A 143,166-nucleotide genomic window follows, 5' to 3' on the forward strand; every position below is an offset into this window, starting at 1 on the left:
TGCTGTTGGCGATGTTATACGATGGTGACGACGTATCGAAGATCACCGATAAGAACACGTACACCAACAAACGCTGCACTTTCGCACAAGCGTGACTGTCGCTGCCCAAAGTCGTGAACACTTCAGATGCGCTGTTTGTGCATCGCACGATCCCCGACCTGTTCTTATCGGCATCGACTTATTGTGGCAATATAACCTTTTTTTGCACTGACCTATGCAGTATGTATTTCAAAAATAGACACCACAGAACATTTACTGCAGTGTCCATAAGAACTATAATAACCATCTGTTTATGCGGATGAAGCTCTGTTGCAAGATTAAAAAACTTTGTTGTATAATCCTTTTCGCACTGACACGAGTGTTCGAATGGAGTTCGAAGATAGGCCTTTTTTAATTGGCTGAATTATGCTCGGATTAGGATTCGCACCCGTTGGCTAAGCGCAGCGAGGATCGTGTTGCTGTCCTTTTGGAAAGTCTGTTTGTGCTGCCTAGCTACGTTTCCGTGTTTCCGTGTTATTGTTTTTTTAACATCGTCCTTGCAACTGAGTGCCAGGCTGGCGGAACAGGATAGGAAGAACGAATAAGGGTAGAATAGCCGGAATGAAGGAACAGAGAAAGGGGTGCAAACTGGACGAGACAGGATATTGAAAGATCTGTCTGCTGGATGGGATATTTTATACACTTTCTATACGATTGCCGTAACTCCATCCATAACCATAATTCCGTTACTTCTGTGACCCAGTGGTACACATTCGTACAATTCTGGTACGAATTGTTGTGGTAGCCATTAGACATAACAACTTGTCGTCTAGTGTCGGTCAATCCTGCACAGCAGCCATTTCATCCCTGGGATCGTTAACTGGCAGTTTTTGTTTTTTGGTACTGCAACCGTCCACTTTTCCGTCTATTCGCTTCGTATTTTTTCACACCTTCTGCAAAATGTCGGAAGTAATTAGCCCCTAATGACGTGGATCCGATGCTCGGTGTGCGGAGATACCGTGCACGATACGAAAAAAAAAAATGTATACATAAGATGAGAATCTTCACAGCAAGGCATATGTGTCGATCATTCACGACGTGCTATGAGGATGAGTCTTAGAATACTCACAATTGGTGGTTGATGATGGACCAGAATGAAATGTTGTCAGAAAAAAAAACTTACTACAGTTAATCAAAAACATGAACCTTGAAAGGCAAAAAAAATTCAATCCACCCCGAGTTTTCCAACACTATTACCTCCGTTTATTGGCCATCATAGAGGACACACGAGCTAACGAAAAAGATCCCCACTCGCTCTTTCTCTCTGTAAGATCACTCGGTACATTGCAACAGCAGGCCGCTCTAGTAGTTACGCACCCTGGGACGTTAGCCCCAGTCGGTGCGTGGTTGGTACAGAGACCGATGTGAAACTGGCCAAGCAAAACTGGTTGATTCGCCAAACGCGTACGGTCGTCGGATCGATGCTATTTTTACGAAATCCGCCACCACTGTCGCTACTAGCCGGTGCCAGGGCCGTTGATACTCCGTGGTTTACCGGTTGCGCGGTTAGTGTGCGCAATCACGACACACGCGCTATGTATGTGCAGACTGAACGTTCCCAACCGTTTGGTCTTGGTGTCCATTTTTCTTTGCTCTCGTGCCTTAGAATGCAGTACCTGTATCGCAACATGGCCAGCTTAGCTTTACAAGAACGGTTACAATTCTGGGTGGTCAATGTTCCGATTTCCTGGTTTCTTTTGCACTTGCTTCCGTTTGGTGGTTCTGCCGAAAGATCCCCAAGGTTGATGATTTTCACGAACAAAAAAGTAAAACATAGTCGAGAGGTTTCTTTACTCAGCATCACACTACAAGATTGTGATGGTGATTACATTGTGCTTATGTTTACACGTTGGGATAAATTGATAAACATGTATTTTTAATTGTTTTATATTAGAATCGGCTTAATGTATGTTTGATGCCTGTCGAAATTGGCCTAATTCAGGGTGTTAAAACATTTGATAGTGGGTCTTATACACGACAATGGAAGAGACAGCAACAACATTAGTTTGTAGTTTTTTTCTAACTGGATTTGGAAATTTTCAATTTATTTACAAAAACGAATTTTGTCTGCTGGTTTGTCAAGTTTTTGCCTGTAAAACAAAAAAAAAACGATTTCCATAAAAACTCGTTCACAAATGCTTGTTAATGTATTTAATTGCGTATCTGACGAAATTTGCAAGTCAAATGTTTCATTGTTCCTCGAGGAATTTTGTCAAAACGTTGTTTTGGGAAAAAAAACAAACACGTTCGAACTTTGACCATATGCGTTTTTGCACAAGGATGAGTTTATCCTACAGGTTCAAACTTCTTGATTTAACACGTTCCGTACTACTTCTCCCAAATATAGGTGACGGGCAATGTTTGCAGATGCCCGCAGATAAATATGAGTGACACTCTTGTGCACTTACAATAAAATTTATCGTTTACATTTTTGATACGGAATCGATAGCACAAGCACAAGTGTAAATTAAGAATTAACATTAGAATAGAAAATTTCATTTTTTATGGACTATTGATAAGATAATAAAAAAGTATTTTTTTTTTTATTTTTATTTGTTACACAGTTTAAACAGATTTTATTAAATTAGTATTTTGTTTCTCTTGTTGAACAATTTCATCTTTTGTTTTTTTTTTTTTATTTTTCACTCATTTTTGATAATCCCAAATGCAAGAAATGTGGTACGCTGTTTTCTTAGACATCCATAGCGGTTGATATTGCTGGAAACTTGTGATAATTAATCTTTGATGTTCATGACAATTTATAGTTCAAAAGTATAATGTTTTATAGAATTGCAAGTACATTGGGGAACATTATCCCGAGCAAAAATTGCCAAACAGTCAATGTATGAACAAATCTTCTTTTTTTGTTGCAAACATCGCTAGTTACATCTTGGCCCCGCAGAAAATTTCACTAATTCGCGCAGAATGCCGTACGTGTTAATGGAAAATTGATTTGAATGTTTACGGAAAAAATATATTGCACAAATATAAATTAGAACTCTTTGTTGTTTCATCTAAACAGTATACCTATTGTCCATCTCAATTGTCATTGTTTTACAAACAAAATTCTAGCACGCTGGTATACAACAATATAATATGGCGTGTCGGGAAATGAATCTACGGAGAAAATTTCCTCACAACTTCCGGCACATCGTTCAGCAATTGATGAGTCGACGGGGAAGATTACCCATTGGGAATATAGATAATGGGTGGAAAACCTTACCTCGCCACCGGACCTAACCAATCGTTGAGTCGATTTAATGAAGGCATTATCGGCATGAGAATATCGGGATGAGATTTGTTTCGTATGTCACATAGCAATACCGGCACCGTGGGAGACACTTTTAGCGAAACCGTAATGTATACGTGTTAAGTGTGTGCGGGAACCGTCTGCTGTACTGTTTGTACAGTTGTTTGTTTGTACAGATGCACCATCGTTAGAATACATTTTACCCCACCAGAGAGACAATGTCTCGAAAATGTGCGAAATAAGTATTCAGAATTTATCGTTATCAAGCTGCAGTCGTTGCGTATTAGTTTTTTAATCGCTAGAGGTTTCTCTGTCTCGGATCTTCCTGGGATTGAGCCGTTCCCAACATTGGTTTATAAAAGCCATTCTAATTGCTCGAACGCGATGTTTACCGCCTCTTGTTATTTAGTGACGTGATTAAATGTCGATGCTTATCGCGACTTCCGGCTGCTGTCTAGATTGATAACTAACTCGGGCTAATATTAACAATCCTACATCGTGGACACAGTAACGGTGCACTACACGATACAAACAAACGGATCACGCAACCATAGCGCATACACAGCAACAGTAGGTATCAAACAAAAATCGTGGAGACTTGAGAATGTTTTATTGGGGAGACTGCACACGGAGGCTCTAGTGGATCCAGACACCGGTTGAATAACCAAACAGTGAGTGACTGTCCCGCGAATTGAAGTTGGTGGAGAGCATTGTTGCTACAACCAGGAACTATTACATCGCTGAAAATAGCCATCGAAGATGGAATGGTATCTCTCCGATGGCTAATGGGACATTAGCCATACAAAAACCACTCTGCACATCGTTGAGACTGGTTTTCAAATTTCCCGCCTTTTGCATAACATTAGTCTAAGTAGCCCACGAAGTATCGACCTATTTTTCGAACGCATGTCTTGGGAACTCACCGGAAAGGCAGAACCGTATTGCAATCTGCAGGAAAGAGCTGCATTCCCGGCAGTGTCTTCCTAGGACCTTAGCTAATATCTTTCAAGTCACGTATCGGATCCATCCGTAGCCATTGTGTTACACGCCGGTCATTCTCAATGGTATATTCAAACCGGCATGGAACACATTGTTTCGTGTTCTGTGTTACTGTCGTTTTTTGTAGAAAATGTTAGGTTTTACTGAGATTTTTTCCCCCGCGTGGTATTGTAGGGTTAGAAATGGGTTCAAATCTACCACTTATAATTGCCGCAACATAATTGTTATACGCATTTGCCGGTTTTTAGTGACCACTCCCTAGTCTAGCCCTTGTTTGGCGGTGTTTTGTTGCTTACTCAAGCGTAACTGCTATCCGTCCGAGGTTACCGACCGGTACGTGTTGCTACGGGTTATGTTGAACGTGCCCTCCAGCAACAGCACACTACGTCCGCTAGGTAAAATTGTGTTGTCGCAGAAACCGCCAACAGCGTTTAACCTACTGTTTTTGGTGTTAAAATAACATTAAAACTGGTAGTAAATCTATCCATGAAATGCGATCATCAATAAAATGAAATGTATTAAATAGCTTTTAACGTCAATGATTTTTCGGTGTTTCAATCTCAGTCAAATGTACTTAATGATACAATGGCTAGGTAAGGTCAAGCAGGCCCATTGTATCAAGTTTATGTTGTTTCAATTCAATTTACCTGCTTTACTCATCAGGCTTTTGAAGATTTATGACTCTCCTTCAGAAGAGGAAAAAATCACAATGGAAAACAAAAAAAAATCATAAAAATAAGTTTGCTAAATTTACAAACAACAGCTATGTAAGTCCGTAATTCTCGATGTTTCTGATCACCGTCTCAAAGCTTCAGCTACGTTCAATCGTCAGCGCTACGATAATCACTTAAGTGCTTCGAAAGATCCCCCATGTACCATGGACAATGAGGTTTGAATTAAATTCTGTCGAACGAATTTGTGATGATAATCGATTCAAACCCCGCCACCGTCCGATGATGGGTGAAGGTGCATCGATTACTGCAAACGTGGACAGTAAGTCATCTTAGATCCGGAGGTGTTGAAGTATCTCTCATTCGGACGTCACAGCAATCAGCAGTCAAACAGAATAATTCGCAATAATCATTGTAAATCAAGCTGGTTTCTAACTGTCAGTAATATTCCAGCTAGAAAACGAGTCGGAGAAGAAGTATGCGAATGGAAACTAACCACCGAGACACGGTGTCCGCCGAGCGAGTTACAAGCGAATGTTTGACGCCAAATGGAAGCAACATTCCACAGCTGAAATCAACACTCGAAATCGAAAGCATCTTTAGTTGCCTCCACCACTACCCAATTTGACTTCAACCCCGACACCGGCTTTCAAACGAGTTCCTTAATCAATCCCTAACAAAAGGAACCGGTTCGTCGCTTCCGAAATGGAATGGCACTGTTGAAGTCGTAAGAATGTCTAGAGCAAAAAGAAAAAAAAACAAAGAATGGATAAAAATCGTTTGCGTATTTTCCTGATGTGTATCCCCTCCGACTCCGTACTTACCGCACACGGTCATCCTCGGTTGAATCGCAAATGATTCGGTAATCCTCCTTTAACCTTGAACCGAACCGGAAAACGTCCGAAAAGTTGTCTTTTTCGGGTGTACGGGTGGTTAAAGTATCGTTTCTAGCGCGAGCTTCATGAGTGATCTTCATTGGTGCATGACGATAGTGCTAAAGGAATTTTTTTTTCTAGTTTACGACCAGTTACAGGTATTGTGGGTTAATGATTTTTGATAAAAAAATGCCGTGCCACAGATGGTCAATGTCGAAACAGCGGGTCACCGTTGAAGCGGTAAGCACTTGTATCAAGACCACTCCTGAAGTAACTGACGATCATCGCGCTTTGCCCATGAACGATCGTTAATACGAGTGTAAATAAGGTGTACGTCAATGCAACACCCCATCACCCTGATACATGGCGTATCGGAAACCGGTTTAACGATTTCGATTTTGGTTGCAGCTTCATCCTTCTCCCGGTATGGTTGGGTACGTGTAGATCTGTCTGCACTTCCACTGCACCGGCGATAGAAGATCAATTACGAGGAGATTAATTGCGCTACTGCTGACGAGGACAAGGAGCGCACTGGGTCTTCTAGACCCTCGGGAACATTGCGCAATGCGTGACCATTGTGTCAGCATAATCCGGAGAAGTATAAATTGTGGTGTGATTCACATCAGAACATACCGATTGCGACTCGTAGTCTGGCACGTCTATTACTCCATTGGCTTGCTTCAAGAAGGCTTGAATAACTAGTAATTTTTATTGTCATTAAATCCGATGTAACATCTTATCGTGAAGCACCTGACGAGAATGTTGAGCAACCTTTATTTGCACTAAAAATGCTATTTACATGAAGATGGTTTTTGATTTCTCTGCCAGTGGGAACACCTGTACGCTTCCCTGTAAAAGTTAACTTCGCACCGTCAGCGTTGGTCGATGCATATGCAAATGATTCCATCAGCGATTAGCGTCTCGGAATTACAATGACATCGTAAGTGCATTTTTCGCCCTCCACCCAACCAGCCGATAATCGTACAAAATGGAAATAAGGCACCTTGGCGTGTTTACGCTTTTGATCGGTTGTTTTTATTTCTTCGCTTGACCAAACTGACCAATGTTGGATGGAGGTATCAAGTGTCATTACCTACTTCGCCAGTTGATCGAAGCGGGCTGGAATTGTGCATCCAAACCGTTTCAAGAAGTTGCACCTGCACCTAGGTTTAGGTCAATTGCCCATAGGAAAGGCGCTAGTGACTAATAAAAAGTGCCTCCACTTTGAGTGAACTCGTAAAGTGAGAACGTACTGCACACTACGGCGCATACGGTAGTGGTTTATGCTCATGAGAACCACATTACTCATCGATCGTGTGAACCAAAATCGAGGTACATTTTAATGCGAACTAAGCATTACTTGTCGATCGTCACTTGCTTTTTCCGGCTTACTCAGGGAATCACCCACAATGACGTATCTGGGTTACTGACGGTGTACGAGAACTTAATAAAGCTGAGAATTGATCGCGGAATTTCCTTTTTAACTTCAGAGCTCTATGGTCAGAATGCAGCTATTTGAACTATTACACTTTTGAACTATTTGAGTCATCACCAAAGATGCCTTCACAAGGAAATAGTTTTTAGGTCACTGCCTCGCCATCAAGGAGCAAGTTTGCTTAGTTCAGTTCGATCATTCCTCTGGCACAGCACACACGCCAACTAACTTACGAGTGTTAATTTATGGAGAATGTGCGCGTTCCAATCTTACCGTATCCATAACGAAAACTTAACCATTCGCGATCGGGCATCGCTTCCGCTTGTGCGAGATCCCTACTTCCGTGCTATTGCATGCAGTTTCGTAATCTGTTAAACGATCAATCACTGTTGCACATCATTAGCCAGCCGAAACCACATTTAAAGCAAAAGTGTGGCACACATCGTTCCACCCTTACCGGGGTGCTTCCACGACCGGCACCGGAGAGACATTTCGTGAATCGGTTCCCAGTGTAATTATCAAAACACGCACACATTTCGTCTTTTGCTCCGTGTGCCGGGGCTATTAGTGAATTACATTAAATGAGCGTTAATTACGTTAAGTCGTCGGTAAAAAAGGCCGTACTTAGTAAAAACAAAACCCCTCCCTGGTCGGCCAGCATCCCTACCGTGGAATGGAGTGAAAAAGTTTCCTTTCTATTGTGTTCCATTTTCTCTTGGGCAGAGTTGTTAGTGCTAATGTTTCGATTGTGCAACAACGTATCGTTTTGCTTTAATTTGTTACTTTTTCTTACAGTTTTTGCAGTGTCCGTACTAGCTGTATCTTCAAAGTTGTAATCCCAGTGAAGTAATCGTCTTCAGTGAATTGTTGTGTTTTGTCTTAAGCTGTATAATAACATAAATCCCGAAAATCGTTTGTATGTGCGTATTTGTAGTGAGCGTTTTTAGTTAATAAGGTGTACAACAAAGTGCATTGGTCGACAAAGTGCTCCAGAATTAGTCCTCGCTGGCAATTGGACTTTCAATTGGTCTTGGAAGTGACCAGTTTGAAATTCGTATCAACCGTTGGGAATGCTCGTTAAATCAGTTAAAGCGAATATAAAAACGTAGCTTCCCCGTTGTTGTTGGAAAGTGCATCGCGTGTGTGTAATTGTGACGCCTGCAACATAACCATAAATTTGGAAAAGAAAGTGCGAAACACAATTATTACTTTTCCATGTAAGCCCCGTGCAATGATGCCGGTAGCGCAATAAGGGAACGATCGTATCAAGTGAGGGTGTAATAGTGTATAGCAGTGAAAGAAGCACAGTAAAAGAAGTGTAACTATTGCCAACCTTCAAACGGTAGAACGGTACAGTAAACATTCATCGCAGCAATCCATATTTTGGCAGCATGACTAGATGCAGAGGTTAAGATACGAATGGTTACCATCGAACATACAAAGGAACAAATTGGTAAACATTTGCTGTGCAGGTAAAACCACACAGTAACGCCTGCCGGTGGCGCATCTACAGGTGAAAGTGCAAGCTTTAATATCGCCCGAAGAACACTTCACTACGGGAGCGGTAACATGAAATTATCCAAGCATGCCGACTGCATGCAAATACGAGCTTTGCTAAAGAAGGACTATCTCGTCCGGATACGACAACCAGTAAGTATTTTTATCCTCCCATTTGATAAACCTCGTGTCCTATCAACTGACTGATTCACTGTTCAACTATAAAAAGTAATTTCATCTAAGTAGGTCATTTTTTACATTAAACTCCCGTCTGTGTGTGACATTTGCTCTCTTCCTATACTACAGAATATTCTACGCATTTTACTACTAGCGCCATCGTGATGGCACATCCAGCGTTCACTTTGGCAATACCGTTTTGCTTAATAGCGTTCGTTCTACATACGTTGATAAGCACCGATTCAGTACACAAAACCTTCCACCATTTGCTTGATTCGTTAAATGATCGTCCGATGTTGCATAGCCATAAAAAAGAATGAGATAGGAAAAAATACTCTGCATTGCTAAATGATCGTTTTTGTTCGCGAGCCATGTATGAATCACAACTTGGAAGCGAATGATATGGTGATTGTGAGCTACATGTTGTTTACATTCCACTACCTAAAAGTTATGATGAATTCTGTATTCTGCTTTATTAGAGAACTTTTTAACTTGGTGTTTTAAGTAAGCAACGTTAAAAAGTATGTAAATGATGTATTCAATGTTTCTACTAGAAATTAATAATATTAAGGTAATAGCTTGATACTAGAGACGTTTATTTCCACACATCGGAATCAAAGTTCAATTTCGAAAAGTACTACCCACATCAAACAGGAATAGTTATCCAGCTATGGATAAATAAGTCTATAAACGTCATAAATGGCATTCCTTCAGATGTGAAACCTTATTGACAAAAAAAGAGTTCCAACTATAGTGAAGAACATACAAAAACAAGTGTTTGAAAATGCAAATGTGTCTCCTTCAGTTTTGAAATCGTTTGGTTTTAAAAGATTGGAAAAAAGTAAAGTTACCTTTCAATACTAATTTCTGATTCTACTGAATTCTCCTGAGAAATAAAAAAAATTACAAATATTCGAAACTTTCAATACTTTCCTAGCGGTAACTAATTTTGTTGAATAGTTGAGCTGAATAATACAAACGTGTCCTCTTTCTATCTTTCTCTTCGGCACTATAAACTTTTAGTGGATGACTTTCATACAGTACCTATGGCCGTGCATGATCTTTACCGCTCTGTACATACTGAGAAATCGGTTCCAGGCGGTAGAGATAAACGACTGCCAGTTTCCAACCCGTAATCTACAGGCCAACGGTATCCTGCCCTTCTTCCAGTCATACATCTGTACGTTCGAAAACGAGTGTCAAGATGCGAACAGTTTTGCCGAAACGGAAGAATTCAACGATGCGCCGGTAACGCCCGTGGTGAACATCGTGCAGATCATTCTGGACAATAATCCCCTGTACGAAGCGATTATAGCGCTTCCGATCGATCGGAACTTCATCTCCAGCGTTACCACAATAGTAACGCATCCAAAGTTTAAAGAAATCGAACGTACGTTCTTAATGACAACGTGAACTGCTTTCTCAAGGCGCTTTGTTCTAAACATGTGAATAAATGTAACCTTTTTTGCACCACAGGTAATGGAGATCGTTTGGTGAAGATGCTGCCAGAGATCCGCAAAAAGATTGGTGGTACGTTTGACATTTTGCAACTGTTTTCCGACGATCAGACGTTTTCGAAGTCGGGCAACATTCTGTGCGGTCGGCCGTTTCCGCGCAGCGACAACATTCGGTTCGTGGACAACATTCTCTACACGCCCGACTATGCCGGGGCAGATAAGGACGAGATGAACGTGATGCCGACGCCCTACTGCAAGCAGTTATACCTGGATGTAACAAACACAAACAATGGCAAGATCACGTGGCGTTTTCTGAAGCCAATTCTGCAGGGAAAGATTCTATACGGTCCAGCTAGCGAGCGTAATGATGAAATCATGAAGCTGGTGAGTGTGTCAAGATGCATCAAGCAGCAATATCTTTAACATGAGAAGTGTGCGATGTGGGTTTGGATATTATTGCAGCATGGACAATCTTTCAAAGGCATTCTCACTTTCGATTTTAGGCCAATCAAACGTTCGCTGATATGAATCGGTTGAGAGAGTTTTTCCGTGCACTCGATACTACTCTGCACCTGCTGCGCACTGATGAAGAGGTGCAGGATAGCTTCCAGGGTTTAATCGATCTTGCTAAAAGTCCGTTGGTACAAATGATCGCCGGTGGAAATGTGAACATTGAGCTAATCGAAGGGATGCTGAACGGCATCTTGCATGACGAAGAAGTTGCCAAGACGGTGAATACGATCGCAAACATTTTAGACTGCTTCTCCGTCGATCGTTTCATCCCGGTGGTGGATGAGGCAGACCTGGAAGATCGTGCGTTTGAGTTGAATAGAAAAAAGCTGTTCTTTGCCGGCGTTTACTTCGAAAATAGCACCACGGAAAATGAAATCACGTACAAAATTCGTATGCGCACGGACGATACGCCAGTGACGGTGGAGAATCGCAATCGTTTCTGGTTCCCCGGCCCGGAGTCAAGCTTCGAGCTGGACATGCGATATCATCGTGGTTTCGTAGAGATTCAGCATGCGGTCGATATAGGAATTATTAAGCAAAGGAAGAAAGAAATGTTTACTAAAGCGCGCAAGGAAGGAACTGAGGGCAGTTCACTCTCGGGAGGCGAGCTGGAGCTGGATGATGAGTTGGACCTGGAAGACGACCCGGATACTGAGGATAAGAGCGCTGAAGCAGGAAGTAATGAGGAGTTGGAAGGTACTACCGTTTCATCTGCTCCAGCAGAAACAACTACTGAAAATTTATCGTCAGTATTCGCGGATCTGAGCAAACGAATAAACGTATCTCAGGACGTATTGGATCGATTCGGTGGTGGAAGCAATAGTAGTGCATTGGAAGATTTTCTCGACTTCAAGGACGATGAAGAGGAAGACTCAAATCCCGAATCGTCTGCCACAACTACTGTGACACCGGTACCAGTGCTCCAGCGACGTAAAAGACAATCGTTTCTAAGTTTCCTATTCGGTGGTAACGAGAAAAAGTCCACAAATGAAGTAGAATACAAGGTTGCAAATGAAAAGTTCTACACGAAACAATTTCCCTATCCCAAATACACGAAGGATGAGTAAGTTGAGCATATGCTAAATATTCACTAGTACATGTTTTGTACAATTTGATTCACTTATGCCATTCACTTCTCGTTATAGCTTCAAAAAGGGTCTCTATCTTGCACAATCTATACAAATGGCCTACTTCATAGCACTAATCGTGCATGTCGCTGCGGCGGTTCGGCAAAAGATCTGGATGAAGGAGAGTGGTAATTCGATGCTGATGCGCTCAATGGGCCTCAAGTCTGGGTCGGAAACCGTTTCCTGGGTCATTGCTACGTTCATCGAAATTTGTATCGTGTTCCTGCTTGGACTGATCATCCTCTACAGTGGAGGCATTCTAGCGTACTCCAGTCAGATCTTCCTTTTCTTCTATATGGTAGTGTTCGGCATCTGCTTAATCGGGTTCTGGTGAGTTATTCACTAATGCTTCCACACCTGAACCTTTCGGTTCGGTTTGATAATCCAATTCTTTCTTTGTTGATCGGTTGGTACCTTGTGTGACCTTTCGCTTTCTCCATCCTCTTTACAGCTACATGTGCTCCATGTTCTTCAGCTCGGCCAGCATTGGTTCGGTATCGAGTGTGATACTCTTCTTGATAACATTCCTTCCGTACATTATTATCATTTCACTAGGAGCAACGCTGTCTACAGTGGGCAAGTTAATCGCGAATCTTTCCTTCTCGACCGCTTTCTGTTACGCCTGGCGTCACGTGATGCGCATGGAGCTCCAGCAGCGTGGAGCGAATTTCAGCAGCGCCTTCCGGGGTGCGATCGCCGACAATGATCTAAAGTTTGGCATTCTTATGATTTTGCTTGATGCCGTGATCTACTTTGCTATAGGCTACCTGTACCAGTGTTTGAAGAAAGGTATTCAAATCAGCGTCATGAATCGGATGGTGATTTATTGAAGCGTTGCTATTGTGCTATTCTCATTCCAGATGAAACAACATTCCATACGGTAAAGCGCATTAAACTGGACAAGAGCATAGGCGCGAATCTCAGAAATGTGGACGTCACGTATGAGAAGGGCGGCAAGAAAGTGTTGAGTGACGTATCGATAACATTCCGCCGTGATGAAGTGACCTGTCTGCTCGGACGGAACGGTGCAGGCAAAAGCACAATCATGTAATAACGAACCGCATCCATTCGTATATCGTGGCCTTGATTGTCTTTTAACCCTTTTTATAGAAAACTGCTGACTGGGCAGGTACTGCCTATCGAAGGCGACGTTCATCTACCACTGGACTACGATTTCATCTCCGGCATAAGGAATAATGCGGAGAAGATCGGCCTTTGTCCGCAAAATGATGTGCTCATTCCGAACCTTACTGCTAAGGAGCATCTACAGCTGTACGCACGTATCAAGCTGACACGTGGGTTCGACACGGAAGTCTCGCGTACGCTGGATAATCTGAAGATGGGCCCTTACCAGCACTATAGAGCGTCTGATTTGTCTGGAGGATTTAAGCGGCGACTGTGCATTGCAATTGCGTTTCTTGGCTCACCGAATCTGGTAATTTTGGACGAACCATGCAGTAGCGTTGATACGAAGGCGCGCAAATATATCTGGGAGCTGATCCAAACGCTACGCAAAGATCGGGCAGTTATACTTGCAACCCATCATCTGGACGAAGCGGAGTGTCTAAGTGATAAGATCGTCATGTTGGAAAACGTATGTTTACAGGAAAATTGCTGTCAACTGTGATCTCCTACTAAACATATCCATATGCTTTATACACGCATCTTTTTAGGGAAAAGCTATACTAGAGCAATCACAAGAAGAACTGAAGAAACGGTTCACCAATACTATATATTTGAAAGTTTTATTGTGCCAGTTAGATGCAGGTCGTGGAAATGTGACTGCGCAGTTGACAATTTTGCTGGATAGCATTGCAGACATAAGATATGAAATGAATGCTACGCTGAATCAACTCGACATCAAGATCACCTCCTCTACCGACGACAGTGAGGTGTTAAAGTATGCACTCAAATTTCACGTCTTGTGTATCTTTCACACATTGAACGTTTGTTTTCAATTGATATTTTTTAGCATTGAACTACTTTTGGAGCGCATGGCACAGCTGAAACAAAGCAAACAAATTGAATCGTTCGAGATTCGCAACGAAAATCTGCTCAACATCTTTAACACAGTGAACGCGAGTGAATCGACGCTAGACGATCCGATACGGCTCAATGGCAACGGAAACACTTCTTCACACATTCCAAACGGTTTTCATGGTCCAAAAACGAATGACTCCAAGCTTGGCACACTGTCCATCATGTATACATTGTTCAGTAAGCGCACGCGCCATTTCATGCGTAACTATCGCCTCTTGGTGTGTTTGCTTGTGCTACCGACAATTTTTGAAATCATTGCAATGGGTTTCATGACAATCCGGCCGCCTGGAGAATACGATCAAATGGTCAATTTTTCGACGGCACTGTATCCGAAATCAGTCGAGTTTTACACCAATACTACCGATGGGGACAAATATCGGGACACGATCGTTACTGACCTTCTAGCACACTGCACAGACGACTTGTGCTCCATCTTTAACTCCTCATTGGATGCTTATCGATGGGTTCTGGCTACCACGGACGAGTATACGGAGCGACGGTACGGTGGTATCACGGTCAACAAGGGGAAAAATATCGTTTGGTACAATAACAAGGGTTACCATTCGATGCCAACATGGTTAAACATGCTGGATACGGCAGTGTTACGAGCGGAAATGGACGATCCAAGCTACGCAATCCGCACCATTAATCACCCGTTGAAGATCGAAGAAGATGATTTGTCTATATCGTCAATGTAGGTTTTGCACAATCGGTTTCGTTATGACATCAATTAACCCATTTCTTCTATGTCGTATATAGTTTGCAGCAAATCGCTGATGCCGGAATATCACTGATTATGCTGTTGGCCTTCAGCTTGGTCGTCGCCGGGGCCTCGGTGTACATCGTAAGCGAACGAATGCGCGGAGAAAAACTGCAGCAGCGTTTGGCCGGCGTGAACGTCTTTACCTATTGGACTGTAACGTACGTCTGGGATGCTATGGTAAGTTGTAGCAAAATCACTTAAAATCACGGTCAGATACATTAAACGTTCTGTTTGCAGATCTTCCTCATCGCAGTTGCATTGGCCGTGATCGTGTTCAAGGTATTCGCCCTGCCAGCATACGTTGCACGAGAGCAACTCGAGGGCATCGTTTTGTTATTGGTGTTCTACGGCTTTGCAAGCATACCAATGGTGCATCTGTTTGAGAAGTTATTCACTGATGCAAGCTTTGCGAATATGTCTCTGTTTTGTCTGAACGTCGTTACGGCACTGGGTACTCTAACCATCATCTTACTGTTCGATATTTTGGGTGACAGCGATCAGTCGGAGAAGATCAGAAACTTCCTGAACCGTGCGTTTCTTGTGCTACCACAACACGCTCTTGCCGATGGATTGGTAGAGCTGTCCAAGAATTACATCACGGCTGAAATCTTCAAACGTTACTACATCGACTCGTACAAATCCCCCATCCACAGTGCTCTCCTTCGACCGCATCTAATCGCCTTGGTAGTAATGGGGCTTATCTTCATGCTGTTGAACGTAGCCATCGAATACAAGCTGATACAGCGTTTGTTCAACCGGATCGCGGGCGTATCTCACCCTAAAACACATGAGCTGAACGGAGTCGATGCTACGGACTACAGTACGATAAGTCATTCAATAAGTCGTGTCGATGGAAAGAAAAAGTCCATCACGGCCGATCAGATCCTGTCGGTGGACAACCTGAGAAAGAAGTACCGTGTATGTGGCGGAGGGGGTGGCGGTGCAGAAGGTCAGGAGGTGGTTAAGAATGTATCCTTCAAACTGCACTATGGAGAATGCTTTGGTTTACTCGGCACAAATGGTGCTGGAAAGTCCACCATATTTGCCATCTTATCTGGAGAACTACTTCCATCGGGAGGCAGTTTCACTTTCTACAGTAATGTAAGTAGTTTGGTGAAATAATTGTGATCCCTCAAAAATTTACACATTGCTTCATTCTAGCATGGCCCTTCGTACTGCCCTCAGAGCAACTTCCTGGATCCACTGCTCACGGTGGAAGAGGTGATTGTGTTCTACGGCAAACTGCGTAACATCGAATCTATTGACAAACTGGTAATGGAAACACTAAAAGAATACCATCTCGAGGAGTATCGGAAGGTGATGGTGAAAAATTTAAGTGGAGGCAATCGTCGGAAGCTCTGCGTAGCTGTGGCCTGCTTTGGCCAGTCGGAAATTATCCTAATGGACGAACCAACGAGTGACCTGGATCCGGTCACGCGCTCTATCGTTTACAGTACAATTGAACGGTTAAACGCTCAGAATCGCACGATACTGCTGACTTCTCACAGTATCTCCGAGATCGACCGGATATGCCAGCGGATAGCGATCCTGAAGGACGGTGAGCTGCTTACGGTCGATTCGCCGAACCGACTGAAGGAACGTTTCGGTCACTGCTATCAGATAACGCTATATCTTGAGGGTATTCGCGAGGTGGACTTCTTGAGGGTAAGCACTGTGTAACAATGACACGTAGTACACATTGTTGACGTAGCCCTTGTTCAATTTGCAGGTTATCAAGCGTGAATTTGACGTAACGCGTAATATTATCCTGCACAAGAATTCCGTCCAGTTCGTGTGTCAGATCTGTCCAGAGGCTGTCGCGCAAGAAAAACCACACAAAAACGGTCACGTAACGATCATGCTTAACGAGACCGGCAATTTGGTGGTAGCGCCGGGTACAACCGCCACACGTACGGCCAGCGAACTTTTCCTCAAGCTGCAGCGCTTTGCCCAAGCAAATAAGCTACGATACACGATTTCACGTTGTCAGATGGATCAGGTGAGAATTAACGCGATGCTTTGCGACATGAAGGTATCAAACATGTTGTATTTTGATTTTTTTATGTTCTAGGTATTTGAAAATGTTCTACAAAGTCATGAGGAGGACCATGCAAATCCGGGTTTCGTCGACTGCTAGAAAAAGGATAATTAGTGCAATCCTTTTTTGTTGTAACATATAGGTACTGATAGGATTACATTTTTAAATTTGGTAATGTTAATAAAAAACATGGAAACAGTGAACTTAACTTTGTGCACAATCTTTATGTTGTCATGCACGTAATTTTTGTCGTCAGTAAATTGAGTAAATAGAATTTAATTTAATGTACACATGTATTTCAGACTGTGTGTGCGATTCATCTTCCATGACGTCACCGACCCATGTGACGTCAATAGCAACGGATTGTTCCATACCTGCCATCCACAATGAATAAAGCTTCAATTGCATGCACTTTTTCAAAGGGAATAATTTACGTAATAACTGGAAACAGGTTCTCAAGTTCATTAACCTCATGTCTGGTTACATATGTACACGCTTTACATTGGTGTAGACATGCAAAGTAAAAATTGAAGAAGAAGAAATAACTCACATGGAAAAACAAATTCACCGCTCCAAAACACGAAGCAAGTAGCCGAAGAGTTTCGATTAAAATATCTGTATCGGATAAATCCGGGGGGAGGCTGGACTCCAAACGAAAGAAATGTGGGCTAGTAGTGTTCCTGGGCAACCGCAAGTGAGTAGCGAAGAAAGTAGGTCAACATGGAGCTGTACCATCATTCTCGCTGGAAAACTTCACCTGGTAAATTTTTCTCCACGAGAGCGTGATGTTCTCTTTTCTAGTTGTTCTGAGCATCTTGTCGAATTTTTCTCACATCCTCTCTTGGTGAGAAAAAAGGGGATATAAGCTTTCATGTACAGTGAGCTTTGCAATGTTGTTGAAAAAAGACTGCTAAGGACACTTGATGGAGTTATCCCTGTCAGTAACATTAGTTGCACACAAACACACTTGCAACGAATACATATTTGATGGTTGGAATTCAGTTGTACCCTCTTCTTCATGAACAGGTATCCGGTTTGAAAACGAGAGGAGTTTTCATTCCTTTTTACCTCGTTATGTACATCGCCACGTGTCTGGCGTGGGTGTTGCGGATAAAAGGTGTACGCGGGAGATAGAACGAAAACAAATGGTAAACTGAACGCGAAAATGCTGCGCTGGTTATCTACCGTACAGCTTCCAGACAACAAAGGACACTTACGGCATCCGGTCCGTTGAGCCCTGATCTACGCCACACCGAGTGAGGTTTCGTCTGGTCGGTGGCTTCGCTGAAATGGGTCACAAATTCCACCGCGGAGGAGTGCATAAGGTGCTACTCTTCGTTCGTAGGTTTAATGGACTTTTAGGACGAACGAAGAAAATTGATAGTTTTATTTATTTATCTAATAATTCAACTTGTAATATAATGAGTGCAGCTTGCAAAACAAAAACATTCCGTATCATTTACAACCAACTTTTATCAGCTTTCTACAAACAATTCATAATTGCACGAATGATTATACTTAATTTAAATCAAACCCTTTATATTGCAATAAATCGACAAAAGATGTTTTCGTTTTTTGTGTGCAGAAATCTGTTACCTTCTTTTGATCCCCATCACTCTGGAACGTGATAGAACCAGAATGCTTAAAAAAATCATTGTAATCATTGAAAATTTCCCTACTGAGAAAGATGGGCTTGGGTAAGTCAAACGGTGTCCCACGTCAATTTGCATCACGAAAAAAAACGCTGTAGAAAATTACCTAGTCATCCGATCCTTTTCAAACTTTCAGAGAATAAAATATTAGCTATTAGTAAGTTTTTGGCATAATCATTTTGTTCATCTTTCAAATCATAATCGTAAGCTTGCACCTTACCTTACCACCTTACCTTACCCTTCAATGCCCTCATTAGATTCTGTACACTCATCTTTCATCAACAACATCTTTCTGTAGTTTCTTCTGTACTTAAACTTATTTTTTACTTGATGTTTGGTTAAGATTTTGCATTTTTCCGACTACTTCATAATAGTCCAGAATTGTTCAATGGCCCTTAGTTCCGGTGCGTTACTACTACATTACTATGGTTTTTACGGAGTTTTTTTTTATGTGGGGCACTCTTTATACAGTGCTATTTCAACCCTTACCTCACTCAACACAAAACGTCGTACATCCAGCAACCATCGTATGTTTTCCAGCCGAATGATTATGCTGTTGAGCTCGCACCAATGTGAACCGATTGGGGTTACACACAAAAAAAGAAAATCAAACAATAACTTCCCACTGTAAATGGTAATGCTTAGTCAAAACAGAGAATTTGCACGCTTTCGGTTTTTTTCCCAGCCAAATCCCCATCTCAACCGCACCATTTCAGAACGATAAACGACGTCAGTTTTCTCCATCGTCTGCCCGTCGTTGAGAGCAATGGTCCCGACAAAAACGAATGAAACCATCTGATGCGAGCGTTCTGGAACTTCACAACTCAGCACAAATCCACCCAAACAAAGCAAAGTGTTTATTTCGTTTTGGTAGTTCACCTTTGTATAAAAGAAAGAACTAAAAAGCATCAGACGTAATACGTGTATTTCGTTAAACCTTTGAAAAAGAAGTTTGCGCAGGTTCACCCCATATTGTGTAATGGTTGTCGGTTGGTTTCTTTGATCTCATCTCAATGGCTTTTCATCTTTGGCGCCATCACCAATGGCTATAGCAACGGTAGCATTCCAGGAGGTGATAAAAGTTTCCTTCATACTTTCCAAGTTAGAGTTTGTACTGGAATATTCCAGATGTTCTTACCTAAGTTCCATTTTGTACATCGAACGCTTTGAGGTTTCTTTCAGCAAGCAGCTTATGGGAGCTGGAAGGTAAGAAAAAAGGAAACCCCACCCGTCTAGACGTTCCTAATAACACAAATGAAAAACGCGCAAACGATGGCGAGAAGCAAAGATCGGAACCGAGAGAAACGAGAAGCTGCGTCCAGTCGGTGTCCTGACTGCTTACGTCACAAAGCGTTGTGGGTGTTGGGAATAACAAGTACCGCAACTTTGACGGATGCAGAAGACCGTCATATTTTCCATCTTTCAAATGTAAATAAAATACTTCCAATTTCTCGGTATTTCCGCAATGGGACGGCATACCAGATTCCTGGAAACGGTAACTCCTACAGGCTTATATGAAAATTATCTTTTTGTTCACGGTCGTTTATACACTTGGACGTTCCAATTCAACAGACTGTTTGTTTGTGCAGTTTGTTTCATCCGTTGGTTTGGGTTTTCCTTGGCGCGATTTATTATTTGCACACTGTACACTGTGCACGCAGACACTGTTCACACACACACAGTTTGCCTCCTTCCTGCCTCAAAATGGGATCGCTGAACTTTCGTTCGTTTATGCTCACGGCAAACAGATGAGACACCCAGACGACCTTTTACACTTTGTGGCTTTTTTATGGTCGCCAAAACTGCTAACACCGGTCAGGAACCAGTAGGGTTCACTGAACGTGCTGAATGCTTTTGGGGAGTTTAATGCTGCCGATTCTGGTCTGGTTCCGACTCGATTGAGACCGGTGATCCTTAATGGGTTTCCGTTTTCTACAGCTTTTTCTATGCAAAGTGTGCATTTGGAATGATACAGTTAACATGCTAATGGTGATTTTAACAATTCGTGTCCTTGTCCTTTTCTTTTACTAGACCGTCTAAGACGCACACAATTTGAATGAGAGCAAATAGATATGCAGTAGCCAAATTATACGGATTACGTACGATTAGTCTTTTGTATTGCTCCAGCAGCCGATTCTCTTCAAGCGAGCAGAGTGGCGCAGTGGAAGCGTGCTGGGCCCATAACCCAGAGGTCCGTAGATCGAAACTACGCTCTGCTAGAAAAGTCAAGTCCCCTCCTCCTGGACAATGATTTTTTTAATAAGGTAAAATATACTGCGGAACTTAAAATTGGTAAAACAATTAACACCGAGAGGAGTTTGAATAAATAGTGCAATTTTTAACAAATCTTTCTATTATGCGGTGAGAGATAAAAAAATATTCCAACATACCGAAACATCCTTACACACAAACACTCAAACAGTTTTTGCAGCAAAACCATATCGGTAGTAAACTGGTGCGGTACTACAAAACGAAGGGGATAGGAACATTTCGTTTATTGAACTTCAACAATTTTTCATTAAATTTTGTCCATCTTGTCCATCATCACTGAGGTTGTAACCACAGTCTACGATGAAGAGTAATAAATAAATAAACGCATAACTTGCACATAACTTTGGCCAGTTTGGGTGCCTGTTTTCGGCAGAGCGCTAAAGAAACGATGAAAGAAAAAAACCCTTTGTGAGGTTGGACTCATCTCGATGCCGGTTAGAATGTTGTCCTTAATCTGTCTAAATAATTCGCATGGATTTGAACCATGGGTATTGCCCAAAAATGTGAAAAACGCAATATCAGCTACACAGCAAGACCATGACATAATGAAAAGGATGTTAAGAGACAGCTTAAATATAGTCAATTATTACATACAAAATGTATAGGGGCATATAGGTAGGTATTTAGGAAATATATGTAGGTAAATTTAATTTGAACGAATGATACGTACATGATAAAATTTTCTTCAAATAAACCCAAAACATTCAATTTGCTTTAAAAGAAAAGCAAAAATTACCCTCTTTCACCCGCTTTTCAACCAGATCTTTACAAACAAATCGATCGATTTGGTCGATAACGCATAAATTGAAAAACCTTTTCACGGTGTTTGGCAAATGGGGTGAAGTTTTCCGTACGATCCACAGCAGCACATCATTCATAGTGCCACCATCGGGGTACAGCATAATAGTTCTATTCCGCTTTCAGCTATTTCGTGTGAAGCATGCTGCATCAATTCAATGAGCGATTCCGTACGGGTGTGCTGCGAGCTGGTAAGGTCAGATGATAAATCAGAGCATATTTTATGCAAATACGCTCACGGAAGAATTCACTGGCAGGGTGACATTTGGAAATGTTAGTATAAGCTTCTCGAACTGCGTTTGCATGAAATTCAAAGCTGTTGGAATGACGTTACCTCAAGATCAAATGTCAAATATCTGTAACCTCCGAAACTGGTCCGAAAACCAAATCATCCAAGATCAAAGGCTCGAATGCAACTTGCGCGATGTTTTGTAATTTGTGCTTCGCTCTTCGTCTTTTCACTTCGTACCGTTGACAGCTTGTGGTGCGCTTCTTGTACAGCTTTGTAACCAGGACCTTCACAACTGGTTTTAGCACGACCACGTTCGCCATTGCTTCATCCTTGCCATCAGCAATATCGTCGTGCATGAAATAAGGGCACTCTTTTGTTCTCGCTAACCTGACAAGACACAGACAGGACTAACTTTCTAGACGATGGTCGTGTGATTTCGCCATTCGTCCCAACCAAACGCTTAATTTAATTTATCCTCCGATCGGTCCCACCTTCCACACTCCCTCTTCTAAACCATTCCCAAATGGTGTTGAAGTGGAACTATGAACTCGCGTAACCTTTTTGTTTTTTTTTCGATGTTCTTGTGTTCTTGCTCTCCGGACGAGATGAGCATCGCGAGGACATGGGTGTGTGTATGGTGTTAGTGCATCCCGTGCTCGGTGGTCATGGCTGAACTTGCGCTTCGAACACGTCCTGCCACAACTTTTTGCAACGTGAGGATTCGTCTGAGAATTCGTTTTAGTAGCATCACACTATCATTCCTGTCACTCATAATAAATTGTATATACAACATCCGTACATCACACATATAAAAGAAAATCTTCTTTCTACTGCACTTCAACATGCAGGTTAAGTATGTTAAATCAATGAAAAGTTTTATTGGGCCTTTGTTTTGACAAGATATTTTCGGATTGCATAGTCGCAGCCATGCTAGCAGCATGTCAAACTAATCAAATAACACGTACATTATATTTAACGAGATGATTTCAAGCCATCAGTACCCGCATTACCTTTTTTAGGTAGTAGCAGGTTAAAGAAATTTATTATTTATCGCTTTTTTAAATTGTTCGTAGTTTTGTGTTCTTTTGTCTTTACTTTTTTTAATATCCTACGCTCTACTCAGGGGCATCATTCCATCACTTCCATCTAAATGTACTCGAAACTGACAGTCTATCTGTACCTTCATTGTGAAAGCAACGATCAGTTACATTTGCAATTGTATGAACATACACACACACACTCTTCTCACTACGTACCAGGAGGTCGGCGAAGTTGACATTATCCAGCCTCAAAAGGTAAGGATAACCACAGCAGCATGTGAAGTTGTCCTTCACACTATGCGCTGTGTTCATCGCTTTAGAAAATGGAACAGTTTTCCGCAAATGGTCGTAAAACGATGTCCGCTTATACGCTCAATAGCGAATAAGTTGCACTGGAGGAGAATGCTCAAATGCATGAAAGAAAAAAATGAAAAGAGAACTGCATTGGCACGTGTCGAGGAGAGCTTTTAACTGTGAACCGAAGGGAAAAAAACGAATGTATATCTCTCTCGCGCTATCTTCTCACTATTCAGCTCATCGTGAATATCTTCTCATCATGATCAACATGATTTTATTCATATGAACATATGAACAGGATGTTCGCTCGGTATCGCGAGCAAGAGACTGGATGAAATAATATCCAAGTAGACATATTCGTTCTTCATGCTATATAAAAATGTTATCGATAATTCTTTCCGTTACTTTTCGATATATTAAATAGACGGCATAATTTGCTTAAAAATCGCAAACTAAAGAAGGAATGAATTAAAGTCAAATAACCAATCGAAACAAACTTGACCGTGAAAAGCACTCATAAGCGGATCTTCCCAAAAGCGGACAAAGCAGCCGTTGATGGTCCGGTCGTCAATGGTTATGATAATGACAAGAAATTATAATTTGCATTATATCCAAAGTCGTTTGAGCCCACAGCAAAAGCTAGTAGTGTTTGAACAATCTTAAATGATGGATGAACTAACATCATTTGATACTCCTAGCGTGAAAAATTATCAAGATACTTTACTACCTCTAAGCAACTACGCAACGGAGATAGAATCGCCTATTTCATCTTCTTTTTTGATCGTTACATTCATTCAATTCGTTACAGACATAGAAATTCATCTTACAAACAATAAATTATGCTTCTCATACCATGATATGTACCTTTGTACTTGTAAACCTGTATAATTAAAATATTTGATATTAGATAATAATTCGTTTGGCTTTAATTTATTCCTTATGGGCACAACAACCTTAAGAAGTCTAGGTCTGCCATTAGCAAGGTAGCAAGATAGTCAAGTCCTGTGAACGGAGGGTTGGTCCGAATGGGATTCTGGACCGGTCCCGTCGTGTGAATCGACAATCACTGCTACCAATACGGCCCGTTGGTGTATTGTCCCAACTGACGTTTAACACTTATTGCTATTGGTTGTTCATTCATATTCATTGTCGTTAAAAATAGGAGTTTAGTTTATCGTAGTAGCTCAACCGTAATGTATTCTGTGTTTCTTCAGATTACTAGACTAGAATACTCAATTGGGCTTAGCCGCAAGACTACTAGAATACTATTTTTGTTTAAACTTATTTCACCGATATAGCCTAGAGTCTTACCCCCTATACCTACGACAGATCCTGACAATAATACCTGTCGTGAATGTATCTCTTCAACCATCTGGAGCAGGGCAAGAATGTCATTGGGAAATTAATTTCGAGTACGTCTTAGTAGGATTTTTCGCCCAATCCTTAGTATCATATTTATGAAGAATTTCAAGAGATTGACAACAAAGAGATAAGCGAAAGATAGCCACTAACGATATAATTTCATAAAATATTTTAGTAAATGGTCCAAGCATTCTCGAGGATGCTCTTGATAATTGCCTCGAATTGGGTGGCAGGGAATTTTTCTACATGGGTCGTGAATTGTTTGCAAACAAGTCCGTGAGAGAGCTGCGATGCACATAAACTTCTCTCACCAATAAAATTTATCTCTGCTTCTCACCGCTCGCACAAAAGGTGGAGCCTCGCACGAATCGTCCAACTCACGCACGTTTTTATCTCGCATTACTCACTGTGTATTCGGTACGGGCGGTCGTGTTTGTTGTTTGCAGCAGCTGCCAGCTGTCAAAAAAGAGGTGCGCTGGTTTTGCTTCTGTTTGTGGTGTTTTTGCGTGAAGTTTTCGCTGTAATCAGCACGTTTTATTCTGCGTGTTATTGACGGGTGTGTGGTCACGAATCGTAAAAAAGTGCATTTCACGCAGTGTCTGTGATATAAAGACTCTTCAGTCGTCCAGGCCGCACTTCGTTCGTCTTACGGACGCCGTTGCTGTACGCTCACACACAAACATATACAAGCACAAACACATATCTTCTAACGCGTTGCTACAAGGAAATCATGGAAGAGGACAACAAAAAGCCATACAAGGTAGGCCAAACAAAGCGACCAACAATCCTTCATGACATCAAGCCCCCACAAACAGATTGCAGTTGATAATACGCGAAAATGAGAACACCTTCGTGTCCCGTGAATGGGAGATATGCTGCAATTTATTCTCCTCCCCGTTAAGCACCTTCACCCACTATCACTCTTCCTAGGGTGTATAAACGCGTTCCCTTTACTGCATTCGCATGCAAAAAGGAATTTAGTGGTTGTGGAAGGAAATAATCTTTTCTTCTCGCGTCGGAAGCTTCACTGACCCGTTTTTCTTATCCCGGTCGAGTGTGCTTCATGGGCGGAAAGTTATATGGGATAAAAGAAAGTGAATGTGCAGGGATGATGGCGCATCTCAACAACTCATTGCACGAAGGACGACAAGGTTTGTTTGCTGGAAATATGGCTCAAGGTGGCCCCTTTATTAGGCTTCATTATATGGGAGCAAACGTGCACTATTCACAACGAGACATAATCCGTCGTCTTAACAAATTGTTGGGATTTTTTAACTAAAGCACGCACTTGGGTGACCTAAATGATGAACGAATAAAAAATCAACAACATAAACATTATTGGATAACTTTTTTACGACAATCGTAAAGCATATAATTAAAATTAGTAAACAAAACTAAAGTAAAAGCAAAATCTGTTCGTGATCCTGAATTTTATTTAAATATTGTAATAATGGATATTGCTGTGTAATGTATAATTTAAAAAAAACGAAACATTACATTCATTATAGAGAAGAAACTAAAATATTCATGGACGTCTAGGTAGATAAACCTCTACGTATAGTTCAACCGTTACGCGTGACTATTTACAATTGCACTACACATATAAAATTAAATTATATTTTGTATTTTGTTACTCAGTGTACATACATCCGCCCAATTGCATGGTATATAGGGTAAAATATTTATTTATGTATATCAAAACGAAAAGAAAACTATAATGTTGGTTCCACCCTTTCCCATTCATAATTTCGAGATGGACAAAGTTATCTTTTTATATTAAACATAAGTGTTTAAATTAGTCTTAATAATCTGAAATCTTACCAGATTTGAAGGGTAAACCTACTTTTTTTAAACATTTCTTTTTTTTGCATTAACAATCTATATGCCTGTCACACGCTAAAAAACTAGACTGATTTCATATAGCAGCCTTTTAGATACCTTGCTACAAGGGAGCGGTCCGGATGGAATTTAATACCAGTCATGCCATGGGAAGACTGATTTTGCTAACAGTAAACCACATATAACTGGCTATAACATTTATCCAAGCTAATTATTTTAACGCTGTTACTAAATTACCAGCCGCATTACGTTATTCACTTCAATGTTTTACACATCCATTATCTGAAGGCATTTGGTACATATTCTACCATATTTCCGTACCTCTTGTTCCTTAAAACAGCACACAGCTCGTAAAATTTCATTGCGTCGAAATATTCCTTTGCTTCTCTGCCAACAATTCTCACTTTCAGACTGGCGAGAAATTTCTTTCTTCCAACAGCACGTGGCATTTGCACCGAACCATAAATGAACACTTTGTTATTTACTTTCTCGCTTTCACTGGTCTCGCTACATCTACGCACCGGCTAAATGAGAAAACGCTTTTTTCCGACACGATGTGTGTGATTACCGTCTTGCGTTATGATGCCAAATGGTAGGGACAGCACAAGGATACGTTCAACGGAAGAGCTTTAATTTAAAGTGGCATAACACATTCGAAAGATTTCTGTTTCTGAAAGTTATGGATGCTGTAATATCTGCACTTGTGTTGATGCTCGAGTTGGTTATAGCTCTTCTTCTGTGTTTGTTCCGATGGACCATAAAAGCAGCGAAAAGTGCGATAAAGTAAAGACAACTTTACCAACTTTCGAGTGCTGGAAGTTGTTGATGGCGTGAAGGCAACACAGTACTTGTCAAATATTGAAATTGAAAAGAAACCCGTCAAGAAACAGCGTTCTGTCGGCGCTGACAACTTTACACCATACAAACAGTAACCAACGATCGTCTTCAGTAAGACGCCACCATGTCGGCGTATGAGGATAATATAGAGGCGATAAAAAGGTTTTTCAAAAAACAATCTAAAACATCCATGAATGTGAAGCGTAGTTGTGCTAAGCATCTTTTTGACCTTTAAAGAAATTGATCATACTACTAGCTTAGAGGGTGGCCATGACACGCGCCATACCATCCAAGGCCAGGTAATCGGATCGTGCGTAGGATGGACCTTAGAAAAAGGACATTGCACTGCCACCGGTGTTGTATCGCATTCCCGCAACGCAAAACCAGACATACCGTAAACACACCAAACCGGGTGGGTCGGTGTCGTTCCAAGAATGTTGTTTTCCCTTGCCAGAATTGATTCTTCATTCATGAAATACCAGCTTAGTGCGTCGGCGGAACCGAGAGTCGTTTTTCACAATTGAAATAAATATTCCTCGCGCGCGGAATGGGCTCTGAATGGGCCGTTCACATTTCGCGCGTAAATCACTGGCACAAACCATTGCTTTTCTTTCGATGTACTCATCTCTTGACTGGATGGCTGGGTTTCGATTTTGTCTGAACCGTTTTGATTGAACTTTCTTCGTAAACTAAATGAAAATACTGAATAAATGAATAATATGCCATGAATAAATGATGAGTAAATTATGCCATCAATCGTTCTTCTTGGATGGAGTGTGCAATAATTGTTGCGCGATTGAGTTGGCATTATTTAGCGTGAATTTTAGCGCAAAGTTTATGAAAGCTTTTATTCGTCTCATGTTCAAAAGAGTGAAATTTGATAACAATTCTGAATTGTTTTTCAATTGAAAAGGTACATGAACAGATACCTGTAAACATTTTGTAACATAGCTTTCCACTGACATTTTCTTGATATTCGAAAAGTTTCTGAATAATGGGAAGTATTTCAGATTCGTCCCAAACATATTTTAGACTACTAGAAATTCCACAAAAAGTTTGAACTATTTCACTTTTACTCCAAATTCATATATTTTTTAGATAATTATGGTTAACTCAGTAACAAACTCATGTGCACAAAAACTAATGAAGTGTTTTAGCTATTTTGAACTGCAAGCTGCTTTTCAATTTAAAAAGAATCCGGTAATTGTTCAAACTTTATCTTCTTTTCTCAAAACCTCTATATTTACTCCATCTATATTTGTTGTCTTTATTGACTAACAAACCACTCAAACAATGGTTTCATCAAACCTTTTATTTAAAGACTTTTATTTAAAGATTTAAACCTTCGAGAGTCCTTCCATCTGTAATAGCATATTTGTTGTCTCTTGTTTCGCGTTTAAAGAATAGATTCCGTAGCCCCTGAACAAACCCTGACCTAAAGCTAGTCACAATCAAATTGAAAATTCAAATTGGCTTTCTTTCTTTTCTTTATTTGGAAGTGAAATTTCCCATGGAAAAGCAGCCCTGATAAAAATCGAAAACCGTCACACGAAGAACTCCCAAGAACAAACATCCTAAAACCATTCAAAAAAGTGGACCTAAGCTCATGAAAAGGATGCGACAAAGCTGTCACTGACGCGTCTCATTTGCATCGTTTCGAGTTTTTCCGCATTGAAGCTTGGCGTGGAAGAGAGATTGAAGTATACGGATACTAAAACGCTTTTCGGCGGCCCAGCAACCTTGTCCAAACAACCGCCATAGCCCATCATCATCGTCGTCATGATCCTAGTGACCCGCGTGACTATTACTCTCGGTAGATGATGGAACATCCCGGCTAAGGGTTACACATCCTCGTGGAGACATTTTGGTCGGCAATAATACCTTCCCTGGATTTCCCTTCATGGAACCTTTCCCCACCCGCCGACAGTGCGATGAACCAGGGTTTCATAGCACTCGGAGTTGATGGTTGATGGATCTCCGTAGGTCCCTCCATATTTATGTGGGAAGAAAGGCTTTATGTTCCCATTGAAATCCCCGTGCGGTACTAAAAGGAAAGCCAACAAGCCATGGTGAGGATTCCGGCTTTTTTGTGTGCCCTAGTCACTCGGCCCGGCCTAGGTTAGTCACACGCCTGTCACCGGTGAGTGCAGTAGGAAACGAAATGTTCTTCGACGGAAGGGGGTTTACCCCACGATGACGTCGTGTGTATGTCACACACACACAGTTTCTCTTTGAATTATACTATTTTTGGCTTTCCAAGCAAACGAGGCATGCAAAACGGGGAAAAAAATCAATTTCTTCCTTAACGAACCAAAGTAATGGTGCTGTCAGGATTTTGCAAAACGTCTAATAATACATCCAAATTAAGGGTTACGACCCATAGATGCGTATAATTTCGATTCTAAGGAATAGCTAACATGCTCTACTGTTGAGGCTCTATTTGCGCAAACAGTGCCCTGTGCTGGTGCGTTGCAGCCGAAGGATGTTCACCATCAATGGCAGATTCCTTTCTAGAACCACCAGCGGCAAGATAAAAATGGCACCCCAACGAAACAAACAGCTGGAGAAACAACTTTTCTCCACAAAATAAAACCCCTAACGCTACACATCCTTTACGTAACGCTGAGATAGTTAAAGCGAGTTGGTTTGTTTACCCTGATTCGATCGAATTATTGGAACTTGCCATTTGTTGATGTGGGAAGAAATTGTTGTGAAGATATTAATTGAGTTTCGTTTGCGTCATTGCATGTTCGGAACGCACCACACTGTCAGACTATTTGTTGCGGTTTGTTTGGGTGTTACAGCTGCTGGTCGGGCGTGAGCCAAACCGCATCCTATCAACCAAGCGAGACACCCAACTGGGCAGCGAGACTATAATGACGCTAAGGCCGTGGGCTGGGAAAATCATACCCACCTCGTTTGATTCGGGATCGTTGATAAATCGCCGGAAGGTCTGGAAGAAAATCATACTTTCCATCAAAGTGACACAAACCTGCAGCAGGCTGCTCATGAGTTGATCGATCGTTTGTTTCCTTATAAAATTCCGTAAAGTCATCTCATGCACGATACGGCAGCGTGGCGGAGGTCTGCTGTACTATGGCGAAAATGGAATGAAAACTGTGATTCTGCAAAACGAATGGCGGATATTGCCTTTTTTTACCATCGTGCTTTTCCATGCGCTGTTCTCGCTCGCGGCAACCTAGAGAACGGTTCTCTACCATTCTTTTTTGCATCCGTACTATTTATTTTATACCGGACTTTGGCTACCATTTCCGCAGTCTGTCTGTTTTTTTCGGCTACGATGGATCAGTAATAACAAGTGCTGCAGTAATATCGAAATGGAGATATGCGATTCGTAAGGGCTTAAGAAGCATCGAGGTATCCAGGCTGCAGCTTAGCAGAAACATTCGTTCGTAAAGCGAGATTATACCAATGATTATAACGCGTACGATTGGGTTTTGTCTGTTGAGAAAGATTATTACATCTGAATTCCTTTACAGTATATCCAATGGATATCTATTTTGCAATAGGGGAGCTAAAAGTTTTTCAGTTGCCCTCATTGGTTGAGAGGAAAAACCACCATGCTTTTCTATATAAAGATTATCCCACTATATGTCTTTGATCATGACCATGGTTAAGGGCTTTGACGTCCGGAAATGGAAGAAAAAATCCCAACAAGGACCCACTCCGTACATACCACTTCTCTTTTATCTCTTATCAAACAAATCTGTCTGGTTACCGCCCAGCTCGGCCACATTCGATTCGTACGAAATGCTTCGTGCCTCCAAATTGAGTCAATATTTGCCACGGTAAACATCGGTCTTTCTTGTGCGCACCCGCTTTTATGGATGCGATCCCACTGGGTATTACCCAAAATGGGCACAAAGTTTGTGAAGCATGTTCTGTCATGGCTAGTAGCACTTTCGCAGTTTGTTAGCACTTGCGGTGTCCTGTTTCTATATAGACCGCTTCAGCGACAGCTTCATATGTGATGGAGTTTGGCAAAATAATGTAAATCATTGAAAGGCCATAATATTAATACACATTCTTACACCGCATCAACAGTAAAATGGGTATTTACAGTTGCTCTTTTGTGAGTGATTCTTAGCGTTTGATTCTTTTTTCAAAACAGGAATAAAAAATAAATGCTTACCTAGAACGTTAAAAATGTTGTATTTTTTTTATTTAGTGAATAGTTGCAACAATCAGTCTTCGGTTACTTTCATAAGCTGTCAAAAAAGTTGGACACACGTGCACATAGTTAACTACTCGGTTAGGTCAATGAACACTTTGATTGCGCTTTGAGTAAAGTTATTGTTTGCATCGCGTTCAAACATGCTCTCGTTAGACGCAAAAAACTGAAATATACGGTTAAGTGTCAGTTGCATCAACAGCTTTATACTAACATTAGAAGAGTTTCATATACTAATCATGAGTATTTTATCACCGCTATGAATTCGTAGAGCTAAATAATCCAATACCAGGATCTACAGAAGTGCCAGAATGAGTAAATAAAGTTAAAAGTTTAATTTATCTGATGTTTTAGGTGGCCAAATGTCTTGAGTGGCATCGCAATACGATTCCACATTAGATCAGATTACAAACGATCTTTTTTTTCTCGAAACATCTCGAAGGCTAGGTGACAGATCACCATATTAGTTTATGTTTTACAATCGTCAATTCAGCACAATTTTCCATAAATTCATCGGATTGAGCGAAGTTTTGGGGCGATCTTCCTGGGGGACACGTTTGGCGTGGTTCAACCAAATGATTCTTTGATAACAAACTATACGCACTCTATCACAAAAAAATGGTCGTAAAAGATAGGGCATTCTTTTCGCATTTAAACATCTCGACAGTTATTGTCAATTTCCAATTAATGGCAATAAGCATCCTCGCATTAAATATTGTAATTTATTCTTGTCATAGTGTGCTCCGCGGGTTATGCAAATGTTAAATGTTGGACTAAACTTAATTGTTAATCTTAAGTACTAAAGCTAACTCAACAGTACGAAGCATGCACACCAGGGCACACACATAAGGATACAGAAAGGCGAGAACGAAAGGAAAATAACAATTTGCAAAATATATTAGTTTTGACAGGCCCAATCCTTATCCACATTTGAACGTATCTGACTGTTAGGAACGCATCCTGTGGGGATAAATGAATGGAAAGATGGATGTCAATACACCAACCACTCTACAAAAGCTAAACTCAAAATATGTAGAGAAATTGCTGCCATTAAACCGAAAACAAACACAAAATTGATAGAAACGGCAGAAAGACGAGCCGATTTAGATAATTTAGAATGCCAATATGATCTTATGAAAGCAAATCTATTGTAAAGGACCGAATTTCAATCAAAAAGACAAATTTCAAAACTTCTCCGTTTTTTTTAATTATTTTAAAAAGGGAATGACATTAAGATAGCTGTAGAATAGTACCAAGATTTTTTTCCTGATTTACTACAGTTTTTTTTCTAACAATTACAAAAGTAGAACCTTTCTCTGATAGAGGTTATTAAAAAGGGTCATTTTTGAGAGCCCAATTTTACTTTTCAATTATTCCCATTATTTTATCTTCTTAAACTAGTTTTTCGGTTACAATAATGAAGAAATAAAAAAAGGTACGACCGTTTGAGTTTCAAATGTTTCAATATTTAAAAATATTTAAAATATTTTCAAGGTATAAAATTTAAATATATAACTATTGTTAAGTTATCTAATTTACCTGCCATACCTACCATTTACATACCTGCCATTTCTGGCCACCTAGACTTATTTTACTACATAGCCGGATAGTTAGTCCTGCGTACGGGGGATTGGTTCGGATGGGATTTTGAACCGGTCCTGCCGTGATAAGTCCTTCGCCGCTACACCACCACCTCCCGGATTAAAAACACCTGTTTTGTGATAAATAACACTTCGAATTTTTTAAGTTGTTCCCCGCAATACCTCATATGATATATGGGACTTTTACACACTTCCATAACAGCTTATAAAATGATTTTTCCTTTTCCCATCCTTTTTATAGGCACATTTTCAAGCAACATTTTTCCGAGTTTGCCGAAACAAAAATAGACCATCTTTCAGCACATAAGCTCTTTCGTTGCAAAAATTGGTTACAAACTAGAAAAAGCTACATGATGATGGTGCAAGCCATGGAAAACGATAAATTATGCAACATCATTAAAGGTGTGCAGTCTGCCTATGGTCCTAGCTTAGTGCACTAGTGTATATGGCGCAATAACCGTTACCGTCATACTCACTTAGCACTTTTCCCAGTAGGAAAACCCACTATGGGTGACTGGACCGGGAAGCCTTGCAGGACGATCGTAATTTATAACTTTTACTCGGTTGATTTTTATATACGTTTGTGAACAGCATACTCTGTGAAAAGTGACCCACGTGTAGCGTTATAAAGGAACGAAGGCCATGGAAATTTAACTTTTTCAGTTTTCGTTGATCAATTTTTTATTCCCTCTTTTCATCAGTTAGGCGTCACAGCTGTGCTGAAACGTAGTAGAATTTTTTGTGTAATAAAACTGTCTCTGTCAATTTTTGGTACCCCTGCTCGGGGGGTTCAGTTGGCCTGCCGGGACAAAAGTTGCCCCGTATGGTATGCACATTTTGTATCATATTAAATGATTCGTTCACAAGTTTCAAAACCAAACGTGTTAACTCTTCCATTGAAATGGAACGCTCGGTTCGGTGTTATGGCGAGCAAATGTAATTAAAATCACATTTTCATTTTCGTTTCTTTACCAACGTTTTGGGTAAATCCCCTTCAGCCTTCAGGGTAGGTTTTCTTCCCTTACCTTGTCCGGTTGTGCGAAATAATGTTGTTAGCACCAACGGTTTGTTTCACTGCGCGTTTTCCACGCTAATAAGCACCCCAAGAGCTTAGTTCATTCAATTTGACTGTCGTTTTTTCGTCACCACGTTCACGAACGGCAAAATGGCGAAGTCAGCAAAAAAGCCTAACGAAATGCGGAAAGTTCAGAGGTTTCCCGTACAGGTCCTTGTACTGTTTTCGGGTACGTTTGGCGATACTGAACCGTCCCCTAGTGTGATAAATAATTACCGTAGCATGTCGATGGAGTAGCGCTTTCGCTATTTAGCCGACTTCAGTTTTGCTTCAGTGGAAATGTATTTAGTTCTTTTTGATTTCCGTATTCTGGAACACCGCCAGACGTTACTTCGGAGGCGTTTGACTTAATCTGTATACGATATTGATTGGATTTATTATGTTTTCCCCTTTAATCGAACCGTTGGTTAATGATTGTGTATAGATCGATACAACTTTAAGAGCTGGCAAGTAACGCATGCTGAGCACGAATAGCGCAAGCAATAAAATAAATGATTCGTAAATAGATTATTGTTAATGGTTTTTCATCAAACACGATTCGAATGTTATGGAATCGTTATGCTGTTGATCAAATTAGAGGTGTTAATGTTCTGTGCAGAATTTCACTTTGATTTCATGATTGAAGACCGCTCTGTGGTAGGAATTCGTAGCTGATATTAGATTGTGATAATTAACTTATAATCACTGACTTAGATGACCGAGTCCGTGGAGATAATCATATGATATATTTGTCTTTAGTTCAATAAAATAAAATTGTTGAAGTGAAGTGAAGTTTTAGACAAATATAAAGATCATATTACAAAATTGCATTATATGAACATAAGTTTGTATTTGTTATTATGGCAAGGAGAGCCGCAGACATACGCTCAAATTTCTCCAGAATCTGACTTATTTTTTAGAGAATGACCTTTAAAAGAATGAAATTTTGGGAAGGGAAAAATCGCAAGTGATTGTTCATGCCTACCAACGCTTGAACAACAAAGTGTTCGCAGAAAAATTTGAAAAGAAGTGGGAAAAAATCGTAGAAGATGATCTACTAATGAGACAGAAAAAGTGTATCTATGAGGTGAAGGTACTACTCATCGCATGAGTTTGCACTTACTGTCACAACTTTTTGCCCAAGATATCTGCTTGGCTAACGCGATTTTCTTGGTGACTAAAATTGAAATACTTTGGGGTGGCCTGTTGGTGTATTTGGAACCGACGCGGTGCCACAGAGCAGCGATTTTTGCAAGATTATATTTCCAAAATGTATACTCCTTGCAATTTGTTATGCATAGCCAGATCAAATATATCTTGGAAATCTAAATATCTGTAGTAAAAGGATAGCTTAAACTACAACAATAGCGTATAAACCGAAAATGCATTAAGCATGTAATATGGAACATGGAACATGGTAACATGAAAATGCATGAAGCAATAATCTAAGGATTCTTTACATTCAACATATTAATTATAACGTTAACCATCATAATCTATGGTAAATGATAAGTTGCACAAATCATAACAGATTTGCTGTGTCCAGTTACAGCAACAACAATATAAACTTTCATTTTTTAAGAGACAATAATGACACGAAATTACCCATAGGCGTGGTTAATAAAATGTTGCGATGTGTCCGAAGCAGGCAACATTACCAAAAAAAAAAAGAAACAAACAAAAACACTAGATAAACTTTTGCTCGTTTCATCCGTTTCACTGGACAACGTGCGAAGAATTTGCGATTATCCTGAAACTCACCGCCCTCAAAAAAATGTTTTGGGAGGCGAGCAGGGCCACGACGTGATTGTTGATGCTCAACGGATTAATAATATTTTGGTTCGGGTGGTTCTGACCGAGACTCCAATCAGCAGCACCATAACAAACTATTTGCGATGATGATTGTGCTATTAACATTCCAAATATACTTATGTATACCCTAACATCATAGTGATTTTTGGAAAATAATACCAAACGATTGTACACACGATTGATTATGCTTTTCGTATATCCAACGCGAAGTTGCAGTGCGATCCTCTATCTGCCGGAAAACCTTTTGCGTTCTCGTGGGGCCCTTGTATGCCGATGCTATTACAAAAGGAACAAAATCACTTACCAACATCAGGCAATAACCATAGTAACAACGACCCTTTACTATCCATTCCGGGCAATGGCCATTATTCATCGTCAAATCAAATTACCGCATAATCAAATCAACCTCGAACGTACATCCTTTCGCTGATCGTGTTTTGGGACGTTTGCTGTTTTGTTTAGAATTGGTATTTTTGCATCATCATCGAGCCGAACCTTTTGTCTGTTATCACTTTACTCGACTTTTTCGGTTGATTCATGCGCACTGACCAATCGATCATAATTGAAGTTCAGTCAAGCGGACGAAACGTGGGCTCTTGGCGTAATATTCGTTTTTGCGTTTAAGCAGTCTGTTCGTAAGTGCTCTTCATTTTCCGACCATAGCCGGGATACTGGAGCAATATAATAATACCTACCGACGTTAAATAGTTGAATCCCAAAACGAGCCCGCAAGTCTGTTTTGTCGTCGTGTCATCGGCACGTAGTTGGGTGCTTACGCAAGATCGTTCCTAATGGTCAAAATGCTTGATAAAAAAGCATCGTGGAAAACACTCTAATCCACAACGGTGTGATGGTCGGTGGAACACAGCTGTGAATTGCCCTCTGGTTCATAATATAGCAACTAAAGTAAGACCTTTTCAAATATGGGTGGGATAAGTGGAGAATCAAAAAGGGAGCAGTGAAACAATTTTATTTCGTGCCGTACATTAATCTTTTTTCAAAGTAAATTGTTTCGAAAATTAGTAACTTTATTGGCTGGGAACGGTTTTTGAAGATATTAAATGCCTGTGGAAGATTGTGGATTCATTTTAGTCCAGATCGTGCGATTTACAAAGTGCAATAAGCATTTTCATCGTTTTCTACTGATTAGAGAAAAATATATGTATATAAAAATACAATTACTATTAGTATTATCAATAAAGAATTGTTATAAACAATATAAATGAAAAATATATGATAACAGCTGTATTATATTTTATATAAACCCCCCAAAAGTGAAGATATACAAAAAAAATGTTTTAAAAATATCAGTCCATGCGCATATATGCACCAAATGCAGCCAACCGGTGAGATTGTTCGGTGCTATTGTAATGTCATGACCACCGCGTTATAGATTAAATCGAGCTGACCGTTCCTACGAAACATTTTATTTCATTATAGCGAGACAAATTAGGTTAATGAATAATGTTAGATTAATAAATAATCTAATAAATGTGCAAACTTAAAATAAATAATAAATAAATAAAATAAAAAATAAATAAATAAATGTGCAAACTTATATTTACTGAAAAAAAACTCGAATTTGGTTAGTGATTTCATTTGATATGATATAGGCAAATAAAACAAACGTATTGCATGAAGTATTAGTCACAATAAACTTTCATAACTTCTCTACTTCAGTTATGAACACATTGGTGGTCGTTGTATGACGCTTGTGAAAGCGGTTCGTATACATGCAAAGAAAACAATATGCTCCCTCCATAATTTACAAGATCGTGCAATGTCCAATTTGCAGAATATTAAGCAATAACAACTAGCGCATAATGATAAAAAAAGAAACCTGCCATCCTGCCGTTGCAATAAAACCCGCGACCCATATGAGCATCTCGACATTTCAGATCGTTCTACATCCTACTGTCGACGTTACGACGCCCTGAGGATGATTTCGAGGAATATGCCACTTTTCCTGCACAATTTGATGTAGCTTTCATTTGAAATGATCCTTGAACTGTTTGTGTTTGTTCGTTGGGAAACCCATTAAAAAGGAACCTTCGGTTGGAGTCGGTAAATGGAGGAGAAATAAAATTCTTTCTTCACATAGTTGGCAAAGAGAATTCCGAATCAGAACCTTCTAACGCTTGCTTAGACACTGAGCAAAAGGTTCGTGGAATTAAATGTTTGTGAAAGAAATGAAATTTTTCTTCTTGCGAAATTCTTGCGATCGACAAATCGCATACATTTTCCGGTATCCCTAGATGTTGTAACACGTTACTAAGTTTGTTACATTAAACCTTCCAGTGGCATAGGTTTGTTCGTATTTTTTCTCTCACTTTCTGCAATTCACAGGAGCATTTGGTCACAGCATTGCTTAATCCAATTTTTTATCATGCTTCACAAGCAAATGTTTCCCGGCCACAATTATTGTATCGAAAGTAGCACTAATTATTTTCGGAAACTAAACAAAACGGAACCAAATATTGCATAACTAAGCTCACACGAATCAAAAAACATTTAACATCGCCCATGAAATATGCATCTCAAGCGAAGTAAACTGTTGCTACCGGGTATTCGTTTGTATCGTTACGATTTAAATTGTCAACTTGCGTGTTTATTTGATTTCGACTCCGAATTCGCCGGTGCCGAAAACAGCGTCTCGTTGGCACATAGCAGGAACGTGAGTACACAATACCGCAGCATAAAACATGCAACATAACGTGTGCCTGTGGAATGTTTCTTGTGGGGCGCGTGAACAAGTCGGGTATGCTGATGGTTTTCTTTCTCCCCCAAGAGAGTTTTTTTGCAGACATTTTTAGGAAAATAAGTTGCTGTTGGAAGTTGATAATTTGTACAGCAAGAGAGAGAGAGAGAGAAAAGTAGAGTAGTAAAAATTATCTGCAGTAAGTTGTGGATTCTTTTCCATGTTCCGGTTAGTGAAATTGTTTTTAAACCTTCCGCTTAACATCCAACCTTTAACGATGCTTTGCGACACGAAAAGCATGAAAGTACATTGCATTATATGTTGCTCATAATCCAGTGCATTAGTGGGCTACCAAGCGATGGGGTTATGATAATTGCATATAAGTGCTAGTGACGATTGGCAGTGGACACAAACTAGGCCACCGCAGTGGACGTAGACCGTACGTTCAAGTCTCTTTGGTTCGTTTGACAAAAATAGTACAACTCGATTGAAAAGCCTTGGGCAAAATTTTCCTACCGCGCGTAAGTGCGAGCTTCGTTTACATATATGTCGGTTGAGGTGTGTTTGTTTCCTTGTTGTTTTATCACTGGAAACATCTTCCATGTAGCACCCCGCTCAGTGGATGAGTAGGATAATAAAATGTGTATGACGAATGTAATTGCCATACTCACACAATACACCAAGCCGCACCGTGTCGGGTGAAGCGTTGTTGGGATGTGGACACTCATGTTTTATGTCCTCGTTTGACGCTCATGCTCATGCAATATGCAATAGCGGCTACATTTATTCGCAACGATAATCCGCTCGTGTCGAGTGATGTAGGAAATATTCTCTATCTTCAGAGAAAAAGGATCCAAAAAGAGTTAGAAAGAAGGATCTGTGGTTGCATTAATGTGTGGTTAGTGGTAATGCGCAGACACGAAACGATATTGTGCTTCAGAAAAGGGCTTTCGCATGATAAGCCTGATGCTGTTAAACTAATGCAATGAACTGTCTATGGTTATACAATTGTATGCGTTTGTGTATCGGTGATGGGGCATCTTTTTCCAGTCGCAATATTTTATTGTTCCGAAATTTTAATATTATTGCTATATGAAACATGTATCAACGGTTATGAAATAATTATCGGATTTATGAAAAAAACTATTATGTTTCAATTTCAACACGAGAGTATTCAAACATGAAATAATAATAAGTTTTATCAAGCTATTACTTAAATAATTGAAATGGTACTAAGTATCATTCTAATGTATCAATCTGTCTTATCAAACGATTAACATTGATAGTATGTGAATAAATAAGTTTAAATTATTTTTATTATGAAATACGTTTAAAGAACACTTTACAATTAGCTTGGCCTTTGATCCATATAATATGAGCTTAACTTTATAGCCGCAAGTTAAAGTTTAACAAAGTGCATTTGAACGTATTAGTTTCATTTGAAATCGCGATTAATTTTAAACTTGGTTTGAGGTTACTTTTGAAAATCTTTAAATCTTCAAAAACAAAATCATATCGTTGGTTTAGTGAATTCAAGCTTTCCGGTGACATGATAGTAGCGGCGCCGGTCTTTACACGAACGGAACGAACCAAAAACCCATCCGGACCAATCTCTCGTACGCAGGACTGACTATTCTACTACGGGTAAATAAAGTCACAAAAAGCCAGATATGACAGGCCTAGACCTCTTGAGGTTGTTGTTGCCGATAGAGAAGAAGAAGGTTCAATGAATTTGGCGATTACCGTTCTGTACCGTTTCAATAATGTGAATCTGAATTCGAAAAGGGAACAACAAAAAATCGTATAGATGTCAGGAAACAAACAAAATGTAACAAATGTTTTTGATATACAAAGGAACTCAAAACAAACAGAAGTAATGTTCTTAGACTGAAAGGGTAATAGAAGAATCCAGGACTTCAACCAGACCGAAAGCTGCTCAATGTCTAACTTTCTCTCTCTCTTTCATCTCACCAAGGATTAATATTATATTCAATAGAAATCAGCAGTTTAATCGAAAGTTTTCCAAAACCACAACGATCATAAGCTAGTGGTGATTGCATCACAAGACACGTCAAACACTGGAATTGGCACAGTCATCTGCCATTAATTTCCTGATGAGAAAATAGGACACTGCAACAGGAAAACAGGATTCAATAAAAGATTTACCAGCTCGCATTGGACGTCGTAGTTGATCGATAAAATCTATCCTATGAATAACATTAGTTCACCAATTTCAACGATACCTCAAATATCATGAGGTACGCCATTATGCAACTATATTAATTCTTCAACCATTACAACAATTTTACAACAACAGTATGTCTTTAACAGTAAAAGGAAAAATTGCCTAAAGATCTACTGTCAAATGCTATCGACGGACTGAGCAGTTCATGAAATCCAAACAAAGAATGGTTTTTTTTCCAAGAATTCACTAAACCATTACATAAAGAAACACATATCCGTCCATTGCTTATGTTTGTGGAGTTTAATGACAATGAGCGCAATGCTTAATAAGCACAAGCACCAAACATTCGACCACGCCTATGGTCCTATTTCTACCACTAGGTAGTGGTTTTGTCGTTATACTGTACTAATAAGTTATTGTTAATTAAATCTTTAGTATAGTATAGAGGCCTAGAAAGATATTTCGACAAAATTTATACAAAATCTCGATTACTCCCAACTTATAATCCCCAATACAAATGCTGTGCCGAAGCATCAAGAAAAATAATTAAATACTGCAAAACCTTTAAAAAAATCATTTTCCTACGCCATTAAACATTACAATACTAACAATAAAACCTTCTGTGCAGTAGGAAATAGTCAGGCTCAGCCATTTATATTATTGCAACAAAACACTAGCTCTATGCCTATCTGTATCTTTGTCAGTAACACACACAGAGCGTATCGATTTGCATTTATATTAGATTTTATCATTTTTCAATCCGACCCGTATCTGTGTGCCCGCGTTTTCGGAGCAGTATTTACAATTTTCCCAGTAGCATTGTTACCGACCCACCCGTCCCCAAAATCTCGCTCAAGATAGTAAAAACCACTCTGTTTATCTACAATTTCACCCGTTTATCTTCATCCTGCAAACGACTGAGCCGGCTGAATTATGCTACCGGTTTCGTACCATTCTAACGCGGTGCAAAAGTTCAGCCAGGCAAACTTGTTTCCAATTAAAAACTTGCCATCCACTTGTGCCTACCGGTACCGGTGCAACGGTTCGGTACTAGGCTATTCATTCTAATTATGATTACTCAAACAACCCGTGCCGAGTCACCCGGCAAGAAGTTTATGGTTCTTTAGAATTGTATAAGCTCTGGAGCAGCATCTTCCATCTCGTTTCCTATTTCCCGTCTGTAAAGAGCGCAAGAATGGCCTTATTTATCCACCGCTTTTGAAACTTCAGAGGATTTTTGATCAAGAATTGTAGTTTCGTTCAGCAACTAGTACACCTTTTACTTTCCTTCTCCTAACGAGACCGTCGGCTTAATTATCGTTAGGTAACCCAAAATCGGTCTCTTTAGCAGTCAAATAAAACGGGTCATGAAAGCAACCTCCTAACCATCGACATTCATTGCGAACCGTGACAACAAAGCGCAGCGCTTATTGTTCGTAATTTTTTCTTTAAACAATGCAATATCTCCTGCCCTGGACCACTGTCAGCGGATGTTGCCTATTGTACTGTCTGCGGAGTGAAAGCAAGCTGCACTTGACTGTAACACAATATATTGGCACATTTTTCTAAACAATTTCCCGACTGTCACTACGAGAGCCGGGGAAACTCGATCCCAACTTTGGTAATGGAATCGAGCAAAAAACTTTTCACCCGACCGGTGGTTTGTAGCTGCCGAAGTTTATTGCATAGCGTGCATGAAGTTTTGAGTGTGCTGTCACGCTTTTAAGGATAAAATTGTTATGTTGTAGTCTTTGTTTAGTCATAATTCAAGATTCACTTGATCAATATCGAATTTGCCTTGGACACTGACAGGTGCAAAACTTTACTCATTGCCATGCCACCAACTGTCCAAATTTACTATGCGTTTGCGAAGTATTTTTTGTTACTTAACGTTTTTAAAACTTTAAGATGAGTTAAAAAACGCCTAGAAAAGAATTACTGCCTAAGAATACTATACAAGGTAGGCAAACTTCTCTGTTGTTTCACCCTAAATGATGGGAATTTCACAGCAGCACTCCGCTGTAGGAAATGATATTTTTCTCTTCCTGCCCCAATCTGTCACTCGCCTTTCACTGGTAATTCTCATCGGAAATTGGTGATGTCAAAACATAGTCAAAACAACAGTGTCACCACTGTTTCGGCAAATGGTGGCGGTAAAGGTTGGCACAATTTCATCATCACCACCACCACCAGTCATCAAAACGCCATCAGTTTGGAGTGTAACGAAAATGGCACAGCATCGATCGGAACAACCAGTCACACAACCCATTCAACCTCCACATTCACCATGCGAATTCACCCACATACATGGAATCGATGAAAAATGAAGCGGAAATGGCGAATGAATATTTGATTCGTGGATTCGTGGTGTTCCGGCGCATAATTCGGTTATTTTATGTCGCACGATCTTCCCAATCCAACGTGTGATGTGTTTGGGGTAGCATTTTATCGATCTGCTGCGGACCTGTGATAGAGTATGGAGAGAAGGCATGGAAATTGCTTTAAATTTTAATGTTTTCATCCACAGCAGGCACGATCTGGCTAGACGTCGATTAATTGGATTTGACTTGGGGGTGTGCAACTATGCCTGAATGAGAGGTTTTGTTCCCGGGCCTATTGTCAAACAGGTTATGTTGAATGCAGATATTTTAAACTCGCATTGCGAAACATTTTGTATCGATGCACCAACTGCAGTATGTTGGGTATACAAAATTCATGCTACACGAATGGATCAGAATGGTGGTTTACTGTATATAGCTGTATGAAATTTATTCATACCATGCAATTTCGGTAAAATGTTCGTAAGTTAATCTTCTTTCCAACGTAAAAGCCAAGAGTTAATCTTTTTGCCGAGAACATCTGTTTATGTTTTTCTTTCCCTTTTATTCGTTTCATTTCATGTTGTTCCCTTGAATAAAGTTTTTTCAAACAAATTAATTTCCCATCAAGCCATTCTTCGCCTACGCTAATGAATTAACTTTGCATCACTACATCGATGTTCAAGGACAACATTTGACAGTACCACCAAAACGTTCCGGACCACTTACTCGGTATTAAGGATTCGTGACATTTTCACACCTTCACCAATGGCCATTATCTGATTAATTTCCACCGTGGGATAATACGCTTGAATACCTTTATGCAAACTTTCAGCCAGCCTTTAGGCTAAAAGTTGCCTTTCGGTAGAGTAATGATGTCCTGCCATACTTTCGGCATCCTTCTGCTAAATTGCTTTCCCATCTGGTGCCATAAAGTGCCCGACGTAACGAGCCTTTGCCGAGTCGATTTGGGAAAATGGACCTTAAAGTGTGCGAGTAAGAAAAACAATTTTACACGTGTTTCTTACCCATGATTGACAGCTGGCAGGCGGATTGTGGTGGAAAAATTGTTTCCCTTCATCCGGATAGCACTTGGTTTTCTCCTTCGCCGAACGCCTTCTTCTGGAGCGAAGAGCTAACATGGAAAACATAAAAAAATGCTTTTCTTTGAATCGTTCTTCAGTAGAGAGTTATGGTAGTGTTTTCCGATACTACATTACTGAATTCGCTGTACGATGAATGACGATGTATAAAGAATGACAAACTTATTGCATTAATAAGTAATCAAATTCAGCACCAAGATGCTATCGAAGGAAAGATCACATCCGTATCACTTTTACTGTTTCATCCTGCGATGGACTGCATGTTACGTGATGGTTCCTCTACCAGCATTCAACTCGTACAGTTGTTTCCCCATGCTAGAATCGTTCGAGCATATTGGCACCAAACATTTCTGGGGTACCCTAACGTTAATCGATTTAGGCATTATTTATTACATACCAACACATCAATAAAGATGGAGTCTCCAGAAGGCTTTTCTGATATCGAAAATCCGTCACTGTGTATTTGTGAATCGAACCAGAAATGATTGCAATATGTTTGTGAATCGAGCATTCCCGCTGCAAAAAAAATATTCCGCTTGCCATTTCTAAAGCGTACAGATTTTCAAATTTCATATTAGATAGAATTTTTATTTGCATGTTATAAGTTATTCTGAAACGTTTTTTTTTATTCGTGAATTCTTTTCAGGTTGAAGTATAGTAATAGAGATTCAAATATGTAATCTTTGCTACTTTCTTGATCCTGTTCCTGTTCAAATTGAAATTGCTGTTATTTGATAATTGTTTTCACAAATGACACTTCTGTCGTAAAGCTTTACAAATGTATATTTTTTATTAAAATGGCCTTAAATTGAATTATGGTCAGCTCAAATTCAATACATAGATTTTATGACTTAAATTTTTGATAGATACTTTAGACTTTTAATATAACAAAGGTAATTATTATATATATAATATATAATAATTAATATATTATATTAAATATATATTGTTGTAAAATAATTCAAAAATTACATAACACAAACTTCGTTCAATACTACCTTTTAAATGTTGTGCATAATGTTCACCATTCGTTTACCATAACCCTGTTCGAGGGGAAATGTCCAGAAGTTGTATTTTCCGTTCATCATAATTAAGGCATTTCCCTAAGGTACGTCTGATTATTACGCCAAGGATTCAAGCAAACCGGTCGGTAAGCTTTTCCCCGCTATATGAAGTAGCTCGAAAGTGTAGCATTGTTCACCTCCTCGTGGTCGATCCTTGCACGTCTCTTTGCACGGTAACGTTATGCTCAATGACCAGGCGCCTCCACTCGCGCTGCAAGCAATTTGTGTAGGCTACCTTTGTGCCTGTGCCATTAATTATAATCATACCAATCCATTCCGAATGTGAACGGTCGCCATTGTTCGTGTTAGCTGCTGGGGAAGTATTTCCGTACCGCTACAATACTAACCGCAACAGGGGAATATGCAGCGACGTCGTGAGGAGCGAGATGAACACGTGACCAAACCAGCAATGAATTAAACGCTTGCCAACATTCCATCGCACTTCGGCTGTCAAAGCTGTCGACCAATGATTGATTGGGTGCTTTGGAAAGTAATTTACTGTTGTTTTTATTGCTGGCCAATAAAACACCTTCGGTGGAGAGCTTTCACCATTCGCAACACTGTCACGTGTCATGGCGAACGGTTTATTTCACGCTTTTTGCAAAAAAAAGCTAAAACATGAGAGAAAATTGCGAAACGCCTCCTGAGACTGCAGCTGCACTTTCAGTAACCTTATAATCGGATCCCGCCAATGTTGGCATACGCAAAAAAAGTAGGGCACCATGCTAAGGGACCTCCGGCGTACGGTAAGGTGATGAATTTTAATAATACATTAGGTACGACACATACCGGCACAATCTATTCCATCAACCTGGTAAAGATCTACCCAATGGCTGCGACTACAACGCCCCATAACATTCTCTGAACATGCGCCTGTATGTAGGCAATAGAAAAGCGTTTGTCGTAGCGTCGTTGTTTTCTCAGAAGTAAAGTGTCCTAGCGATACGTGGCATAGCCTGTATCCCGCATTGGGCACGGTACTATGAAACGGTTGAGCTTTTATTCTATTGAAAAAATGTGCGCTACAGACAAACCAAATCGTTGGAGCTAAAAGGATTTTGGTACGATACAATGCATGCGGGTACCAATTTTCCCAGAAATGAAAGAATGATCATAATCTCCTAGGTTTTCGATTTGATACATACTTTCATAGTTTCTATACCATAACGATATATGATTTTTTGCGTTAGAATGGCCAATAATGAAATAATATTTTACTGGATGATTTATAAAAACCATTCGACTGGCTTTTTTAAACTCTAATTGCTAATTTAGCATGCCATGACAAATGAGTATGCATCCATACTCACGCTCCCTTGCATAAATGTGTAACTTGGGTTTAATAGCATGATTTCTAAAAAGATTTTTAGGTGTGTACTGTGTAGTCTGACTGTCTAGTGCCTGTACTATGCTTTTGATGGCTTAATTTATATTATGTGGCTGTTAAATCTGAACTTCCATTTGCATACAAATCAGTTCTCAAATTCTAAACTCTTCTAGTAGCATCTTATCAGGACGCGGTGTAGGCAAATATTGGCTCGTAAAACGGAAAATTGTATATAAGGCGATCTGCGATCGTTGCGAAGTACTGAAAACCGCTAAACATATGGTTCTTTGAAAGTACCAAACACAATCCACCAATAGGGCTATCTTTTGGCGGATAAGAAAAGCATTGGAGAAATACTGATGGGAAGTTTATTAAGGAAATATTACAATTTGTATGGAAAAATAAGCTAGAATTCCAAAATAAGATATATTACTCTGAATATCACTCTTAGAAAGCGAGTGGCATTATAGTTTTAGATAAGCCTCTGAATAAGGACGAATGACCAGAGTTTAGTCTACCATATCTTGCGTAGAGAAGAAGTAGAAGAAGCAGCAGCAGCAAAAGAATATGAAAAAGAGCAAGAAAAATAAATTGTAGTGCTCTTAAAAAAGAAGACGAGAAGTATAGCTATACGCTTGAACTCTGTTTTGGATTTGGGAAGCATTAATTATTGATACTCGTTCACTATTTATCCGGCTGCCGTCACTTAACCAATGTAACTGAATCTTGATGCCCTAGATCAGGGTACTACATGTCATAACAGCAGAACCTAATGTATCGTATTTTCGCGTGTATAGAACCTGTCTTTTATAATATCACACCAAAATTTCAAACACAAAACTAGTGAAAACAATTATTTTAATCCGTTATAACTCTTGTAATGAGTTCAGTTTCAAACTGCAATCTACCAACCCATATGCGAAGAAATGTTTAGTTCTCATTTACATTAGACGTTTGTAGTATATTATAGCTAGTAGTTCGACGTCAGAACAGACTAAATTAATACGAAAATATGATTCTGTGATAAACAATCCTCCATTTCACTGACATTCATCCATATGTTCGAAACATGCAACCAATTTTTGCCTCAAGCATTCCAACAAACTCTATGCCTCGTTATGTTTTCTCATCAGTTGATCGTACTGTATTTAAATTTTGTGTTAATCTCATTCTTAGGAGAAATTTCTTCAGTACTTCAGGACGGCAATGCTATCAGAACCACAAATGAACCGCACAAACTCCACTCAAAACTAACAATGCCAACCTATCAACCGTATGAAAGACGTCGTCTGTGTTTTGGTAAAATTCGGATCCACTTGCGAACGTTAGGTGCACAAGATTAAACATGTCCTAAGGAAGAGCACTCCTGAGAGGGAAGAGTGTTTTCGTACCTGTACCAAGACACACACTGACGTCTGCATGTCTTTTGAAATACCAGCATTGTCTTGTTTGCTGTTTGTTTCCAAGTACTCTACCGTACATACATCTGCATTTGCATCGTACGAATTGTGGTGCAGTTTTGTGGTTTGCGGCGGAAACGGAGTTTGTGTTCGAATATCGATCAACATGCAACATTCGTTCTGTGGCTAAACATTGCGTTCGCATACTGTTCTTGAAGTTTCTGTGTTCGATATACAATGAAAACACTCCCGTTAACTTGCACATGCACATTTAGCCACCTTTTTGCACGTGAGCTTGGTCCAATTGTTTTATTGCTTTTTTTCTTGAAAATGACAAAAAATACATGTATGCGGTAGTACTAATTTACACCCCTCTTTAACCTTCGTTCCAGATTAAGGATGTGACGAGAGCTATTAAGAAGGCGGTAGTAGCCGGCACCCTGGACGAGGTACGGTCGAAGGCGGCGGAAAAGTTTGGCCGTACGGATCTACCCAACATTCATCTCGATTCGGACGGTACCGAGGTGGACGATGAGGACTACTTCCAGACGCTCGAACCAAATGCCGAGCTGATTGCGGTCTTCTCCGGCGAACAGTGGATAGATGTAAGTTACCACACCCGCGACCGTAGAACCGATCGGTTCGGGTGCTATTGTTGTCGCCGGGTTTGCTGTATGACGCTCGTAAATCTTCCCACATTTGACCGATCTCAGCTGTGCTGGGACGTTGGACAAAAAGCGCGAAAATAACGAATAGGAAAAAAAAAAACAAACCCATTAACAACTTGTGGAGCAGATTCAATTTGGTCACCTCCTGGTATCCCGTAACCAACAGGTCCTTATTGATTAATGGTGTCTCTGAGTGGCAGGACGTGAACAAGAAGTTACGCGAATCTGCACCTCATCAACAGACACACAAAAAATGTCAGTGCCGGAGTAACTTTTCCATATTTTGGAAAAGTTTTAGTTGTTTGTTTGTGTTTCATTTTTTTGTTTTTTTTTTATGTTGTTGCACAATATAGGATGGTGTCCTTTTTGTTAGACAAAGCACTGCATAGAACAGTTGGAGCACCTAATGTACTTTGTCGAAATTTGATATTCAAGTTGACACCTTTGATTAGGGCAAGAAGCGAACGCCACCGCTGATTGATGGTGCTGTAATTTAATTTCCAATTTAGTGTGTTTATCAAGCTTTGAACAAAGCTGACCAAATTTGAAAGAAGACATACGAGTTTAGAAAATGGATTTGAACTTTGATGGCATAGACATATTTAATATAGACCGTTACATTTACGAAACAGACATTATACAGACCGTTTCGACTCGACTTCGACTGTGATAAAGTAACTTATCATATCTATGAGTACAAAACTAATGACAAATAAATTTTGTATTGAATCTTTGGGCTAGTAATGCATTTCACATTTTTTTCCATGTCTGCTTGCATCAAATACTAGGCGTCTCTACCAATACTTATGACATTTAAAAAAAATAGTTGTAAAGGGTCATTCAATTATTACGTAACGCAAAAATTGACAATTTTCGACCCCTCCCCCCTATGGTAACGAAAAGTAACACTGAACCCAACCTCCCTCTATTAATTACGTAACACCCCCTACCCCCACCTCTCCTCCCTTGTTTATAAAACAAAATCTTGAAATTTTCCTAACCCATTGATCGTTGTGCTATTTTTTTTAGTCCTCGGTTCTTCAATTGTCACCCATTTATTGAACTTGCCTCGAATAAAATTCAATGGTGATAAATCAACAACTAGATAATCAAATTCTTTACCTATAACTTTAACGTAAATGAAATAAAATGGTGTACTGCTTTGACCCAGTACGACAAAACAACTGTTGCGCTCTATTCCTTACACTACAGTGGCACGATTTTGTATCCCGTTACATTCTCGTGCTAAGCAGTTAACGGGTTTAGTAATCCATTTACTGCTATCGTATTTCGACATGTGTAAAATGATACAAACATACTGCCTAATGAATCTACTACTTACGCCACATCACAGATCACATAAAACTCAAATTTAAAGGTTCTACAAAAATGATGATTGGGTCGTAATGTGGTTTTAGTGACACCATTTCTGCTATTTAACACTCAAAGGAACATTAGAACACATGAACACATAACAATAGAAATTTAGAGTGTCAATAAAAAAAATTATGGGTAAAATACGATCAAATTGTATTGATAAGCATTGTGGAACTCAGTACCACTAAAATTAAATATTTTAGCTAGTATGCTGACTACAAACACGGACGTACACGCACCGATCATGATGCCGCAAGTTCTAGCTATCGAAAATTGATCATGGTTCCGAGAATGATCGTCCGAGCACTATATGATATTGAATAATGAACTGAAATATGATAAACTCTGAAGTTCTTTGAGATAGCGGATATCTTGGAGGCAATGTAGTTATAATTCCGAACGTTATGTTTGATGTATGCCACTATAATTTATAATTGATGTTTAATCTTGCGTTTATTTTCGAGGATTCTGAGACTACTTAGAGCTCTTCTAGCTCAACATATGTTTTATGAGTTTTATGAGTGTTTTATGAGTCAGAAGACTCTCTTGACTTTGAAGGAAAGCTTACCTCCTCCCTCCCCCTATCAGCGTTACGTAATAATTGAATTAACCCTTATTACAGGGTTTCTGAATTTAACAGTGTTCACTCGAAAGCTTGTACATATGTTAATGCAAAGTTTTTGGTGTGTCCGTCGAGGAAGCTGGGATTCAAATTAGCTTATTATACCAGATCTATCTCGACTTATTTCTTTTCATATTAGAACCAAAACCAACCCGGTTTTGAACCAACGAAGGTTACGATTGCGCCAGACAAAATAGAAAACCCTTTATTTGAAATGGAAGAATTTGAAAAACAAGTGGTTTATAAATATGGGAACAATACGTCTCAAATAAACGAATAATGTATGCATTTTCAAAATAAAAATATTCCTTTTTTGCCCTTTACCATTCTTAAAATTTTCATTTTTAATCTGCCAAATCCTCATGTTGGCATATGGCGATATACATTATGCCAATTGATTTGGTCCTCATAATTCTTTTCATCAGTCGTTGTTGCTACTGGGGAACGGATAAGGTTTCAATTAATTACATACGACACAGCAGTAAAGAATGTATAAAATGTCAAAACGCTCATGTTATGTACTCATTTCCATTGTTCATTTCTTGAAGCCGACACACTACGTTACAATAACGACGCGCCGGGATTCGGCCGACATCACCGACAGCCCGGACGTGGAACGGATACATCTGAAGAAGCTGGTCGCGCAGATGAAAACCAACCTGTGCAACGTTTCGGTGCTGAGCGAACCGGACCTAGAGCTGCTGTCAAACATGGACCCGAACTCGGTGGCTGACATTACCGGCAAGGACTTTATCGAGCAGCTGAAGGAAGCTTCAGGCAGGTTAGGGGGAAAAAGAGACCGGGATGTGGTTCTGGTTTCTTGAAACCCCCATCTAAATACGTCTCTGGACTTTTTTTTGTTACGTTTTTTACGTTTAATTTGCTTTACTTGTCTGTTCGTTAGACTGTTACGTTTATATGGCAAAATTTCTTAGAGTGTGTTCTGTTTTGCGCCTTAATTTTTTATTTGTTTTGTTTGTTGTTGATTTGTTTTATATTACTACTAATTTAACGTAGACCATGTTGGGTGGGCTTTTTAGTTTTGTTTGCATTGTAGAGAGTTCATCATTGAAAAAAAGTTTCGTTATTTTATTTGAAATTTAAGTCATAACAAGTAAAAGACTTAATTTGATGTACATGCTTAGTGTTTAGCATCAAAATTAATAGATTTCGTATATAATTTATAGACAACATCGCATTATAGTTTCTACAATTGAATTTAATATAAATTTTACAAATCTAAATCTACGTAAAACATGCCATTGAATGGACCTTAATCGCGTATTTATCTTTTGTTTTTGGGTGGATGGTTTTTTAATATTAGGTTTGTAAAAAAAACGTTCATGTTATAGAGGCACTGCACCTTTATCCACTAACACTCTGTTACTCATCTTCATTCACATCAATTGAATCGAATATTGCATTCTCTTCGAATTCGTTTCCACTTTCGTTCTGTACAGAATCTTGCATGAAAAACGAAAGGCTGCTGACGCAATTGAGCTGCTAAAGCTGATCGCGAAGCAACCGATCGCATCAAACGATGCCGACAGCATAGACCGCGAATACGATGATGACGGTAACACGCACCAGCTTCGCTCCTTTCTGACCGCAACAGTACGGTCTGGCCCTATCGTTAATCAACCTCAGCGCGCGGATATGACCGCGGCCGCCGCTGCCGAAGAATCGTCCTCCTCGCCTTCCACGACGCCTTCCACGACGATCGTTTCAATTCCGGCGACCGTCAACAGTTACAGCGACGGCAAGCACAACATAACCGTTCACCTGCAACCGACCGTAGGCAGCAACTTTGATAGCAGTACCGGGGAAGACACACTTGACACCTGCCGCAAGCCAACGGACAGCAACCCAGAACACGGCAAATCCATTTGATATTTAATGTATCAAGTCAACGTGTGTCATAAGTAGACGACATGTTAGACATCGGATTGTTTTACTTGGTTGTAACCGTATATAGCTGCCTTTTTTAGGGTTATCTGAGGAAAATGTTGTGCCGTTACATTTTATAAGTTTGATCATTTGACGTAAGCCATAATCGCGGCCAAAAATGTCCGTAAAGCAACGGAGTAAACAGCGTTTAAGCAAATCTAAATGATTAACATTAATTTAAACTGCCAAACACCGCTTGTAAAGGTGACACGTAAATGACGAAAGTATTACTATTAGAAAGAATAATATTGCGCTATAGCATACACAAACACGGCTAAAACGAAATCAATAGACTAGGGTGAAGTAGCAAACAGTTTAGCATTCGACACGTGGTGGTACCCATAGGACAAAACCAATTATCTAAACCGCATTGAAACATTACTAGCGAGCAGGAACAACACACATCTATAGCACAACAAGATGGACGAAGCGGTAAAAGCAACGCTCAAGAAAATATCCACATTTTAAAAGGTGTGCCATGTTTGCACTATTAGCATAGATCGTTACATAGATCCGAACTTTCTTCGCACAACCAACCTGAACTACGATCGTGAGTAACAGAACGAATGGTTAGCAAAAGAGCGCAAACTTGGATCACGATGCACAACTTCACAAACGAGCCAAAATGAACAAATCACACATGGTACACAACGCCTAATACTACACATGTTTAAATGTAAAATGGTAACACAACACACCCCACGTGCACGTGAACCCGAAGCGTGCCAACACGGCAACACAGACCACTTGTAAGAAGTGTAAGACAAAACAATTATGTGCTGTGCTGTGTGTCTGGTTGGGGGGTGATTATTATAAAGACTGAGCAGTTCATTTAAGTTGTTCGAAAGACGACGTCACCCTTTCCACGGACCGACGCGCATCGAGGAGATGGAAGAACGGATACGGCTGCGACGGATGATGGAAATGAACTGTCTAAAATTAATCGAAAACATTTAAAGTAATTTACTAAAATCAATTTGCAACAATTTTGCCTGAACGGATGTGCAGTAAGGCGTATGTGAGGGTGGGCAAGAAACTAAAGAGTAGTTGGGACAGGAAACATACAATATTACAACTCCAATTACAGGGGGAACAGTGGAAAACAAAAGTGAATGTAACCTGAAAGCCTGATTGTGGAGACGAGCGGTTAAAGTACGCGCTAAACAAAACATTAAAAGAAACACTAAATTAAAAACATACAGCGATAAGGCACCAAAGCATATGCAAACGGCGGTGCGCTGTACGGTGGAAAAAGATGGGGAAAGAGCGTTCGAATGATGCGTTTTGTTCAACATTTAAATTTTGTAATATGCGAAAAGTTGTGGTAAGAACTAGTTATATAGGCTAGCGTTATCAAAACCAAAATGGAAGGGTCTGTTGTATAGCACAGACATTTATGTCATTAAATTGCCAGTTTGGCGCAATGAGGCTAATTGTTTGATAAAAGCGTTATTTCACAGTACTTTGTTTTCCGCACATAATGCACACCCAGTTTACCATCACACACCGACAGGGATATGAAAGGCCGGTAATGAAGTTGCGGTTTTAAGGAGAGTGCACCAAATTGATCCTCCAAAGGGGCACATAATTCCACTGTGCACTCTGACACAATCACCAGATTGTGCACCATAAGTAGTTTTTTTTCCCGGACTTTATCACAACACAAAATGCAAAAAAACATGGTAATCTGTAGGAACAGGCGTGATACACCCTGTCCTTACACCGTGACACACCCTAGGTCACTTATCAACCACACTGATCGTACATAACGGTTCGGGTAATGCCAGAGACTTCGAGGTAACTCTGACGGAAGTAGGATTCTAAACGGTAATACGAAAACGGTATGTTAACATGAGTGCATCATCTACTGTAACCAAAACTCCCTGCTCAACCCGAACGCCATAGAGATCCCCATGCCGATCTGCAATCTATTGAAAGTTAAATAAACAGGTTTTAATCATACGTTTAGTAAAAAAAAACCTTAACAAATGCCTAATTATTCGTGAGAAAACTACGTTTCAGTAAAAGCGAGAATGCCCTCTGATTCAGTCAATGTTCTAACAAACTTTTTATTAATGAAATAATGAGTGATTCGCATCGGAACTCTGGGCGGTAACAAACTACTTTACTTGTACGTTTTTCAGCGTTTGTGCTTTAACCGTTCCTTTGCCAGGGACAACGAACGAACCTTCCTTGTAGCATGCCACAAGTTCATAGTTCGTTTTCAAATCCGGTGCAACGGTTTCAAAGATTTTCTTCTTCGGATTCATCACCACATCCGGTACGCGCGGGTATCCCTCCACATGTACCAAATCTCCTGGTACAGAACCCTCCGGTGGAGCTAAAATTTCTACTCCATCCGGTGACGAAGCACACATCACCATCGCTTCCGACAGAATGCCACGCATTTTTGCCGGTTTCAGATTGCACAACGCAACTACCATGCGGTTCTGCATCTGCTCTATCGGAACGTACTTCACTAGTCCGGAAATGACGGTACGCGGACCATTCGGTTCCCCACAATCGATCTTCTCCACGTACAGACTGTCCGCATCGGGATGGCGTGCAACCTCCACGATTCGTCCGACACGCATATCAAGCCGTCCTACATCGATTGGCGGTTCCTCCGCGGCAGGTGCACCACCCTGTTTAGCTTCGCCGGCTGGTTTTTCCTTCTTGGGTTTCTTTTCCTTAGGTGGTTTACTTTCGTTCTGCTGCTGTGCCTGTGCCGGTACTTCCTTCGGAGTTTCCTTCGCCACCGGTTGTTGAGCAACAGGTTCCATTTTAACAGGCACTGGGCCACTGCCAGCTCGTACCTCTTCCGGTGTCGGTACCGGAATCTGTACCTTACCGTGCGCCACCTCCAACGTTACCAATCTATTCAAGCAAGCATCCACCTGTCGGCGAAGAATTTCATTTTCCGCCTGCAGAACAGCGATCTTGCGTTGCACTTGTTCATTTTTTATTGTTTTCAGCTATGCCACAAAGAAAAATTGCATTAAACTAACAATACGGGTTGTTGACCGAGGGAAAGGTACGAAAATAAATCTTTACCCACCTCCTGCTTCAGCGACTCGAGCAGCTCCTCTGCTGCCTTGTTGTTGGACAGAATGCGCTGTAGTTCACTCATTTTCACTAAACGTGGCACGGAGAATATTTGTTTCACTACTGCGCCAAAGGTGATACCAAACATTCGATGCAGTGTCCGAAGTCAGGGAAACCGGTATCGGCAAAATTGTAACCAAAACACCTCCGCTGTTTTTGCCTGCATGGGCGCTATGAAACGTGGAAACAGTTGGGTGGCTGTCAAAATGTTGACCATTTGTTTTCATTTTCACATCATGAAACAAGCGGTTATGAAGCTGGAAAACGAGGAAATGATCGTACCACAAGCGGAATTAAAATTATAAAATACCCTATTTCATTCAAGGTTTAGTATTTTGGCTACTATTAGGAATAATCTTCATAGAAACGAACGAACGCATACATTTTTCAAACATCCGACGAAATGTCAACGAGTTTTGTTGCTGTTGTTGGAATTCAATGATAACAGGCTGCTGTCATCAGTGTCATTGCGATAGGAAAGAAGAAACTATAGAAAACACAAAACACGGCCGCGAGAATTGAGCTGTATTGTAATTTAGTCTCAATTCCCTTGGGGATTTTATTGATTGATTGGAACAGAACAGGGCCAGAAGAACATTAGATTAATTTGTAAGCCATAAAGTGTTTAACTGTGCAACATGACTGGACGTGGCCGTAACCAGGGAACGAAGCTCGAAAGTACCATAGAGCAGTGTCGCAGTGAAGGACGGTGGAAACGAGTGATCGAACTGGCCGAAGAACTAAAAACGGGATATCCGCAAGGTTTGAGATTGAGTCATTCCCATGAGCTCCTACTGTATTGTGATCCAATATTTGTATCATGTTGCAGAATGTCTCGCAAACTTTCTCACCGGCGAAGGAAAGCTTGAATGCTACCTTGAAGAACACCCTCCGATAGAAGACAACTACTCTAAGGCCAAGCTAGGACTCTCTGAGGCTAAGCGCTATCTAAACTCCGTCACTGGTGAGAACGGAAAGAAAGCTGGCTTTGCATTGGATGCACATTTGCTACTTGCTAAGCTGTACTTTGCATGCGGCCAGTATGACGAGTCTCTGCAGAACTTTGTGCTGGCGGAATTAAACACACTGTCGGAGAAGCATCTTTCGTCGTAAGTTATTCGCATATACGATATCGATGAACAACGCTTGAAGCCTATAGCTTTTTGTTCTATCATTACAGAAGAAGCATAAGAATTCTTGCTGAATCGTACGCCATCAAGGGTATGTGTCTGGAGAAAAAGGGTTCCAAAGCACCGTCCAAGTTTAAGCAGGCCGAGCAGGAGACGGAAATGATAACTTGCTTTGAACGAGCGGCCGATCTCGGTATCCTTTACCTGCAGGGCCAGGACAATAACAATCAGGGCGAAGTGCGTCGAATGGGTGCAATCCTCGAAACAGGTCTGCAGAGGGCACCGATCGTACTGATAAAGGCAGGCAAACTACAAAACGCCATTGACCGTTACCGGGTGATGTTGAGTGCGATTGAAACGAAGGCAACTCAAACGTTGCGGCTTACCCTTGCCCGGCAGCTGGCGGAAGTTTTGTTGCGTGGTGTATCAGGCACTATTTACACACTCCCGGCTAGTAACACTCCGACGCGCAGTGCCTCGGGTGGTAACAAACGTCTCTGGGAGCCGCGCAAATATTCCGGCCGGCAACAATTCATTCCCAAGAATCAGCACGAAGAAACAATCCTTTTATTGCTTATCGCGGAAACCCTCGCCGTCCGGGATGCGGTTTTGTCGCAATCACCCGAATTTCGCGATGCACGCTTACATTCACTAGGTAATGCGACGGCAATATATGATCTGATGACGTTGGCCACCGTGCGTTGGAATCAGGTTGCGCTGCTTCACGATTCACTCGAGAAAGCATTGAAGTTTGCGTTTGGAGAAAGCCACGTGTGGAAGCAGTACGCCACCTGTTTGATGGCACTCGGACGCTACAAACATGCCGTTTGTGCCCTTAAGCAACATTCCAACCTAGAGCCGGGGGATAGTGTGTCATGCCTAATGGCTGCCCGCGTTTGCTACGAGCATTTGGATCAGGTAAAGGAGGGACTTGCTTACGCCGAGGAAGCTCTGCGCAAAGAGCTGAAAAGTCCTATTGGACGAAGATCGCGTGCTCAGCTTTACGTCGGTATCGGACTGCAGCAGATGGCTGTATCATCGAACTTGGTTTCGGAACGCGATCGCTACAATCGGCTTGCGTACGAGGCGCTCGAGCGTGCTGTCCAACAGGATCCAAACGATCACCTGGTTGAGTATTATTTGGCCTGCCAGCATGCACACAATTACAATATTACGGAGGCACTGGTACACATAACCACAGCACTATCGCTGCGTGCCGAACATGCATCTAGCTTATTGTTGTTCGCGCTACTACTAACGGCAAACCGTCGCCCAAAGGAAGCACTTGCCGTGGTTCAGGATGCAGTCGAAGAGTTCCCGGATAATTTGAATCTGCTGCACGTGAAGGCACACCTGGAGTTATATCTGCGCGATGTCGAGACGGCCCTAGAAACGGTACAGCAGATGTTTGCCATTTGGCGAGAGGTTTATGAGGTACAGCTTGCCAATGCGGCCAACGAGCATGATAACGAGAAGCATTCGGATACGCGCAGCGTCATCCAGATGCAATCGTCCCAAATGTCAGATAAAGATTCAAGTAAGCTTATCGTTTACTAAAGCATCGTTTAATTGTCTCAACACTAACTGTGAGCTTCGTTACAGATTCTATCCACGCTGCATCGCTGGCAGCATCGCGCATTGAACATGCGCTTAGCGAAGCGGCTAGCTCACTTAGTTCGTTCAGTCCTCGGCCCGGACCACAGAAGGCTTGGATGATTCAATTCAAGATTTGGCTTCTGCTGGCAGACGTGTATCTGGCAATCGAACAACCGAATGAAGCAGTCAACTGCATCCAGGAAGCAAGCTTAATTAATCCCGTTTCACACCAGGTTATGTACATGGTATGTATTGCACGCCATCCCGTTGGAGAAACTGAAGCTAGCAGTATTACACATTTATTCCCTTTTAGCGCGGCCAAATACATATCTTTCAATCACAGTGGCATGAAGCGAAACAGTGCTTCCTTAATGCCGTTTCCGCCAATCCGTACCACACGGACGCTTTGCGTGCTCTCGGTGAAGCACATCTGACACTCGGTGAACCCCGGCTGGCGGAAAAGACGCTCAAGGATGCAGCCAAAATTGATCCCAACTGCCCCAAGATATGGTGAGTATCAAATTCCTCTACGATTCTCTACGAATGGTTTAAGTAACACTCTTTGTTGTAGGTTCCTACTCGGACGCGTTATGGAAAGTCTTGGTGATTATACCGCTTCTGCTGATTGCATGTCGACGGCATTACAGCTAGAACCATACTGTCCGGTGCTACCGTTCAATGCAATAGGTCTAGTTTTCGATTAAAGGTGCAACTATAGATTTTATCCTGCTCGTAACAGATAACTTAACACCACCCATTCGGATACATGATGTATAGCAGTGAAGACATTCGTTGCCTATCTATTTGACTATTCTTCATCGATCGTTGACTAATTTTAGGATCCAGATAATCAACCAGTGCTATGCTCTCCTCCACCCCCTCCCCCTCCCCCTCCCCCTCCCCCTTTTACAATGTCCACTTGTATCTTGGCGTGAGTATAATCATATCAGTTCGCAGATCGCAAGTGACAGAAAAGGTAGATGGTCTCTGGTAGAACAAAAGTATTATGCCACGTTGTGTGTCATTCTTCGGTAGGGTAAACATGTGGATCCTTTTCTTCGGGGTTCAGATGCAATTTTAAGATTTCTTGTTTTGTTGTATAATCTGTGCGGTGCATTTGTATTTGTTATACCTTTCAGTCATAATATTATTGCTCACAAATGATTTTACTTTATCACTCTGTGATCGTATCGTTATTAGTTAGAACATTGATGTGGTGTTTATAATGGGAAACATTTTTGAGAAGGTTAATAATTCGTCTTGGGTATTCAATAGGCGTGCATACATTACAAATGGCTCCTTTGTTAACTTCTCTACTGTGGAATCATGATGTATTATCAATAGTCGTGTTTAAAGAAATGGAAACCAAATAAGTATACAATAAAGTTCGGACATGGTTAAATAAAAAACACCCTTATTTCACTAATTCGGATATCGTACAATCTGAGTCTTCATTAAAAATCATAAATAGATTATTCTCCCAGCCGTAGGAGGTTAGGATTTGATTGATTTTAGGAGCTTTATTTTATTTCCTTTTATAGCACACAATTTTGTAATAAAAATATGTGTGCCATTAGTGATTCAATTAGCAGTAACAGCAGCTCAAAGGAAATAAACGAGAAAGATGCCAACACACTGCTGGTTTTAGGGAACAAATCAAATCCCCATCTCTCCGTGTCAACATGGACAACTCGTGTGTGGTTTGGTGCAGCTTATTATGGATGATCCTTATATCCTGTGGGCGGTGAGCGAATGTATGTGCCGTGTATTAGCAAAGAAGATTAAATTAGAGAATTAAGGCAAAAATGCTGATAGAACGAAAAATGTTCAAGATGAAAATGGGACAAGCTCCCAACCCATGTTTCGGTAGCTTACGATTCATCATCGCTTCCGGGACCGCCGGCTCGCGGTTTTGGACCACCGGCCCGCTTTGCCATGATGATTTCGTCCACCTTCAGAATCGTACAGGCCGCACCGACGGCGTACTTCAATCCCCAATACTTCGTGGTGTACAAGTCGAAAATGTTCTTCGTGGTGACATCGACAGTGGCCGGTTGTTCCGATTCGATATCGAAGCCTTCCGTCTTCTTGCCCTGCTTGTGTGCCAGATAAAGCTGGTGTACTACTTCCGTTGCATTGACGCCACTGTTTTCGGCGAGTGCCTTCGGGAAAAATTCAAGTGCCTTAGCGAACTTACGCACGGCGTACTGTTCCAATCCGGGCAGCGTATCGGCGAACTCGGACAACTGTTGCGCCAGCTCAATCTCTACCGCACCAGCACCGGGAAGAAAACGGGCATCACGGGTCAATCCCTTGAACGTGTTTACACCGTCATCGATGACACGCTCAATATCATCCATGTAATTGTCGGTGGAACCGCGAATAACCACCGTCGCAATACGGCTTTCCGTGCCGTCTGATTTGAAGATCGTGACCGAGGTGTCGCCCAACTCATGCACGTACACGTTATCGCAGTAGCCCAGCTCTTCCGTGCTCGGAGGAGTCAGACGGGGCAAAACCGTACCATTCACTGCCTTGCTGAGACGACGCAGATCGAATTTGGAATTCAATCGGACCGCCATCAGACCGTACTTGTTCATGTAGTGCAAAGCCATATCACCGAATTTGGCGCCGGCTACGATCACTGTCGCACCCGTGTCCACGATCGCCTTAATCTGTGCCTCCAGCAAGTTCTCCTCGCCCTGACTGAAAGTTTTGAGCTCTTCAGCCGATTTGATCAAAACCGTACCCTTGGTTTCCGTCTGGATAATATCCACAGGACAAGAGTACAGCGCGATCTTGGCCTTCGTTGCAGATGTTACCTCACCCTCGACGAACCGCTTGAAAACCATACCCGGTATAACTTCCGACATCTGCAGTCCACTGCCAAGAATCTTGCACACACGGATATTATCCACATTGAACGTTGTGTTTTCGGGCATGATCGAAATGCATGCCTTTGCGATAAGATCCGCTAGGAAGTCCTCGTTGCCGAGCTGCTTTGACATTACCGTCGCACGGATTGCGTTACGCACTGGTAGCAAGCTACGGTAGTCCTTAATCTCGTGACAGGTGAGCGTGGGCAGTATGTCCAGTGTCTTCTGTAGTGCCTTCTCGTAACCCTCGGTGATGTCGCTGCTAGTTACACCCAAACGCAGCAACTCCTCCGCCTCCTCGAGCAAAGCGCCACAGAACACGACCACAAAGTTGGTACCGTCACCGGCTTCCGCTTCCTGCATTTGGCTCGCTTCGATCATCAACTTCGCGGCCGGATGTTCGACATCCAGCTCGCGCATAATGGTACCGGCATCGGATGTGACAAACTGTTTCTCGATGTGGTTGATGATCATCTTGTTCATGCCATTTGGCCCATATGCCGAGCGAACCGAGTTGGCGAACTCTTTGCAGGCGTTAATGTTGCGATACACCGCTTCCTCGAGACCGGAATATGCCTGCAAACAAACATGTGTGTTTCCTCACGTGAATCATCATGCACCCGGGGGGAGATTGTCAAGTTTTTTTTTGTTCGCCATCCAACCATCCAACATGCTGCCGGGTTGCCGGCGAAGGATGTTATTTTACCGTGTACCATTATTTTTCACTTACCCGTGCTCCTTCCTTCAGCATCGACGCAAAACCGGGGGCTTTTGGTACATGTAGAGCCATTTTTGTGCACAGATTTTTCTCGTTTCAGGAAACAGCGGCTATAACTTGAACAGAACGCAATGCTCTCGCTCTCGAATGGGGTTCTTTTTCTTCTTCTGTCTGGTGAGGTTATCTTCGAAACTGTCAATTTCCATTCTAGCTACTTGTTTATATTTACGCGTTCACAGGTTGTAAGCTCAAGCCCTATGTTTTTCTGTGCGATATTTATTTATTACCGAAAAAATTCCGTTTATGTTACAATTGATACGGTAAAAAAACTCTTCTTAAAATATATTTTTGATTTACATGATTATGTGAAACCCATATTTTATGTATTTACCACAGTTGAGGGGTTACGATGTTACCACAGCAAGTTACCAATCTTTCGAAATTGTCCCAATTGTTCCAATTGTTCCCAACAAGTTGTCAAAAGGCAAAAAAAACTGGCAGAAAAAAACTTGGAATGAAACGATCATCCAATTAAAGCTTTCTGGAATCTCTTCGCACGGCAAAAAGTCAGTAAAGCAGCAAATTTCACACGCCCTAAAATAACTCGATTGTAACGATTGCCTTATCGTGCGCTGTGCCACTTTTGTGTTGCATCCGTCTACGGATCCGGTGTGTTTGAACCAATTTTCCTGTGTTTCTGTGCGCGGAAGCTACCGTAAAAGCATTCACCATAGGGCTATCGGAGACAGCCGTGATGGATATAATGGCCTCGAACCTGCAGCAGCAACGAGCAATCACTGAGCAGCTCCGGCGCGAAGCTGCCATCCAGCGCATTACGGTTTCGCAGGCCGTAGCGGACATCGTGAAGTATGTGACGGAACATCAAGCTGAGGATTGCCTGCTGGTGGGATTCTCCAGCCAGAAGGTGAACCCGTTCCGTGAGAAGAGCTCCTGCAGTATTCTGTAAACTGGAGAGCGCAGATGCCTCCCGTCCATCACCATGGCCTTGCACCGAAGGAAGAATTCACTTGCGCTTGGAATTCTGATGGGGAAAAGAGTTGGAAGATGGACAGTTCTGTCGTCGGTAGGCCCAATGACGTCATCGGTGATGGTGTAGTAGGGGGCAAGCTCAAAATCACCGTACCACAAAGTTATTTGATGTGTTAAGTGTCTATTTGAAACTGGAGTCAGCGCCCTGGCAAACTAACACGTACCATCCTACGCAGCCTATACAATGCCAAACGTATCGAAATTGCCTGTAGTGAAGGAGGGAAGCAACAGTTTGTTGTTTCCGAATGTCACTGATCATACATCTCCCCTATCTGTCGCTTCTGAACGTACCGTAACGCATGCAATAGAACAAGTTTCTCCATCATACCGCAACAGCAGTGGTAGTACAACCTCGTCAGCATTAACTCCAACCGCGATCAGATCATTAGTTCCAAATGGAACACATTATCAAAACCAGATCCGAAGAAGGTATATTCCTCCAGGAGAATACCCGTGAAAGAATGCCAACGTGTTTTTATAGAAATTTTACCCCAGCACCAACATACCCGTCGCCATACTAACGGCCGGGCAACTACTGAATCTTACGACAGACTGGAGTTTTCTCGTACGCTTCCATTCGTTTTTAACCTACATGTATACTGAGGGATAGCGGGAATGTAAGCTAGTTCCGCATTTCCTATTATTTTGAAAGGGGAATCTCAAGCGAACTCACAAAATTGAATACCAAATATTTAGTAACACACAAGAAACAAGAAAAGAACTCATAATACTTACAAGGGTAAAGAAACACAGGACAAATAAGGTAACCACTGCTCTCGTTCACGATGTAGTAGCCAATTAGACTTTATATAGCTGGTGACTGTCGTCGGTGTTGTACAAGCATATTAGGAAAACAAAGCGCAAAGGAAAAAAGCAAATCTTATATCAATGTTACTACTATATTATATTTACCACTACCGAATTACACACCCAACTGTCGTCGTTGGTTCACTCGGATGCATTCGTCCATCGAGCGAAATAATAGCCTGTGGCCGGAGGTTTTACGACCGGTTCCTACATGCGGCTAGCCAAATTTTCGACCTAGAACGCCGAAAATGCGATTCTTCGGTAGCGAATGGATGGAAATAATGTATAACGTGCAACTAATAAACAGTGGACTATTTAAATGTGTCGTGTAAAAGTGAATGGTTTGTAAATTTTTGCCTGCCAACAGTAGAGTTAATTCGTATGATCCGAACTTTGGGCATTGAATCAAGGAAAACAATAACAAAGCGATTGGTTTCTTTATGTTAGCTGGCTCTTATATTAATCATTTCTCCAATACTCTACATACACACGCTAATGCACGAACGTTCAACTCTACCAAGCATTTAACCACTTTAGTCGCGAATCCTTCCGTAGCGTTTCTCCATCCATGCGCTCCTTAGCATTGCGAATCTGCTCGGCCGCAGTTATCTTGCTGTTGGCCACTTCGATTGCTTCTAGCTTCCGAATCACAACACACTCGCCGTCCTCCTTCAGGAACGTTCGCTCAATGTCATCCTGGGTCGGTTCACCGTACTTGTACGTAATTGGAAGAATTTCCACCAAATGTTTCACTTTCCACAGGCGTGCATTGTTTTCCGGGATGTTTTTTACCACGGCCACGGCGTTTTTCTACGAATCAATATAAAAAAATGGGACGAATAGTGCCAGACTCAATAAACAAACCGAACGGAGTATTTCTCTTGTTACCTCGTATAATCCCAACCCGCGTAGTATGCGTTTTTCCCAGTGCGGCAATCCTTTGATGGGTTTCAACCGCCGGACGCTAAATAGTTTGGATGGTTCTCCTTCTAGTGCCGGTATTTCGCGGTTGCCGTCCCTAAAACAACAAAATTACACCAATCAATTGCGCTAGAGTAGCGTGTCAACAAGAGCGTGTGTCTCACCTTGGGTAGTAATAGATCTGGTCCTTCAGTATGCCGTCTTTGTAGAGGAACTTTTTGTTCGGTTTTCCGTAATACCGGACCGATGCTAATCCTTTAAGCTGCTGTGCTAGCAAGGTGGAATTTTGGAACACTTTCAGCATTATTGTGGCCGGCAGGTTGGTTTTATTTTACATAACAACACCGTGTCGCCTGCTTCGATTCATGCGTTTTGTCCTTTTGTCACTTTGCCGGAGGAACTTTGACGGATGCGATTTGAAATGACGGGTTGAAAAGAGCAAAAGGAAAACACCGTTTTCGTGTATGCGATCAATTTCATGAAAGGCGTAAACATAAAATCAGCTCAACGTTGTTTTCTCCTGGCTAGAATAGAAATTAGTTTTTTTTGCTCGTCGTTGCAAAACCTTCACTCGGATGTTAAAGCACAGTTGATAAACAAACAGTCTATAATGAAAATTCGACTCCATCTACGAGTTTACAAAGAAAACAAACGAAGCAGAGAGGCTAAAGAAAATTATTCGTATCAAAGGAAGAGAAGGACATATAGCACCTTACTACCGGTTCCGAAGCAGTTACAGGTAGTACAACGGTAAGCTGTTCCGTACAAAAAGGTACACTACTAGCAGAATCCTGCCTTAATTATAATCAGTATGGAAATTATTCAAAAATATGTATTACTTGTAAAACAATAGATATATCTTCATTTCAAACATACAACAAAGAAGCAATAGCACGTCATAGTTTCATGAATCACTCAAGAGATGTGGATCATAGTGAAAGCAGATTATCTATTGATCATGACATGATGTTGCTATTGGAGATGATCAATTATTAGACCGCCCTTTCTTCGATTCGCGCCTCATCATCTGAATTTGCGTGATGCTTTATGGCTATTACCTCGAAAGACTTCTCATGGCGTGGAGCTTGTTTCAGAGATACTGCTGATACTCTAGATTTGTTTGGTAAGATTGTTACCCCTTTCGGGGTTTTCAAAAATTGCCATAGCGGACGGTATTTCACGTCCCCAAGGCGGGGTATTGGTATTAGTTTTCAACTAGCAATAATCGCACCTCGGTTGAACCTCATTGGTTACGATATCGCCACTGCGCAAAGCTAACCTCACACTGCTCTTCCCGACCTTCCTGGTCACGCACAACCATGCTGCACTAGCGATGCGTAAACAGATCTTCAGCATCAATCGCAGCATACGTATACGCACACACACTCCTACACGCTATGGTCATTCTCATCGCACGTAAGCATTGCTACATTCAAAAGCAACAGAAATTTGCAGTGTGTAAGCTGATGGGAGAAAACCCGTCTGCTCCCTAGTGCAAATTTTTGCATTTGTACATGGGGTAGATGCATTGGCAGATGCAGTTTTGCACCCTTTTTCAAATAAGCCATTAAAAAGGGTCAGCTTCAAGGACGTATCGGCAAATCCATGTTGCAGGCAGTAAGCAACGGAGCTATTCATATCGGTCAATCTACTTTAAACGGGTAAATGAATAAAAGTAACAATGCACCAATGGCGGATAGAACAGCCTACTTTGAATGTTTGTCGAATTGTTAAGAGTTTAGTTTGAATAATGTTGCTCCCTTCGTTACGAAGACAGTTATCCTTAACATAACACTTAGTAGAAAACACGCAAAACTCACGCCGCACCACGTTGCAGTACGTTGCAAATTTCGAAGAAATCTTTACATCAACGAGGCAGTTTTTCGTTCGGATGTACCTGCAACATTTGTAAGGTTCTTTCCAAATCCTGTTCAGGTAGCAGCCAACAACCGGTTTCGGGAATACGTGGTTTGATGGGTTTTTATTGCACAAGACGATGCTCAAATGTAAAACCATATGAAAATGAATTGTTGCAAAAGTTTCATGCGCTTGTTGCTTCCCATTTGCTTACTTAATACGTACAACATCCAGCAACCTCTGCGGGACAGCATCTATGGCAATTGAACCGGCAGAGCGAGCGGAAGAACCACACCGTTGCTGCTGAACCGACCCTGGCCGGGTGTTGCTAGACGACACTGAAACCACTGCTGAGTTGCCAGGACCGATCGTATGCCGCACCATGTCCCGGAGCGCTGCCGTCGTTTTTGCTCGATTCTTTAGCTGATCGAAGATGCGCTTCTTGCTATCTTTGAACTTTTGAAATCGGCTCTCACGCACCAGGATACGTTCCTTTAACAGCGACAGCTTGTAGCGCTCCTGTTCGAGTGTTTGTTTCAGATTGTGTGCGTGCATCTTCCGTTCGAGCTGATTGTCGATTTTCAGCCGCCGCCGGTACACGTCCATCACTTTGCGCCGCAGACCCTCCGCTCGGTTGGCACGCTCCTCAAGCGTTTCCACCAGCGACTGTCGCCAGATATCCCGATCGAGCACCTTCTCTTCCTGGTTTACCGTTGCGTCTTCAAGGCGTTTCAGTTCCCGGCTTCTACGTTCGCATTCCCGGATACCCTTCTTTATTTCGATGTTCTTCAGCAAACTTGCCGACCGCAGATCCTTTTCATTGATTTCGTCCTGTATCTTTTCGATCTGCTGCTGTTCGAGACGGGCTAGCCGTTGTTTTCGATTCCGCACCTCGATCATCTCGATCGAACGCTTTTGCCGGATTGCTTTCCGGTAGTTACGTTCCTGTTGATCAAGCAATGACTTGCGGAACACCTTCTCCTGTTCCCAGCACTGCTTCGCAAGGACCGCTTCTTCCAGCTGGTCTAGCTCCTTGATGCGCTTGAGAACCATGCAGTGCAGAATGCGTCGATCATGATCTGTAAGATCAGTCCGACTTGCAATAGGATCGGTGGGAGGAGTGGATTCCCGTTGAAGTGAGACTGCATGTAACCGACGGCAGATTGCATGAAAATCGCCAGAAACCGAGTCCGTACCGGTATTTTCGTTAGAATCGGCCCTGCCTCGCTGGGATGCCGAACGTGGCCGCACTCGTGAGTCAGACGGTGCTTTGCCTTTTCTCCCTGTTTCTCCATTGTACGACCTTTGCTCGGAACGGCTCTTGTACGAGGAAAGGTCACTGGTCGATAGGCACCGTGTAGCTGTCTTATTTTCACTCGCCAACTTTCTTTTGTTACCGACATCCGGTTCAGAAGAAACTTTCGCCGAAGATGCGTTGGATCCGGTTCGATTCCGTTGCTGTCGATGGACGGTGGACATTGAACGGGCTTTTCGGGACAATTCTGCTGAACTTTCCGACCCCAAGCCGGTCATACAGCTCGTACTCCCGAACGGTGTTCCATCAGTATCGTCCGTCCCTTCCCGTCGGTTTCCGTGGTGAACGGGATTATGGTGATTGTGGTGATGATGTTCCAAATGGTGCGGCAGCCGATGGTGCACATTGTAATTGATGTGAAAATTGTAATTATAGCAGCAGTTATAACTGAAAAGGGATGAATTATCGCTGCTGGCGCTACCACCACCGGTGCCACGTCCCACAGCCGGCGCGCTACAGCAACTACGGGTGTGTCTATGGTAACCGCTATTTCCCGGGACACCCACTGATGTATCGGATTGTTCCGATGCGGGTCTTGCAGGACTTTCGGATTCAAACGAGGGCACATCGTAATCTACATGATTGCTATTACAATCTATCTTGGATGAGCGGAATTTTCGTTTCAGTTTACTTTTAAGCTTCCACATCTTATAGCTCGAATGGAAAGAAATGCCCAAGGGTATTCACTTGCACTTTCAAACTTGTGCGCTAACTTATCGACAACAATAACATGGATGTTTCGAGTGTTTCGCATTTTATCGACCAAACGATTGGCAACGACGCTTTTCTTTATCAAAGCCCTCTCTCTTTGCCATGGCAACCTGGTAACGGGTAACGTAGCTACCCATCGATGATGGCATGCCATATCTGTTACCCGTCGTTATTTCATGAACATTTTCCCCCGTTTGGGGTGTAAACTCACACGAAATAATTAGATAATTACACATGTAAAGGAATATAAGGGGATGTCGGACATTGTGTCTGTTTTGGAATGTCTTAACGAACGAGGGTTTTAACTACAGTTATGATAATCAAAAAATTTCTTTCATAGGAAATGAAGAATTGTATATACGAGTTTTGCCCCATGACACGTTCATTCAAACGTTTAAATACTTCTTTGTTATTTTCCATATAGATGTTTAACTCTAATGATAGTTATTTCACTAGATGTACAAACAAAAAATACGGGAACGTTTTACGTTACTCCCTTGATGTTACGAGTGAAGTAACGCAAACTAGAACAAAACAATGCCTAGTTGTTAGATGCACAGTGCAATGGGGCATTATGGTCGAGCGACCAGTGAGACAGAGAGAACTGACCACATACCGATCGCCGTAAATAAGTTCAAGCAGCGATAGCTTAAGGGTCAGCAATCGTCACTTCAACCTCTACACCGGGTTCCATGTTAATCGAGGTGATTTGTTTCACGATTTCCGATGGCGAGTGCAGATCGATGATACGCTTGTGGATGCGCATCTGCGAATAGAAAAAAAAAGAACATGCACAATTATAGCTTGTTTACTCTAATGACACATAAACTACAAAGTGAAAAGAATGTCCGAACCAAATGGAGACTTGAAAAATTATGGACCATTGATCAAGCACTATGACGTAGGACGGTTTAATCTGGGCCCGTTTTTCGAAAGTGCAGTTATTCGTGGTTTAAAAAACCCCTTAGCGTACACTTTGGTTTAAACTTGCCCGACCAAAGGTCACGAATGCTGTTAAACGTACCTGGAAACGATCCCAAGTCTTCGAACCTTCACCGCAAGGAGTCTTACGGGTCGTGATGCGGAGGATCTTGGTCGGCATGCGGACTGGACCCTGCGAAAGTAAAGTGAAGGCAATGAATATCGTCCATATATGACCCGATGCAGGAAGAAGGAACTTACCTTCACACGCAACTTCTGCTTCTTTGCCCCGGCGATCAGATCGGCACACACCTTTTCCAGGCTGCGCACATTCCGGGACGTCAGCGTGATGCGGATGCGATGTACGGTCGCAGTCTCGACGACCGGTTTCTCAATGTCCTTGGTAGCTACGGCGGCCTAAAACAGATAAATACAGCCACAATCAGCAAGTGAAATATCTATGACACGTGTATCAACACAAGCCTCCCGCGCTACATGGGTAACCTAACCTAGCATAATAACACGGCGGTGTTATCGTTTGAAAACCCCCTTATTACCGACGGAATCGGATTAATTTATGCACCATCCTGATCAGCACGAAACGCTACTTACCATGATAATCGTCAATTCTAGAGAAGAGTTTCCTGGTCGAGATAATCAAAACACGATTGACCAGCGCTGAACCAGTCCAAACCACTCTGTTGTACAACTTTTGACGAAATGGACGAGTGTGCGTTTTCACTGTATGAAGAGCTGTCATTGCGTTGGAAGCAACCGGCTAGCTTGAATGTTATCTGTTGGAAGTCAATTTTGCACGACGCGGAAGAGAGCTGTCCCGAAATAAGCTCTACAAACAGACAGCAGCCCCGAAACGCACACTTTGCTAAAGTCTTGTTCGGTTTATACACTCTAAAGTTTGCGTTTTGTGATGCCGCATTTTCTTTTTATACTTTTGAGGTCTGCATTCATGAAATCTAGTTCAGTAATGTTGTAAAAATTGCCAAATTACATGTTTGATGGTTTGAAATTAATATGAGTAGGATTTAATTAATCGATCATGAAAAAAAAACGATTTTTTTCGAATAAATTCAACATAACGCGCAACCCTGAACTGCTGGTGACAGTTGTCAGTTGTTCAGAAGCGCAGAGCGGACTTCCGGGCCAGAAGGGTAACAACTGTCAAATTCGGACTCCTCTCGCTCTTTTTCCGGGCATCTTTGATGTGCTAGTGGACACATTTCGTTGTGAACCCAAATAAAAATCGCTGTAAGTGTCGTATTAAATGAAGTAATTCCATCGAAATAGTGCTAAATCGATAGCCAAATAGTTGTCTGGTGTGAGGGAGATTGAAGTGTTGTATGCTGTGGTTGATTTTAATTTGAATAAGGACTATTTGTGTGCTGGCTGATGCGAATAGGTTTCCCGGTGGTTGATGTTGTCAGATGAGTGGTGGTAGAATGTTGATGACATGACACCAGCAACGGCGCCTTGACTCGGAGAGGCCGATACCGTGCTGCATGTCCTTTCGAGGATAAAAATGTCTCGCACATTGAATTGTGATGATTATGCAAAGTATATTGACGAATATGTTGTATTTCTCTTTCATTCCATTAGATGGTGTTCGGTTCCAAGGTGATCAAAGCCGGCAACGGCGAACCCGATGCGTTCGAGACGCAAATTGGCCAGGCTATCCTGGAGCTCGAAATGAACTCGGATCTCAAGCCGCAGCTGCGTGATTTGTACATCACCCGCGCCCGTGAGGTCGAGTTTAACAACAAGAAGGTAAGATGCACCTAGCAGCTTGCCACAGTTCCATATTCATTTTGGTTTTGGATATTTTTAGGCGATCATTATCTACGTGCCGGTGCCGAAACAGAAGGCGTTCCAGAAGGTTCAGACCCGGCTGGTGCGTGAATTGGAGAAGAAGTTCTCCGGCAAGCACGTCGTGTTCATTGCGGAGCGTCGTATTCTGCCCAAGCCAATGCGTGGTCGCCGGGACCCCAACAAGCAGAAGAGACCGCGCTCCCGAACCCTAACTGCCGTGTACGATGCCATCCTCGAGGATCTGGTGTTCCCCGCGGAGGTTGTCGGCAAGCGTATCCGTGTGAAACTCGACGGTTCCCAGCTGATCAAGGTGCACCTGGATAAGAACCAGCAGACTACCATCGAACACAAAGTGAGTATGAGAGTGTATACTGAGTGAGTAGTGCATTTGTTCTGTTGTAAGTGGAATGCTGCAGAATGCACATTTAATCACATTGATCAGATATGACCGAAGCGTTTTACCGGTTGTGCAAACAAATCTCTCGTTTGTCCTGGAGAAATATGCTACACGAAACATATAGTTCATGTGTGTGTCTATTTGTTTTCAAGATTAAAACCGCTAATGTGCCTTTTAATGCTTTGTAGGTTGATACGTTTGCGTCGGTGTACAAGAAGCTGACTGGCCGTGACGTTACGTTCGAATTCCCTGAGAACTACCTGTAAAATAAGAGGTCGCACTAGGATAGCCAGAGTCAGCAGCAGCAGCACTTGGTTTTGGAGTGTTTGTGCTACTACTTTACGTGGGAGATGAAGGAATAAGGGTGGACGCAGAAAAGCCGTTACTAATATCCATCAATAAAAACGTATGGATAGGGAAAATTAATACTGCAAGTGAGTTGATTTACAAACGGATTGAGAATAAGCTTTAAATTATTGAAGATTTACCAAAGAAGCAAAGTTCCGTTCCGCAATGAGGGGTCATTTCTACACAGTGAATCGTGGTAAGTGCAAGTTATTTATTCTTTCACAGTGCATCATAATATTAACGCAGTTATAAGGACAGTAAAACGTCGTATGTAGGACACAACAACGGTTGAAGATATTATTGTATCTATCTCGTCGATTTATCCTTAAAAATTGGCTTATTCGTATCATTTATCACTAAGGATTACAATAGCATAGATGCAATTCACATTGATTGGTAAATGTTTCTTTCTCCGTGCTGTAGAAAGGACATCTTACCCGGGATCTTGTTGAGTACTTTTGTAAGGCATTAAATTGCAAACAATCAAGTTTTTTTTTATTTTCACTATCACAGTGCAAATATTATAATGGCATGTGGACATAACGGTGGGATGGGATGGTTTAATGGCTCGAGCGGGGTCGATTTATAGCGACAAGGCCATTACAGTTGTATTAGAGATGGGTTGCAAGAGTTCCACTCCCAGTCACTCTAGTAACATAAACACCTCTAGGATACCAGAACAGATGAGTATCTCAGTCACCCCACGAGTGCGGATGCTGGCACTTGTCCTTCATTCCGTAAATCGTTGATTCGTGCGAAGTGGAAAGTGAAGCTCATTAATTTAAGGAACTATATAATCTATTGTTTACCGAGTTCTTCACGAATAACAATATGAGCTTTTCGCGTCTTGAAGCGCTCTGATGACTGCAACTATACCACATCCGAGAAGGAATGGCTGAAAGTTTTCAATTCTGAAAATCCCACTTGATATGGTCTCCATTTCAAAATTCGACTCTACAGTGCTACGCATTCGACGTTAACAGATTACCATGCTTTAAATGACCATTCAGAGTAAATGGCATCGACAGGAGTCGATAAATCTTCCTGATGAATGTATGATCAAGGGAGAGCTCTCGAAACCATTACCGCTTTGACTTGCTTGCCACAAACATGTTCTGACATCGTTATACTACGTAGTAGTAAAATACACCGAGGTTGTGGTCTCTTGTGACTGTTTTCGCCAGTAAATCTGAATCCTTCCCGTTGACATGAATTACACTATAAGACGGGACCCATAAGAGCGATATGCTACTTACTACATATTGAGCTTGTCAACTCCAACTTGTTGTATATCACAATACGTTTTAAATTTTAAAAAAGCATCATACCACAATGGCTTCAATCCCACTTATGCTGTTTGTATGGCTGCATCAATTAAAATAATTATTCGCTAGTCACGCTGAAACACCAATGCCAGTGGCCTTCTCCGACTAATACTGTTCCATTTTCTCTATATGGCCGTACTTGTTTTTTTAAATACCCTTTATATCTTTCGGGTGGCATTATGGTAGTGGCGCCAATCTTCACACGAACGGACCGGATCAAAATCCCATCGCGATCAATCCCCCGTACGCAGGACTTGACTATCCAGCTGCGGGTAAATAAAGTCACACAAAGCCAGAAATGACAGGCCTAGGTCTCTTGAGGTTGTTGTGCCGATAAAGAAGAAGTATAACTTTCGAGAAAATCGCTTCAAATAAATAAATCGTTTCTTAAAATCAAACGCTGTGTTTCATATTAGGAAAATCTCAAAACAAATAAAAAGATACAATATTGGTGTCATAGTTGATGTACATTGAAAATGGGTGGTAAACCCTATTGGGATTAAACAATAACGAGATATAAACCGCAAAAAGAAGATTGGAATGGAAATTATTACTTTATACTTAGAGTAATTAATAGGCGATATGAGCAACAACAAATACTTTAGATTCTAGAGCCATTTGGGTTTCTAAAAGTTTTATTCCCACAATTCCATTTCACCGCGATTTGATCCGATTGATGAAAAATTTAAATTTTATGATTGTTTCAAATTTACACACAGCACCATTTTTTACGAGTAGAAGTTTCCCTATGCTTACTGTCAGATGAAGCAGATTATCAATAAATGACAACAAACAGTTGAATCATCAAAGCAAGTCGCAGATTCGCACAGAGGATTTTTTCCGCCTAATTGCATTGTGCAAGGTCTCGGAAGTGAAATTTGATAAGCATCTCATATTAGCTATACGAAGAACCTGTTTGTGGAATTGAGCTGTATACGCATATGTTTGTGCAGAAATGAACGAATTGCACATCGATCATTACGGTGCCGTAATCATTTGTCCCTACAACAAGGCTCATGTTATTCCGGCTGCACGTATTCAACGTCATTTGTTCAAATGCAGACGCCAATACCCGAACGCAAAAATAGACATTTGCTGCTTCAACCGTGCACATCACGTCCCGCAGCAGGACTTGCAGCAGCATCAGAAAAACTGTCCCGACCGTGCACTAATTGAGGTATGCAAGTACGTCATCGACGACGGTACTGCCAGCTTGTACAAACCTTCACCGATGGATGATCAAGATCCGGTAGAGGCAGTTGCTACGCAACAGTACAAACAGCAAGATGAAAACTGGGATGATATGGATGCTCAACGGTACGATCCAGTGCAATATTGCATGGAAAATCCCGTCGTCCGTAAGACGACAGGGCACATGACGCCATCTGAGAAACGGAAATTCCGGGAGGAAGAACGCATTCGCATCAGTGAGTTAAACAAAGCTATGGAAAGCAAGGGTTCGACTTTACAAGAAGCATACAAGTAACACTGTACCGAAACTATTACATACGTTTGGTTTTTGTTTGTTTGATAATGAAATAAAATCATTTGACGATTTTCATTTGACTGCAATGCTTTAGTGAGTTATTTGCGATAGAAAAACAATTACTTCTTTTTTCGTGTTTATAAAAATAAGTTAATTGTTTTATACTTTTTTGTACCGTATGGTTGTATTACGTTCGATGAGGTAATAGAAGACGTTGGCAAGTTTGTAGATTGATAGTTTATCATCAGTCTCTGGCGATTGTTTGGGTTTTTTTCAGTTTGTTTAATTCGGCGCTTCTTCTGGACTATTTCACATTAACCAGAATAAATTCCTGTCGGCGAGTCGTATACTGTATACTGGGTTAGAGAGAGCTATTTCCATACAACGACAATCCCGGAATCGCTAGGAATTAAAATCCCCATACAAGGGATCACTTTTCCATATAACGATGATCCCGGATCGCTAGGGATCACAATCCCCATACAAGGCATCACCTTTTCCATGCAACGATGATTTCGGATCGCTAGGGATCACAATCCCCATACAAGGCATCACTTTTTCTATATAACGATGATCCCGGATCGCTAGGGATCACAATCCCCATACAAGGCATCACATTTCCCATGCAACGATGATCCCGGATCGCTAGGGATCAAAAGCGCTATTCAACAGTGATCCCGGATCATTTGATCCCATATTATAGGATTGGATCAGATTTTTCAAGCCTGGATCGGATCGGATCAACCGATCCACCTCTAACTTCTCATCACTACTATGTTCTTCAATTTACTGTAGTAAGCGTTTTTTTGTAAGATTACAAAATATGAGGGTTATAAATTTGTAATATTTTGTTACTTGGGTAGTTTTGTTAGATGACGCCATCTGTTGGAGAATAGCATCGTTACGATTTTCATGCTCGAATTCGGTTCCCGGCTCGAAATTCGGTTCGTACTACTTCGGTAAACTTCGACCATGTTCGGCATTCAAAAAGCCGTCCCACGAAGCAGTTCGGAAGTTGGCACGAAGCAAAAGATTGGCCGATTATGGGCCGGATAATCGGCCGGATAGCAGAATTGTCCGGTCCGTCGAGAGAGTGTAAATGGAAGGAAGAACAAACGAGGAAAGGGCCGTGCGGATGCCTGCCTCCAATTCACTCGCGACAACGGTGATGGAAGTGATCATGCACAACGGCTGTTTTCGGATGTTAATAGAACCAAAAATGCAACATTTTTTATATTATTTGATGCTCATTTTCTAGTGCAGCAATTGAAATTTTATTTCATTTATCATAAGAACACAATTGACATTGATTACAGCATATACGCATGGTAGTAGCAACATTTAGAAAAACTTTCCTATTTTAAGCACTTGTAATATTGCAAATACAAATACAAAACACTATTCAAGTTTCCTGTGTACTTTTGAATAGACAGCATAAATAAAAGTTGCTTGGCCGATTATATTTGATTTACTTACCATTTTAAGCCGATATCCTAGGGTAATCTAGAATAATACTAGAATGCTCCACATACGCATTTCTCTTCGACGCCGCTTTTACCAATTGCGATAGAGTTTATTACAGCAAAAAAAAAAAAACAGTCTCAGAAGAGCGAGAAGGTACAAAAAGCAGTACAATTTACGAAAGGGATAGATATAATATATTACCAAGAGCCGCTCAGCATGTGGAGTCAGCCGGCGTGAAACGCAGTGAAACTGTTACTTGCGGGGTAAAAATTGTTCCTTGGGAATTTGACATTTACTTGGAAGAAAAAAAACCTTCAAAACAAGGAAAGAAAAACCAGAAGGACGACGACGAAGCAGGGACAGAAAAGCAAGAAAAGTCAGCACTCCTCGGAAGGGGGTAGGAGTTTTTCCTGCTGCAGTTTTGTGAAAATTTGAGTGAAAATAGCGTGAACGGAAAGTAGAGTCGCATCCGCATCAATCCATCTTTCGGCGGCAATTGTTTTTCAAAGCACGCAAACCGTTAAATTTGGCCTCTCCATCAACATTTGCTGCTGTTGGTGTTTAGTTAGTTTATTTACCTTTTTTCCACTGGTCCCTGGCCAGGGCTTGATGTATTCGGTAGGGGTTTACCATCTCCTGCGGGATTCTGCTAGCGAAAAAACAGCCAAACACAAAATGCTACCGAACGGTTTGTTTTGAGCAAAAAGGTGATCGTTTTCCTTGTTTGTTGTACCTCTGCTGCAGTGGGTGTGTTGGTCTGGTGGTGGTACGGGGTTTTGCTTTGTGTCGTTCTTTACGCCGTGTTTTCACCCCACATCTTGTGTTGCTTTTCCTAACCGGGGTATGGAGACGCACAGTGGAAATGTACCTATTGCAACAATGCCAAGGTAATGTTATTGTTTTTTCTTCTATCTTACAAAAGAATAGTGTCGAACGAAATTGATGCTTTTTATTCCACTTTTCAGCTCGGTAGATGAGATAAAACAGGCGGAACATTTGCTACCGCAGACCAACGAGTCGTACCCAATACTGCAGGAAAGTTCCGCTGAGATTAAAGGCACCAAAGAACCACCCAGAAAATGTTTAATGTGTTTGTTACCCTTCGAGGAGCTGAGTTCGATCGGAACCGAATCGGCGGAGGAGTTAAAACGGATAGTGGATAATATTTATAAGATTGCCAAAATAGAGGTACGGTATTGCTGTTTGTATTACGACTGTTTACGTTGTACATCGTTGTAATCACTGTTCGGTTTTGCTACAGGTTAAACCAGCTGATGGGAAGATTGAACCCTTGTGTAATGGGTGTCGTGCGAAATTGGGCTATGATTATGATGAGGATGCGTACTTCGATATGTTAAGCCAGATGTACAACAGTGAAGCACAGTGTAAACCACCCACAATAACAATGCACAATGGCATACCGGTGCACGTGGCCGTACCGTGTGACGCAAATCCCGACTCACCGACATCGGGCCCCGGTGGACACTACATCGATGCCGCCTGTGGTACATTCGTTGTAACCGAGCTTGGCGTAGAAGCGCTGAATGCTGACAAGGATGAGCTGGTGTGTGCCATCTGTTCGAAAGCTTTCAATTTCAAGTCCACGCTCCGGTTGCACATCCGTAGTCACCATCAGACGGCTCCACGGGACACGATCGAGCTGCCAAAGCATCCACGCAAACCGCGCACGTATGAGTGTACCGAGTGCAACCTTAGTTTCAAGCTGAAGTACGACTTCGACAAGCACATCGGTAGCCACAAGAAGCCAAGCATGCACCAGTGCGAGGGCTGCTTCAAGCTGTTTAAACACAAATCCTACTATCTGATGCACCGGAACTTGAAACGTTGCAAGGCACAGTTTTCGATCGATCTGACCAATCCACTGGACCCGTTCTTGGCGAGGGATGTTCCGCAGGCCGTGGGAATGGATCTGCCACCAGTTGCACCTTCCACCGGTCGTCGGAAGAACGGTACGGCAAAAGATCGTACCAGCGGTTCACCTTCGCTCGGTTCCGTTTCACCATTTCCATTACAGTGCACCCCGGAATTGGGTTCCCTCACGGACTGTGGCATCAGGAATGCCAGCTAAGGTATTTTTTGCACCGTAAGTAAGACTTCCTGGCACATTCTGCGATTACAGTAGGGAGGTGCGAAACACGCATCTGTAGGGGTGCTTTGGCTTATGGAAAGAAAGGCTGCCCGATATCGGTTCCTAGAGGGTAACGTAGCTCTGTATTTGTACATAGATTAAGCGAATTGGTGATTCATTGCTTGCCGACTTTCACAATCTACTGCGTGGATAAGGCAGATACCATTTCTAAACAATAATGTTTTGTTCAGTGTCATGTAACGCAACCGTTCCAAAGAAATTAACCTTGCTTTAGTCGTTCGATGGCCATACAATTGCCAAGGAATTAGTCAGCTTGTGTTAGATTAAGTTAATGTTTCGATACCAAATCATTGAATCGATGAACAACAATTTAATGTGTAGCAAAGATAGGTATTTTGATTTTGTAACCCACCGTGAGGTTTTTATTTTATTTATACAGCAATCAGTTTTTTATTCGTTTGATCGTATCATTTCCCGTTAAGTTTGTGCGTAATTTATTTATTTCTTAATTTATTCGAACGAAAGCAATCAATTTCGCTAGTCGCTTTTTATGTTCACTTCGGTGTGCAGCAGAGACAAGTCAAGTGCTTTTCTCCGGTTGATTAGGGGAAAAGGACCACGACTTCTTTCATCTTAGTGTCTACGTTTGATATCACGTTTCTCGGTGTATTTGAATGAATGTACGAAGTGTGTTCACAAAGGGTGGACAATTTGCAAGCCCCATGTAGGCGTAAGGTAGAGATAATAAATGCGCAGCAGAAAATCATGAATTATGGCACGAACTGTCCATATCTATGTCAGTCAACTAATTTTATCAGACTTAGGGAGTAAGTATGAAGAGTGCCATGTGGGATAGACCACACGCGTTACATCAACTCTTTATCGTCTTTTAAAACGTAACGTGAATGAAGCAAATGTTATGATCCTGAGCAAACATCTCGCTCGTGTATCTGCGGATTCCTAGGGACAGGATAGAGTTCGTAACTTAAGCTAGTTGCTATTTATTTTAGTCAGTTGTGTGATAGCTAAACAGTGTCATCTTTGCTCTACCATGTTTCTTCCTACATGGCATAATAATATGACTTTTCTTACCAAAACCATGTTTCAAGAATTATTAAGAAACTTGTAGCTCAAATATAGCTTCGACGAGACAAGAAGGTGTCCCTAATGCCGGGGATGGGTGTAGCAATACGATCCCTTTCTGGGTGGGATGACCTATATTACGGTTGCAAATTGCTCACCATACGCCCGTGCGATTCGTGTTATTGTGATGAAGCTGGCATATACGAAGGAATTTACAAATTAAGACTATAGATGTATAAAAGCTTAAATGCGTAAGCATGGTAAGGAAGGGAACCGATTATTTTAGGAACAACAAAAAGAATACCAAATCGAATTAAAACGCGGAAAGATTTAATTTATATGTTTGAATAACCTTTCTCTTTGCATTCGGCGCTGAAACTGATGCGAAAGTTCTAGATGAGAAATAAACTAAGAATGACAACTCGTACCACATTCATTCAAAAGTAAACACTTGTTTTAATGAAACAAAATTATAAAATTCTCAAATATTGTTCTCCCCGAACGAAAAAGCTTCCAATTATTTATCATAAGTCCTTGAAATGGAAGGTGAAAATTTATCTTATTTATTTACTCTTTGTACCCTTACTTAATATATTTATCCATAAACTTCTTGTGGAAATCCGAACGCAAAGAATCATTTACGAACTGGTTCGACTTCTTTTCCGGCTCAGAACGGGCACAATTTTTAAACACGACATCATCATCCCAACGCCGTTTCACTTTCATTTCTGCTTTGGCGGTGGCAGAGTAGTTCAACAGTGGATTTCCCGACAATATGTTTTCCATCCGGATTCGTTCCTCTTCCTGCTGTTTGCTTCGTTCCTTTTTTGCCGTCTCAGCCGCACGCTCTTGCTTGATTTTGTTCAACTCGGCCAACAGTGCCGCCGTATCGTCCTCGTCCGAATCCGTGTCGGAGTTTTCGCTGTCCACTGGATCATCTGCGTCGAGGTTTTGTGGTACCTCCAGCTTCTGTCGCTTGGTGTTGCCACTCACATTGCCCGAACCTTGTTCTAAAGCGCGGCGTGCCGTCGGAACCGCCGATCCCTTGCCTTGTTTGCTATCCCGTTCACGCTTTTCCAGTTCCTCGCGGAAGTCCCGGTTGCGCAGCTCTTCGCTGGTGCTCTGTCCTTGGTCGCGGTACTTTAGCTTCGTGTGGCCTGGCAAATCGCGACTGCTATATTGTTTGGAGAGGGCACTCAGATCCTTCTCACCACGGCCACTACCGCCGCGTGCGGGATCAAACGTTGGACGTGCAGCGGTCGTCATCGTCGGTCGTTTGGTAAATTCTTTTTAATAGGGAACTATATCCAGCACACTTCAGTATTTTGATTGTGCCTACGAAAGTTGATGCGATTGTTTTGGGAGAATGACAAACAACGTTTAGTTTTCTTCTTTGTTCTGCTCCGTGTAAACGTCATTTGCGCTGTCAAATTGGGGTTTGAAGGCAGTCATTTGAATAGGGCTACGAAAAACCGTTGAGCTTAGCGCTCAACACAAAATTTTCAACAAGTTTACAACATGTAATGCATTCAATTTTATCAAAATCACTTTTGAATGAACCACAAAGGTAGGAATCTGTTACAGAAAATCGATGTAATTAAGTTTATCGTCACGTTTGAATAGCCAGGAAAGTCAACGTGCTGTGGTTTAGAGAAGACCGGAGCCAAAAGACCCATTAACGGATGAACGATGGAAAATGCATAATAACAGTGGGTAATTTGATTCTACTTTTGTTTTACTTATACAGTGGAGCGCCAATTATCCGGTTGCCATTTAACCAGATATCTGATTAACCGTGCAGTTCGAAAATGAAAGTTCTAAACGAAATTTGACATATTCCAGGCAACATCGTTGACGGAAGAAATGAAAGATCCAATTTCATTAGATAAAATGATCGCAAATTCGTTACAAAAACAACCACAAAACAATAAAACACGCAGGAAAAATATATTGAACACCAAAAAAGCCCGTCATACATTTTACGCTAATATTTATCATAAAAGATGTGCTTATTGTCCGTGTTTTCCAAATATCCAGTAACCTTCTTTTCCCGATGAGCTCGGATAATCGGCGCTCTACTGTATTGGTCTTATGCTTCTCTTTCCATCTTTAATTTGTGCACGTGGTTTTATTTGGTTTTTGTGGTTTTCATGTGTGCTTTTGGTTGCTTCGGTTGCTCACCGATATCAGCATGGAAGCGTCAAAGGATGATCAACCAGAACATGATCAACAGGATTAACGGCAATGAGAGGCAACGGCAATTGTTTTTTCCCGTATTTTTATGAGTATTCTAGGAAAAATGTCTTCGACAGCGATCATTACAGGCTAGACGAGTCATAACTACCAACAAAAATGAAGATCAATCAAGATGAAAGTTCATGACACAACTGGAACAAACTGGTAAAATCACTACCAAACATGGATAGTCGTTTGGGTTTTTATCAAGCTTTTCGCATTGAAAACATTTCCATTCATATCCGCACGATATATTAACAACAGCCAAGTAGCGAGTAGGTTGTCAATTAGCTGACTCAACGAGTGCCATCAGCTCGCAACACGGTGTGCCAACCAACTTCAACTAGCATTCGATGACTGTCGGCGCCGCATTGTCGCGAACGTAGCTTATTTTTATATGCGAGAACCTTTTTGCGTGCAGAAACTTATCCGTTGATAAGAGAGCAAGAGCTTGTAAAATATGGAATTACTACCGTCGTTGGAATAGTTTTCAAGTAGGAGTGCAGTTAGACGAAATTAGAGGTCGATATGTTAGCGCATCCGGTACCATCTTGTCGATAGACTCCAGACTTGCCAAACCCCAATACCAGGGCGCTAGTGTGACGGGTAGCCAAAGTTGATGTACCTGAACCAGTTGATGTTGAGAGGTCATCGTTCACAAATGGCGTACAGTTTTCGAAGCACCTGTGATAAGATAATCAAGAGAAAACACACGATACCATTTCTTGGTGCTTAATTTTTCTCACCCTTGTTATCGGATGTAGGTGTGCGAGTGTGTGCGGGTAAAGTTCTTTGGGTATTGAATGTAACTGATAAGCTTTCTTTTCTTGGCGAAAGGGCAATAGTGTTGTTTGGGCAATAGTTGCAATTGTGATTCTTCACATTCCAGTCATCTTGATCTGGAGCCACGCGTGCGGGCAAAGTGTTGTAATGTCTTGCGGCTAATGCAAGGTTGATCTTGCGAAAAGATAATAGTGAACCGCTCATAAATATCCCAACGTCAACGGTCAGTGTCGGTGGTCAGATTCCGGATATAGTCCCAACCCAGCCCCAACGTCGATGTCGATCATCTTCGGTTCGGAAATGAAAGCAATTTATTTGCTGTCGCTTGGTTTGATTTATTTGTGCAAACCCGCTACAAGCCTCGGTAGGTGTAAGCGTCGACCGTCTGCGGATGCGTTGTGCCACGTTAGTAGTACAACACGTTGACACACCATCAACAAGAACGTGAAAATCGGCAACACAATTGCAACGGGTGGCTTCAACGAGGTGTAATTCAATTTTTCAGAAGAACCAAACACTACGCTGGCCCCGGTGGAAAATTACAAAACCAATCCGTACTGTTTCCGGTTTACGTGGATGGGCCCGAAGTACAACAAGGACACACCGTACAAAAATCTGAGCTGCGACAACATCCTGAAGAAGGCGAAAGGCATCCCGTGTTTTCATCCGCTGGTCATAACGAGTGAGTATGCGGTCGTCTGTTCGTCTTGCACCTTGCGTGTGCATTCCACAAGGTTGCAGTTCAATTTTTTGGTGGTCACGAATTGGGTTTTGTTTGAACTCCTCGTGATATCGTTTTCTTTGCTGACTTTATATTTTGTGTATATGCCTCTTTTCGCTATCCTTCCTGGGTCTTGCAGACAACACTAACGTACCGGACACTAACTACATGTGGGAAGAGTATAAGGACAAACCGTCCCAAATTGCCTGCCGGCTAGTACGTGGTGAGGTGTGCGCACGGTACTCTTACCGCTACAATGGTGCAAGTAAGTGTCGACTACTTTGTTGCTCGCACTTGAAAAGCCTGCGGGCGTAGGGCATTGCGTCACACTTGTTCCGAGAGTCTAACTGTGGGTGTGGGTGAAATTTTCTTTCACAGTAGAAAACATAACCTACATGTGCGCGAAACTTAACGTGGACAATGAATCGTCTACCTCATCCAGCTGCTTCAAGGAGGACCGGCAAGGGCGAGAGATTGAGGTGTGCGTGTGCGAATCGGCCGCTGGACGTACGCCGTGCAACCGATCGGCAAATGTGCTAGCGGATAGTGTTCCTGTTGCGCCATTGATGCTGGTAGTAGCCATGATTCAGCTGTTACTAATAAAGTGCTTACAGTGGCGGTAGTGTATACACGATTTAAAACTCGTTTTTTTTTTAGATATTCTAGGAAGATTCTGTTCACTATTTCGCCGCCATATTGTAGTCATCAAGTTAATGTGTTGTTTTAAATGTTCATACAGTTCGAATTAGTGTCTGTGGTTGTGTCAGCGATAGTGATAACGATAGTGTGGTTGGAATGTGATTGACAACAAGTGTGAATCTGATACCATGAAGTGTTAGAAGAAGCCTCCGTTCAGGCAGAATAGTAGTAGATTTGACTAATTACATTTAGTATTTCCGTAATATTATTTATTTGGAATTCAAGATTTCATGGGATTTGGTTCCGGTCTAACTGTAAGTTTCTGAATCGATTTTGATATCACCGCACTAAAGGGACTCGAGTAGTTCGATAGTGTACTGTGAATGTTTTTACCGATCATCATAACGAATGCATTAAAAAAAAAGACAAACTTCATTATTCACACGAGTACCCTACCACCAAGAGGAGTACCCAGCAATGTTTTGTGTTTTGTATCTATCCTACTATGCATACAGTCTAAATTTGAAAATTAAATAAAACCAAGCCGCTACCAAAACAGAGAAGCAATTGTTCTCAAGGTTTTGTTTGAGCTGCATGCGTCACACCAAACTGAAGAAGTTTTACAAACTACAATCTCCTTGTGTTCACCATATACGGTCGATCTGACTACTTGTATGTCTTCTTCTATCTAAAGAAAGGCCAGAGTGCCAAGTAGCAGTCGTATCCTACCCACTACCTCAGCGAACGCTGCGATAGTAGACTTAATCGTAGAGTGCAGCACAACCTAAAGATGAAATTCGAAGACAAAGTGATGCCTGCGGTCCTTAGAATATGGAACCGTTTACAACCAGTGAAGAAGTACTTGGACTAGATGGACCTTATTTTGTGGGAATGGTTGTCAAAAGAAGAAGAAGTAAGAATTACTTCGAAAATGGTAAATTATAACGTTTTAACGAGACCACCAACCATCCCGGGTTGGCGAAACTTGGGGATAGCATTTTTTTTTGACAAACCTCATTCAAAGAGGCAAATTCAATAACTTTGAGGACAACACGGAGTGACATTTCATAGCCAATATCGCGAAAAAGCGACATTAGGTGCTCCCCTTTTGTTGCGTTAGCTAAGGTTCTGGTCAGTTGGCGTATGGTCGACCGATAGGGCTTAGCATTACAAGAGGCAAATGAAGCTGCCCAGCTCAAAGCCTCTATAAGAACAATAAAGAACAGGGCTTAGCAGCATTTTTTCCAGAATGCTTGTTGTTGTGTTGCTAATACAACATTTTATTCTCTACAATTAAAAGTTACAATTACAATTAATGATATTTATAATGTCCGCAGAAACGACATCAGGCGGCCATCTCCTGTCGCCTGTGAGTGGCTCAAGCGTAATAGCCACGCACTAGAATATCTTTAACATTTACTAAACATAGAATTCAAGTGAACTTTACGGCATTCAATTATCCTTTGAAGTTTTTAAATGCAAACGTTATACAAGTTTTGATATCATGCATCAGATTATATGACGATAGTTAGCGAAGTTAGAGTTATTCTGAACACTTCGAAACTGGTCCACACTGGATAGGATGGATGCTATGCAAGTAGGCAATACAGTATCGTGACAGTATCAACGCTGTGGCAAAAAGTCTCAGCGCGAAGATAAATTCATCCACCTCAACCTTATGACACGAGGAATTGTGATGCACCATAGATGAATATCTTCATGTTTGTGTGAGAGTGTTGAGCCCAACATACAGCAGCATCAAACCACGGACCACACGGATGGACAGTTCGAGCGTTCGAAAAAGGCACATCACACATTTTCCGCTGACATTAGCAAATTAATGACCGGTTCGGTTTGACTGCCAGCGTCGGTGCATAGCCAGTATACGGCGCAAAATCGTTTTTCCTAGGATGAAACAGCGGACTTGTGGCGGTTTGTTCGAAAAACGACAAGTTCCAAACTTAAACCGCAACTCGGAACGTTTGGAAGGGGGGGTTGACTGCCACTACCACCGAATTTGGCGTTGCTTATGATGTGCATGTGACGGCTGTGTAAAGGTTTCATCATTTTTGCCGAGTTTGCAGAAACATCGTGGTTGTGTGGATCGTGGTTCCAGGACATCTCAGCCTATTGCCGTACGCCATCGGGAGCCCTGAACGCCTTCCAGTTGGTGGTGGCAGACGTTATGGAAGCGAGCTTTTTGCTATGGTAACGGTTTGAGAACGCGGTACCGAAAAGGCCCCATATTTTCCTGCAGAGGACTCTAGTTGCACAAGGAAGCAACGTTGGAGGTGATGTTTGTGATGCGAAACCGCCGGGAGAGGCTTTGGAATTCTCATTTCATATGCGGCAGTGTTATTTGATACGAGCGTTTGGCATTATTGAATTTTCCATCTTTCCCCCCTTGCGAATCGGATGCGGCAGGCGAAATGATGGCTATAGACATTCGGCACTTTCCGCTGCACCGATACACCGTTTATGCAAATAACGTAAAACGCATTTGCGCGTGCATTCCGCCATTTGCTCACGGTTGGAATATACATTTTCAATAAACACCGGTCCGTTTGCCATTAGAATAAATGTATGATTTTCTGCAGATTGTGCTATTCTATGCGCACGACACACGCACGCAGCAAGAATTCCGGAAATCGGTCGCATTCTTTGCAGTCGTTGCCCGCAAACGCGTGTGTCTCACTTACTGATCCAATTAGCGATTGACAGACGGCTCGGTGCGGTTCGTTTTATGGTGCCAGATTTTTTATACATCCTTAAATGTTGCAAAATGGCGGCATTTTTCCTGGTGCTTTTGCACAATGCATTGCCAATAAAAGCAAACACAAACCACTTGTGCAGTGATGACCGAGTAAACGGCAAGATGGCAAGATTTTGTTAGGGTCCGCAAGATTTAATGCACGGCTACCTTAATCTAGATCGATCGAAGGCTTCAAGAAGCTTGCTCAAGCGCTTCGCTCGGACCGTGTATCAGATAAGAAGCGATTTTACAGCCGACCATGAGTAAGCACTCGAAACGCTTTATAGCCTGCGACAAATGCGGACAGGACACTGGTAACGGCTGTGATGCCTCAATTTGTCAACACGAAAATGGTCGCTGCCAGTCGGTTCTCGGTTGGCATTCGGTCGGCTGCAACGTGCCGGTAGTGCTTATCTCGATTGATGTAGTGCAGCAGAGCAAGTGCTGCTTTGTGTGCTGCGTGTGTACTTTATATAAGCATCCCAATGCCATCGGCGACTACTGGTGACCATTTTCGTGCACACTCTCCACAATACACGGACTCCGCAAAGCGCTCCCAGTGAGGCTGCAAATTGGCTCGGGGTTTCTTTTCTACTGATTCACAATGGTTTGGCGTTGGTTATTTTTTTTAGTATCGCTCGAAGCTCGATAACATGCTTCCCCTCAACATGAGCTTCCTTGTTCGGTGAGGTCTTGCATGCAGTGCCATACAGCGGTAACAGTTTTACATGGTTTGTACATTTATATTGTCCCAGGCTGTGGTAAAAAAAACAAGAACTTTCACCTCTTTTCTCTGCAGTGATGTGGAGCTTTATGGCGGGAAAAAAATTCCATCCTGAAATGTTCGTTCGATCGTGTTCCCCTAAATTGGAATAAAAAAGGCCCAAAAAGGCCGTATAGCCAAGCTGGAGCAGGGTAAAACTTGCTGGAGTAAGCGGATGCTTAAGGAGTTCCCATTCCGTCGACTGTAGTCGTTTTGTAAAAATTGGTCAAGTGAAAAACACCAATGAAATGGGGTTTCGGAGATGCATACGAAATGGCGTAAGGATATGTGTTGGGCTGAACAAAAAAAAGTATGCATATCCTCCAAAGTTCCGACGTACCGGCAGCACGAATCCGGAAATGCTTTGGCAAGTAAATGCAAACATTCAAATGATGATAGTTGTACGTTCTTCGCTTTCTGCCGTTCAATGTCATTTTCTTTTTCTTCTGATCTATTTTGTAGTCACTGCTAAAACTCTCGAGGACATCCTAGGGTCAGCATAGAGCAGGATATTTTTAGCGATGGCAAAGCGGGGTACCACGGGGCTGAAATGCACCGACCGAACAGCGTTGGAACGTAACGATGTCCTTTTTGGCGTGCAATCGGCATAGTGATGAGCGCTGTTCCACTCCAGTACATTTGCTGTGGAACACTTTCCAGACATGTTGCGTCCCTCGCCAACACACCGGAACGGTGTCGTCGAAACATTTCCGAGCGTGACCAAGCGCATTTGGCATTTGTGTTGCCCATTCCCATCACGTTCGTTACACGTGAAGAACCAGCGGAATGAGACAAAAAAATAAAACATCTCTCCCCCCCCCCCCCCCCATACACACACTGGCTTATGGAAAATAGGGATCTCTATTGAGAATCTTCGCTGGGAACAAAATCATTCAACGATGGGATGTGCAAGGCGGTCCATTGATGTCACCTACACCGCATACACACGCACCCAGTTCGAACGGAGGCAGGCAATTGAATCCCCAGTCTACCGAATGGAGGCAAATTTGTGTCCACAGCATTGACGTTAGAGCCCAACTTCGGTGACTACTGTGACACTGAACCTCGGGGGAGTGGAACCAATGTCACCAAGACGTGCGGACAGTTTGCTGAACAATTTTTCTCAATGTACCGGTGTGGACGTGATTTGTTGCCGGTTCGTTTCAAATGCATGATGTCAGCAATGGTGCTGTGTCATTTGTATCAATTTTTCCTCCCCGTGTTTTGTTCCCATCGGGGGCAAGCACGCGCCAGTAGCTTTACGCTAGCGGGGTGAAAGGGTGAACGAAACATCATTTATTCAAGATCACATCTCAGCAGGCGGCATTAAAGCACACAAGGATGGCACTAGAAGCGTGGTTTAGTGAGAAGCTTTTTTAAATGAAAAGCAAAATTCTATCGCACTTCAGAGCAGAGGTTTTAGCAAAGATTGGCAGGTACAGAGCCTTATCGGGTATGCTTAATTAATTTTAACGAATTAATTTAATCCCATGCTAATGATAATGGAACCAACATCGGTTCTTTTCTGCTCCTGGTTTTGTTCCACCGGTAGCAGCAAAGAGTGCTATGGATATCGCGTAAAAGCCTTACGAAATTGGGAAGATTTCGACTTTGAAGGTTGTCGCCAAGACAGTCTTATTCATCCTATTAATATCTCGTTCAAAACATCGGAGCAGAAGTGTCGTTGAACACTTGAACAAATCTTTTTCCACAAGGCACCTTAGCATGTGGATTCATTTTTTTTTACTTGCGGTGTTGCGTTGAAGTGTAATATAATTAAAGGTAAAGTAGAAACTCGTGTCGGGCACGTTCTATAGTCCTCTGCAAGGATTGTAAAGCTTAAAATGACGCCGATAACCATGCTTTCTCCACAATCGGGTCGCTAAGGATGGACGCATGGATTGTCTTATCTTTTTCCTACCATCACAACACATCCGGACAGTAAAACCCGAACGTTATTTATCGTTTCAATTTGCTGGTTAATGGTATGGTTAAGGACAACGTCTACCTCCCGTCCGTGTGCTAGCTGTCACCCAACAGCTATGGCCGGCCTTTCTTAACGTGTGGTGGAATCTCTTCCCGTGGAGCAAGTTAGTTCGTAAAATTTTAATTAGCATCCGATCATAAAGTACGACTGATGGGCCAACGGAAATGCGTGCTGAAGGTGGTCGTGTTCCTTGGTTTGCGTTTGTTGCAATAAATTTCATCCACTTACGGGGCGGGGCGTAATGGTGGCCCGTGTAATGCTTGGCACCTGGCAGAAGATGGCAACAATTTTCACGATGAATATAAGCGATCCGTCCGTTAACCTGTCCGCTCGGCGTACGTATATGGTGTATGACGGCACCTAGTGAAGATTTTCCGACGCTAATGCTTGGTAAATATTCTCCTCTATTGTCCATCGCAACCGTTCGCCCGATGAAAGAAGCCCCCATTGCAGCGGGGTTTACGCAAAAGGGATGTTTGATAATAGATTATCCCATAACTTGGCCCGAAAATGGCGAGCGTTGGCTAGAGACTATACTTAGCATATGTTTTGTCTGCAGCTTGTCCGGCGCGTTTCGTGAAACACACTCTTTCCGAAAGCAAAATGGCGGTTGCCCCGGTGCAGGGAAGCTGATGATGGTTTAGATGCACCGGAATGTGGGTACACCTTCTCGGTATGCATAATCGAGTGCAGCGGCATCCGCTTCCGTCCGTGTGGCCATATGGTGTGGCTTACATTACGATACTTCTTGACGGAAGGCGGCCCGGTTTCGGTTTGTCCCTGTAAGGAAGAATACCGGCCATAGACCGCTTGAGAGGACGTTCCATTCTAACACAGACAGCAAGCACGTACCGGTACGCGAAAGGAAAGGAACGGGAAAGGATCTAAAGTTTTGCCGAGCAGACCAATCTACTAGTTAACGCTTTGGTGCGGAAGGTTTTTAGCGTCTCTTTGTGAAAGGCACGGTACAAGTAACGCACAGGCAATGTAGGTGAAGTTTGTACTGGTGCAAGAACACCTGGAACGGTTCGGGTGGTTCACTTTGGGTGACGTTTCCAAACTTCCGTGCCCTTCCGTGTGCCCATCAAAAGCCAAACATAAAACATTCATTATGGCAATGGACAAACATCACTATCTTAAACACCTTACCTCTTGTCACCGTGGTAAGGTGTGAGTACTATTGGTGAACCGTTTGATAAGTGCTGGAGATACTGCACTATCGATATTTTTCGAGGGTTTCAGATGAGAAGTTTTATTTTTGTATTTAAAATTTATGACAATTTCTTGTGTAGTTTGAAGAGTATCAATGTTTCTTGAGATTCGCCATGAATATGAATTTTTCGCAAAGCGTTGTTCACACCATGAATCGACACTTAAAAGATTAACATTGATTTGATTGGTACGCTTCATTTTAATCAATTTAATTTTTGAGGGTTACCGGATGGAAGCTAAGTTTTACAGATAAAATTTTAAAAATTATTAAACCTGTGCACAGGCTTAAAAACGGTAAAAAGTTACCATAAATGAAAGCGCTTATAATATTTCGTCGTTGCAGTGTTAATATTTCTTAGAAGATTTATACACACATGAATTAATCATATGGTTGGATAGTCTAGCATTGGCTTAAATAGTATAATTTATCAGACGTTTACCTTGTTTTTTTATTTTTTTTTTATTTTCATGTTACTAATTTACCAGAAGCTTCCAATTCGTACATATTGCTGAAACTACTGAGTATTTTAGCAGAAATCATTAGCTAACAATACATGAAATATTTCAAAGTTTTAACAAGGAAGCTTTAATTTTATATATTTGTGAGTATAATAAGGGATATTTGTGATTGCTGTGACACGGGTTGGCCGTTCTTCAGTGCATGAAAACAAACGATTCGTAATTGTGTGGAAATAAATGAATATTTACGAAATTTTCAAGATATTCCAAATTAACTTATCAACTAGCAACTCCTCAATATAGGGGTTTATCTGCTTTCCACCACCCGAACCTCATCTTATACATGGAGCCAACGGGTGTATTAACCCAAAAACACAGTTTAACACAAACGATGTTTTATCCTTTAAGGCATGGGTAAGTATCATCGTACCTGCAAAGGTGGCGTCAACCAGGTGAGTGAGTGTGCTGGGGATGCAATCACCTTTACGCTACACCCTAAAACCAAAAACACAACACTGTGTGATACGTGTAGAATGTAGGATGTGTTTGGAAGACCGTTTTAACTTTTATTTATAATTAGTTTTTTGATTTGCACTCCCCAGAGGTGAATCTCGGTCTGCATTTTGGGACGTGTGAGGTTAGAAATAGTTGTGGGCCCTTTTTTTAAGCGCACAATGGATACCCTGCTGCAGCGTAGTTAGACTACATATGGAATGCTTAGACAAATATGGCACACTTTGCGCACTTATCGGTAAAATCTAAACACACTTTCGACAGAGGCAAACTTTTACCACCGGCTTTGTGAGTGTGGGCAGGGTAAAAGGACATCTTTAAACCAAATGGCTGTACAGGCAGCCGTTAGCCACTTAGACCGTCTGATGTTTGATGCGATGGGATGGTGACCAGCTTCTTTCAAGTTAGCATAGAACTTACCCATGCGTACTACCTATGCTGGGAAAGGCCTGGAGATGAGTGGGAGATGAAATAGTGTATTTAATACACGTGTGGCACCTGTTTGTATGTACTACTGGGCGGGAAGCAAGAAGACTGTATCGTGGTTAGTACTATTCAATTAAATGAAATGGTGTTCTTAATAGCGAGCCATTTGAAAGGTCAGCTTTTTAGGAAAAATCTACCAAAAGCTAAATAGAAAAAAGTTCCTAGATAGGATAAACGGGTACATAGGGTTTTTATCTACGAAAATTTTGTTTTAAATGTCAGAAAATGTTGGCAACTATGAACTAATTAAATGCATCATTTTGAGGATAAAACTTCCTGTTGCTTAAATGTTTTTGAATGCGAATGGATTTGGTTGAATATCCATACCATAAATGTATTCTATGCCACTACTAGATAACCTTGATACTACGCCTAAGAGACGTTATAATTATAATAAATAAATAAATACTAGATAATCTTTGCGTGGTAGACTGCGTTTATCATTCCAATACTAGCAATTCTCGGATGTTCCAATGTTTATAATTCACTATTTCGCTGTGATTATTTGAGACATGCATGAAGCCTAAGATTATGGCCACTGTTTAGTTTCAGTCTATCTTCGTTAGGTGTTTAATTGTACCTGGTACAAATTAAATTGTTAATCTTAGTTATAAATTACTCTCATTCTGTATTTATCATTCGTTTTCATACTTAAGGAATATTGGTGTAAGATTTGCGTGCCTGTTTTTTTTACTGTCTTTTTATTATCGTTTTATTTGTTTTTGAAAGATAGTTCGGCGATAAGATAACTGTGTAGTCTTTACTTGGCGATGATACAAGAAAGATTTTTTTGTCTACAATAATACATCTAGAAATGAAATATATCTATTGAAAAATGTTTTTCTCCTTAGTCTAGATCACGGGTCTCCAAACTACGGCCATGCATGCGGCCCTCCAGAGTCTTTAATGAGGCTCGCGACACTTTAGCTAATGTTATTATCATAAGAGAATGTGAAGTTATCATTTTTTTTAATTCAAATATTATTTACTGTTATGTTTTGTAAAATTCAACACTAGAAATTACGATAAAAGATCGCCTTGAGCCAAACATCTTTGTAAACGACCCGCAAGTTAATAAGTAAGCGGCCCCAACGTTACGGTAGTTTCAACCTATGCGGCCCGCAGGCGTAAAAAGTTTGGAGACTGGATTTTAGCTGCTGTATACGCATTTGCATCGAATTATTTCGAAAATATACCATATTTTTATTTTTTTTCTTGTGCATGTTGTAGGTTCAGCAAAGCTAATACTTATTTTGTAAGGTTATTTCTAGAGCATTGTTGTGAAAAAAGAAACCAATCGGTGCAATGAAAATAATACTCAAAGTCAAAATACACGAAATTTCGCTTCAAATCCATTAGAATTATATGACAGGAGATACCAAACTGTAAAAGAAAATATTATGTTATTTAATGTTTATGTTATGTTTTTAAATTGGTTAACCTTTAAACTAGTAATTTTTACAGACTCTTTTTAACATGAGAATATGCATTCAAAACAATGAATTTTCGTTATATGAAACGTTTTTCCATCTCAGCGGCCAAACAATATATAATTGTGTGGATTTGCGGTGCATTCTTGGTCGATTATTGGCGATAGAAATATCACTAGAAACATCAGCAAGGCATGCTGCAATGAGATCACCATAGAAGGGTGTTATGGGAAAGTTAGACAAAAAAGATAGTGTAAATAAAAACAGGGTTAGACAAGGGTTCCGAGTACGAAAATCAATCAATCGAAGCAATCCAATTCAACGTAAAATCAAACGCATGGTAAAGTATCTGAAATGTGGACAAAAGTGCAGCTTAGAAGGTCAGCAAAAAAAAATAGATTAACTGAATTATTAAAATAAATGGTATTTTTTCACTCTTGTTAGGATTCTTTTTAAACTTTCTAGTATATCCCGTAGGCAATCGTGAAGGACCATGCGCCTCCTTCAGTATGTTGTGGTCTGCGTTAGTCACCCGTAAAATGTTGCTTCCTGTTGTTCTCGCATGATAAACTGCTGCTAACATAGTACTATCTCTGTTCGTTGTAGTGTATCATATTGTATTTTTATGTTTTGTGTTTAGAGTTGGCATTGTAATCTATTATGGGAAAAATTGCATTTTTTTACACCGCGCTACACTTCCACCTAAATATCTCTTTTGAAATGTGGTCAGAAAAAAACAACAGTACAGAAAAGTCGTATACAATGTGCCTACTCATGATGCACGCATGCCATCAAGGGGCTTTTCCACATTCAACTAGCACATTGAGCATTCATCACGCAATAGGAAAAATAGTGATGGTTGAGCAGTACAAGTACAAAAACACTCTTCATAACGTAGGCTTTTCGCTCACCACTCAGTGCTGTTGCTCGCGCATCCTATGGCATCCGATAGTTGATCCGTAGCACTTATGTTCACGTGTGAACTGACCGGCTGACCGGAAATGGTGGCCAAAGAATACGTGTTGCGCTTTCCCGCAGCTATATAATGCAGCTGTATCGTTAGGCTTGGGGGGAGTGGTGTGGTATATGTCTGCCGATCCTATTGCGGAAAACCGTGATGCTTCCAAGTGTGCGAATCAATGAAACCCAACGCATGGATAGCTTTTCACGATGAAGCTTTTCAGCGATTTTAATCTACATACTTTCAATCACAGACTCACCCGTCAGCTGTTCTTTTGTTTCATAGGACGGGTAGGAGTTTTTGCTTTCACTTCACGCTGTACCGAGAGTGATCGGTCTCGTTGATTAATAGAAAATTGTTGAGTTTGCTATTGAGTGTGTTCGAGTTTTGTTCGTCTTTGTTGTGGGTTTATTATGCGAGTTGTATTCATCATAAGCACTTCTGGCATCGAATGATGAGTGTGGTGAAAAATAAAGGGAGGATCGTAAAAAAAACCCCTAGAAGCGTAATGGTTTAATGAGAAATACAGCGCACATGTTGTGATGAAAACCAATATATTTTTCAATAAAGGAATAGTTGTACATTTATTACAACAATATGTTTTTTACTAGAAAGGAGAATATCTCTTTACAATGAACTATAAATAACGTGTAATGTTCGATGTTTATTAAATAATTCGTCCACCGAGAACGGTTTAACGAGGATCATGGTGGCTAGATACCGATCGTGGGACAGCAGACGAAATGCTACTTACTAGCGACGGATCATCTGTGGTTCCTAGTAGTAGTCCTGCAATAAAGATAACCTGCGCTCTATTGCGCCTGAGTTCTAAAGTTTCTATGCCCAGAAGAAGGCAACGCTGTTTGTTGTTTGCCCAAGCTAGCTTTCTAATGGCGTATCGTGTGAACCTTTTTTGTATTGTCTCAAGTCTTCTTATAGATATAATAGTATACGGACAAGTCACAATTGAACAGTATTCTAACAACGGGCGAACCTACGAATAATACAGTGATTTTAGACAATGTAAGTCATTGAAGTCCCTCGTTGATTTAAACAGTAAAGCTGTAAATATTCTATTTGCGCGGCTGAAAACATTGTCATAATATAATAATATGTTGATATCGTAATCCATATTGTAAGGTGTTATGACGTAAATATGGTTTTAAAATTTAATGAATATCTTATTAAATAAACATTTCCTGCGGTCCCAAAATTTGATTATTTTACTATATACGAACATATTTATACATCGATAATTTCACATGTAATGCTCAACATAATGACTGTGTATAATTTCATAGTGGTCTGAAACACTACGATAATAAAAATAGAAAACCTCCATGAAATTATTATTCTAAAAGGACTATCACAAAACAAGTCTTCAGCACTAAAAACTGCAACCAGATGCCAGAGAAAAGCAACTTATCGCTTTTTTTTGCATTTGGGATTCGCAAAGATTAGCGATAGGTATGTATAGAGTTATAAAGAAAATTATCAACAATCGAAAAAAAAAGAAGTATGTATAAAATTTATATAAAAATAATATTATAGATTTATGTGTTAAGGCTCTGTATTTGTTACTATTACGTAATTTGAATAAGATCATTATTCATGTCATTATTTATACTTTACTTATACAATCGTTGAACTGATCGACTATAGATCTGTAGCGAAAAGATGTTATATTCTCTAAAACAATTATATTGTGTTGAATAACAACGCTCAACTTCCAAATAAATCGTGGTGAAATTTTTAGCTTTGCATTTAAAAATACATATTCTGACATCTATTGCACTATCAAATCTAGGGATGTTTACAAAACCATCACTAACCCTTACGCTATCCTTTCCAGCTGGGACGAAACACAGTTGAAACAGATACCACACACGGGGATTAGAAGGATACGTGATGAAATCTTCTCAAACAAGATTAAAATCACTGCAAACAACCGGCCGTTTTTGGTTCTTGTAACGCCCCTGAGGGCATACGTTACAGCTGTTTGTTGATTGAATCGGATCCGAAACGTTTGCCAAGCAGCGGTACACCAGTAGAGCATGAGCGGTTCGAGTTCGAAATAGTAAATGTCCCTGGGGAGTATGCAATCAATCGTTCTGCTACATGCTCCTTTGCCCGCCAGAAAATCGCCTTTAATGATAAGAGGCTTAAAAAAACATCGTGAAAAAAAGGTCGCGTTCTAATGGATCCAAAGGTTGAAAATCGAACTATCAATTCGTTCGTTTATCGACGCTGATCCCTATTGGTAAATCCAGTGTTTGTTTTCTATTTTTGGGTGTATAAAATCCACTCCTGTTCGATCAACGATCGAAAAACATTCAACCTGCAAACAGGTAATGCAGCCCAAACGATGTACAAAACCTATCAGCCAGCAAAATTGCCTTTTCTTTCCAACGAATCTTGTTAGCGTTCTGAACATAAATGAAATTGTATTTTTCCCCCCATTAGCCATTTAAAACCTTCGATATGCCGTTTTCCAATCACCATTTACGGTGGGCTCTATTAGCCATTTCGGCCAATAGACACTCGGTGCGTGTGCATATTCCGTTTAAATATTTAGTGTTAAAAAAACGAGAAGAAACAACTGGAAACCATCAGTAACACGAGCAATGAGATAAAATCGACAATTGAGAATTTAGTCCATTCTCCAATAACCACCGGTAGAAGCTCGTAATCGTGTCCCGCTCGTACGGTGCGCTGATCCGCTAAATCTTTCGTTGTTGTAACGATAAGCACCACCATGCCGAATGGGACGTCCGAATCTTGGACAATCGTTCGTACTACGATTGCGTTCGAATTTGGTTTGCCATTTTCAGTGACCAAACGGTTATCGAGTGCTGGATGGAATGGCTTTCGGATTGGAAAAACCATGATAAATGCCTTAGAAAAGCTTATCTTATCTACCGACTTGGCTTTGTGCTGTTACGCTCCAGCGGAGCCAGGTTTACTGTATGGCCATCGACAAAAAGAGGATGCGCTATTGTTGAAAGACTCTCATTCAGATCGCATCATTCGATCAGATTTTAGCTCCGGGGTTGGAAAGGAAAGTTAATACAAATTGTAGCGAATTAATAGCATCCAATCAGGGATTAGAGAGTAAAAAGGGCAAGTTTGTTATTTTGCAGAGGCGAAAGAATAGTAAGAGCTATTTGCTTTCGTAGAGTCTATTTTTCCCTTTCCACTTTAACAGCCCTTACAGTTTCGTAGTGTAGATCGAGTATAAATGGTGTGGGGAAAATAATGCCCTTTGTGGTGGAGGTTAAATTTTAATAATTGCTAGGTTATGTGATTTACAAACCCTCTATGGGAAAGATTTCTCTGAACGCTGGGTAGAGCGTAGGTTGAATGCTATTATAAGCGATTTTACAGTTGAATGCACGCAACTAGTAGCATTGGGAGTAGCATGTTGTATGGAAGAGTCATGGAGTATGAGAGAGTACACAAAAGTATAATTTTCGTTGGTCCGACAATCTATGGACTTCTATCAGAAAATGGAAAGAACTGTAAGAAGAAGAAGAATTTGGAAGAAAAGATATCTTATCGATTTGCATGAAAAGAGATTCGAGTAAATTAATTATCGATTGAAGTTTGTTGTAAATATAGAACATGAAGCTAAATATTGTAAGATGAAAGTAGTTTTGAAAGAATTTTAAGTCTTATGTATTTTGTCAAAATTTTCTTTTATCTTTTTTTTTTAATGACAAGTTTTCTTCTTCTTGAAGACAATTTTGCTATGCAGGTACAGGTACTCTAAAGCATATGGAGATAGCTAAAACGTCACTTGTTATGCCCTTTACCAGCATAACTCAGACACTCTTTCCTACTAAACAGATTATTTGGTGGACCCACACCCTGCGAGGGCCTGAGCGTCCGCCTCCTCTGCCTATCTAACGGAGGATCAGTTACTATCCGTCATTTGCCAGATTATAGACAATCCAAGCATAAAAGTTCAAGTACGTAAGAAGCAGAAACGAGCATAGCAAGAAAATCAAAAACAATCGGTGGGCTTCTGAAGCCTTCAAGTCAAGTAAACCAGTATCCTTGTTACGAAGCAATGCCGAACAGGTGTTACCAATAATATAGCAAATGTCAAACATTATAAAATATTTCTCAATCTGTGAATGAACGAACAGTATTTTAGCAATGTTATTTGACTGTTGCTGTTTAGAATAGATGTATTTGGATTTTAATGTTATTAAGGATAAAGGTATTTTTTCTAAATTTCGGTAAAATCACACATCACATGTTTTTGAGAATTACTTTGTTTAACTAGATGCCCCTCTAATGGAAGAGAGGACTACAATACAATAATAGAGGATGTTGCACCTACAGTCGTTGCCCGAGTAACGCGGTTAACGTGCTTCACAGAATAACCCGAATTTGAGCGTAAGTCGAATACCATATGACAGGTTGTTTACTTTTCATATTAAGGGGTGGAAAGCTTATTTTTCTCGTTACGACATTCATTTGAAAATTAATATTTCCAGTATGTATGTTACTAAAATTAATTTGAGATATACTCAAATTTCAAGCTACAAAGCCTGGTCTAAAGCTAAAGTTTTTAAAGTAATAGTTGGTCACTCTCAATGCAATAGTTTTCTCTCATCTTTATTCGTAATAATTCTAACTCAAATCCGAACTGAACTACTTTGGAAATATTCCATTCCGTTTCTTGCAGTAGTTAATATATTTTACCGCATAACTTACAAATTGTTTTTATTGCAAAATATGTGTAATGTAATGTTCACAGAAGTTTTCACCAAATTAGCGACCCTGCATTCCAAATAAAGGGTAATTGCAAAAGTATTCTACGTATTGTAAATAGCCTATAAATAGAAACCATTTAATATAGGAATGACAATAAATAACAAACTAATCTGCTCTACACAGGAAAACTAACATAATAAGCGATATTTAGACCTCTGCCAACCTATAGCATGTATTGTATAGGCTAATTAGCACTCTTGCCACCATACAAATTCTCACACTGCAAGTGTTATCAATTGTTCATGCACCTATTTATCATACGACCTTTAGTCTAATGAGCTTGTCGGAACATACCATGAGGGAAAAATGATGTTGTGGGACAGTAGGTAAAAGCACGAAAAACTCCACGATAGTTTACGAAGGTAGGGGAAAATGGTTAAGTAGAGCATAAGCAAATTCATTCAGCTACACCCTGTTTATAGGTTGAAAACTGAAGAACCCTTATGGAACTGGGTGCAAGACACCAGCATCTTTTGTCGTGTAGAATATCGGTGCCAATGCATCAACACCTTTATAATCATCTTGATACCGCTAGAAGGAAAGCATGGAATTGTTTTTATGTGCCCTGTGGCGTACACTTACATCAGCTGGAAGTGTATGTGTGCATTCATTTCTTGCATCGCTTGGTGACTTATTTATGAAGCGAAACGTTTGATAAATGGTGTTCCAGTTTCGAAGAAGCGTGCGGCACATGATAAAGAATCGTTTTCCTTGGTGGGAAAATGTATGAACCAGGAGCATCTTTCATGAGATGCTGGAAATGAATACCAACGCATTTTGCGTGATATTCCAAAGAGGTAAAGGAAAATAGGATTTCATCTTACGAATGGATGGACAAATGGGATAAATGAGAGATGAAAACTCAGGTGATGAACAACACGTATTCTTGGCAATATTCTTACAGAAAGCAACGACTTTAACACAATCCATGTTTAAACATGTAATTTAAAATGCATCGTCAGAAGGCAATATTTCTTCATTCTAGTCTAGCTTCTAGTTTCATTTCTAGTCTTCATCTCAATGAATTAAGAAGTCTACTTTATACCGAATGGCAACGACTGACGTGAAGCCAAGTATTTGGCATTCTCAGTTATAATAGTTTATAACTGTAGAGCAATAAGGGAAGATTTATCATACAATTATAGGGGCGTTGAGAAAATAGTTAATGTTTTAAAATCTTTGGATTATGAAGTTAATTAGGAAAACTTAGTCATAGCATTTTTTTCGTTAGATCGTTCGAACGTTATAAATTAAAAAAAAGTGTTAGTAAATGTTTATACACTTATGCACATATTTCTATTTTTGACAGTTTCGTTTATTTATATGCTAATGGGTGTATATTTTGTTCCTAAGATTTTGACGCCAGCATCGATCGATATTATTGACAGTATTTAAACGGTAGAGTACGATAACACTTAAAACTTATATTCGCCTGACTATTCCTACAATGGCATGCATGAAGACGATGACTAGTGCAATACTGCAGGCGGCACGTTGCGCACTGGACGTTTTAGTATACTCCTGTCGGAAGTCGTCGTCACAGGCAACATTGAGTCGTTTGGCCGGACCCATGCATCCAGCGTAACTCATAACGTACGCGATATAGTTCTGTTCGAACGTACCGCGGACGAGATTAGCACCGGGACCGGAGGCAAACACGGCCACGTCTTCACCGCCGTGCGTTTCATCCGACAATGGGAATGCTGAGAGATGCCGGTAGGTGACTTCGCTCCTGTTGAGCTGATTCAGCTTAACCCATGTCGCCCAATCGGTAGACTCTTCTGTCAGCATACTGGAGTTCCAACGGTGCTGCAGGAAACCGGGTCCGTTTGCGTAGGTAATCGTTTCATAAGGTGTTGCGTTGGGTCGATTACCGAAGCCTGTAACGGATGGGAATAGTAATGAGTATAAAAGAGCTAGATTCTGAAGGTCAAATGTGCTTACCCAATATGTCGTTTCCCCGGTCTGGATAACCGTTGAAGGTCATCGCGTGGGAATGGTCCGCTGTTACGATGATCAGCGTTTCGTCAAGATCGACCATATTGAGTGCTGTTTCGACGGCTTTGTCTAGTTCAACAACCTCGGCCAATGCGAGATGAGCATGGTTTTGATGATGTGCGTGATCGATGCGACCTCCTTCAACCATGAGAGCAAACCCAGGTGAGTCGGGTCGCTGTAGTACCTTGATCGCTGCCTCAGTCATCTCACTCAGTGAGGGTTCTCCATCTGGCGATCGGTCTCGTACTGAATCATAGCTAAGATGATCGTCATTAAACAGACCGAGTAGATGCTCTACCTTATCCAGCTCCGCTGCTCTCAGATCGGAAGTTTTCCAGGCGTATGCAGCTTTTGTACCATTCCAGCGTTGCTTCCACTCCTCAACCAGGTTACGTCCATCGATGCGAATACACGTCTTCTCCATGGCACCTTGGAATTTATACTCCGGCTTTAGATGTGCTGGCATGGATGCCCCGAAATGATTTCTACCTCCACCAAGCACAACATTTAGATTCTTTCCCGGTGCATCCTCAACCATCTGACGAGCGATGTCTTTGATGCGATTTTTCAGATGTACAGGAATATTTGCACCACACTCATAATTCCGGTTAATGCTGTGAGCGTAACAGGCGGCGGGCGTTGCATGTGTAACACGTGTCGTTGTCACTATGCCCGTTCGCTTACCTTCTGCCTGTGCCCAATCTATGAACGATGGTACTTTGGCTGCCTCCAAATTTGTCTCGGTGATCGTATAATCCACCCCAAGCACGCCGTATTTCGTTTTGATGCCAGAGAACATGGCAGTGGCGGTACCGGCAGAGTCCGGTACTTGTCGGTCGGTGTTGTACGTTTTCGACATGCCCGTGTTGGGGAAGTTGTCGAAGCTCAACTGTTCTTCCTCACCCGATCGTCCGGCTCGTTGGCCCTTGAAGATGCGTCCTGTTGATAGTGAGGCAATTCCCATACCGTCGCCCACGAAGATGATAATGTTTTTCGCCATCGAGGGTATTATACGACGATTTTCGTCGTACATTAATACTTTCTTGAGGTAGGATTCAGCATTTCGTCGCCAGAAACGTGCATCTGGAAGGTATAAAAAACGGGAAGAGAATGATTAATATTGAGTAACAGGTCAGTGTAAAAACAACTAATTGAGATTAGTTTACCACTGTGGTATATTGTGTATTTCTTGTGCTTGGTTTCCAAACAGGCACCCTGGACAAAGATTAAAACTGATTATTTACACAACTATACCAAAGATCATCTGTTTGCTTCCTTGTACTACAAGTGTGATAACGATTGTGCAATTGAAATACATTAGTTGCGCGGCACTGGAACTAAATGTTGTTGCTGCAATCAGCACCCGGCGCCGGCACTATTGCCCCGATAGGATCTTGTTCAATTTGTTTCGCTGTTAAAAATAAAAACCAGACCGGTCTAATACCCATAGCATCAAAGGCGAGCCTCAGTTATTTGATCTAAAAATAGGTTCAACTTTGCCGTCCAGCACGTGCTGCAGCATCATGGATTATGTTACTGGTGGCAAAACTAGTTTCAATACTAGAGCTGCACCTATGTAAGTATGGCGGAAATGGCAACCATTATGCAATAAGCTCCCCGACCAAGGAGTTCCCCGACCAATGCAATGCTAATATAATGTGCACATGTTTTGCAAAAGGGGAATTTCTTCTCTGCTCGGTGAAATTAGTGTCCGAAGTTGATGTGAAAATGGAGATACGATTATGATCGGTTTGTCATGCGGCTCTGATCGGTTCAATCAGACGACAGTGGTCACGTTTTTAGTTTGCACGGTTTGCACCAGCTGTTCAACGACCGAGTGACTGCAGCCTACAACACACTGTTGCTATCTGGGTTAGCGCGTGTACCTGCTGTGAGGTAGGCAATTAATTACCATTCATATAGCATTCGGTCGGCCCAAACCGGCTATTAGGTGGGACGAACTAAAGGCTGAATAGTAGTGATTCTTACTGAAGTTTTTTGTTAACTGTGGTTATATACGAAAATTGATGAAATAGGAATTTACTATAAGTTATTCAGCTATGCCTTTAGCACGTTATCACGGTAGAAGACAAAAACTAAGCCGATAGTTATAGCTATTATCTGCAGATGGATTTACGTTTAGGCTTGCAAAAGCACAATCCACAAACTGCTCCCCAGACTACGTCAAATTGACGGCTAGTGTCACGGCCGCGAACAATTGTTTGATTGCAAACCTGAAAGCCGCAAAACATCGAATGTAAGCATGTGACCGTGACTGGTTTTTTCTTCTCACTGCATTCAGAAATTGGCGGTTTGTGTAGCATAGCTTCAGGTTTTTTTTTTATTAAATTGGAACAATAATTGATTTACATTTCAAATAGGTAAACATACCTATAAGAAAAATTCAATTACGTCATAATAAACAAAACACCTAAGTGGAAGTCAAATCATTGGTCTAGCAGGGCTTTTACGCAAACGACTGACAAATTCAAAACAAATGAAACTACAAACAGACAAGATCAACCATCAATTAATGTAAAATCTTTTTAAACTATTCACTTCAATGAAACATTTGCATAAAAAGTAGCTGCTAGCTGCTAAAAAGCTTGCTTTAACTTAAATAGTTTCATGCTTTACGGAACGCATGAAAAAGTGTGACAGGAATTACAAAGCCAGTTGTATAAACAATTTCTTACGTGTCTGATATTAGCAAACACAAGTGTTTGTTGCAGATTGTAAGACTGCAGCGTTCCTTCATTATTACGACGCAGTACAAAACCGTTGACGCGGTCCGGTGGTGTACTCGTAGCGGCAACGATTTTCACGCGATAGGACCGGTTCAAAATCCCATTCGTACCAATCCCCCGTATGCAGGATTGATTATCCCGTTTCGGGCAAATAAAATGCAAAGAATGTTAGTAATGGCAACCCTAGACCTCTTGAAGTTGTAGTACCGATAAAGATGAAGAATATTTCGCAAATAATAACTAACCTATATTCGCAATCGTGTATTGGTTCGATTAATGCACAAAACTTCTACAATCGTTGCATACATTTCACCTCCAAAGTGAATGAAACATTTTTGCGCACTCCTTGATACGTACCGTCGAGATTAGGTGATTTGTAGACGGAAGCACCCTGTGCACGATCAATATCACAGATTAGGACGAACAATAGACCACTTAGCAGCAATAACACGCACCGACACATTGAAAGCACCATGATGATAGTTTGCGGAGGAAGCAAATGTAAACGTGGAAGCAACGTGTAGAACGTGTTCAGTAAAGGTGTACAATGTTAAACTTCGATAGCTGTGCAGGACACTTTCACTAGGGACGATTCAAGGCGCCAGCAGAGCACTATTGTTCGATCGGGAACTTTAATACAACCACTCAGTAGGCCATCGTAGACTATAAATGATTGGTTCCGATCGATACTGTGGTATCGAATTAACCGGTTGAACGTGTTTTGATTGATCTTAATACACGCGACAAACGCACTGGCTGCCACTTGGTGCTGCTGCAGGTGTACTTCGGTTGTCGTCTGCTCGATTCCGTGGCGCACACTTTCACTGCGACCGATCGAGAAGCCGCAGCCCGAAACGATCGCCGAATGCTGTCTGCTGACCTTCTCGTAGGCCCGATCGTGCTTAAATACTGAAAACGTTGTACCGATGGTGTATGTGAACCAGCAGCGGCCACGGTTCTGGCTGTGCCCCGGAGCAGCAAAGGGAACAGTGGGGTTGTACGATGATCGTGCACGGTTAGGTAAGTAGGGTTGCAGTGCGCGCAGGGAAGGGAGTGTACACATACAAATAGACGAGATAAGAAGGGGAGGGCAATAAGCAATAGTCTTGACAATCGAGACCGACCGACCGGATGGATGGCCGTGACGAAATTTTGCTCTCTTTCGGCGGTTTGGTCCGCTACTCACGTGCGGCACATGCTGTTTACAGCGCACCAACCTCGATTGTCCGAAAAGCTTTTGTGTAGGTGCGATACAAAAGCTCCAATCAAACGGTCTCCGATCGATGCGCGATGCGTTTGATTAGACTAGCAAAGAGTGAAATAATATCCAGCCACATGAGGAGATAAGTGAAGAGAGAAGAAAGTAAAGCAGAGAGACAGGGAGAGAGATGCAACACAAATTTTTAGATGCGTACTGAAACGATCGTGAACAAGTGTAGTACTGTCGTATCGCACCGATACTAGCAAACAACGCAAAATTCGTTCACATCGTTCCTTCCCGCTATTCGCGTATGGCTAGACAACCGGCATTGTCACGCATGTTTATGGCGCTTATCAACTAAACAACCTGTGTGGTTGACAGTAGCAGATCCGACGATGATCGTACCAATCGTCTGGGGAATCGAGAAGCACTAGAAATGAAGAGGGGACGTGTTTTTTTTTGTTGCTCCCATAAGTATACGAACATTAACGATCGGCAATAAAACTGAGTAAACTTGCGCGTGAGTGAGTGGATAGGGTGTGAGCTCGTTCGCTGGAGTTGGTTGGAATCTAAACTTGAATACCTGGGGATATACCATCTATAGTGACTGACGCTTCGTTTTTTTGGAAGCGGTACCGGTTTGAAGTGACAAGTATCGCGGTGCCTTTGTCCAGGGCGCCACTTTGGCTCGTGTACGATTCGTGCCCTTCGCATAACATCGTTTGGTAGTGGTAAACATGATCACGTGGTGGTGAACAGATTGAAGCTGTATGTTGATCGATGGCTAGTGACGAATTATTAACGTCGTTCGATGACGAATGTGTAGTGTAAATGAACGCAGCCGATCTTTGCTCGTGACGGTAGAAAAGACCCTGATAATGACCGTGCTACTGGAACAAGTTTTCGTTCGGAACGATTTTAATACAAACGTGTTGAAAAGGTTGTTTCGCCATTGCAAATATTACACCCTTGTCACACCCCTTCTCTGATTCCAGTATTTTCCATTTCCCATACCAATTTCCCTTGGCAAGGTCTGAGCTGTCTTGGGAAGGGTTGCTGTTAGTTGGTCGAGTAAAACGAAATAATAAACAATAGGGTTTGCAACGTTAGCGTTGGTGCGGCCCACGAGTGTGCCGGTCGGAGAACGTGATTTGAATATTGAAAACAGGTGTTTATGGTTTTCGGGGGATGTACCAGTCATTAAAGACCGGTAGGGGGATATTTGGAGTGGGACAAGTACATTAGCAAAAGAATTTTATCGTCAACCGGTAGCAATGTGGTGTCCGGTATATCTACAATGGATGTCCAATGTTGGATATGATTTTTTTTTTCACTTGTTCATCTACGATGATTAGCTTTCGACTTTATTAATACTATAACGTTCACTTCATTGAATATCAAATTTCATAAATATTTTGCATATAAAGCATGCAAACAGAACAAGGTTAGCTAATTACAAATTATACCCTGTATGGGTTTCATCATTCATTTAATGAAACATGGGTAAACTTAACATTTAATTCATTGTTCATTGTTGTGGTCAATATAAAGGGCCCTTTATCCCGTTCTGCATTCAAACTCACTCTAATTACCCGGTACAAAGTATTACAAACTGTAGCACCGTAACGAAACCTGCTATATAATGCATCGTAAACGATGCAATAACCTTTGATGTTGAACATCCCCTTAATGCATGGTGTTTGGGACTATCTGGAAAAGGTAAATCGTACAATCAGCGTTAGTCCCATAATATGGGCAATTGTGTCCTCCTGCGTAAAATCTCGATAAATCCACCCGAAGTGGCCACGTTACCGTTGCTAATTGCAGACAAACTGACCGAGTACAAGCAACGCACGGTTCCCGCAGTTGAATCTTTGAGAGCTAGCAAAAACCGCTAATTCTAAACCTCAAACTTGTCACACGATTAAAACCGCCGTGTATCGCTCCGGAATGTCAGAACAAAATCGAAGCTTAAATGTTTATTCGAAGGCCATACAAGACCGCAGCAGAAAATCGGCAAGCACGAGGCCGTAGTTTGAAATGAGCAGACGGCGTGTGGAATAGGTTGTGAAAATCCTTTCCTCTCTAAATACTACTAATCCAGCATGAGACGGATTTGATGTTCTCGCAGTGCACTTCCACCGTCGGGCAAAGTGTATTTTGTTTGATGGGAAGCAAAACGGGCGTAAAATGGTGGAATGTTTCCACGCTACGCATGGAGAAAGCTGTGCATTCGTCGACATTGACAGCTTTAAGCACTTGGACATGGTCACTGTTTGGCATTGGCATCAGCTTCATACCGGGCCGCGCGAAGAAAACACAACATCTCACTGACGCTTCATCGATAACGAGCCGGCAAGAGCTTAGTGGATGCGTCCGCACTACGGATTCGCAGTGACGTTTGTTCAATTGGCTGTCAATTGCAGTAAGGATGCGGTGCTTTCGTTTTGAAGCTGTCAGAATGTATGATGGTTCGGTCAACAAACAGCAATTGCTGTAGGCCGCGTGGTGGATGGAATCTGTAGCATGCGGGAACGTGATCAGCACAGGTGATGCTTTTGCTGCCGAAGAAACATGCCACATTGTGAAGTGACCGGGAATAAATGTGGAATGTCTTGCTAATTGTTTTCGTTGAAAAGTTTCTGGAGTAGTTTCATTGTGTTTTTAATCTTTTATTATCCAAGAGATGCTGTGCAAGAAGTTATGTTAACGTAAAGACGGAAAACTATATTTCTTACATTAAGGGCAGAATAAAAATTTTATTCTATGCGGTTGGGCCGTCCTCACTAATAAAAAAAAATCTTCTAGGTTATTATATTTGTTTTCTTTCGCGTTCGACTTTTGTTTGGCAAACAATATTTCAAAATGGTGTATTGAACAATTATTCGATTATTGCATTATTCTTTTATTATAACTATTATCTCTTTCATTCCTCTCGTCGCAAGCGCTATGGTTCAAACGATCCTCTTCTGCTTTGCGTTGGACTTTGTTGTGCTTATTTGTGCCTTGACCTTTGTAGTGCTTTTAATTAAGATTAGATCTAGTTTGTAATTGTAACTGTGTTTCTAGTTTAAGTTTTGTTGTATTGTCCTTTGAGGCAAAAATGTGTACAAAAAATCAATACATAATACGCAGTGTAATGAAATATCCTTAACCTTTAGCAAAACCCATTTTATAGACTTTTCCAGTCTTAAATCTTTCCAGTTATAACTTTCAAGCACCAATTCGATTGCTTCAAGCCAGACCAACAACTCGCAACCTTCATTTTGTAAAGCAAACGGTAGAACCATTCCCCTTAGAACCATCGCAGAAAAAAATCGTCCGTTTCTAAGAAATTCAAAGATATTTATTTTGGATTTATAACAACATCATTGCACGAGTTCCTTCTCAAAGAGGTCCCTGTGACAGTGATATAGATTGTAGTTCATAGTGGTAAGCCGAATGGAAATGATCGTTGTTTTTAAAACATTTTAAATCGAAAAATCGGCACATTTCACAGAATAATACAACATTTTCAAAAATGCGTTCTACAAACTTCTCATGTTGTAGATGAAACTCTTCCCTTACTTCATCACTTCGTGGTCAATAGATTCAACCCCAAAACAACAATTGCATGTCGAGTTGTCTGATTTTTATGTCATTATGACCTGCTATTAAGCGTCTGTTGACACGATCTGGCAATGCTCATGTATGGCAGTTAACAGATAGAGCAGTCTGCTCTTTGGGGCGAAAATGCGAATCTGACTAGACTAGATCATCGCTTGAGGGCTGGAAGAATCGAGCGGAACGTTTGCTACACGTGAGCCAAACGTGAGAGGAACGTTCCGAGGGAGCGAGTTTATGACAATTTAAGCTATATCAAAGTCATCATAAGAGGTGACAAAATAAAATACAATTAATCTCGAGTCGGTGACAATTCACGTGTATAGCCGTATAGTTTGTAAAGCGTCCTTCAAGGGCCAGATGAAACTCATCTTTAAGGCGTAAACGGTCCCAGTAACAGTAAAGCGAACGTGTGTATATGCCGCGGAGAAGCCTATCAGCAAAGTACCGAGCCAGAATCCATCTGTTTGTGCTTATCGTTTGATGAACGGTCGGCGTTTTGCTTTTTCCAGCTATTGACGTGAGCTATTTGAGCATCACACGTTAGCGGATGTATTTATTACTTCATGTTAGCGGACGGTTGCTAATTGTGTGTCACTTGCACGGTGTTCATCATGTTGACCATGATTATTCATAAATCAGTACAACGAACAGTTTAAGATCAAGATCATGGGAATGCGAGTCAACGTACGGTTACGTTCTCGTGATGGGACAATGCAGTAAAAGTGATAAGTAATTGGTGGTGAATATGTAGCAATTTCATTAATGTATTTTGCTCGTGGTAAGGAAGTCGTTTGTTGACTATTAATGAGCACATTCGAAAGCAATAAGAAAATACAGCAACAGATTGTGCTCATGCTAGTGAAATGTTAGATAAGAATTATATGAAGGGTACACGAAATTCATAGTATCAGTATTTTTTTCCCTTATGTAAATTTGGTTTCTTCTTACATTCACTAATTTTCGGGACAGGTAACTAGAATTCTTCAAGGATGCGTACGACTGCAAGGCCAGGGCAAAACTTTACAATGCAATCAGCTCTTTTGGAATCCCGGAAAAACTTACCAGATTAGTACGAATGAGTATGACCAACGTCACATGCCAGGTGATGCTAGATAAAAATTCTCAGGGCTCTTTACTATCATCAGAGGTCTGCGCCTAGAAGATGCTAGCTTGTCTACTCTTTAACCTAGCCCTAAAGAGGGCCATTCGCGACTCAGAGGTGGAAACTTCGGGGACCATCTTCTATAAGTCATTCCAAAAACAGGCGTAACACATCCTAACTTACGCAGGTGTGACGTATAATTAGTTGAGCGCTTATTCCAAATTGCTAAAAATTTCACCTATCTTGGGACAAAACCCAGCACCGACGATACCATTGATGTTGAAATACGCGCTTGGATGCCAACTGCCAACTGGTCATACTACAGTCCGAGAAAACTTCTCCACTCAAAACACCCGTCGTAGTTCCAGTACTCACATACGCATCTGAGATATGGCCTTTGTCATGGAGGAGCTGCTACAATGACGAGCTCTATGAGCAGTACGGTGAACTTACTGTCGTACAGCGGATAAGATTCGTCAGGGTTCGGTGGGCCGGTCACGTCATGAGAATGACACTGAACGACCTAGCCCGTAAAGTTCTTTAAGTTCGTTCATATGGACGCAGGAAGCGTGGTAGGCAAAATTGAAGTGATGGCGTTGATGCGTCGGCCAGAAAGGCTAGAATAATGGATTAATAGACGAAGGCGTTCGACCGTTACAGGATTCCTGCAGCAGGCCAAGACTGCGAAGCAGTTGTAACTTCGAATAAGTAAGTAAGTAAAGTAACTAGAAGCGTCGGAGATGCGGATTCGAATACTTTGTAGAGTACACAGCCAGTACGTCATTCATTTTTGTCTAAGATAATCACATTTTTGAATTTTTTGATGATTACTTGTTAAACATTAAACATTAAAATTGAACAGCTTAAATTTTGATACAGAAAATATTTTAACTGCCTCACATTAATCGATATATCATAGTACATTTTTATACAACATAACAGTTACACGGAAACAGTGACAGTGACCCACTTATGAACAAATAGCTGAAAACAAACAGCAAATAGCAATTGCGCTTGTAGCGGCTAACGCAAACATAAACAATATGTAGTGCTGAAGAACGCACAGGCGATGAGTTAAGCAAAGTAAACATTCTTGAGTATATACGTAAACTCAAAGCCAACAGTGTTGAACGACAACTGCAAGAAACTTATTCGGCTTTTAAACCGTTATTGTTACATTGAAAATAATGAATAATTATATTAAGGGTCATTTCCCTTAACATAGTTTACCAAATAGAATAAAAACCAAAATGAAGAACTGAGTATAAATAAAGATGCCTTAGCTCATAATCAGCAGAACCGTTTGGACCGTCTGAGCTAGATACTACTTAACCAAACCTTACGTCTTCGCATTTCAAGAGCTTTGAGTGTCCCCCTACCCAAGATAAGACCTCAATGTCTCCAACGAAAATAAAAGAAATCTCTTCTTGGTTCCTAACGATCATCTAGATGATCGAAGCAAAATAACTTTCCTAAATACTAAATTATTGATGACTTAACAATAATTAACCTTCAATTACGCACACCGCCTGTTGCTAACGTCTTGTCGTCGCGGTATCTATATTGCCGACGACGCAAAACCGTGGCGCAGGTTTGTGATTCGGCGTGTCGCAGCACCCAAAATATCGATGGTGCAAAAACCGTGCCACAGACTTGGGCGTGAACCACGACCCACCGCTGCACCGAAAATGCAGCTCTTGCGTTTCGCACCACGTGGTGTGTGGCGTATCTAACGCCGGTGACCCTATCGGCGACAGGTATATTACACACTTTTGTGAATCGAAAAAATAAATAATACAACAAAAATGACTATAGTTGATCCATGAAGTAGTACTAGCATTACATTATCATTTGGGATTATTTAAAACAAATCAGAGGTGGATTACTATAGCTATAAATAAGGGGCATTTTTGCGTATGAAATTTCATGCTCATGGATGCAATAGGTTAATCTCGTAAAGAACGGTTCGGTAGTGCTTTTGATAGATAGATTTAGAAAATTTGATTTGATCTGATTAAAAATTGATAGCGAAATATGGAGTATTTCAACAATATTATTATCTTTGAATAATCTATAAAAAATGATCGGCTTTTAAAGGTACGTTGTAGGGAAAAATGATTGATAGGTAATTATGCTTGTAAATATTTCTAATTTTGATGCATCTTTTCATACAATATTTGAAAAATTTCATTAACGTCCTGAGTTTATTGAACTCCCGCAGGGAAATAAATTTAGGTAAGCTTTACGCTTGAAAGGCGGTATATCTCATTATAGCAACCACCGGGAAACGAGAGTCTCTCACCTCGACACAGCGGCTCGATAATTGATTTACTACCGTCCACAAAATGGCGCTCGGGGATAGTAAATCGGGCGTCCCTATAACTCCAAACGTCATGGCACAGAGCAGGAGAGAAAGAAAGAGACAACTTAAGAAGCTAGTGTTGCTATTACTGCATCCGATTTGGAGTATCCCTGTACAGCCGGTCGTCAGACCTTAGTGGTAAGATTTATGATCGCCCAGCGTTCGAGGATATGTTTCCGTTTTAATTAGAAACATCGCTTCCCATACCTTACTGCGTAAAGGGATGCAAGTGTTCGTGCTGATGAGCGGAATATGTTGCGATGCTAAAACCGCCAACACACAAATTTTATGACGCAGTGTTTACTACCTCTCGGTGTGTCTGTTTATATGGCGGGATTTAGGAGCTCGTTCGTTAGCGCAGTTTATCGTTAACGGTGGCCGCACGGTATTATCCTCGCCGGCACCATCCGCATATAATCGTGCAACCGTGTCGCGGTGGTAGAAGCTGTTGATTTAATTAAATTCCTTAATCATATCGATGAGCAATTTAATAAACGCCACCGAAGCTACGCGGTCAAATTTCGTTGCAGACAGAATTGGGATCGGCTGAATCGAGGTTTCCGTGAAATGATTTGGTATGATTCCAATACAATATTTTCATCGTTTGAAAGCCTAACGGTCGCATTGAATCATTGCGTTGCTTTTCATCCGTTTTGTGGAAGGTTTCACATTCTTTACGCTTGAGAAGTTGTCCCCGATCTGGGATAAGGAATGTCCTTTTCATCTTTTTTTCTCCCTCTTTCGATCATTTGTTGCATATCCGAATTATTCTCTCGACCACAAATCTCTTTCACCCGGAACGAAAGGGTCTTATGGGATCTCTCTGTGAGCAGGGACATTCCTTCGTTCTATGCCTCATTAAACACTTTAATACCTGGTCGAGATCTCCCACGGGGTCGGTGTAATTGAATTTTCACTGTACGCTACCGTACGCGTAGACCGTAGCAATACAATCGAACGTCTCGGGAGTGATTAATCAGGGTGGAGTTTGTTTGTGGTCATCCTTTAGTTCGATGAAAGCCCAATAATTGGAATGGAGAAAAGGGAAACGGATGAGCTTAAGGTGTTGAACATGAGATGGGGAGCTTTAATGCACTTAGTGTGTAATGATTAGTTTCCAAACCATTTTTATGTCTTTCCTTATCTGTTTTTGATTTATAAGTAATAATGTTTCAAAAATCATTTCTTTCATAAGTTCTTGAGAGAATATTTGAAACAACAAGTAGCTAGTTTAGAAGAAAATATGACGAGAACCTTTTGTGATGCTTTACCACAGTATAGTGTTGGGAGAGTTCCATTTTTTCCTGACGGAACCAAGTTCTTTTATGAAAGGTATCTAGTAGGTTTGTTGAATCTATTGAAATTTTCAACATTCCTATATTAAATCATTATACAGATACATAACCACCATTAAATTTACTGGTATATACTGATAATTAGATTACAATATATAAGATAAAGTAAGAATTTTTCACGAGTTATATCGATGATAATTTTGTAACAGAGTTTTCTAAAATATCGGGATTATCTTAAATTAATTAAATATCGTTTTAAACATTAAAATCGAAGTAATATTCGAACCCTCTGCAACTGCAACATAATGTTATGATAATGTTTAAAATATAATTTGTTTCCTAGGTTTTAATCTATTTCGCCGTTCTGTATATTTCTTTCCAGTTTTAGAACTATACAGGTATGGTTGAGTAATGTTCTGACGCTACATATATAGATCAGTTGCGTAAAATACAGGGACAGAAATACAGGTGTTATCCATGAGAGATGAATATCTCATTATCCTAGGTGCTTTACAAAAGTATCAATTTTCCATAAGATCATTGAACATAACTGAACACATTCTTGCTACTTAGGGTGTTGCTTACATTCCGTGATAAAGTAGCTCTTGTAAGAGCAGCAAGAGAGAAAGAGATGGAGGGAGAGAGAGAGAGAGAGATAGAGAGAGAGAGAGAGAGAGAGACAGAGAGTAACATAAGTTAGAGTAAACGTTATAATATTATACAGTAGTTGTCAGAACAAAGTTTTCACCCCTTGATTTTTTGTGTTGTTGTCATTATTTTAGTGAGAAATTAAGCTAGAAACGCTGCAAATTTTATTATATGTTTCTCTTTACGTATTCTATCTGATCCAGTACCTAATCATATTAAAATATTTCTTTAACACTCGCCATTAACAATTTTATTTGATTTTTCTGACAAAACTTTTTAAAACAAAGTGCTACTTGAGGTTGTTGTGTCGGAAAGAAAGAAGAAGAATAAAATTTCCATGCAGGGAAAAATCACATATTACGTTATTCACTTACCCCCTGGTTATAACGTTAGACAGTAACAACAATGCAAGGAACTGATTTAAGATAATTGTATTCCTTGAGGTGGAAAATTAGAATCGATTCCGAAATGACGACATGTTTGATATGGTCACTGCATTTCGAACAATTTTTTCAGTACAGTTTAGTGAAGGCTTTGGCTCAGCCAGTTGGTTTTGTTATTGAAAGTCAATGTTTTTTTCGTACGACATTAAAGACGTGTCGTCCATTGGGTTGGAAGGCCTACATCGTCTACAAGCCTGCCTGCGAAGCATAAATGGGGCCAATCTTAAGGTTTAGGGCTTTTGTTGCATATTGTTTTTGGAGCGGGTGTCTGGTTTGTTTATTGCTTTCCACGCAGTGAATCAGCGAAACGGCCGGACAGAACATAAATCTTTGACAGAATCATAAATAACCGATCGGTACATTTTCCTTATTCCCAGCATCTGAGAAGAAAAGAAGCGTTTCCCTAGGAGGATTTGATGGTTGACAAGCGGTCTAGGAAGGTTGTGTTTAGAGCATTTCAAAAGTCGACGAAAACAGTAAGTTCTTAAAAAAATCGTTCTATTGTCTTTATCTTATTACTGACAAGAAATACAGTGACTAAGAATTGAAATGGTGAATGTTCGGATTATGGAATACCCATAATCGTGATCTTAATATTATTTATTTCAGTCTAAATTCAACTGGTAATATTCTGCAATTTATCTCTTAACAAGAATTGGTTTATAAATCATAACCACAACGTATTTTATTTTAATAACTCCTTTGCTGTCGTTCTATTTTCACACACTGTACAGACAGGGGGATTGTATTTTTATTGAGATATGCCCGGCTAGCAATGATCAGAGTAGTAGTCTTAAGAAACAACAGCTTGTTTTCCAGGCATTAAACAAGAAACGCACTGTACGTAGATTTATGGATACCAGAAATGTGTTCGAATTCTATCCCAACCCAACAGCCCCCCAATACAACCGGCCAATCTTGTTCTGCTTTTGTGACTGCTGGTAAGTTCACAAAGAATTCCACGTTGTGATGAATGATTTTTCGGAGTTCTGTCTCTCTTTCAGTGAGTTTCAGTGTGTCGTTCGTTTGGGGAAAAGTATTGCAGTAATGTATGCTTGAAGCAAAAGTGTAGAAACTAATCATAGCGGAAGTTTTGTTTCGGGTAAATTTTATTGTTGCGTTTCAGTTCGCACTCGGACCCTTCCCAAGTCTATGAACTTTACTGCTAATTGGTTTTGTATGGTCCTCGCAACGAGGTCCTGGGTAAGGCCACTGCCCTTCGGGGCGGTTTGGCATGGGCCAAGCCTCAATAAAAATGTGCAATCGATCGGAAAATTTGTTTTGTATCGGCCATAAAAATGGCCATACGTTGGTTATAGTTTATTGCGCCATCTGCAAAACAATCGATGGTGGAGAACGCCTTCTCGATGTTTGTGTGAAAAGGCAGTCTGATGAATTATTTTGGCTCATACATGGGAACATCAGTAAAGGAAAAGTGAATCTGATAATGCGTACCAGTTGGTGGGAAGTCAAACCGCGTAAAATTGGAAAAAAATTGTTACATAATTTGACTTTTTTCTCTTTGTGGTTGGAAAGTTTAACTTCTATGACTGCTCTATACGTTCAAGGTTTTTTCTTTGCGTGTCATAATGAAAAATCTACTTGCACTTTCTAGTTTATTATTATTATTTTATTTATTCGATTAGTTTTACTGTTTAATTTACTACAATTTATTAGTTTTTTTTTAAATTTTTGTATAACATGTAAAACATTTATTTCATATGCTTAAATAAATTAAATAATAAAACATGATGAACATAAAGATTTTTTTATTCAACAAGGACGGCTTTGCTTTACATAAAGATTAGTAACAAAATACAAATAGTAAAAAGTGTTTCAAAATTTGTATTTTCAAAGTATTGCCTAAGAAGCCATTAAATTGTACTGAATGGACATTGAGCAAGCCAATTCAATCAATTAGAACTACCAAGGTGCTGCACTTGCTTAGCTCGTCTGTTTCACTATAGTATAGGACACATTGCTACCAAGGATTATCGTACCACAAGCACAAAAGCTTCATTGTACATCGTTTCTTTGGAGCTAATGCGGTAGAGCGCTTAGCTGAATGTTTTAGGACGGTACTAATCCTTAAATGAAGATGGTAAAATTTACGTAGTGTGACCCTTTTGTTTGGCCCTTTCAGTAGGGTGACGGTGCTGTCCAGTTTTCATTGTGTAGGGGCACATCTTTTTTTTTAACACTTCGTTTCTGGTGCTAGCCCAGCATTTACCATTGAGGCTTTGAGTGAGTGTGCTAATATATTGCACTGTAGGATTATGATGTTCGGAAGCAAACATGCCCGGTGGTCAGCTCGATATATTTATGTCGATAAGTATTCCCCTTTGTTTTCGAAGCCTTTGCGCATGTGTATGGGTGTGCGAGTGCATTTTAACAGTTTCTCAGTACGTGCCAATGAATTCATTAGGGTGTCTTATCATGAAGACGTTTGCTAAGCGTCCAAACCATTGATAGAGGTCCATTGTTTTGATACCATCACTATGTGTAAGCATTGTTGATGGCCCTAAGCGGAGGGTAAATGGAAGGGATACTCTTATGAAAGCGGCTGGCTTAAAGAAAAGCCCACGCAACAAGCTTTTTCGTTCGATGGGAAACAAATGGACAGCCGGATATGGAATATACTCAAGTTGCACCCATTTCGAGGAAATAGGATAAGAATTGTCATTTTTCCTACACTTCATGAAAAAGATAAGGACTCAATCACAACTCGTTGTACCAGTCTGTTGCATCTGGCATTCGATTATGATATGATAAAACAAGAGCTCGTAGAGCGATTACTGAGTGACCAACTATTTCTGTGTCAGGACTGAAAGAATCCTTTTTAGCAACCGTTTATTTTTTCATGATCCATCTTACTTATTCTAGCATACAATCTCAAATTCCATAGGAAATGATGACCTAAGCTTTCATATGTTCTGATAAAGTCAAGCTATCGAATGGTGTTGTTTGTTAAAGAGAATGGTGAATTGCACCGTGTAGTAAATAGCAAGAACAACAGGTAAATTAAATTGAATGAATGAACCTTAATAACGTTTCATGTTAGCAATATTACATTAGATTGATCTTAATCTGTTTTAAATGGTGTGATGTAGAAAGGAGAGATAATTTATGTTAACGAATTCATGCATTATTTTACTGTGGTGTATTTTGATCTAAATAACTGTCCGTTTCCCATCCGGATGTTAATGTAATTGATGATTTGATGTTTGTTTAATATTTATCATAAATAATTTAATATAAAGGCACAAAAATGTCCTTAATTATTTTTTAAAATTAAGTTTTTAGTATAGTTTGCAAAGTATGCTTTGATGTATAAATAAAACCAAACCTTATTCCGGTTATTAATAGCTTATATATATAAGCTTATATATATATATATATATATATATATATATATATATATATATATATATATATATATATATATATATATATATATAACCTAAATATTTATAAGGTTAGATTTTCGTAACTTGCGTAACATTTTCATACAGACAAGGGGATGAGTTTAGGTACTTTGTACATAATGTTGGAAGGGAATGTGGAATGCATAACACACAAATTAAAATTTAATAAAGCCGCGCAGTCTGTTGCGAATGGTTGGATTTAATGAATATCTACTTCGCAAAAAAAACAATTTATATTTTTTAACTTTGTCAGAGAGTTTACCTATCATTAATGTTATATTGTTTTGAGTATTGTTACGCTTTTATTTGTCTTTGTTGAGTTTGTTTTCTTTGTTTTATTGTATTGTCAAGATTCTGTTTTTTCTTGGCCTAACGACGGTTATATTTGGTGTACTACACTTATTTTACCACGTAGCCGTATGTTAAGTCCTTACTACTGGGAAACAGTCCTAATGAGAATTTGTCTCACTCTTGTAGTGTGAAAAAGATGCCGCTACAAAATACACCCCTATACATGCCAAAAAGTTATTGTAGCATCTATTTGTAATTATTTAAAAAAAAAAAACAAGATTTACAAATTAGTGTCCTGTGCCCTAATGTATTATCGTATTGTTCAAGAAAATTTTTTATTTTGTTACATCTGATTGTGACAAATGATCATTATAATGAAAGCCAAACCCAGATAACAAAACGAGCACAATGTTACAGAACTAAAAATAACGTTTAAAAGAGAAAGAATGGCATACACATAGAGTATGATGAATTGTGAACACGATCGGTAAGTACACTCGTAACCATAGCAAGTGGTTTGTTGGCTCTGTTTCCTCGTCGTCGAACTAATTCATCTCGGAAGCAGCCCACTTAAAGTCGTCCGGATGTTCTTACGGAAGAGAAAGCGCAGGATGATAATAATCTTCAATACTGCTACAGTGACGACTGCTCGACTGAGACGCTTCCGTTTGCGTTTCCCATCAAGTCCAGACGGTAGAGGGAGATAATTTTTCAGTCCGAACTTATTCCGGTACAAATCACCATCTTTCACCGTCTGGCTTTAAGACCTTTGTCGCGATGGCAAAGCTTCGATTCTGAATGTTCTTATGTCGGCTTGTGGGTGAGGTGAGTAATAAGAAAAAATAACATTGGTGAAGTGAGTTTGGGATTGTGCTGTGGAAATGGTATGTGGAGTATATTTCAAGCGCCAAACAGACGTTCTGAAGCGTTGGTTCAAATGTCCTTCCAGCGTTCTCCAGCAGGTTTTAATTTATAACCACACATACACAGATACATTGTGCGGGAGAGTGGGGACACTAAGTTCCATTTGTCGCTTCCCTTTAGGGGGAACACACGCAACAACACAAATCCGTAGCTAACGTAACGACAGTGAGTAAAAATTATGAGATAATTTATTTTACCGGATAAGGTGGTAAATTTTGTCGCACGGTACCCTAACGGGCAAAAGTTTTTCCCCCGGAACCGTTGAAGGCCATCAGCTAGAAGGATGTAGGATAGAAGAAAAAGTTCTACTCATTGCACGAGATGGTGGAAAGTGAGAAAAATTACCATTGGCACCATGTGCAGCCTCTTGGAGCACTTTGGTCCAGCATTTTGGGTCCGGAGATTGTAAGAATTCGAGGTGGACGGGAAATTGTCATTTTTGCGCCTTTGGTTAGTGTGAGCAAGCGTTTGCGGTAGGTGTTGGAGTGTTAGCATAAATTAAGGCGCCAACAACTGCTGCGTCGGGAGGTTATCTGTTAGTGGTGAGTTTTCTCATTCGCGCTCGCTTAATGGTGGTGAGTAAGTTGTTAAATGTTTGCCAACGAATTTTTTCCTCGGACACTTTTTGCGTTACAATTTTGTGATACTGGTGTTTCTATTTGCTTAGCAATAGTAAAAAAGAGCATCCCCGTTTATAAAGAATCGCCCTTTTTACAGGAGAGTTAATTGCTAGGTGGTTTAATAATTGCTTGGTTTAATAAATAGAATTTAAAATTAAGAACTGAGATCGATCAAGAAAGGGGAATAAACAATAATCTCGAAGTTCACACCTATCACTTAGACACAGTTTGCAATTACTAAGCGGTACATAAAACGCTCTGAACGGGACAAAACGACAGTTCCGTCACATACACAAAAAAAGATCTAATCTGTTACGCATGATTTATGGGCCAGCAAACGAATCACGGAACCAAAAATCAAAACACCCGATATGGTGGACCATTTTGAGGTTCTATTTTTACAACCAACTCTAAAATTGAGGAGCGCCAACATCCGTCAAAAAAATCCAACCTTGCACTGGTTAAACGTTTCGTTCCTTCCCGGCAGATGTAAAAAAATTAAACGAGTATGTGTGTTTGTGTTTATAGAATCGAACTCTATTTACGGTGATTAATCACATGCAAGGGTTTCTTTGCGTATGTCGTTAACCGCTTGTTCAAGTTTACACGGTGAATTGGGTGATGAGTGTTTTCAATGATTAAATTTGTGCAAAGATTTAATTTAATTTTATATGGAGTGTAGTGTTGTTACGGAGCAGCGTAATGAAGTGGTAGCGTTGAGATACTGCAGTCATACAATAAGATGGATTTGGTGCTATTTGTTACAACCTCGGGAAAAGTCATCAATAAAAATAACAAATTACCTACAACGTTCACGTAAACCTTATAGGTAGGATGCAAAGGTGATAAACAACATCACTTTATCGTTAAAACCATTATGAGCTGTACGCATTTCTTTATTTTTTTTATAGTATTCCTTTGTTGTAGTAGCACCAATTGTATTATTTGACCGATCGTTTAGCAATGATGGCCCATGAAATTGATGATTTGCAATGCTCCCAAAAGCGGAGCGAGAAAAAGAAATGTCACAACTCAAGTTCACTGTCACTCACGTAATGCACATCAATCCGTACGTTGTTCGTGAGCTGATCTTCAAATATGATCCCAAAAATGGGCACATTGAGAGTAGTTCAGATTAAGCAACACGTTGGCCAATGATGAATAGCCTCGGTGGCCGTGTACTGTTTTACAGATACGACTAAGGCTTCAGCTCCTTCCATCGATAATTGAAGGGAATGCCCCTTTGGTACTGTATTAATCACTGTTCCGCCCGCTCGGTTCCACTTTGGACCAACAACTATCATCGCGACACATGGACGCAACGCGTGTGGCGTAATGATAGATAGAAGAGGAAGATTTTCCATTGTGCCCGTTAAAACGTGATGCGGGAGAAAAATCATTTTTCAAAAAGGTTTGATTAGAAGCCATCGTACGCTTGAAACCGATGGCGTGTGAGCGGATGTGTGTTAGAGTTCAGTCTATCCTACCCTTCCGTTCCTTTGATTTTCCACATTCACAGTGTTTTTAGAGACACTTTATAAATGTCAGCAGGCGTGTAGCGCGCATGCTTTCATTGGTACTATACCGTGGCCCAAGGTCAAAACAGGTGTGCACGATTTTTCCCGTCGAACGTTGGTTCGTTTCTGGGAACAAAAGAGCATCCCCATCGGCGATCACAAATAACCCACCATCGTGATATAGCTACTGTAGATCGTAAAAACGCTTCGTGCAACGGGGTTCGTCGCTTGCGCACCAATGGTAGCGTTGTAGTTCTTCGTTTTGTTGAAAGGTTTTATTTGATAGCCAAGGGGTAAAAATGCTAAGCTTCCAGTCGGTCATCTTTACTTAGGTAGGAGTTACCGGTTGGTATAAACCACATTACAAAAGTATGTTGTTTTTCAGTAATTGCTTTGGGAAGCGTAGCTAAATACTGAGCATTAAACGATGGTTAAAATTAAAGATTAGCTAGAAACGTGATACATCGTTTAATGATATTGCTATTTTGAGGCATTCTACATTGCTTGAACATGAAATGATTGCACCTATTACATCGGATAATTGAATGTTTACTTACGATCGTTAATTTGTTTGATTAACACAGTTTTGAGACACAGTTTGTTTAATGCATGTACAGAAGATGCTTCAGTTATTTTAGTAATTTTAGTTTTGCCCCACTTAAAAATTTTGTCCTCTTCGTACAAGAGCTCAACCACGAAGCATTTGCAAATATTTATGGACCGTGTAATATATTGGCATTATCCAGTCTAGCTTAGTGTCTATTAATGAAAGTGAAATAAAGCACTACTAAAAATGGTAAAATACACAAACAATGCTATAATGCATCAATCAACAATTATAAAAACTGCGACTTACGCGAGCTATCCAATTAGCGTAAAATTTGGTAACTGTTAAAGCCAATCCAACAATCTAACTAAGCTTCCTGCTTTAAAGCCAAATACACCATAAGGGCCATTTAAGATCGATTACTCTATGCTCCGTACAGTGGGAAAGGGCAAATGCGATTAAGTGCATTATCCGTGTGTCAAAAATCTCTCAAACAAATCCCCTTCCAACCGACCGGGGGCAATAGGCGAATGTTCGGTATGTCCAGCCAAAGCGGCCAGCGTGTTGTAGGTGTCCCATAATTTGTGCCATAAACTTGCCTTCACTGTCGTCTGATAGGGAAAAGGGAGGGCACCGCAATACGGAACGATGCAAATTATGGGCTGGAAAAGAGTTATGAGGGTTGCTTCCACCTTACCGGACAGTGGACAGTGGTATACGAACTATCGATGCGAACTGGTTCGAATTCCATCGGTGGACGATATTGTGCAAGCCTAGTGGCAGTCTGGTTAAGATTATGTGCCGATATTTGGTGTACTGGTTTCTTTTTTAATGGTGAATAGTATGAGCCTTTTTGTGGAACGAAAAATTTCCAAAGCAATCAAACAGTCAATAACTCAGTTTAGAATTGAATAAATAAATAATATCCACGTGTACAGAAGGTAGGTAAGCTTTGCTATGCATCGTTTTGCACTAAAAATGGGAAAAAAAATGAAGGAGATATGGAATGGTAAGTTATATTGGCGCTGTGGAACTCAATCGGTTTGGAGGTATGAAAATGAAACCCATTGAAAAGAATGTCACCCGGCTATTAGTCATAATGCTTTAGGAAAGTATTTGTCTTTTGATCGCAATAGCTCTTTTTTAAGGTAGGATAAAAGAAACTGACGCCGGGAAACATAAAGCTTTGGAGGTTTAACGAATGGAAAAGAGAACGTAAATCAATTCTTAGTTCAGGTGTGTAATAAATATGAGGTTTAGTCGTAGGTGGAAAGCTAAACCTTAAGTGGTTGTTGATGAATTGCTTAGGTATGTGGTGGTTTTGTTGGATTATTTTGAGAAATCATTATTAGCCTTTAAAAACGTTTAGAACGATGTTTTTCATGTTTCTGTCCTCGTTGTCCTCATTGTAATTCAATCTTTACGAGGCCATTAAAAATTCAACTTTTTAAATATTTACAATAGAGATATGAAGTCGCATTAAAAATCTTTAGAAATGATAACCAACAATCAAGATAAAAACGTTTTAGAATGTAAAAAAAAGACAATCTCAATGTTTAATATAAAAAATAAAATGAATCAATTATTTGATACAATAAGAAAGTATTTTTTTTAAATGTTGTAATCTTGTGCCTAATATCTATCCTGCATAGAAATTCATATTGCACATCGTAATGAAGTTTAAATCGTTTCTACAATTTTACCATTTTGACAATAATAGCTATAACGCTATGGATGCATAGCAATCTGTTAACAATGTAATGCATAAGGTGAAAGCAAAAGGAAGCGGTTGGATAAATTTCGGAAACCACAGAATCGATTAAAATAACGACCCATTTGGTACACGCGTTTGCCACCGTTTATGACCGTTCTAGTCTGTGCAACGCAAATGCCTCCATTTAACGAAGCACTATAACGAAAATCCGCTTTCGCTCACTGTAGATGGCGTTATCGTGCATGTTCTGCACACACTACGCCGTTTAAAAAGGTGCCAATTCTAACCCGTGCACCATCGCTATTGCATTTTATTTTAGTTATTTTTTTTTCGTTCGCAAATATCGCACGGTTGCAAGATACCGAATGCATGATCACCAGTAAAATGGCTGCGTGTTCCTAAATGGTCACCATTAGTCGGAAACGGAGGTACAATATTTGCCATCCACATGCCATGCTCCCGGCTTACCGTTGGGAACATATTTTTATGTCAGCAAGGAAACGGTTCTCGTACGTTGTGCGTGTTGCGTGTTACAAATATGCGACGTTGGTGGAGTAGTTTTGCTTCTTGGTTTAATTTTCGTGCGAGAGCCACATGTTCGATGGTTTTCCGATAACACGTGCGTTTGGGCAAGTGAAGCAATGTCACAAATAATTACCATAACGAGTGCAACCCACCGAAAAGTGGTAGGTGGCTGTTTGCTGCTCTATTTGAAAGTAGAGAAAAAAATGGTAAACAATTTCTCAATGATAAATTATCTTGTGTAGTATGTTTTTTTTTCTAATGTTGTATGATATATTTTGTATGATGGGTAAATTTTATTTGTATTATTAAATGGAGCTATTGAAAAGTGAAAAAGCATGATCGCGCAACATGTGTACCATAACTCCTTGCGCTGAACCCAGCTTTTAATATGAAAATCTTTAAATTTTTTAATTTAATTTAATTCTTGCTGTAACATGGTGAACGAAATAAGGGAAAAACAGAATGTGATATCCGAAAGGAAGGTCAATGAAAGAACGCTTAAGTTCTAATGGATTGACGTAAATTTCGATCGCTTGCGAGATTTATTCTGAGAGTGTCAAGGTAAGTGGAATGGTTACCACCCAAATCCGACGCAAAGCCTCCATTGCCTAAGCACCGAAAGAATGGACTAGTTACGGTGCAGTTTATTCTTTCTCGTTTGTTTGGTTTCAGTTTCTTGTTAGCCATGTAATATATTGGTCATTAGATTTTGCACGATTACTTGAAGGCCATGGATTGCAGAAAGGTACACTTCGTACGGTCCTGGAGTTTCTTGAACTCTTTTCCTTGGGCAATGTTTTATTTTACGATCGTTTCCTTTAGTTAGGATCTGCAATATAGCTCTTGTTGGCGCTATTTGTTATTTGCGAATCGAGTATCTAATTTTGTGTAATAAAAGAGTTAGCTTTAAACCATGATTTATTTATGTGCTGTACTCGCCCATCAAAATCGTTTGGGTTGATTTAGAACGGATGGTTGACGGAGATACATTACAAGCTGTTAAAGCGTGTAAATTTATAAAAACATGTAGAATGATATATATGGTAAGGAATTCTCATTTCCGTTAAAATTAAACCCGCTATCCTTTGTTGATAAATACTATGGTGCAGTACGCATCATAGTTGAAATTCTAAAAAGAAACTAGAATAGGAGTGACGTGATCGGTGTATTTCTTATTAATGTGTATTTTTGGCCGTATGAACGTCATAGACCAAGAGGTTTTATTATGTTACCTTATGCTAAGAATAACGTGAAGTTGTTAGAAACCATTGATTAAAGTCTCTCCATTCGAATGGCTGTGGCTCTCCTCCGCCACTACAAATAAAGGGTACGTAGGTCCATTTTCTTGAAGATGAACTTAGGTGGCAGGAAAGCACATTAAGAATTTAATATTTCAATTTAAAATATAAATATAAAAAAATATTTCACATACGTTGGCCTTGTTGAACTTTTTGGACTTATTGGCTAAAGTGGAAGGTTTAATGTGGTCTTGTTGATTAAAAAAGTTGCCTGGTATGTATCCTTATCTGGAGATAATTTTAATATACCCTTTATGTAAGGAACAAAAAGTAAAAAATCTAAATATTTATTCCACCAATAAGTTGAAATATATGTCTTTGTTTTCCGCTTGACTCGTTATTCTATTTCATTCAGGGATTGTTGTAAAATTGTTGTTTTTTTAACCAATGGATTTATTAGATTGAAGGGCGGTGTGGCATTTTTGAAGCATATGAATGTTGCTTGTTTATTATTTTATGAAAAATATCGTGTAATACAAATAGAAACCAATGAATGCGATATGATGTGAACATTTAATTAATAATAGATATGATGTTATAATAATAGATATGATACAACGACATTGATGTTATATAAAGATACAATGTTTTACGTTCAATAATCACTTATCAAAAAGAATTTACAATTTATGCTTAATTTACAATTATCTATTAATAAGAGTTATAGATAATGAGATTTCAATATATAAATTTTGCACAAATTATTTCATGTGTAAAATCTGTGTAAATGACCCGCAAGTTATTGTGAAAGCGGCCCCCAGCGACAATAGTTTTAACTAATGCGGACCGCGGGCTGAATAGTTTGGAAACCCCTGCTCGATAGATTTAATTTTCCTTTAACGGGTATATAATTGGTATTTTTGGTATTACGTTTCACTTGACACGAAAATGATTTAAATTTGGAACATTTAGGTATGTTGTATTTCCAACAACACCATTACAAAGAAACGCACTATTTTTCACAGCAACTCTCAGGGTTAAATTGTGAACCATCACTTTCGGGGTCGGATATTTGCAAACCTGACTAAAATTATAATCGGATTTACTCTAGAGGATCTGAACCGAAACCGTCCTATGTCGATTGGAATCAGCCGATATGTACCTTAACGGTTGCTCCCATTTTCATGCATCCCCTGTGCGTTTATGTGTATTATTTATTTACTCCACTTCAATTTCTTAACGATTCGAATGTCTTAAGGTGCGCCGCAGTTTTGACGGTTCTTGACAGCAGCGAACAATGTTATGCAGCGTGTGAAGCGATGCCACACGATCGAACGATATGCCGACATGCTCGCCGTAGTGCTGCGTTTCCTGAGAGCGTTTTTTTGCTGGTTGCAACTACGGTAATACATGACGAGGATATCGGCGATCAAATGTGAAATCGATTTGGGGCATGAATTAAAACGCACCTGTCGGTTGGTGTGGTAGAACCGTGCCTACAATGTGTATTGAGTTGTGCCTGGAGGATTTTTTAGCGAAAATTTTTGTTTACCTCTTATGGTGCTACAAATAAATGTTTTTTGGTACTATTTTAAACACGTCTGTTTTAAGGTGTTAATGGTCGCAAATTAAGCGTTCACATGTGTATGTTGTCCGAAACGTGGCAAATGAATCGAGGAAGCAATCGTAGACCAGTGTTTTTGGTTGAATGTGTGTCGATTTTGCATTGAAAGTGTCAGATATATCTAATGAAACAGGATGTATTTTGGATAAAGCTTTGAGATCTTTTCGTTTGCATGCGTTGCAGATTTATTGATTGCAGATTGAGGATTTATGTCTACCAAGGAAACGGTCATCGTAAAACTCCATTAAAACAAACGGTGTTTGCAAAGTGGCAACATTCATGTTACCTTGAGGGCGAATTGAGGCGTTGATTGAGTTGTGAACCCGGTTTAACAGTGAAGTAATGTTATGTCTCATATTGATACATTCATTCATTGATATTTAGTTAGTAACATTTTCGGAAATCTTCAGCAGAAACATTGTTTAATGAATTTTATTAAGCTCGATTTTGTTGAAGTTTTTTTTATTCAAGAAGAACGGCCAGGCCAATTGCTTATAACTAAAGGTAGCATAATCTAAGAACAAATTCACATTCTTTTGAAGACATTTTCTTCTCCACACAGCGAAAGGTCACCCTATCCCAGGAGTAATCGGCCTAATTTTGTTTTTTAGGTGTGCAATACTAAATTGTGTGTTTACATACATTATATATTTTATAGAATATACAAATCCATACTATTTCTAGAACAAATCCACAAATTAATGTTTCTTTCAAATATATCCCATCACAATCCTGCAAACAACTTGTTCGTCGTGTTCCTGAACTCGTTATCCCATCCTTCAATGTGCTACGCTTTCCTGTAATAGCACATATTAGCCAATAAATGGGAGGCTGTTTGAATATTGTTTGCATATTATATCATCCAAATAACTAGCAATAGGGATCGTACGAATTGTAGTTTTGTCCGAGTTGTGCACGTGATTTTCACACTTGTTTCACACTTTATTTGGCGCTTTGTTTGCTTTTTTTTCTTGTAAATGTAATGGTATTTGTACATACGTATGCTAAATGAATGTATGATGTAGTACGGTAAAAAGTAGTAAAAAGTGACGTTAATCGTAAGTTTAAGTTCAAATTTTAGTTTAAAAAATTGATGTGACCATTGATTTGACATGCAGCAACTATAGAATATTTTTTCAACACAGTGTTCAATAAGTACGCAAAATGTTGTTTATCATTTAAAAATAGATATTCGAGCAAAAACTGACGTTTGTTGTTTCTGCACATGTTATACCTACCAGCAGTAATGATAAATAAATTATGTCAATGGCACACATGGCACTAGATACCATTACACTTGATATACTTGTGCTGCTGTGTTTATTTCCTGCAATCCTCGCTCAATTCAAACGGCTCCCCCTGACCATTGAAATCAATTCTTCAATCTAACGCATCACTTTCCACCTCATGACCCGCGTGCTATGATCGGTGGGAAATGTGCCATTCCAATCGCTGACCATTACACCGGCAATAAAACTAAATTATGAAACTCATTTAACGCGAGATCCGATCAGGAGGATTGAGGAGAGAAAAGACAGGACCAGTATCACAAGTGCCGATTGTTATGACGCGTTTTATTTTACCACTGACCCCTTGTCTAGGGATCCGGTCGAGCCTTTGGATTGGTGATGATGGTGTCAGTTATTTTCCCGTTCTGTTCCGATTGCCTTGGTGAGGGCAGTGGTGAGGACAGTTGTTGACTTTTTTCCTCTTGCTTGGTTGTTTTTTAACGCGCGATTCGATAATGATTCGATTAAGGGGGTGCGATGATGTGGTGAAGCTTATCGTCAGTAGGATGACAGAAAAGAGTGAAACCCCGGTGGAGGTAATACAATTGACCTCACGATGGGACAATGATGGGGTGTCGTGACTCGATTGTGCTGTTTAAAGCGACCACCCATTAGGGTCGGGTTCAGCCCTTTGCATGTCGGGATAGTAAATTGGTACGTTTAGTTGATTTTTTGTGTGGTTTGTGTCAACTTTCGAGATATGTAGTAGAAGAGGTCGTGGTGGGGTATGGGTCGGTAATCAATGCTATTACATGATTGTTTCAGGATGTTTTTAGGGGTTGGACTCTACGCATCGTAAGTTGTAGTTACAGTGGTTTTAAAACCAATAGTTTTTTAAGCATAATTTGTAATAAAAGGATTGGAATTACTCTTGTATTCATGAGTTTGGTACCGTTTCATTTAATGCATTTACTTAAAAATAGTAGTTTATTTTAAAGCCTGGTGGTTTGAATGGTAGTGGCGTCAGTCTTTCACACGACAGAGTTATTACCAAATCCCATCCGGTTCTAGATCATGATCTAATTGGGACCCAAAGAGTTTTTATATCTTTCAACGAGTGAATAAAATTGTAGAATGTCTGAAAAGATCTAGTTAAGTGTTGCAACAAAACTTCTGTAGTTCGATTGTTAATATTGAACTTCATGTTTAATTTAAGATTATATTTACAAAAAGGAAACAGATTGTTCTTTTCTTTAGCTTTGCTAGAATTTAATAAAAATGTATTTAACACCGCATTAATTAGTAGTCCAAATGACATGAAGCTTTTGAACCCTTCTAGTAATGCTCCAAAATGAGATGGCTAATGAAAAATTGGTCATCAAAATCAATCGAAAGAGTGTAAATAAGTATAAGTAGGGTGGTTATAATTGTCGAAATGTGAGAATGGAGCTATTTTAGAAATAACCTTCTGAATATTTACGAAGGCTATGAATATCCATATAAACGCTCAAATCGTGCATAAGCCTGGAAAGTCAACTGATCATAACAAATTAATTTAATATTTAGTATTATTTAATGCAACAATGTTAAGTTATCAAGCAGAAATGTATCGTAGTTGATTTGGAGCGATGGTGATTTAAGGATGGAGCGATGTTGATTTAACCATAAACTCCGTTAAAACAATTTTACTGATATCATGTATCGTTTCAAGTCTGGACTTTCTCGGTCTCTATTAGCTTATTTTGTTATCAGATCAATGTTTTTCGCTCATTCGAGCAATAGATATCAAGAGTCAACCCAGTCCTATCAGGAAATACAATGTTTTCATGCTATCAGAAAAGCTTGGCGATTCCTATTTGTTAAAATTTGAAAAATAATATGTGTATCAGAATATGTTTTGGAAATAATTTAACATATAAAAGAACCCAACCACTTTAGTTCAATATTCCCAGCTCAACAAACGGTAAACACGTGTCTTGGACTAAAGTATCAAGCTCTAGTATTAGACTTTGGACTAGGTCTTGGACTAGAGTATCAAACTGTTTGTACTATTGACGCAACAAGATATTAATGCTGTTTAATTGATATTTTTATTGCTAGAACACACTTTCAAAATCATCGAATATACATTTCTAAAGATACTACAGTTAGCATTCTGTAAATAGTTTGAACATTGGTCTCAAATACGGACAAACCGAAATGGTGATTAATTATTTAAACTCATGACATATGCCTTACACTTAGTTCCTTTTAGCAGCTTAAATTGTCATTAAAATTGTTATTAAAAATAAAAATGTATTTACTTGTAGTCAGTGTTAGATAAACCATCATCTATTTAATAGATGATTTAATATGAACATCTACCTTGTTAGAGCAATGAGGGAGAGGTAAAGTGAAACATATGAAGCTTAATTTTAACCAAAATTCATTCATACTAATACCATGTCTGTGCGATCAGCGTTGAGCCAATTTGAACGAGGTTGAAAAGTGTTAGCCTTGACTTGGGACCGCTCTCGACCGCACCTTCTTCGTGACCGATGACGAGGTAAGTCACGAGCAGTCGGATCCGACCTAAGCCTTTAATTGACGCGGAACGTAAACGCACTTTTATGTCGTTTTAGACCGGAGCTCGCCTTTCTAACATTGGCTTTGAAATTTTTTGGGGAGTTATTTTCAAGTTGCTAAAAATAAGCAAAAGAAACGGATTGGCGGCTGGCAGGGATGCAGATGGAGTTTGGAATTGGAGAAACTTTATCAGAGCGCGATCGGTGGAGCCTGGTAAATAAAGCAGGTGGGGGTATATTTGGGAGTTTGTCTTTATGTGTCGTCTGCGATTTTCGTTTATGGTCGAGGTATGGAATTTGGACAACCTGCATAGACCGTTCCGAATCACATTCGTTTTCGAGTTTGCCGATTAATCAAAACTTTCCGGATCTGGGAGCAAGGAACGGTGGAAAATACGACAAAAAATATCCCCAAAAGTTAGGGGATAGTTACAGCGAACAAGAGGGCGTGTGAACTTGGCCGTCATAAGTAATATGAAATGCCTATTTGTGGAGCGACGGTTAAGTGAAGCAATTTTTTCACTATTTTTCAGAACAACGATTGCTTTCCCTTTCCTTTGGGTAGATAAAGCGTGAGAATTGTAAAGAACAAGAAAAGAATAAACGTCGGAGCAGTAAAGTAGCGAAGCAAGTGGTGAGATTAAATTTTAGTGCTGGTGGTATTTATCTTTCTTTTTTTGCTAATGTTTTTTTTTTTCTCTCGGTACAACACCGTGCTCGTAAAGACGGATTATTAGCAAATGGTTCTGTTTTTTGACGCTTTGCCAAATTGTCCGAGATACAGGTGTGCTCTTTCGCAAAAGACCATTTTTTAATGGATTTAACGTGAAAAATGTTGTTAAGGAACGTTTCGTTTTGCATGTGATTGTCGTGCTATAGAAGGGATACGTTTAGGATTAGAACTTTGATCAAAAAGGCTGTTTGATATTTGTCGAAACCTGACAATGGGGTTTCTTTTTATTGTTTTTACTTACGACGGCGTATGGTTGTCTTATGATTTAATGCATAAGAATTGATGGCTACTGGAACGATGTTTTTGTGTATTAAAAATATTGTATGCCTTTGAACGAACTGGTATATATATGCGTTAACATCTTTAATCCATCAAAACTTCATAAGTTGATTGAAGAAGATGCTAGACAAATAGTTTTCTTTTTAATTTTTTAATTCGTCAAGTTTTCAATCATTGCTAAATAAATGGCACCCTATATAATCGCTTTTAATTGCCATAATTAATATTGCTCTCTTTAAGTCTATTGTGCTTGTGGTCATATCCATGGATAAATAAGGAAGCACGTAGGATGTTAGAGTTTTAAAAACTCTGTTTAAGAAATTAATTTACTCACATTTTACAGCAAGTCGTTAATAAAAAAAAAGTAACATAATTTAAAAGTCGATAGTTAAGAACAAATTTCGCTTCATTAAATGTTCCTTATATTGGTTATATTTTTTGGTTATAATATATTTTTTTGCATTTATTAGTTGGGTAGAATTCTTGCTTCCAAAAAAAAAAGCTTTCGAATAGCAATGACAACAATATTAAGTAACATTAAAATTTTAGCTATACTACAACGGTTTTAAGGATAAGGTTTAACAATAATTAGATTGTTGTGTGTGGTCAACAAGCAAGATCGATAAATTAGAGCTATTGGAGCTATTCCCTTTCCAATGTAGTTGCTTCTTTAGAGAATGTATAGCACAGCCACTCTTGTATTTTCACATTCCAAAACAACACAGCACAGCTTAACGGATGGCTGTAAAATCATTCCCTTTGCTGAACAGCAAATAGCATAATTTCCACTAAAATCGACGCTACTGCTCGTACAAAATTTTCGCCTTTGCAACACCTGCGGTTACCCATTCTCCATAATGTTGATCTTTTAGGTATAATTTTACATTTCGAGCATCGTCACATTCGATATAATGGCTCTGCTTATTGGTATGTTTTGAGTGCAACCTAATGCTAGGTCGGCAACCGGTTTGTTCCGTTCGTGCGAAATAATAATGATGCCTGCGTACTGGTGCTTGTCCCTTTTGGTGGTTAGCTTTCCGGACTGGTGAAATGTTTGATTGAGAGATACTAAAACCGCGGTACGATCCAGGACGTTGGGAGGAAAGATTTGTTGCAGAAAGTGTAGTAATCAATACATGTTAGCATAAGCCCCGAAATGCGGGACAATATTTCGATGCTTCGGCAATGCGAGAACGATTCGATTAACGAGCGATCAGCTAGAACCAATTTCGTTACAGCTAGAATCGGATGAGAATGGACGGAAAGCAGCCTTGCGGAACGGGGAACGCAATGAAATTATAATCTTTGCAGTAGGCCATTTGGAGGCTTGTCCATAGGTGGCATTTGCGTTGGCGGTATGCTTTTGGTAGTGCGGGGTACATTAGCATTAGGCATTCAAATGAAACAGAATTGTAGCTCAGGTGGTACGTAGGATTGTTGTACTCCATTGTGTAAATAGCTATTGCTGGTTTGATGATTAGTTAAACATAAATTGAAAACGATGGGTGATTTTATTGGTTAGGAATAGGGCAGATTTGTAAATTTGAAGTTGAATTTGAAGTTGGCGAGAGGTTGTAAAAATTGTATTTATCCTACAGCGAGCCTGTGATTTATTTTATTAGCGTAAACTCTACTTTGTATACAAACGTGATGTTGACAACACTTGCTTTTATTAGTTTTGGTTGGCATTACAAAGGAATGTATCTAATAGATAACGATCTTCGTGTGATAACGGTTTTGACTTCTATAAAAACGCACAATTTTTAAGCGATACTAGAATATATGTAATGAGCAGTACGGTCTGGCCGTCTATCTTGAATAGAAAAAATATATATCCAATGCATCGTATATATTGCTCGCTATTGATTGTGAAGAATAATGTATTATTAATGTTATAATGGGTGTTTAAAAAAGGTGTCTCTTCGTATCCTGCCTTCAGGATAGGATAGGATAGGATAGAACGATAGTTTTTGAGCTTGTCAATCCTGTCAATCCTAAATTATGATTTTTTTGGGCTAAATTTTTTTTACTGGACATTAACACACGTAACGTGGGAAGAGCTTCAATCGTTTTGACCATTTGATTGTGTAGAAAGAAAATCATCTGACCCTAAACCAACATGCCAGACCCAAATCAATTGCTTTCGACATTCCGATCCTAACTCTTTTGTGACACTACCAGCATAACATTACAGTGTTATGCGTTAGTCGTGGTGATTATAACGCCTGTAGGATTGTGTTGAAAAGAAGTGAATTTTTATACATGTTATATTTTTCAGATACGAGATTAGTTACGAGAACGAGAAGAACCAACACTAATTTGTCTAATTTGTTTAATGGCAAATTAGAACTGCAGTGAATTTATTGCAGATGAATTTTATTATAACTGTTGGTAGCTTGTATAAAAAAATGTTTACCTGCATTATATCTATTATCTATCTCATCTACTATATACATAATGGATAATTCATTGATTTGCAGAAGAGTGCAAGTAACATTTACATACATTTTCTTCAGAAGAACGTGCTTCTACAGCTCAAATGTAAAAAGGTATCAAGTGTAAGTACTACTCTTCATAACGCTAAGGTTGGATAAGACCACTAAGAGCTAAGTAGCTCATGAAAAGGGTCATAAATGTAACCCACGTATGAAATACTATCAAAATGTCGAACTATAATATTTCTATTCGGGCAACCTGGGCCAATAGCCTCATAAAGTACTGACCATTCTACAGACTATCTACAGTGCCCTCCGCTATATTATTTCGAGTGTTTGTGTTGTTACGATTTCAACGACGATCGACATTCCGCTGAAGGGTCACTGGTGTGAAGTGTCTTCCCGTCCCACCGGTTTGGGACGATTTTATTTCGTTTCGCATAAAAGTATACCCGAAAAAAGGTGTTTCTAGAGCAGTTTCGAGAGTCACTTAACACACAACTACACGGTACGGGTGGAACTTCGAAATATTGTCGTTTTGGATGGTTTTATGCGACTCGGTGCGAGCAAAGCCAAATGTCAATGAAGACTTTGCTTCGAAGACGGTCGAAGGAGAGGAAACTAGAGAGAAAAATATACAGAAACAAATAAACACCTTTACGAGTGCGATACGTGTAGAGTCGGTATAGATGACCTTAATGGTGCAGAAAATCACACCACATGAAGAGGTACAGCAATGTTTATTATGCTCGATTTGCTGTGGATATTGTCATATGTTAAGAGTGAAAAACATCAGCTGAGTACCATCATACTGACTGAAGGGCTGGGAAGGGCAGAATCTTGAAGATCTATAAAGACCTTGGTGGCATTAATTACCTGATTTCCTTGCTCCAAATACGTACATGCCTGATCTTTTCTAACGCAAATGCTTTGATGATAGTTTTTTTTTCACTGTGTGTACTCTCTGGACGACAAAAAATAAGTCCTCAAGACTAATGTAATAGCCATTGAAGTGCGCGGGCTGCACGTGCAGCGCAGTGCAACGTCGATGTAATAACAATTTTAGGTAATTATTTCTTCACGAGAGCAAAGCTCGGTTCAATGTCAGGTCGAATGGAACAAAGACAGCCGCCAACGCTAAACCGTACGCGTGCCAGCAAGTAATGCACCATTACGTACTACTGATGATTCAACAAACACCAACATTTTGATAGCTCTAGTCCACTGAACAGCAGGCAAAAACTGGTGTCACTTTTAGGTGACCTTCTGAAGTTATCGAAAAAAAGGAACAACCGTTCTCTGAAATAAAAGCAAATATAAAAATCCGATAATGTGTAGCATAAGTGTCACAAGGGGTTTACCATGATTCATATGCGTGTATGGATGACGATTTGTCGCTGGGATTATGATACCACTGACCTACATGTGTGAGTATGATCTTGATAATAATGTTTGTGTCCATGAATAACGCACCAGGTGCACAGGTGCATGGAAACATGGGAAAAATGCATTCCAGAATAATAATGAATTGTCCGAATAAATTGGAGGTTTTATGCTTGGCTTAATTTAGATGTTGTTGAAGGTGTTACGCGAATTTTATTTAGCAGTTTGTTTAATTCTTTTACAGAGAAAATATGGTCATGTTGCTCGCGTTCAATTCAAAAAGAAGAATAAGAACGACATCGTTTTATGTATGTAACACTTAACAGGATAACATATTTCCTATAATCACAAAACATAATCCCTCGTTAAAAATGCATCCTGATGCAGATGGTTTCGTTTGATGTGGAATCCGCTTGTGTTTGTATTCCATTAAAAAAAAATGGTGACATACCCTCCATAGCGTCACTTCACGTGCTGTCACTGCAAAAGTTCAAATGAAACGTCACTTCAAACAATAAATCTTTCTCTTCCGCCCTGTCGATACGCCCATATTCCTCGCAGCAAATAACCACCGGACAATTAGTCACAACAATGGATCGGTCAGGTGGACAGAACCGCACAGCTAGCAGCCGGCTGGTCTGCATTTAATGTGCAGGCGGACAAACCATTTCATTTATTAAATCCTTCTACGGAGATTGTATGGTGCCATGCTACCTGGTTCCACCGAAGCGCATGAAATATTGCCAAACACATAAAACAATCATACCAACTACACGGGGGTTTTGATGTTGTAATTTGCGAAACCATAAAAGAGTGGAAGAGATTGCAAATGGGGTTTTTTTTAAACATTTGTTTGTTGTATTTTGATTTTCAAATTCTTCTCACCGGTCACTCTAATGATGCGCTCCGAGCGTTGGTGGAATGATGTGGTGGACAAGCGACGAGAGGTAGGATTTATTGGACGCTTGATAAAAATCAAACGAAGCGTTACGGGAGCATTCGTAGCACGGGAGGACATACAACCAATGACGTTTCCTTGTTTGCTAATCCCAGAGGAAACATCCGAATGGTTCTAATTGGATTGATGATGATTACATGCTAAAGTATTGCGATTGCTATCGTTCGTCCGATTGCGGCAAGCAAACACTATATGGAGCATCAAAGCATCGTAAAAGTTAGAACATATAAACAACACTAACCATATGGAATGTGGACATCGCCTGGTAGTCTTGAAATGTCCATCGCCAATGGTAAACTTCCTTGGTTACAGCCAGTTTATGGGAAGGGCCAATAAAAAGGTGTAGCAATTCTTGATCGGCAGCAAAGGCTCGGCTGAAGGTATGCAATGTATGATTGCAACTTGTCGATAGCCGTGCCTTATTGCCTGATGGTCACTATGGATGCCTTTGGAAAGAGATCATTCGCTGCATGTGATCTAGTTAGCTTCCAAGGAGTATTGTTGTGGAAGGAATGGAAGAAAAACCTGATCCAGTAAGCGTTCTGAGTCATATATGCCAGAGTACATCATCTCCGGTCGTTCTAGCTCATCGTGAACGTCCACCAACCTGTTCCTCCATTGCAAGGAAACGCTCAGGTAGGAGTGTTCAGGGTTGCTTAGTGACACCGGTAGCTAGTGTAGGACACGAGCCGGGCAAGGGTAACTAGATTAGCTTAATCCAAGCGTTAAGGCTTTTCCTCCACCAATATTGAAATGCGGTGAAAGAGAGATGCGAGAAGTTCTACTAGCTCGACGGCCATGTTGGCTATTAGATAGGAAGTAAATCCATCCAATGTTTGCTTTGCTGGTCAATTTAAACTTTATGTCCCACAGACAATCTCCGGCCCATCGTGTATACTACGCTACCATCAGCTCCGGCGTGGAGTTATTTCTTGCGTAATTCAGCTTGTGTTCTTCGTACATACTCATGTGCAGTGAAGGTTCGTTCGCTCAATTCGTTCTGCTGTTTGACGATCGTTGAACATTAGAATGACAATTTAAAGTTTATTGCCAGGCAAGTAATCTAGCAAACTGCCAGCTAGTACATATGAGTCCTCGGTGTATCAAATCCTGCGATTTCCTTTCCCGGGGCGTACAATTCAAATCGTTACGGATCTCGTTGGTTAAATCGGCGTGAAGGTAAAGCGTTTTTATGGTTAGTGCTTAACATAGACTTATGCAACATAGTGTGCTAGTGGGACACGACTTATAGGGAGAATAACTCGCAAGCACAATAAAAAAACTTTGCCAAAAAAAAATAGCATTTTCACTTTAAACAAACCGAAACAGTATTTGAGGCGGTATGTATAATGCATAGACAAAATGAACTATATTTGCAACACCTTCCACTTAATTTTACGATCAAAAAATCTTAAACTGTTATGGTCAGTGTGAGATTGGATGGGGGAAGCTGTGTGTATCCTCCCGAAAACACCTTCACGCTATTAATTCCACCCCGACACACGATCGTAATATAAATCTCAAATGTGAACATTCGTGACTGTCAGCGATTGGCAGGTGTGAAATCGATTTTGCACCTACGTTACCCCACTTCAACTGGGCAGTGGTGTGATTGTAACTTGCAAATGCACCACGCACATACGCCGATTATCGTGATTACCGCGCTAATGATACTGGGTTCGCGAATGGCACTCGCCATTCCGTGCTGTGACCTGCGATTACCTGCGTAGGATTAACCTTGACCGTGGTGACGACCGCGTCTCTTTTCCCTCTCTACAATCTGGTCTAGGCTGGTCGATGGATGGATTATGATATTCACACCTTCAACTGCATTCGTCACGCACGCTGATGCTGGATACTGGAGAGCACGGCTTGATAACGGATCCGTTCCGGATTGAGTGATGTTAGATTTTCGCGCAGAACATATGCAATGGAAGAGGGAGTACGGGTGGTTAATCGCCAACCAGCAGGTCCTGCTCGGTGACAGGAAAGTACCTACTCGACCACCTTTAGCATTTTGATATTTGCTGGTGGTTATGAGATCTGTAGACCAATATCCAGACATTTGCGTTTCGCCGAGTTGGAAGGTTGGCAATCGCTCAGGGTCACACTGTGGAGCGATGTGAAAGTACCGAGATACCGTTATGTGTTGGTTGATTTTGTTTCCCACGAGTTACGGGGAGTCCTTGATATCGGGTGGTTCAATTGATGATAGAATTAACCGATAACAAGACACCAACCATGCCGAACAAGATAGGAGTATTAGTGCTGTTGGAGTCTATTAAAGTGTGAAGTGTAAAATGTACAAGGAAGGTATCTGAATTGTAGGTTGAATTTGTTCCTGAAGCTAATTATGAGAAATAGCTTTGTGGTAAGCACTATATATACATATATATTGATTACACAGTAATTTTCTTTTCATAAAATATTTAAAATAAGCACAATTGAAGTATGCGAAATATAAATAAGTATGTAAATTGAATGCAAACAATTAGGGTGTAATTAGAAGAATGAGTATACTTTGAAGGCAAATAGCAAATAAAGCAAATAAAATTTTTAGCCCGATGTGAAAATGTTATAGAAATCCGATTTAAATGTCCAATCCCAATGTAGGCACGATCTATATGGTAAATTATGTCCTACGACAGAGTCAAACATGACCTTACCAATATGATCTAAAGTTCTAGCTACGCACGGCGGGATACAGTCGCTAATATCCGGCTCAAAGTCTTTTAAAATTAAAGTTCAATAAAGGAACCGAAGAATACTGGCTTTTAGCTAATGTTGAGCTATGAACAGGAAATTGAATGTGTATGAACTAGTTCCGTGTTTAACGCTGCAGTGGTTGCATGTAGTTTACCCGCAATAGTTTATGAGGATTGGAAACTTAGCTGTGAAAATTACGATTATTCCTAAACGTGCTTTAAAAATGCGTTCATTAGTTTGTTGATTATCCACGATAAAATGTGCTTTGGGGCCCTTTTATTTCATTCCCAAAAGATCAACACAAAGAATCTAATTGATGATTTAAGAAAAAAAGGGTTCACCCACAACAAAACACGCTACAAGAACGTCATTCGATCGAAGCGTAAAAAATGTGACTTCGTTAGCTTTTTATTGCTTCCTGCGTTGAATTAGTAGGCGGTATAGAATGGCACAAATTGTTTTCACCACCCGCTTTAAGCCGGACAAAAACACAGTACCGCTTGATGTCGGTAGGAACCTTCGGCAGGGAATTGAAAACGCGTAACGTTTAGGGCATCATTAGTACGTTCGACCCTCGGAATGATGCGATTCGATCGAAATCCGTGTGACAAATGGTGTTGGAATAGGAAGCGAAACCTTAACGAAAATTAGGCCAAGGAAGATGTCCTTCAGGTACGAAGAATGACTGCGCTGAAGATTCTTGAAATTGATAGACGCGTAGTGAAGGTCACTTCTCACCTAACTACGTTTCCACGGGAAGGAATCACCGTTCGTGTGGATGCCATGTGGCACATTTTGTGATCGTTAGATTGGGTTTCGTTGTTTTTTTTTTGCTTTCTAGTGGAATTGTTCGGACCGTTTGAGGGGGTGGTTTACTGTCGTTCGATCTTTGGTGGCTCAACGGTGACACCGGGCCGTGTGACCGTAGAACTTTGATTGACACAATAATGAACGTATCGATTAAAATCGACTAAACGAGCGCGTCGTGTCAGATCTGATGCGGATCTTGGGAGCGTCATAAAGCATCTGGAAGTGATCACATCTCGTGCGATTCACCGTATGTTCTCAGTCTTTTTTCAGCTCATGTATTTGGATGGTGTTTTGTTGGGAACAAGATGGCCAATCTCATCAAGGCTTTGGTTGTGCTTGTCATGGAATTCCGTGAAATATGTCGGATTGCTTGATTGGTGACTGATTTCACAATGAAATGTAGCTGGTTGGAAGGAATATTAGTTCCTTATTCATTATATTAAAATGTGCGTTAAAAAAGGTTATAATGCAGCTTAAAGATAAATATTTAACTATGCATGTATGCTGTCGATGTTTTCAAAGCCATACCTTATTCCGAATAGTCTCGTTAAAATTGTATGATGATAACTGTTGACTTTCCGGGTAGCAATATGAAGAAATGCCTTGAGGAAATTGGTACTCTCCGCTGTCAATATATGGTTGATAATACGGGAAATATGTCAAAATGTAATAATCAATAAATAATGGTTGACTTCGTATTATGTGTATGTAGTGATTATGACAGGTTAAATATAAGATTATATTTGTTTCATGTATGTTTATAAATCAAAAAGTCTTGTAACAAATCAAAATTGTTCTTCAGCAATTAGCGGCACGAATATGAAAATTTAAGAACAATTAATTTCTTTTGTTAGGGGCGGCCTGGTGGCAAGATGGTAGCGGCGCCGGCCTTCACAAGAACGGACCGGACCAAAATCCCATCCGGGCCAATCCCCCGTAGCAAGGACTGACTATCCGGCTACGTGGTAAATAAGTCGATACGGCCAGGCCGTTCTAACGAAAAAAAAAAAGTAATTTCTTTTGTTACCATAAACAAGCTCACAAGGGATGAATTAAACTTTATGAAAATTTTAACAATTTTTCAAAACCATTACAACGTCCATTCAAGCGATCATCTGACTTATTACGGTCACTCGAGCAATCACAACATTCTTTCAATTAAACCGTTTTACAAATTGGTTACCCCTATAAGTACTGGTCTGCTGTCATATTTCCTGTACATTTCAGAAACGAAAATTAATCGATTTATGTTAATCAAGCAGTCGTGACTACTGACGACATCCACTAATCGGCTCCATGTCCCTATCTTGATGTCCGTCAAACCAATATCTTACCCAGTACGCTACTCCTATCCACGGGCACTCACGCTACAGAAAGATGAGAAGTATTGCATACACTACATGCATACAGGGATACAGGATGATTACCCACGCAGATCGATCGATCGAGAGATCTCATACCGTTCGGATTGGCCAACCAGGTACGTCCGCCTTGGTGTTCTGTCTGCACGAGCTTGTTGCGTCCAAAGGCGCAACACATGATTAGAGGCAATTAATATGCCATGCTGCCGAGCGGTTTTTCAGGAGCGTAACGGTAACTGGTAGCTGTGTAAATGGGATTTAATCAAGTCGTACAAGAAAGATGACAGAAATGGATCGAGATCGCGCGTGTTAGATAGCTAGGGGGATGGTTTGAACTTGAACGAGTTAATTCGCTAGTCGATGTGTACCAGCAGACGTGTCCGCCAATTTACGGCGCAGTATCGGAATAAAGAATCTGCATGTCACAATGATGGGATGTTTGTTTACGAGAAAAAATAAATAAACTATAATTATTGAAGCAGAAAATTAATGGTATAATAATTTTTACGGAATTTCACTGCAAGTAACGTTATTTTTTCTCATGAACATATCATATTTCAGAGGTTTTCATTATAATAACGAATGGAAAACTTCACCTTGCGTCTTTGAATTTAATATTTGAACTTTATCGTCTATGCTTCGCACTTTGCCACCACGAACCGGCGCTACCGTAATGAAAAATCAATAAACCATTTTGCACATTTTAATACACCTACCCACCCACTCCCAAAAAGGGCTGCCGCTTTGTTTCGGCAGAAAAAGGGACAACCTTTATTGACACTGGGGCGCCCATTTTGATAGAGTGATAATTTTCAACCACGGTACCCTAAACACCGATCCGGGCAAGATGGCATCGGGATGGCAGTAAAGATCATCGGAAGCTGGTTCGCGACCGCTGTACCACCAACAGCAAATGGAAAATTTACGACCATTCTTTACGATCACCAGCTGGGGTTTTGCGAGGGTTTGAGGTTGGTTGTTTTACCATTTTCCGTGAACGATTTTGTCAAAACGGGAGGGATAATAAGGAATAAATTTACACCTTCGAAGCCATCTTAAACTTTTCGTTACTCGATTGTTTGCCGACCACGACGTAGAATGAATGGGCACGAAGCGGCTTCAATTCTCGATGATGTTTCGTTGGGTTCGAAACATGGTATTTTGTTGCCTTTATCAGCAAACCATCCCAACCTCTCACCGGTGCTTCGGTATCCTTTCCGTACCGATTCTTCGGTTCCATAAATTAATGGTCGAGTGGCAACGATTGAAGGGCAATTTCATCGCGTAGGGAGGCTATGGTGCGTGGTGGTAGTATACGGTGTGCTACCGCGGTGCGGAACAACAAACTTCAGAGGCGCTTACCGGCAGATACTTGAACCAGTTAGCGTAACGGTAAAACCACGTGTCGATAAACATTCATCTACTATTATTTATTTATTACTAAATTAATAGGAGACCCCCTGCTTGCGTACGGCAGGTATTCAAACAGACGAGAGATTCTTGGTAGAATCCCTTTCAGAAAAGGGCGACCGTATCG

At 40.5% G+C, this 143,166-nt stretch overlaps 15 protein-coding genes and 2 non-coding genes across 17 annotated transcripts; 9 read left to right on the plus strand and 8 right to left on the minus strand.

Annotated features, from left to right (window-relative positions):
- Positions 1-8,838: 8,838 nt before the first annotated feature.
- Positions 8,839-16,980, plus strand: LOC128718348 (glucosylceramide transporter ABCA12). The gene is made up of 15 exons (XM_053811977.1): positions 8,839-8,919; positions 9,967-10,333; positions 10,420-10,784; positions 10,904-11,976; positions 12,059-12,370; positions 12,492-12,829; positions 12,901-13,087; positions 13,151-13,634; positions 13,714-13,940; positions 14,013-14,774; positions 14,840-15,020; positions 15,081-15,944; positions 16,005-16,508; positions 16,573-16,842; positions 16,915-16,980. The coding sequence occupies exons 1-15, from the start codon at positions 8,839-8,841 to the stop codon at positions 16,978-16,980; spliced, it is 6,081 nt and encodes a 2,026-aa protein (XP_053667952.1).
- Positions 16,981-20,680: 3,700 nt separating this feature from the next.
- Trnam-cau (transfer RNA methionine (anticodon CAU)) lies at positions 20,681-20,752 on the plus strand. The gene has a single exon. It is a non-coding gene; the product is annotated as a tRNA-Met (tRNA).
- A 4,511-nt stretch (positions 20,753-25,263) lies between these two features.
- Positions 25,264-52,520, plus strand: LOC128706734 (DNA fragmentation factor subunit alpha-like). The gene is made up of 4 exons (XM_053801677.1): positions 25,264-25,293; positions 48,356-48,568; positions 51,179-51,411; positions 52,091-52,520. The coding sequence occupies exons 1-4, from the start codon at positions 25,264-25,266 to the stop codon at positions 52,518-52,520; spliced, it is 906 nt and encodes a 301-aa protein (XP_053657652.1).
- A 2,177-nt stretch (positions 52,521-54,697) lies between these two features.
- On the minus strand, positions 54,698-55,770 carry LOC128707129 (aminoacyl tRNA synthase complex-interacting multifunctional protein 1). The gene is made up of 2 exons (XM_053802076.1): positions 55,636-55,770; positions 54,698-55,552 (listed from the first exon to the last, which is right to left on the minus strand). Exons 1-2 carry the CDS (start codon positions 55,768-55,770, stop codon positions 54,698-54,700), a joined length of 990 nt encoding a protein of 329 aa, XP_053658051.1.
- Positions 55,771-56,320: 550 nt separating this feature from the next.
- Positions 56,321-59,112, plus strand: LOC128706960 (tetratricopeptide repeat protein 7B). The gene is made up of 6 exons (XM_053801905.1): positions 56,321-56,444; positions 56,512-56,791; positions 56,863-58,349; positions 58,415-58,653; positions 58,722-58,918; positions 58,980-59,112. The coding sequence occupies exons 1-6, from the start codon at positions 56,321-56,323 to the stop codon at positions 59,110-59,112; spliced, it is 2,460 nt and encodes an 819-aa protein (XP_053657880.1).
- Positions 59,113-60,279: 1,167 nt separating this feature from the next.
- LOC128719467 (T-complex protein 1 subunit theta) lies at positions 60,280-62,074 on the minus strand. The gene is made up of 2 exons (XM_053813091.1): positions 62,015-62,074; positions 60,280-61,860 (listed from the first exon to the last, which is right to left on the minus strand). The coding sequence occupies exons 1-2, from the start codon at positions 62,072-62,074 to the stop codon at positions 60,280-60,282; spliced, it is 1,641 nt and encodes a 546-aa protein (XP_053669066.1).
- A 553-nt stretch (positions 62,075-62,627) lies between these two features.
- On the plus strand, positions 62,628-62,969 carry LOC128719319 (guanine nucleotide-binding protein subunit gamma-1). Its single transcript, XM_053812943.1, has one exon. The coding sequence runs from the start codon at positions 62,757-62,759 to the stop codon at positions 62,967-62,969; it is 213 nt and encodes a 70-aa protein (XP_053668918.1). The 5' UTR covers positions 62,628-62,756.
- A 1,403-nt stretch (positions 62,970-64,372) lies between these two features.
- LOC128707011 (39S ribosomal protein L30, mitochondrial) lies at positions 64,373-65,084 on the minus strand. The gene is made up of 3 exons (XM_053801954.1): positions 64,945-65,084; positions 64,748-64,877; positions 64,373-64,669 (listed from the first exon to the last, which is right to left on the minus strand). Exons 1-3 carry the CDS (start codon positions 65,082-65,084, stop codon positions 64,373-64,375), a joined length of 567 nt encoding a protein of 188 aa, XP_053657929.1.
- An 831-nt stretch (positions 65,085-65,915) lies between these two features.
- Positions 65,916-66,056, minus strand: LOC128710519 (U4 spliceosomal RNA). Its single transcript, XR_008409896.1, has one exon. It is a non-coding gene; the product is annotated as a U4 spliceosomal RNA (small nuclear RNA).
- Positions 66,057-66,847: 791 nt separating this feature from the next.
- On the minus strand, positions 66,848-68,599 carry LOC128708535 (myotubularin-related protein DDB_G0290005). Its single transcript, XM_053803513.1, has one exon. The coding sequence runs from the start codon at positions 68,597-68,599 to the stop codon at positions 66,848-66,850; it is 1,752 nt and encodes a 583-aa protein (XP_053659488.1).
- Positions 68,600-69,312: 713 nt separating this feature from the next.
- On the minus strand, positions 69,313-70,344 carry LOC128718349 (40S ribosomal protein S20). The gene is given in 4 exon segments (XM_053811978.1): positions 69,313-69,429; positions 69,688-69,777; positions 69,846-70,042; positions 70,197-70,344. Coding segments are annotated over 4 exon segments (552 nt in total).
- A 417-nt stretch (positions 70,345-70,761) lies between these two features.
- Positions 70,762-72,155, plus strand: LOC128708058 (40S ribosomal protein S7). Its single transcript, XM_053803016.1, has 4 exons — positions 70,762-70,850; positions 71,199-71,366; positions 71,428-71,760; positions 71,994-72,155. Exons 2-4 carry the CDS (start codon positions 71,199-71,201, stop codon positions 72,069-72,071), a joined length of 579 nt encoding a protein of 192 aa, XP_053658991.1. The 5' UTR covers positions 70,762-70,850; the 3' UTR covers positions 72,072-72,155.
- A 2,278-nt stretch (positions 72,156-74,433) lies between these two features.
- On the plus strand, positions 74,434-74,964 carry LOC128718350 (gametocyte-specific factor 1 homolog). Its single transcript, XM_053811979.1, has one exon. The coding sequence runs from the start codon at positions 74,434-74,436 to the stop codon at positions 74,962-74,964; it is 531 nt and encodes a 176-aa protein (XP_053667954.1).
- A 2,307-nt stretch (positions 74,965-77,271) lies between these two features.
- On the plus strand, positions 77,272-78,517 carry LOC128709014 (zinc finger protein 649-like). The gene is made up of 3 exons (XM_053803998.1): positions 77,272-77,315; positions 77,394-77,616; positions 77,690-78,517. The coding sequence occupies exons 1-3, from the start codon at positions 77,272-77,274 to the stop codon at positions 78,515-78,517; spliced, it is 1,095 nt and encodes a 364-aa protein (XP_053659973.1).
- A 1,686-nt stretch (positions 78,518-80,203) lies between these two features.
- On the minus strand, positions 80,204-80,887 carry LOC128707535 (protein CWC15 homolog). Its single transcript, XM_053802491.1, has one exon. The coding sequence runs from the start codon at positions 80,885-80,887 to the stop codon at positions 80,204-80,206; it is 684 nt and encodes a 227-aa protein (XP_053658466.1).
- Positions 80,888-82,915: 2,028 nt separating this feature from the next.
- On the plus strand, positions 82,916-83,983 carry LOC128708841 (uncharacterized). The gene is made up of 4 exons (XM_053803821.1): positions 82,916-83,003; positions 83,145-83,321; positions 83,500-83,625; positions 83,739-83,983. The coding sequence occupies exons 1-4, from the start codon at positions 82,916-82,918 to the stop codon at positions 83,981-83,983; spliced, it is 636 nt and encodes a 211-aa protein (XP_053659796.1).
- Positions 83,984-100,766: 16,783 nt separating this feature from the next.
- LOC128707025 (alkaline phosphatase 4-like) lies at positions 100,767-104,564 on the minus strand. The gene is made up of 3 exons (XM_053801969.1): positions 104,447-104,564; positions 101,289-102,425; positions 100,767-101,224 (listed from the first exon to the last, which is right to left on the minus strand). The coding sequence occupies exons 1-3, from the start codon at positions 104,562-104,564 to the stop codon at positions 100,767-100,769; spliced, it is 1,713 nt and encodes a 570-aa protein (XP_053657944.1).
- Between the last annotated feature and the right edge of the window lie 38,602 nt (positions 104,565-143,166).

Source organism: Anopheles marshallii, chromosome 2 (genome assembly GCF_943734725.1).
Source record: "Anopheles marshallii chromosome 2, idAnoMarsDA_429_01, whole genome shotgun sequence".
NCBI lineage: Eukaryota > Metazoa > Arthropoda > Insecta > Diptera > Culicidae > Anopheles > Anopheles marshallii.

Bases quoted from the DNA above. Each gene is read 5' to 3' on its own strand.
- LOC128718348 (XM_053811977.1), top strand. From the start codon at position 8,839: ATGAAATTATCCAAGCATGCCGACTGCATGCAAATACGAGCTTTGCTA. The intron at 15,021-15,080 runs GTAAGTTGTAGC...TTCTGTTTGCAG, and splicing joins CGTACGTCTGGGATGCTATG to ATCTTCCTCATCGCAGTTGC. The intron at 15,945-16,004 runs GTAAGTAGTTTG...GCTTCATTCTAG, and splicing joins GTTTCACTTTCTACAGTAAT to CATGGCCCTTCGTACTGCCC.
- LOC128706734 (XM_053801677.1), top strand. From the start codon at position 25,264: ATGGAAGAGGACAACAAAAAGCCATACAAG. The intron at 25,294-48,355 runs GTAGGCCAAACA...CCTTCGTTCCAG, and splicing joins ACAACAAAAAGCCATACAAG to ATTAAGGATGTGACGAGAGC. The intron at 51,412-52,090 runs GTTAGGGGGAAA...CGTTCTGTACAG, and splicing joins CTGAAGGAAGCTTCAGGCAG to AATCTTGCATGAAAAACGAA.
- LOC128707129 (XM_053802076.1), bottom strand. From the start codon at position 55,770: ATGTTTGGTATCACCTTTGGCGCAGTAGTGAAACAAATATTCTCCGTG. The intron at 55,553-55,635 runs GTGGGTAAAGAT...TTTGTGGCATAG, and splicing joins TCGAGTCGCTGAAGCAGGAG to CTGAAAACAATAAAAAATGA.
- LOC128706960 (XM_053801905.1), top strand. From the start codon at position 56,321: ATGACTGGACGTGGCCGTAACCAGGGAACGAAGCTCGAAAGTACCATA. The intron at 58,350-58,414 runs GTAAGCTTATCG...GCTTCGTTACAG, and splicing joins AATGTCAGATAAAGATTCAA to ATTCTATCCACGCTGCATCG. The intron at 58,654-58,721 runs GTATGTATTGCA...ATTCCCTTTTAG, and splicing joins CACACCAGGTTATGTACATG to CGCGGCCAAATACATATCTT.
- LOC128719467 (XM_053813091.1), bottom strand. From the start codon at position 62,074: ATGGCTCTACATGTACCAAAAGCCCCCGGTTTTGCGTCGATGCTGAAG. The intron at 61,861-62,014 runs GTAAGTGAAAAA...GTTTGTTTGCAG, and splicing joins TGCTGAAGGAAGGAGCACGG to GCATATTCCGGTCTCGAGGA.
- LOC128719319 (XM_053812943.1), top strand. From the start codon at position 62,757: ATGGATATAATGGCCTCGAACCTGCAGCAGCAACGAGCAATCACTGAG.
- LOC128707011 (XM_053801954.1), bottom strand. From the start codon at position 65,084: ATGCTGAAAGTGTTCCAAAATTCCACCTTGCTAGCACAGCAGCTTAAA. The intron at 64,878-64,944 runs GTGAGACACACG...TTGTTGTTTTAG, and splicing joins CAGATCTATTACTACCCAAG to GGACGGCAACCGCGAAATAC. The intron at 64,670-64,747 runs GTAACAAGAGAA...ATTGATTCGTAG, and splicing joins GCGGGTTGGGATTATACGAG to AAAAACGCCGTGGCCGTGGT.
- LOC128708535 (XM_053803513.1), bottom strand. From the start codon at position 68,599: ATGTGGAAGCTTAAAAGTAAACTGAAACGAAAATTCCGCTCATCCAAG.
- LOC128708058 (XM_053803016.1), top strand. From the start codon at position 71,199: ATGGTGTTCGGTTCCAAGGTGATCAAAGCCGGCAACGGCGAACCCGAT. The intron at 71,367-71,427 runs GTAAGATGCACC...GGATATTTTTAG, and splicing joins TCGAGTTTAACAACAAGAAG to GCGATCATTATCTACGTGCC. The intron at 71,761-71,993 runs GTGAGTATGAGA...AATGCTTTGTAG, and splicing joins AGACTACCATCGAACACAAA to GTTGATACGTTTGCGTCGGT.
- LOC128718350 (XM_053811979.1), top strand. From the start codon at position 74,434: ATGAACGAATTGCACATCGATCATTACGGTGCCGTAATCATTTGTCCC.
- LOC128709014 (XM_053803998.1), top strand. From the start codon at position 77,272: ATGGAGACGCACAGTGGAAATGTACCTATTGCAACAATGCCAAG. The intron at 77,316-77,393 runs GTAATGTTATTG...TCCACTTTTCAG, and splicing joins CCTATTGCAACAATGCCAAG to CTCGGTAGATGAGATAAAAC. The intron at 77,617-77,689 runs GTACGGTATTGC...GTTTTGCTACAG, and splicing joins ATAAGATTGCCAAAATAGAG to GTTAAACCAGCTGATGGGAA.
- LOC128707535 (XM_053802491.1), bottom strand. From the start codon at position 80,887: ATGACGACCGCTGCACGTCCAACGTTTGATCCCGCACGCGGCGGTAGT.
- LOC128708841 (XM_053803821.1), top strand. From the start codon at position 82,916: ATGTCGATCATCTTCGGTTCGGAAATGAAAGCAATTTATTTGCTGTCG. The intron at 83,004-83,144 runs GTAGGTGTAAGC...TCAATTTTTCAG, and splicing joins CAAACCCGCTACAAGCCTCG to AAGAACCAAACACTACGCTG. The intron at 83,322-83,499 runs GTGAGTATGCGG...TGGGTCTTGCAG, and splicing joins TCATCCGCTGGTCATAACGA to ACAACACTAACGTACCGGAC.
- LOC128707025 (XM_053801969.1), bottom strand. From the start codon at position 104,564: ATGGTGCTTTCAATGTGTCGGTGCGTGTTATTGCTGCTAAGTGGTCTA. The intron at 102,426-104,446 runs GTACGTATCAAG...TATACCTTCCAG, and splicing joins CAAATCACCTAATCTCGACG to ATGCACGTTTCTGGCGACGA. The intron at 101,225-101,288 runs GTAAGCACATTT...CATCCGTTACAG, and splicing joins CCGGGGAAACGACATATTGG to GCTTCGGTAATCGACCCAAC.